Source organism: Limanda limanda, chromosome 8 (genome assembly GCF_963576545.1).
Source record: "Limanda limanda chromosome 8, fLimLim1.1, whole genome shotgun sequence".
NCBI classification, from domain to species: Eukaryota; Metazoa; Chordata; class Actinopteri; order Pleuronectiformes; family Pleuronectidae; genus Limanda; species Limanda limanda.
Window position 1 is genome coordinate 23036470 of NC_083643.1, and position 144179 is coordinate 23180648.

A 144179-nucleotide genomic window follows, 5' to 3' on the forward strand; every position below is an offset into this window, starting at 1 on the left:
TGTCTAAATGTGCTGTTTTCTACATTTGTTTGTCTTTGAACAAAACCTCTGCTTCTCATACGTCAGCTTTTTCACTCATCGCAGTTTCACCGAGACCAAAGAAGTCAGAAATGTTCCCCACCAAAGGTTCCTCTTTTAAACATCTGTTTAGTGTCGTGAAATTAACGTGTTTTTTTTTGTAACTGAATCTGGAAACTGTGAAGAGAACACAGAAACAAAAACATTCCCCAGCCAGGTTTCACAATGACACTTGCCTCTCATGTTCCAAAGTCACATGATAATTTAGATGCCAGGCTTTTCCTACAGGTGACTGTTTCTCAACGTGCATGTGTGACCTGGTGAGCTGCTGGAGCTCTATGCTTTAGTTTCAGTGTCTGAAATAACAAGACGGTGATTTCCACGCAGTCATTTGTCACATGATTTATGGGAAGGGCACTTAGAAAATAATAATAAAAGCAATGATGATGTCTTTCTATCTCTTTGTCATCTTTGTGGGTTTGAATGTCTGAAATTTCCACAAGAAATCAATAAAACCCAGTGGATAAATCAGCAATGAAAATACTTTATGTATTTACAATAATTTATATAACTCCAAGGGAACTGAAGCACATGCACTTTATCAATAAATCAATCAAAATGGACTGGATCAAATCACAATTGTCCTCATAGGCTTAACAAGGTGCAATATCCTTTGTCCTTGTATCCCCAGCAAGGGTGAGGAAGAACTACCAAAAAATACCTCCGAGAGGGAAGTAATTGAAGAGGTGTGTCAATGTTAACGTTTCTATACAAAAAATGTCTGTCAGAGATGAAGGGAGCAGTACTGACTATTGTAACGATAGAGGTATTGCCAATAATAAACGTATATGTTAGTAGGCGTATTGGATATCTATGCAATAAAGTTGTAATCATAATTCATGATGCCACCACCATCCACATCAACGTGAAATGATTTGAAATGATTATTTTCAGTCTATCATTTCTCCTATTTTTTTAATCCATTCTGAGTACGTCACTATCATTGTGATCACAATGTTATGACACAGTTTTTCCTGAAAATGATCAAAACAAGAACAGCCAGGAGCTGTTGTCCACATCTTTGCTCATGTAAACACTGACGCAATGTAATTCCTAAATGAATAAAACAAAAAGAAAAACGTGCCAGAAGACTCAAAAGAGATGGCTTTTCTACTTGAAAGTGAAGGAATGAGTAATCATTCTGCTAAGGCTATTATCTGCATGTTTTTTAGCCAGTGCTGTGGCTCCGAGGATGGAAACGCTGCTCTGTTGGTGGATTGGTTGCTGGTTCCACCTCTTCGATCCAGACTGAAATATTCTTAGCAACTATACTAAGTAGAATACCATGATATTCAGTTTTCACTCAAAGTGAATCTTTGGTGATGCCTTTACTTTTCAGGTAGACAGTTTTTTGTGTTGGAACACAACCACCAAAATCATGTTGTCCACAATCGGGTTGTTCAGGATTATATAACTTTTACTTCTGAACAATCACCATTTCTTTTCCTAACAAAAACTGTGGTGGAGAGGGATCTTTGTAATGGTTTATGGGATGCGTAGTTCCTCCACCCTTATTTAATTATTTAAACATTCTTGTCTCATTCCCTTTTTTTGTACGTTTTCCAAAATTCTTTTTGCTCTGAAGTATCGATTAATCTTGCATCTGGTCGGACTGATTCCAGCCTGAGAACTATTTTTTATAAGGATTGTATTAAGAGTCAATGGAGACAATGAATGTGAAATTCCCTGCTCGAACTAGATCAGAGCCGTTTGAAAAAAGGCCGTCACTGTCATGCTCCATGTAGCTTAGAATCACTTCGGACATTTGCGTTCACACATGCACCTCCTCCGGAGAAAGTGCAGAGAATCTCCAGAGTTCAGCGCATGTATGAAAGCAGCTTTAGAGTATATTAGCATGCTAACATTAGCGCATCTTCACAAAGCTGCTAGAATGGCAGTAGACTCTCAACCCTGTCCTGTGTTTTTTCTTCAACATGTAGGCTATAGTTATTTAAACATCCAAGACAATAGTCAAAGCATCAATACTTGAATCTAACACCTAATGTTTAACACCGGTGATGTAGCCGTAGCCACACAGAGATTTTTTGGTTTAAAATTCCTGATATTTAGATAAATTTCAGTCCAAGAACATTTCATTGAAAGTTTCCTTACATGAGCGAGGCGCTCCTGCCGGGTGGATTCTTGGAGACAGCTGATAAATGCCAAACCGTGGCCTAGCATGCTAAAATCAAACCCAGGCGTTTCTCGGTAATGTGTTCCAGATGCTTCGGAGGCAAGCATTTTATGTGGACAGCTCAAATCAACAGCTCTGTTGTTAGAATGAATGAGATGTAGGTATACAGACATTAATAATGTTGAGATCCCGTATCCGCTTTTCACTCTAACAAGTGCCACTGTAGTTTAGTCAGCCAACTCACGTTTACAAATGTTTATTGCAATAGTTGAACATGTTAGTGTTTGGCGTCTAAGCTCGGACTTCATCATTCCACCAGATACGATTACATAGATTTATATTATATTATTTACAACCCCCCCGTTCAAGCCTACAGGTGGATGCTGGGGTGGCGGAGGGGCTGAAGCAACTGGCAGCGATACTGACACAGCAGCAGGGCAAGCAAAGGGAGTGATGGGACTCTGCTTAAATAGATGCCTTAATAAGGTGGGTATGTATTATAGAAGATTTGGGATGTAATGAATGTCACATGATTGGAGCAGCACAACTTGAGTCGGCTGCCTGAACTAGCTCGCAAGCATCTCTCCATTACTGTCCCTTTTTTTTTAATACTTTAAAACACGTGATTCCTTTGTGGTGACGTAAAGCGACGCTAAAGGATCACAGCTTCCACACTGTCTGTCAAGAACAAAGTGTGAGGTGCACTTCATGACTTCGTTTCAACTTTTTTTTAAAACAGATGTTTCTTTTCGAACCCAATACCTTGATCTCAAGGTTGCATTTAACGCTCTCTCAGGGTTTGGTATGCGATCAGTGGGATGATGTCACCTGCATGATATGTGCCAGGAGGAGACTTCATCACATCCACTTAAACCCAAGGCTGACAGAAGAATGGAAATCTACATTTGAAGCATAAATCCCTAAACTTATTCAGAGTAGTGAAAGCAAATGTAGGTTTTTCTGCCTCCCAACTCTGATGTAGTAGTTGAGCAAGAAGGCCTCAATGGAAGTCACATGACACCTGGGAAAAAGTTCTAACACTTTGAGGTTTGACCAGAGAAATGCCATCAGTGCATTTCTCTCTCCAGTTAGCTGTGCCGTCTTTTAGGCTTTTTCCATCTGACAGAGTCTGGAGTCCTGAAAGAGCACCAGCGTGGTGTAAAAATGGAAGAGGTTTAATAACAACAAAAAAAAAAAATGTGTGGAAGTAGCACTACCCTCCTCCGGTTAGTAATTTAAAAAAAAACTAAACAACGTTGTTATTTGTCTCCTCATGCTTGGGTTTCATGTTGCAAGTCACATTGAGTTTACTTAGCACATTCTTACCTTTCTTTCATGACCCTTAACTTACAAAGTAACTCACCGGGCTCATCTGAAGGTGAAAGCTAACATTTCTCCCTGGTCTGCAGTGCTGCTGCAGGGGCAGATGGTAAAAGCGTTAAGGCCCAAAGTGCCAGCAGATGTCTATAAAAAAAAATAACAAGATGCTGAGGGAAGGAAAGGAGCAACTTCATGTCTGCATAGTCTGGGGAGGAAAACTGTGCCTCCAGACCCTCGACGGGATACCTCAGAGGACAAGACGTACCCACAGTCCTTAAATGTTCCCTTAATGCAAAATCAGTGTGAGATCCACTGCACAGATGCAAATGTGCTGGATCCCAGCAGCTGTACGGCTTTCTGCATTGACTACACACATGAATCATACACGTCTTTTTATCAATTCCCCACTTATCTATAAATAAGCCGAGCTGGAGTGTGTGTTCAGCGGTTAAACAACACTTGAATTAACAACTTCTTGTTGCTTTGATGGATGAGATCACTCCTGACCTGTCTGCAGTGACATGGACTTGACCTCCACAGTGCAAAGGATCGCAAAGTCCTCCTCTCTGAGCATCTGTAGGAAACAAAGGCAACAGATGGCCGAATCACCACATGGTGGGTCTGGTAATCCCTCCTCCTCCTCCTACTCCTGCTTGCTGCAGGGGCCAGTGTCACAACAGAGCCAAAAGCCAACACTCAAACCAGATTTGCGGCTTCATTGAGTCAGTGGGGGGGAGATGGATCCTGGCACTGGAGGTCTATGTGTATAATTAGAGTCCCATCACTGAATTACTTAACATGGACAAGGTGAAATCTACTGTATCATAGTATCAACAGTTTTTTTACCTTACCGGAGGAATTTCTTTCTCTCTTATGTGATTTCATGTAGAAGCACAAAGGATTGCACATAGGATTTCCCCATTACCTGGTGTGAATGTAAAAACAAAAAGATTAAAAACGTAAGAAATTAAATAAAACAAAAAATGGTGCCAAATCCTTATCACATTAAAAAGGTAAATGATCCTCAGAAAATGTGTCATTGGAAATGTCACAGTCAAGGCAACATGCAATATAAAATCTGATCAGATGTATTCGCTTGGGAGTCATCTCATCCACACTAACACAACTGAAACTGCATACCTATGACCATTTATGAACACTGTGCACATGCTGGTGTTAACAGGAAGCAGATTGTCAATTTGCAGCTCAGTTGCAGAAAAAAAACTACGAATGAGAAACAACAATGGGGAAAAATAGAAGCAGGGATTTCACTCTTTGGAGCGACGATGAGGTGGAACAGTGTTAACAACACTTTTGCTGGCTGTGGAGTTGTAACTGATGAGAACTTATTCAGAAACAATGTTGGACTAGGCCAATGTTGTTTCCTAACATCTCTTGTTTCTGCCAGAAAACACAGCCCTGGATTTTCCAAATTTTCCAAAAAATGAGGCGAAACGAACAAACTAAATTCCCGGATCCGCCAATTTATACGGACAAAAAAATCTCCTTGGCTGAGATATCTTGCATAAATGAAACAGATCTGTGTAAGATAGAGAACCCTGTGGACTCTAAAGCCAGTTCTTGATCATTAACATACATTTTCTAACCATCTATTCTTCACTGCACTTCACAAGAGTAATATAAAGGACCTAACAGGTTAACAAGCATCACTCTCATCTATCCACTGAAAACTCTGGACCACTGGAATGGCTGTCAATGCATTAACCAATTCATATCCAGTGTTAAAGCTGGAGAAACTTGTACCTTAGAGTTCTTCTGGGCTATCAATCAATAAAAAATGGGCAATATTTAAACCGCAGCATAGCAGACTGGTGCTTTATATTATATCTATACACCCTCATTTTAATTGTTGTATGTGTGGTCATGTTGTTTTATAAACACTCCATAGTCTGTGATTGTTCTGCTACATATCAAACTATCGTAAAGTAAACTGAGGCTGAACGAGGATTTAACACTATGTCTCATCTCATGATCAGTAAGAAACTTTTGACCAGGCTCCTTGTGCTCCACATAAAGTCCGTCCCTGTCAACCTCCCCCCCCCCCCCCCCGGTTCTCCAGCCAGGCTGTCGACGTCCCTCTGGAGACAACAACCATTTCCTCAGAACGCATTATGCATTCCTGAGGAGCTGTCCCCTGCACGTAAACAACATTCCTGCTTTGGGAAACAAAAGCCACAAAAAGATCATTATCTTTCCCAAAAAGCTTCCTCTCCACCATCTTGCTACATCCCTCTTCTACTCTCTTACAATAACGAGTGACGTCCGTTCTCTCTGTCCTGGTCTCACTGACTGTAGTCGACCTTTAACTGGCATTTGCATCTTCATTTGTGACTCAGCACTGAAGTTCATGCTTATTTGATACACCAGTCTGAACCACCACAGGAATCCATGCACACATCTGTGCATGTGCTGCAGGCTGGATCTGGCCAATTAGTACACTGGCTGTTTGTGGCTGACGAAACTGACCTTGCCAACAGTAAAGTACATCAGGTAATAGTACGGTTAGCAAGCTGACCAGGATATCGGTCCGCTGTGTCTACAGAGGTAGGCTTATCTTCTACAACTGGATATTTACAGGAGACTGCAATGATGCCATGGTTGGAAACTTCCTAATAAGCAGACATTGCCATGAGGTTTCTGCAAAAAGCTTTGCCAATTTATAGGTTTGGTTGAAGACTAGATTGTCTGTCATGTAAGGTGGTGTTGGGGTGGAGGGAGGGGCTCATTTGGTTTGATGTGGGGCCACCTCGGTCTCCCCCAAAGTCCCTTGAAACGCTCCTGTAACTCTGCAATGTCGGCTGACAAATTTCCCTTTAATGTAGTCGTGCAAAGATTAAACAGATAGTTTTGGAGAGGACTTAATTTGAACATTTCTTAGTCATGGTTCAAGGCGGAGACAGTGGGCGGTAAATGGAAGCAATAAATCAAAGAAAGGGGAAACCGGGCAGAAACCCAAAACAGGAAGCACTCATTAGGCAGACAACCAAGAAGAGAGGCTGAGAGGCGACTGCACAACAGATGATCTGGTGGACAACTATTGTTTATAGACAGTTGAGTAGGTAGAAAATAAGGTAACACACGACATGAAATAGTCAGTAAACAGTCTAAATGCTAGGCTGGAAAACGCAGTCTCCCAGGATTTGTGATGTCACAAACCTAAATAACCAATCCTGTCAAATTGTAGGTGGAGCTCAGTAGCTGGAAAAGATTCCTCAGCTGAAGGTGGTGCCTGTTTTGATGGGGAGACAGGGCCATAATAACACATTGATTTGTCCCAGTCACGAAATGATGAAGAACAGTTTGGATTTAGATTTTAAGGTCAAGAGGATTTCTCATGAAAAAACTTGAATAGGTAATTTAAAGAACAGAGAATCGTTAAGGTCGAGTAATAAGCTGCTGGAATAGAACTTAAAAATGTTGTGCATTGACAGACACGCCCTGTTTCCATGTCTCTTCTTTGACACTAATAGTTTGTCATACACTCCTGCTGAACAAGTCGGGGTTCAGTTTTGTCCCACTGTGAAATTTGAACCCTTCATTTGCACTTTCCATGGGTCTTTAATTCAGCAGACTTATAGGGGACAGCCCCACAATGCTGTTGGGATCCAACAACAGTGGAATTATGGTTTAAATATTAATTAATATCCAAAAAAGGCAGATGAAATTCTTCTTTTAATCACCAATGAGCACAATGTGTGGGTGGGGCTTTCTATGATAGCAGGTCGCAGTGACCACACATGTTGACTGTAATCTTGACAGGGTGTGACAGGAAATGGACAAAAAAAAAACAGAGAATAATGAAAAAATGGCAAAAAGAATGTGCTAATAATAAAAATTCTTTGTCTTGACTGCCAATGCCCTGATGAAACGACATGCAGTACATTATCTGTCTTACTCTGTGCTCTGTAGCTTCACTACTACGACTGTAAGTGAATAGGGTTTTGTTTTAATTGAGGCAGAAAGTTTATTTTGAAATTCAAAATCCTAAAGTTACAAATTTTTATCAAGAAACCATTACGTGACTGACAAATTCTTACATTAGCCAATCAACCTTTAGTTGAAGAGGGAAAAGATGAATGGTTGTCTTATGAAAGAGACACTGGAATGATAATCATGACAGTCTCAGCCGTCCAAACACACAAACTGCCACCACCCCCGTCTCCCGGCCCGGGATAATCTGTCTATGAAATGCAGGGATCAAACATCAACACTGGAAAACTAACATCAGACTGTTGGAAGGACACAGCCAGGCGTGATTAAAGGGTTTTATTCCAACAACACAGAAATCCATTCATAGAGATTCTCTGCTCCCTGGTGTACATGTGTTCCTTCATCCTGCCAGAGAAACGTCGAGTTCATCCTGTACAACATCCCACGAGTTTAGTGACTTGTTGCCAGATGTGTTTTAATTAAGCTGCTTATAGATATGAACTCGGAGTGTGTGAACCATTGGGTCAAGAGTTTGCATTTTAACATGTAAAGAATGCAGCAGGAGATTGTTCGGGTCAGACATGTTCTCACCGACAGGACAATGTCCTGAACGTTCAGCCAGGGGGGGTGCAGCATGCAGAGACAGGACATAGGTTTAATGTTATTGTCTTTGTCGACAGCTTCTATGTGGCACCACTTTTTCACCAATTCTTGGGATGTTTGTATTCTTTCTTTTTGTGCGTGTCTGTCATGTGTTAGACATGTCATCACTCACTCGCTGTCAATTTTCCAGACATTTGCCAGTTGTACTCTAAAGGTTTATTTATGCTTGTTACAAAAAATACGAACGGAAGTAGCACTCACTGCCCACATGCCTCCTTCACGTCCTCCACAAGTGGGCACTAAAGATCTAAGAGTTTCTGTACAACAACGAACACGGCTAAATGGGCAAAAACTAGCTAGTAATATACACAGTACGGACCGAAGGCTCCATCTCTTTCCGTGTACGTATCTAACGTTGACCATACATTTGCCAAAGTTGCTGGGAATTTTCCTCGCAGCCTGCCAAGAAAAGTTCCAGAAAATGTCTGGATCACTCACTCAAACTTTTTGCTTTCTTACACGCAACCTCTCCTGTAAATTTCAGGGAAATGTCGCCACTTCAGTGCCCTTGGTGTCTGTCAGCAGCGTTAGAGATGGACTCTTGGTGTTTATACATTTTTCAATGGGTGATACTGGATGTTGAATTTAAAACAAAAATTCGGAAAATCTCCCATCACTTCACACAAAGTAGAGCCAGTCAGCCGTCTTCACACAGAGTTGGCCAACATGCTCGAGTAGAAAGATTTTGGCATTAACAAGCTTTTTTATAGAGCCCTACAGTTTAGCATCTAAGAGGTATTTGCTATCTCTTCAAGCAATACATTCAGTTTTAGGGCAACTATTGTTATAAAAAAGTTGTACTTTGTCAGATAACCATTGTTCATTTGTAGTTTTTCATCAGACAGGATTAATACCAAGACAACGAAAGACCAAAGGAAAAAAAACATGAAGAAAATCAAAGAATTGAACATGGATGTTGTCTAACATTTAAGCCCACAACTGCAATTCTTCTTTATTGTTTCACTCCAGCAAACAGTTTAATAATTTGTCCAATAACACTTAGAAGGTGAAATCTAAAGTAGGGAGGCCCTAGATACCACTATCAAACAGTGCACAAATATAAAGTGGCTTTAAAATAGAATGTACACTCTGCACAGTTAATCTGCTCACATCGCGTCCTGTACAAATGTCAGAGCTCAAACACAGAGCAAGGGTAAGAAGATAAGAAGAACAACGTAGTGAGTGGTTGTTCCACAGTGGAGGCAAGCCAACATTTTTCCCCTCTCGTCTGCAGCTCGTGATTTTTTTTGTTCCCCACCAACTGACTGTGGTTTTAAGCATTCCTGCGTGGCGGGAAACTGAACTGTGGACAGATATTACCAATAATTAGACAGATCCCCACGAATCTTCCACACCAGAGGAGTAAACATCCACCCACTTTCTGAACAAGTCACATTCCTGGTGCTTTTCATGTACAGAGGAGTGAACATTATAGTCTATATCTCAAAACACACAGGAAGTAGAATGTATACACAGTAGATGCGGTTGCAAGATGCCAGTTTTATGGTAAATAATAAAAAGCTAAACTGTGTCTGGCAGATGTTCCTTTAAAGCATTGCACATTCAGAGTTGTATGACACTTCACATCATTTACACATTGTAAAGCACAGACCCAACATTGTGAGGTGGTGGCCTGTGCAGTAACGTCGGGGATGAGAAGCAATGGAGGCAGACAGCTCCGAGTGAATTTCCAGAAGCACTTTCTTCTTAAAATAATTTCCCAGTGGGTCTCTGCACACCACGCCTAGTGCCTGGATCCCAGTCCCTTCACAGATCTGACCACCACCTCACCCTGCTCCTTCAGGACCACCTCGAGACCAGACCTCCTCTGGTCATGTTACATTTTTGCTGCAGACATGCACCCGAAATCAAGAGAGTGAACTTGCACAACTTTATGATCACAACCACAAACTGCTCTCAGAACAATAACAATGACCGAAACTTTGGCAAATTGTAAAAACGACCGCCTGCTGATATGAAGAGCATCGCCACCGCGTGGATTATTTGTCTTATTCCCTGCTGAGGAAGAGAAACCAAAACCTGTTTTGACGTTTTCATGCACGGGCTTTTATACTGATGTAGTTTGTTCCACTGCTTCCTGGCGTGACACAATAAACCCTGAAGGGAGAGCTCCACCCCATCAGCTGGAAGGAGCTGCGACGAAGCCCAGATCTGAAGGCACGACCCCCCCAGCTCATGGGGAGGGGTGACGGGGGTCAACACCCTGGTGATTTCCTGTCCAATCCAGACTCTTGACCTCACCTCATGGCTTTTGGAGGGCATTAAGACGGATGAGGGGAAGGAGGGTGGGTGGTGTGGAAGGAGGGGAGGAAGATGATGAGGTGAAAAGCAGGGGAGGGACGAAAAGATGGTGGGAGGCAATGTTAGACCAGGGTCTTGTTGTACTTGGCTCTCTGTAGTCTGTCCCACCCCACTGTAGGGTATTACACTCTCTCTCTCTCTCTCACTCAAACACATTCTCTGCCGCACAAAACACAACAGGCATCACCATGACAATAGTGTTCCATCCAGAGGGAGAAAGCACAGGCCGCAGCGGAGCAGAGGGAGAAAGTGCCGCTGGTCAGGCCACAAAACCAGTAAGCAGTATGGCTCAGGCCAGGTGGTTCACTGCTGGGGGTCTGTGGCGAGCTGAGGAATGAACTGTGTCAAATGAGTTAACTTTCTTTCAGTAGAAATCTCTGGATATCAGCTTCTGCAGTGTTGGGTCTTAGTGAGAAACGGCAGAGCACTGGTGCTGTATTTATTTTGTATTGTGTTAACCAGTAGAAACCTTCTCCAAACTCACTGGTGCAAACTGAAGTTTCAACATTCTCCCTGATGTCAGAACATGTATTTTATTCTCTAGCAAGGTTCTGGGTCATTTCACGCCATCACAAGGGATAGCATGTATATCTGCAGCTAACAGACAGAAGATCAGAGCAATGTGTTGATTTCGTGACTGAAAGTTGGTTTTAATAAATTCTGAAATGTTAGATATTTATTGGGCGGCACTGTTGTGCAGTGGTTTGAACTGACGCCTCCCAGCATGAAGGTTCCTGGTTCGGCTGAGGTCTTCCTGTAAAGAGTTTGCATGATTTCCGAGTGTCTGTGTCGGTTTACTCCAGCTTCCTCCCACTGTCCAAAGTCATGCAGACTGGGGTAAGGTTGAGTGGAGACTAAATTGATCGTGTGAACAATTTGTTGTTTGTCTCTGTATCTTAACCCTGCGACCTGTTCAGGATGTACCACCGCATTAGTCATTAATCAAGACAACTGTCCAGATAATTGTCTAGAAATTCTATTTTCTGATTATTCAGTATTTTGACTTGAGGAAGACCTCAAGGACTGACACAAATCTCTCCTTATCTTTTGACAACGCTTTTCTTACAGCACAGAACTTGAAGTGATATGCAACTTAAGATCTGTGTTCTCTGCAAGTGCATTGCAGCAAACACGGTAGCAGGTTTCATTGTCCCAAAAGAGGCGGATGGGTGAGGTGGGGGGGGGGGGGGGGGGGGTCAGGTCCGGAGAGGTTGGATGATTAGGAGGCGTGAGTGGAGGGAAAAGGCAGTTTGAGTTTGCAGTGAGCAGGCGAGGCAGTGGCAGGTGGGCAAGCAAAACACAAAGCAAAAAAAGACAAAGTATTAGAACAGCAAAAAAGTACGTGTGAAAAGCGAAACATTGATATCACAATCTAAGCAGCTGACTCTAACCACCACTGTTTGTGAGCAGATGATCGGGTGAAGAGGGAATGAAAGGCAGTTTATAATCACTGCAGGGTTGATTGTAGATAGGAAGCAGGGGTGAGGCGAGGAGGTGGAGGTGGAGGTGGAGAGGCTGAACTAGGGTTAGGGTTAGGGTTAGAACACTGAGGTCACGACCACAGCCATTACAGAAGCTACGATATGCAGATGTCTGACGTTTTCAGACATTAACATCAAACATACTGAAATGTAGTGTAATGTAATGTAATTGATCCTCATTTTCATTTTCATTCTCATTCTTTATGTTTTTTTTTGCAATTTTGCACCCGTCACAAGTTAAAAGCTTTTATCAACATGCCGACTCATTCACAGCGAATTTTTAATGTCATTTTCCCACTTTGTTCTCTCATGGGATCACTCCTGCATTGTCCGATCATTTTATAACAAGGAGCTGGCCGGCAAATTTCCAGAAAATGTGTAGAACATCTGCATCCTCACATTACAGCCCCTCCAGAAAGTGACTTGCTTCCTGTTGTTCTGGGTTTGTACCCTCATGGTTGAATGCACTTATTGTAAGTTGCTTTGGATAAAAGCGTCAGCTAAATGAAATGTAATGTAAACGCTCATGAGATCTTAAGTTTAAGAAAAAATAAGAAAGGTGTGACAGAAAAGGTGTACAGAAACCATCATTTCCAACAGTAAGGGCTGGTCTGTTGAACAAATTTTAACACACACACAAACACACAGACACACATTCTTGTACTTGTATCTCATCAACATTATGCATTTGCCAGTCCCTTACCCTAAGCTAAACCTAATTCTAACCCTAACTTTAAAAACCAAGTCTTAATCCTGAAACAGTCCATTGAAAAAGTCCCCATTCCGTAATGTCAATGCTCAAAATGGTCCTCACAAATATATACGTACAAGTACACAAACACACACACACACACACACACACACACACACACACACACACACACACACACACACACACACACACACACACACACACACACACACACACACACACACACACACACACACACACACACACACACACACACACACACACACACACACAGTGTACATTGGGTAACAGGCAGAGCCACAGAACCCTATCCCTCCTCCAGCTGTCTGTCCTTGTGAATGAACGGCCTTTCTTTCTCCAGGAGCGACCGCAGCAGCAGGGCGGTGTGGTGACTCTCATCATCCTCACTGCTCTCCTGACCCCAACACATGCCCCCCAGAGACCCACCTCCACCCTGACAGCTGAGCCCAACATGTGCTCAGAATGAGACAATACGTTTACAGTGCCTGCACAAAGTATCAGGTTTTAACCTTGTTATCGGAGGGTTTTGCAGTTTGGAACGTTTTGGTTTGAGGTTATTGTGGTGGGCACAACAACCAGTACAGCATTATAATCTGCTGTTGTCTAGGTAACTGCTGTGTACAGAACATGTGACTCCTCTGACATACACATCATTGATGCATATAATGCTTTATACCTGTATAATAGATGGGAGGCAGGAGGGGCAGTGGTCAGCCCTGCAGCCTGTCTGCCAGGTGCAGCTTCCAAAGACATGCAGATTCGGGTTAGGTTAATTATAACTCTTTTACTCCAAAATCAGAAAGTATATACAGGTTTTAAGATAAGAGATTTAAAAACAAAGGCGATTCACGATTTTCCCATTGCCAGTAGAGGAATAACCCTCCGTCCCCCCCCAGCCCGGGTGTGTCATGTTTGACGTCTTGAATGCACCAAATACCAAAGTGCTCTCTCACATTGCTGTTCTGTCAGTTATCGAATTCACCCAGGTGCCACGTGTCCATCAGTTCCAATTTAGAGCAAGAGCCGATTACCGAAACCTGTGTCTCCTGCAGAGTTGCCCGATGTCGGCTGGGATTTGCCCGAGCTTCTGCCACAACACTCAAAAGATAAGCAGTAAGGATGATGGATGGATGGATGGATGGACAGATAAGATACAACTTTGCATATCAAAGAGAACAATATTCACTGAGAGACAAATCGTTAAGCTCTTAGATGATGATTGTGTTAGGAGACCGTAATAGTCTCACAGCTCTAACATTCAGAAACTATAAAACCAGGTCACTGCATGTTGAAGTCCCCAGTGAAACAAACACCACACACCAGCCTCTGCAACTGCAGCTCTGCTCCTTCTTTCCTGGGAACATTTCTTTTTTGCTAAACATCCTAACTTGCTTTCCAGAGAACCTGTGGTTTTACTGGAATAAACTAAGAAATTAGATTTTAATTGTTTATTTAGAATCTAAATAATTAGGACATCAATGCACCACCCACGCCGTTTGATGGCAGCGCAGCCTCTCCACCAGTTTAACACCAGCTACAGTATGTTGTTAGAATCTGAACAAACAGGAACTCGCTATTAAACCACAGGAATTTGAGAGAAGTCAGTGGAGGATTCGATTCGACAGCAGTGACGCAACAATCGACCGGAGAGGGTATTTTTTTCTCAGGTCACGACTAGTGCAGTGTTGTGAAGGATGTCAGGGAGAGGCGGGAACAGCACGAACCCAAACACGTCCAGGTCTTGAAGTTTGTTCCAAGGCCACTTACTGCACTTCGACGTCTGATGGAGTCTGAGATAATGTAGCAGAGTAAAGTCCAAAGCAAACAGGCATATGTCTCTTCTATTAAGGCCGACTCAGAGCTAATGCCAAGGTCAACACAACCCAGCTCAGACTTATATTGAAGGTTAACAAGCAAACTGATATCCTGAAAGTCAAACAGGCTGAAAAAGTGCCGACCCAGCCGCCTGGTGCTCTGCATGTGAACTCACTCGGTTGGTCTAGAGGACTTGTTTTTTTTCTGGAGATGATAAGCAAGAATGAATCTGCTTTAAAATTAATAAACTAGCATAATCTGAATTGACAAACAAGTACAAGAACATTTCGTTTTATTCAAGTTTAAGTAAATAAGTTAATCCAGTAAAATAATACAAAAACAATAGTTACAAAAAATAAAACAAGAACAGTTGAAGGCTCCTGTGAATCAGCTGTAGAGAAAATTTAAACTTTGTAGAAAGTTCAACCATCCATCTTGACTGCTTCCTCCTTTCTTCCTTGTATGTGTTTTCCTTCCTCTTGGTCTTTTGGGAGAGACCATATTGCATAACATCCACCCATCAGCAGCTCCGCCTGTCTGACGTAAATAGAGGACTCCATCTTTGAAAACACATTTTGATCCAAATCAGGAATCTGGGATCTACCGAGAAGCATGTGTTTACAAAACAACGTCAGAAACAATATGCAGGCAGGAGCCTGTGGGGGAGCACAGTGAGATGTTTCCAGTTAATATTAGGAGGAGGACTCTATTTCTTCCTCCCACACATTAACTGTCATTCTTTCTCCATTCTCATTTCTTCTCATATCTACTAATGGGCTGAAAATAACTTATGTTCTGCAGTTTTATAGTCTCTCTCTCTCTCTCTCTCTCTCTCTCTCTCGCTTTAAGATTTAAATTGGTTTAGCAGAGTTGGTATCAGTGGGAAACAAGACAATTCACCCATTGTTATGACTAAGAACGAAAGCGAATGCAAGATAAGATTCATTTTCTTTTTTTTGCCTAAGGTTTCATGTCAGCACTAGTCAGAGGTGGCCAAGTACAAATATTCTTTACTCAAGTAAAAGTACTGAATTAACTTCTTTACTATTTAACATTATATAAGTACCGGCTCTGAAATGTACTGACTAAACAAATTCCCCTAAAGATCCTTGTGTTTAAATGAGGAAAATCTACTCCAGAACAGTAACAAAGTATTTGTGCTTTGTTACTTCCCACCTCGGGCACTGGCCCGGTGTGGAAACACAGTAAAGTATTCTTGTTATGAAACGTACATTTAACATGAGACCTGACATGCACAGGACAGGGAACATGACATAAGCAGACACATGTGGAGGAACAGCTGGAGGAACAATCCAGCTGCAGCCTGCAGAGCCTACAAACCACACCCCCTCAGTTGCCCACGCCCATTCTCATTAGCAGCAGTGGTTTATTAGCAAGGGAACCACGCCTACGTCCAGGCCTAACCCTATAACCCGATAACCCTGTAACCCTATGTTCTCTCTTCCTGGCTGCAGCACAGATCCTGTATCTGAGAATTAATAAACTCTGCAGGGGAGCAGAGAATTAACCGACATCAGACCAGAGACACGGAGAAGAGAGGAGAAGGATAAATGCTCAAAACTTAGGAGAAACTCAGAGAGCAAAGTTCAGTTCCTGGAAAGAATGACAGATGGAGACAGACTTATTCAAGGCTGCAACAACTGCTCTCAGGACTGCCTGCAACCTAACGCCACCTGGTGGTAAAAGGCTGCATAGCATTATCATTAATGTGGACAAAAGACGTTTCCCTGGGAAAGACACACCTCTTACTTTTATTATTAACGCAAAATAATGCTGTTCATTACTCCATGAAACCGCATTTTAATAAATGAAATATTCACAAGTGGTGTGTGTGTTTAATGCTTTTGTTTGGTGAATTGAATTTACACAAGTGAATACATATACAACCTTTAAACTATATTTTATGTTTAAGAACCGGCTTTGGTATAAAACAGATATGAATTAGTATTAAATTTCAACACAATATATATACGTCACAAAGTACAACTAGAATAATTATTAATAATAGTTCCCAAAACATTCCTGAATCTTTCATCAAGATCCAGAAATTATTATCTGCGAATTAAAGCAAAACACTGAAAAATCCCCTATATTACCATCTTAAAGAAACTGAAAAATTTACATCTGCACCAAAATGTATCTTCTGAACCAAATCATCACCAAGTTTTGTGGTTATCCATGTGGTACTGGAAACTTGTTCTGAAAGTAAATTAAATATTATGTGCTACTACAAACATCCTATTATATAAGTTAATGCGCCGACAGCAACAACCAAAGCAAAAATAAAATAGGTCAACCTTTGCTAAAAAAGTGTTAGTGACGTTTTCTTGAAATAGCACATTTGCAAACTAAGGGATTTAAATATCACACTGGTGGGTACAAAACCTGAGAAACTTTGAGTTATTGTATGGACACAATTCAGAAAATCTCCATGCGGTCAGTTACAATGCTCATCCTTTACGGGTCAGAGGGACGGGACGCCAGCACCGGAGTAACACTCTCAGTCTTAGTTAGAAGATGGACTATTGTGAATTACAGTAGCGTTACTGTGACAATACAAAAGTTCAGATAATCAAAAGTATCTAGAAAATGACAAGAGTAAGGTTTTGGGGTGAAAATGTACCAAACTTGTTGTGTGATGTCAACAACAGCTTAACAAAAAAAGTGAGCAAAAGATGACAGATAAAAACATAACAGAAATATACAGAAGAGACTGCACATGTCTTCCCTCTGCATGTTCTCCCACGTGCATCCTGGAGATGAAGAATTCCACCAAAAAGTACAAAGTGATGAACACAGGTTTTGTTGCATGAACATTTTATTTCCATTAGTGCTGAGAACAAGCTCAGAGGCAAACTGCAGCTTCAATAATCAGTTATGTTCTATTATCAAGAGTCCAAAGATTGTTTTGTGTTACCATTTTTTTCAAAGGCACCTGCAGTGTACATATTACAGTTCACTCTGTGACAGAGTGAATATGAAGAGATGTGTGGGGAGTGACAGAAATAATAAATAATGAAAAATGAGAAAGTGGTGATGAAAATCTGCAACTAATTCAGTAAGCAGGAAACAGATGAGTGAGATGGGCACACACACACGCACTACATCGACTTACCTTGCCTAAGCCTAACCCTAAAACATGTCTTTACAATAAAATGTATTGATTTGCATTATGTGGACTTGTTTTTTGTCCCCATAAAGAGGAGAAGTCCCCATAATGAGAGTGTGTAAACACATTAAGGTCCCCACAACATGAGTAATACCTGGACCTTCTCGCTCTAGCGCTTTCTCACACACATATGCTGTAGTTGCTCAATCTAATTAAATGTAGTTACATGATGTCGAAGAGCTTAATTTACACATAAAACTGGTATAATGTGGATGACTGAGAGACCTGTTGTTTTATTTCAGTACGAGATCATGTCACTGGAAATAGCCAGTCTCCTGAAACACATCACTGTCTGCACTCTGTAAAATCTCTACCTACATATATCTTGCTCTCACAACACTAGAAAAATAGAAATTCAATAGATGATAGTACTGCATAGAAATAATTGTATATTCAGTATAAGACTAACGAAGAATAAGGTGTCATCGGTATACAGTCTGAGAAAAGAAATATACAGCAAATAGTAAGACACTAAGAAAAAATTATAATAAGAAACTGTCTTTTCTTTAGTGGATCAAAGAAGTTTTTCTGAATTTCTCCTTCTACCCTTTCTACGTTAGCTTAAGTAATTTATTCAACTTATTCAACATAAGTTAAGCATGACAGGTCAGAGTGAAATGAAAAGACGTCTAGTCTCAATTACAGTAAAGCTCAATATACATAACAAGTTAAAGGAGTTAGAAACATCTCACAATTTCAATACAGGACAGTCTGCATATTCAGCTTACATATGGAATGCACCAGCAACAGCCAATCATAGTTATGATTTCTTAATTACAAAATCTTAAACTGGAATGTTTCCAGTTTAAGATTACCTCACCCGTAACTGTCGGCCAAATAAGGGCGTGTATTTTGGTAAAAAACTACCACCAAAGTAACTGTGGTCTACAAACTGTGTACTTTGTAGTTGTGTTGTCAGTGCTGTGCCAGTCCAGTGAACATTTACAAGCACTTTGGAAACAAGCACAAGCATTAAAATGTATGACTCTGAGCTAAATTCAACTAAACCTACGTACATTTTTCCGATTTCGTAATATTATAGCATGTGATTTTCACACAAAATTCAAACTATTGAAATGTAAATGTGTGATGACATTAAAGTAATGGATTGACATTTGAGGGAAAAACAATTGTTGGTTTTCTTGTTGAGAGTTAGATTAAATGATGAATACTTCTCTTGCCTGTAGCTTCAGATTTGACTCACATGCCAAAGTGGTATCAAACCTCTCATCTAACTCGTGGCAAGAAAGTGAACAAGTGCATTTGACCAAATATCAAACGGTTTCTTTAAACTGAATTTAGCCCTGAGAAACAACATACAACGGTACTTGTAAAACACAGAAAAATAAAGATCTACACAACACTAAGAGGCAGTTTGTCATCTTATTGATAATACAGCAATCTATGTACTTCATCATCTATGTACACGCTTATCCTCTCCGCTGATCAATCAAAAAGTAAAATCAAACTATTACCAAGACTTTAAGTTACCTTTTCACTCAATCGAATAATGTTGGTCAATGATATCATATGGAATACAATGATAGAGCACACAAATACTTTTTGCAAACACATGGCATGTTTATGTCTTCATCTGTGCCCTACGACAAAGAGGAATGATAAAACTAAAATAAATAGACATGGCAGGAACCTTGTACGGTGAGAAACTGCCTCTTTCTTTGCCAAAAGGTATTCAGTGTTTCATTGCCTGAGAATTTGTCCACAGTTATGTTGAGAGAAGTAAATGACCAATGGTGTCAAAAGGTATTTTCATTGAAAACGCTGTGGCAAGAGGTCTTTAATAGCGAAAGGAATGGTTTGAGAAGGCTTCCAAACACTCAAGAATCCACCTCTCTGTGTGCTACTGTATCTCAAAGCGTCTCAAACCCAGTACTGGTTCTTTTTCAGGGTCGGGTTTGTTGTCCGACAGTGCTGCAACAACTCCGGGTCTGCGTCTTTGGCGTCTATGTTGGACATGGGGATGTTATTGGCTGGATCAGTTTTGCGAAAGGTCTCCGTGCCGGCCACCTCTCCGTTTTTGGGCTTGGAAGCTGCCGTCTGGACGTTGTGCTTGCCTGTCTTGTTTTTACGGATCAAGTAGTAGGCCAAGATGGCTGCCAGCAGCAAAAGGAGGAGGATTACCAGGATGGGAATGAGAATAGACCAGAAGTTGCTCCTTCGGGAGACATGTGGTCTTCCGTTGGGGCTAGAGTCGGAAGGTGCTGCAGTAGTGGGATTTCCTTCTGGCCAGTCCATGCTGCTCCTCCAGTGGGGGCTAGTTGGAGTTGCAATAGGGGCTTCTGAGGGAGTCCTCAACAGAGTGACAGGGTAGACTCCAGAAGCATTGTAGGGGCCTGTCTTAAAGGAAAGCACACATTCAGCAGGAGGCACCCCATGGGCTTTGAGCAGGAAGCGTGCCTCATCCTGAGCAACACCACCTTGTGCTCCAGATGTATGATTTAGGATTTCCATGGCTACACGGCCTTCATCCAAATCCCTCTGGCTAAATGTGTCCACTGGTTGACCTTCACCGGCGCCTCCAGACCTCACGAAACGAGCCCCCCGTGGCTGTTGGATGACAGTGAACGTGGGGGACGCTCTGGTCTTGTTTGCGAGCGGAGATGCGTCCAGAAGCTTCCTGTCCAGTTGGACAAGAGTACCCTGGGGTAAGAGAGGATCCTGAGCGATGTTGGCCAGAGGCTGGACTGTGATGTTGAGGACAGAGGAGACGTTAGCCGCCCGACTCCGAGCCACAAATGCGACGCTATCTCGAGGTGAAGTGGACTTAACAAATCGGACGCTGACTCTGCCTTCTTTGATCTGTTTCTGGGTGAAGGCTGACGTGGGCTGCCGGTCAACCATGACAGCTGCATACTTGGGAACACTTGTGATCTTGTAAAGGATGTCCTCCTCAACAGGGCCCCCGGTAGTGGCCTTCAACATCTCCTCAGTCACCAGGGTCTCATCATCACCTTGTTTCACCTTGATCTCAGGAGCTTTGTCGAGGAACAAAGTGCGAGCGAGGACGCCAATGTGGAGCGTGTGCGGTTCCGTTTGGTGTTCTCCGTCTGACACGATGAATTCCGCAAAGCCATCTACAAGGCTGCCGTCACTGAAGAAGCCCACCTGCCCACGGTTGACCATCTCTTGTGTGAAGTCAGCGATGGGGTCCATTGTGAGAGAGTCAACCAGTCGACCGTTGCTAGGAGCTTTGGTCACCTTGAAGTGCACCTCATCTGGTGGACTGTCCTCATCCTGAGTGTTGAGATGCCTCTGGGTCAAGATGGTCATGGAGCCTTGAAGGACCTCCAAGAGCATGTCTGTCGTAACTAGTTCGGGAGGGTCAGAGCCTCGCCGTTTGATTGAGATGATAAATATCTCCTCCAGGACCACGGACTCTGCAGGCGAGGCCACACCTTGACCCTTAGACTTTAGACGGGCCCTGAAAGAGAAGCTGTCAGAGGAGGCTCCTGAGTCATCATGCAGATACTCCAGCTTTCCTTGATTCACGTCTTCCTGCATGAAGGAGGGGGCGTTACGGGGCAGGTCTTGACTGCCCAGGGTGATTCGACCGTGGTCAGGAAAACGCTTAATCTCATAAACCACATCCACATCATCTTGATTAGCCTCACGTACGCTTGCCAGAAGGTTAGAGGAGTCAAGAATGGAATCATCAATGGTTTTCGTCTGGCCCTGCACAATTTCCAGACCTGAGTGTAAACAAGAAAAGCAAACGAAATTTTTTAAATATCATTAAATTCACTTTTCAGAAATATTATCTTTCCAGTTCAAGCCGTATGCTGTCGCTTTTTAATTATGCATCACAGTACACTGGCAAAGTGGGCCCACAGGGAGAGACAGATGGAGTTGGGCGCTGGTGGTTTTGGCAGCAACAGAAGCAGGGGTTATAAATCTCTTCATGACTTTGGGCTGTGAAAAATTTGATCGAAGAATATCGAAAGACAACTGAGGCAATTTTCTGACCATAGTGGCAGATTAAGCAGGGTTGGACAAACTGTTTTTACTTCCTTAAACCTTAGTGTTCTTTGCATAAGTTTTAAATAAGATCCAACAGGGATTCAGTTATGACTGCAGGATTAAGTAAGTTAACAATTTTTAACAAACAACACATGACTTTAAGTGAGGAGGTGTTGTGAGGAGTTGAGGTGGGTGACGATTTGGAATTGGACACTACATGTGTGGTTACAGATAAAACTCTCCCTGTGCTTTTTCTTTACCAACAGATCCAAATTAAGTTATAGTTAAGACTGGGCGGGAAACCTGTCTTATACTAAATTATTATAGTGGTTTTCCACAAAACAGGTAATTTATTGAAGTTAAACACATTGTGTCCCTCTCTCATTTTGCCATTTACCTTCGTTCTTCCACAGCTGTGATGAGATGTTGCTGTGAGCAGCGTAGTAGGAGACGGTGATGGGCAGGATGTGTCGGACATCTGGAGCTGGTTGGGACGACAGGGTGAGCTCTACGGAGTCCCTCACCACCCAAAAAGCCTCCTCGGGTATCTGGTGCTCGTAGAAGACTGCTCCGGACTCCAGCTTTGTGTCAATGAAAACAGAGTCTGAACATGATTATCAAATTCAATGGTGGCTTAAATCACAGGTTACCTCTTGGCATGTTTTAGCCACTGGCAGCATGTAAATTTCACGTCATTATCCCATGTTTGTCTTTTGGCCCGCATTGATGTTAAATTGGAAAAAAAGGGAACTCCAGAAGGGTGTATTCTCAAAAGTGTGCAGCAACTAAAAGATTTCGTATCATTCAAAGCAACTTTGAAAGTCTCACTTTGATTTAAACTTCGATTTTATAATGACGTATATCTGTAGTCAGACATTGAAAGCTTATTTTGGCCTGGGTAATTTATTGACAATAACTTACGTGTTTGTTATGCAGAACTATGTTTTTTTGCTCTATTTTCTACCCCTCTGACGTTAGTGAGTCCAACAGTGAAAGGTCAGCTCAAATGGCTGCAGCAGTGGTTTGGCTCGGGTGAACTGGGATACTGGTTGGAGATCTGGAATGTGACGGCCTGTGTTCACTCTCTGTGTCCTGAACTCAACCCTTCTCTCTCTCTCGCTCCATCTCTCTTACACATGCACACGCAAATGTGCACGGCTATATCCGTGTGTGCATGCACAAATGCACACTGCCGGAGATCAGATCTTGTTTTCAGCCCGGCCTAGTGTTGGATTTTCTGTCACACTCTAAACGGAGCAGTTTGCACAGAAGGAATTTTATCTCATGCTCGTCCAAGCGCAGTCAGATGTCGGGTTTGGAAATGAGCAGATAGTCTTGAATGGATGGAGATGAGAGGGAGAGCATAACGTCAGCATGGCCGACAGACAGAGGGCAGATGGTACATGCACAGTGGTACTTACACGTGTGTCCTTATAATCGTACACCAAAACCATCATATACTAACTACACCATCCATAATATACTTTATTAAATCCAAGCTGGCTGCGTTCACATAATCGACACAGAAAAACTAGAATGGCACTAAATTGAGTTCATACCTCTGCCAAGGCCCAACAGCCTTCTTATGAAACCCCCACAACTAACCACTTTAACCACTCGAGCCAGATTTTTATTTGTATTTTTTCATCAAGATCCATCAATCTGAGAAATGCAGGACGAAGCGCCCTATCTTACAATGTTAAAGAAAGTGAAAAAAAGGTCATCCTTCCACTAAGTATGATGGATGAAAACACAACAGAGGTAATACTGATGCCTCTTTGTTTTACAGACTTTAAAAGTTTAAAAAAATCCCACTAAATGAAAAAAGGGACTCTTTGAAATCAAGAGCCACACCCTGAGGATAGGTTTTGCCAAAACATGGAGGTGTCAGCCATTAAGGGCCAATAACATTTTATTACAGTCAGGAGGCAGAGTGATGGAAATGTTCTTTCCTTTGCATAACTTAGAGGATCTTTTTCCAAACGTACAACTGAAATGGAAACTTATTATAAATATTGTATTTATATAGTGTCATGCTTTGCCTGTCCCTTCACTGTTTTTCCCCCCACATATATTTATTGATTTCCCACATATAATATACTTGTTTTAACAATATTATAGACACACCATTGCCTACATGCCCTCCCTCCCCCCCTCCAGTCACTCATTGAGATATCCTCATTGGGATCCTGTTTCCAGAACTCCAATCTAGACTCTGATGATTCTGAAAAAACCTGATTCCACCATGACGTATAACACCGAAATCAAGCCCTTATCATAGCACTACCCTCACTGTTAATACTATATTCCACCCTGTCAAGGGAACAGCTTTGACAGAGAGAAACAATAGTCACCAAATCCAGACATGCAAAAAAAATCTCTCATGGGTAAAAACTCCAAATTCCTAAAGCTTAGAAAATGAATGCTCATGCATGTGGTGACATATTAGAGGAGGCCCCCTGCTGGTGAAGAAGAGGAACATGCCTCATATGCCGTGTGAAAGGTCACCCTCCTGCACTTAACAGGTGGCAATAAGAATTCACATATAAAACATTACAAGTTCATTAGGAGCGTCAAGTATGAATATTAGGGGGTCAAATCAGGACATTCTGGTGAGTACAAATTGATGATAGGTGAAAAATTAAGTAATAAGTTTAGGTTCGGGTATGGTATAAGAAATACATCGAAGACCCTCACAGACAAACACACACACACACACACACACACACACACACACACACACACACACACACACACACACACACACACACACACACACACACACACACACACACACACACACACACACACACACACACACACACACACACACCACACCACACCACACCACACCACACCACACCACACCACACACACACACACACACACACACACATTACCTGAGTTTGTGAGAAGCGGGTAATTTTTTCATACTGGTTCCTGTCGTTAGCCAGGATGAGTCGTCCCAAACGAGGTGGGCGGATAAGAGAGTAGCTGATCTCGTTTCCATCCTCATTGGTCACGGCACCCAGATTGGCGCTTGTGATGGGCTGCCTTGTTCCTGTGACAACACAGACGCACACATGGTTATCTCAATGCTCAGATGATTCTGTGTAAGATGCCCTCTCTGTTGGTAGCGGAGTGTAGCTCGTAAAATTAGGCGGAGTTCATAAATGTCTCAGAATTTAGCGGCTCCAGTAACTCATGCACATTATCATGCAGACGAGCGTCCTGATGTGGAGGGGTTCATTCCAACTTTTTATCCAAGCTTTAAATACAAGTGTGACAACTCATCTGTGACATTTATTATGAAAAGACTGAAGGTTATTTCCTGCACTGACACCTGTGCTTGTTGAATCGTCTCACTTCTAAATACTTTCCTCTCAACTAGTCGTGATATCTTATTTCAACAGTATTTCAGCCTTGAAATGAAAAAAACATTTCTTACTCTTATTACTCTGCCAACAGTAAAGTCCTTTCTGTTTGAAATGCAGCTTTTAAAGACACCGGTACATGAGGGTAATTGAGACTCAGTGACTGAAAATACATACTCTTCCCGTTATCAATGAAAAATTCAATACATAAGTAATAATTCAATCCACTGCCACTCAAACCTTAATTGGTCTGATATGAGCAGAGGCACGTAGAGGGTCACGTCATCTGCTTGTGTGTTGCTGTTACACTCACATTCAGCATGTTTAAGATACAATAATAGTGATTTTGAATCAACAGGCTCAATCTCTGGAAACTCAGGTGGGTCCAGAGCAACATTATCTTGTCCTTCGTCACCATTCTGTAGGTGTTATTGAGCACACATTTACGCTGACAAATATTTATGCTGCTTCTACGTCTAGAGAGTTTCCCGATGTATCAGGCGTTTTCTTTCGTAAAATATGTATTCTTGATATTTTTTTTTGGGGGGAGATGTAAGACTCAATATTATTTCATTAAGTTTGAAATAAGATCAGACTCTGAAAAAGCGACAATCACAGACATTATATCAATGTTTATGTCAATATTTCCTTTCATACATTAAATTGTTGCAATGTCATTATTTTCATTGTTTTTTTACTGGCTATTTTTCCCACAGTATGTAAAATCTAGTGAATTTGTTATAATCTGCCCACTAAATACAAGTCTTCTGTCTTTTGGAAATACTCCCTTGTTAATTGTCTTTGCCAGTGGTCTCAAGTACTTTCAAGATCTGTATCTTTGGAAAATGTCATATTTGCAATAAGAGCAAAATCTTTCTCCATTTATGGACTGAAAACTGAACCTAAGAAGGATCCTTCAATACAAGAACGGAATAAATGAGGTTTGGACAAACTCTCTGTGGTTAACCTCATCTTGTGTCTGACACAGCAGATTTACATCTGAGTTATGTTTGTGTATTCAAGCCAGGGGTCAGGAGTTTATCTGATGATTATTAGAGTATGTGCAATGTCAAAAAAGACAATATGTATATTTTCCTTCAGTGCTTTACACCAAAGGAATTAAGGACCAGAACTAATGGCTTTTTGAGAACCATAAGTGTTGTATTATTTCACCAGGACCGTACATGCACAAATTTGTACACCAATGTAGTTGTCAGCTATTGATCCAATTGTATAATTATGTTATTATGCATTAAGTGACTGGTGCATTTGTTTTGATTGTTTTCAAATATAGATAAACAATTATTAATGTCCATTAATTAATTGCTCAGGTTCCAAAGTAATTTCTTACATGGCATGGGTACATAATAGCATAAATACAATGAGCTGAACAGGTGACCACACACACTGTGCTGATCCGTCCTTCACTGTACTGTCTGTACTGTAACGCCTTCACGGTTTCAAATCTGGAGGATTTTGGCGTCTTACCTGGGAACACCATGAGCTCCTCTTGCGTTACCATGGTGATGGTGAGAGGCCTGGCTGTGATGACAAATTGATAGAGAGGAGAAGTGTGCTCGCCGTCTGTCACGGTGAAACCGAAACCACCAGACTCCTCACCTACAGGAACAGATGAGATTAGACGCGTCTCGTTCACTTATTCATCAGTTCTTTCTTTTATGTCTTTCATTCATCTTTCATGAATTATTATACGTGTAAATATTTATACTACAATTATAAAGGTAGTATGTAACTGAAACTTTTTGCTTTTATGACCTTGTAATGTAAAATTTACACAACAGAACCCCAGTATATCTGTAAGGGTTTAATAGTTTAACTTATTGATTACTTGGACAAGTATGAGGATCTCTACTTAGAAATCCTATGACCAACGTTAAGCTGTGTTGTAATTGTAATTCAAGCAGGAGTCAGAGGTCAGTAGAGGTCGTATGATACACCACACTAATGAAAGAACAGTTCCTCTCACCTTCATGAGTGAAAATGATCTCCCCTTTGTTTATGCTTGCTTGAGTGAAATTCAGAATGCCCTCCTCGGGCGCCTCTTTCAGCGCCACCATCCCATTGGTTGGCATCTCGACGTGGTAAACCAGTTTCTCGGCAGGGGTGTCGGCGTCCTCGGTGTTCAGCATGCTGGAGGTGATGTCAGCTTCCTCCCCAGCAAGAACCTGAAACATATCAAAAGGCAGCAGGAGAGAGAGAGAGAGAGAGAGAGAGAGAGAGAGAGAGAGAGAGAGAGAGAGAGAGAGAGAGAGAGAGAGAGAGAGAGAGAGAGAGAGAGAGAGAGAGAGAGAGAGAGAGAGAGAGAGAGAGAGAGAACAGACATGAAAAGACACAGCAGATAAAAGTCTGAGTTATGTTTGGAGAGATGTATCTCAAGTCAGAAGTCAGGAGTTTGTCAGACCTGTAGAATATGTAAAGATAAAATGCTGCTGTTCCGAAGGGATTTCATAGATAGAATAAAGTCGTAATTGGGAAGAGAGTAATGATATAGCGAGTATAAAGTTGTATTTTAACGAGAGAAAACAGTCAAGGTAAAGAGAGAGGACAACTCGCTGGCCAGAGTTTCACTTCCTCTGGATTGAATATCAGGTTTTCTAATTTTAAGAAAAAAGTAAACCTCTTTTGATTATCACACAGATGTAACCAACAATGATCTCTCATTCAACCTCTACCAAACTCTTTCTTCTCAACAAAGAGACAATTTCACCTGGTCCAGGTGATTCTTTCTTCAAATCTTTCACAATCTTTTCAAAGTCCTGATACTTCTGATGATGTGGTGCTGATGAGCCAAAAGATTGAGTTGTAATTTGTGAAGCTTCAACTAAAGTCTAACTTAACAAGATGCTCCACATGCCTAATTTCAATGCAGGAGACCGACTGATCTTGATATTCCCGCTCTAACATGACAAGTAGCCTTAAATTATGAGTTTATTATCGAAATACTAAGTCTTAAGTTTCAAATTATTATGACTTTATGACTTCGAATTCCAGATTGTTTCCCGTTTAATATAGATGAATAGATAGAAAGAAACAAAAGAAAGAAACAAAAGAAGAAACTTATAAAATAAATTATGCAGAAAAACAAGGCCACAAAACCCATCTCGCTCACAGCCGTCTCCTCGGTAACAATTTAAAAGGTTAATTATTTCTCTGCGGCAGTGGAGACGCTCCTGTTATCAGAAGATGGAGCGCAGCAGAATAGGCTGAATGAGTCTCCTCGGGTGGAGGGGCTTTAATGGACATCTAATGGTCAGCTGGCTGAGAGGGGCATTAACTGAAAAAAATGGAGCAGATCCCCTGCAGAAAGACTTTCTTAAATAGGTGGAATCAGTTGGGAGAGTGAGCCGAGGCCGCCCTGCAGTCAGAGGTATGCATCGATCTCCAAAGCCATTCTCCCTCTGAGGCGCTCTTTCTTAAGTCTCAGGATGAAGAGCCAGGTATGAGGAAGAGGAGAAGCTTCAGTCTCACATCTCAATGCTTCAGGTGGTACTTGCCCAGAGACAGGGATGATGTATGCTATATGGCACGTGCAAGTGTACATCATCCACGTATAACACAAAGGTTCAGAGTTATTTTCTGATCATATTATACAAGTGCTGTGATGAACTTTTTTTTTGGTCGACCCAGTTTCTCTTTGCCTGTCTTATCTCCCTCTCCTTATTAATTCCTTCAAAAAACTATAAGACCCTGAGTGAATGTTGAGAGTGTGAGAGAGCATGCATCCGTGGACTTCCTATTTTCCCACAGATTCTGGTGCAGAAACCAGCAGTTTTTTCATTTTTAAAACCCTGTTGTGTATATTCCTCTAAAGTCTTTGTGTGATGTCACATTGTCTACAGGTTCCCAGTTTTTTCATGGGAGTTTGAGAGTGCACCACCAAATAATACAAGGGAATCAAAGAGACATGGTACATTAACAACAGTTGTTTTTTTTAAAAGTGGTTCGATGCATTTGGGAGGATTTTCGTTATAATTAACCATAACAGCCTAAAAGCCTAATGTAGCATTTGATACTGCAAGTGATCCAAACTAAGATCTAGATTCTCAAGTTGAAACCAAGGCCAAGGCAGTGAGTGCCAGTCACTGGAAAATATTTAAAAAAAAGTATTGCAACCATTATAGCAGCTCTGTAAGGCTGAACTTACTAAATGCAACATGCTAACATGCTAACATGCTCACAATGACTAATAACATGCAGGTATCATGTTTGCCATGTCCACTGTGAGTTAGTGTGCTTGATCAATTAGCTCTAAACAGAAAGAAGATGGGAATGTCATTAGATTTGTTGATATCTGATCCAAGAAATATTGGACGAATAAAATTCAAAACTACGATGCTAATCTCATGGTGGGAAAGTCAGGGGACGGTTTTACCAAAGTTGTCAACCAAACTTTCTACGTCAGTTCAACTTTTTCAAGCTGTTTTATTTCTTTTCAGTTTGTCTTTCAGGTGTGAAGAACACCGCAGGATATTTTCCAGGTCAAACCGACAACAGGAAATTCTCCAGAGCATTCAGTTGTGGGTATATGGTAGAGCATTGCAGTATAGAAATTATAAATTCTACTGGAAAAATCCCAGTGTTTTTGTTCACAGCATTACATTTCTTATCACTTATCACCAAAAGCTCTCAGATATCATTTTTTCCACCAAGTTGGCATCTTCGTCAGTGTCTTATGTGGCTCCTCTTTTTCCTCCTGAGGTATTTGTATTGTTCTCGTCTGTCATTTCAGTTTTGCATCTGTTGTGCGTTTCAAACGTCCTCCACACGCCCACTCGCTTGTTTTGAATAAAGCAGACCTTTTCCTGCTGTACTCTCACATGGGCTCACACGGACATATTGATATTTAACATGAGAGCTTGGGCAAAAAGTTGGAAAATAGAAAATGTGCGTTGTGCATGTCTGAAAGCAGCTTTACAGATACGTGTGAAACCAAGAACACTGCTGTCTCTTTTCATTCCTCTAAGTTGTTTCTGGTATTTCAGACCCATCTGGATTGGGTCAATATAACCAATGTGTGTTTAAGTGTATAATTGAGTTGCCTTACACGCCGCTGCTCCTCACATCCCATTTGGTTTGATACAGCATCAAAGCTCTATCAGTCTCACACGCAGCAGCAGCAGTTCAAAGCAGCTATTCATCATTACACACTTTGTGCTTTTGTTTTTGCTTTTGACACATTGCATCTTTGTCTCTCTCAAATCTTTACTTTCATGACAGCAGACATGTTTGAATTTAAATGAAAGTTCTGCTGCTACTCCACCGTGCTACATTCTCCTGTATAGCAAGCAGAGGTCACTAAAAAGTTAACTGTCTAACAGTTCTGTCTGATAGAACGGCTGTAGTCAGAACAAGTCCAGTCCAAAGGATCCCCTCTGTGGAAAGTGATCTCTCAAGTGCCACGCGCCTTCATTGCAGGATGAAGATAACCTGCCGGGATGAGCTCGGCAGGTGGTGTGTCACCTTCTGAGGAAGACCGTAACACCAACCTATATAGACCTGGTGGTTCTGCGTCACATCAGGCCCATGATAGGTTGGATTCGATCCACTGCAACTGCTGAGGCCTGCAGATAACCGGTGACATCAGCCCCTAAAGATGCTCGGCCTCCAGGGGACAGTTTATATTTCAGGCCTGCAAAGAAAAACTGAGCCTGATGGTTTGTCCAGAGGCTGGTGGGGGGAGCAGAGACTGAACCCAAACATTTTTGAGCCAAATCTGGACTTAGTGAAGCTGGAAGTGAATCTGTTTGCCTCAAGGCAGAGCATCCACCATCTCCTGTGAACCGGGGACGAGACAGCTGCTCATTGCATTGTTCCCTCCCCTCTGTTTTATCCCTCCTGTTATAGACAGTCAGACGTGAGAGGCTCTTAGTCCTTCTGTTAGCTCAAGGTGTGCCACAGCACGCAGACACGGCTACGCTGACAACACTGCCACCCACCTGGACAATTTATCAGCACGAAGGCGAATTGTTGCAAGCAAAAGCTGGTGTTATAATACCCACCCATCATTCTTCTACCACTACAGACCTGAGGCTGTGAAAGGTTTTCTTTCCAGAAATCCGGTGAAAAGCTCAGGTATGAAGAAACATGAACAGTGGTGTTAATTTGAGAAATGTTTACACCTACAACACTAAAGCTGCTGCTAAACTATGCTTTCATTTGTTTATAGTAAGTTTAGAAAGGTGTCGCAATTAAAGGCCAGAATTCACAAAATAAATCAGGTTCTCCTGCAGCTCTCTGACAAGCTCAATTGAAAACACATGCTCAAGGCTGAAAAGCACTTTTTACCTCTAACAAGGAGGTGATGTTTTCACCCCAGTCCATTTGTATGTTGGTTTGTTTGTCTGTAATTTCACAGGATCAAACAAAAAGTACTTGAAACTTGGAAGAGTGCGGTGTGGATCAGAAAATAACCCATTCAGTTGTTTTACCACTCTCTTTACCATGGGTGATAGGGCATTTTTTGACATCTTCACTGATTTCCCATACAATATTAAACAAATCTTGATGAAAACGTTCATTTAAGGGATTGGTTTCAATGAGTGTGTGGAATTTAGTGCAGTTTGATTGAATTTCAGGGGACTCTTGGGCCTTGGTGATGGTGTGTGCACTACTGAGTGCCATAGTTTTCGAGCTTTTGACCACACCTATGACCACTGGCAATAGTGATCACATGATTCTAGAGTAAACCTTATAAGGGCCAAATATTGTGAGAAAAATATAAAAGTTGTAAATTTGTGAGAAAAAATTAAGTCAGTGGATGATCTCATTAAATTAGTATATTTGGCAATCAGATTGTGGAAATAATGATAGGTGAAACTTAATGCACCACACTGTTACTGGTGATACAATGAAGATTTATCATGGAGATGAGGGTACTGACAGGCAAAGGTTGAGGGCAAAGAGAAAATAGTAGCTTGCAGGGCAGAGGCAAAGTAGGCTGAGCTGAGAGCGGGGGGGGGGGGGGGGGGTGACTGTGCAGCCAGCAGGTGAACGGGCTGGGGATCCAACTGACGAGAACGGAGGTGAGTAAAGCTGGAGGCTGGAGAGGTGCATTGTGAGGCTAGCGTGGCAGGCAAAGAGTAAAGAAGGAAAATAGGCCAACATGAGCTGAGGCTAATGGAAACAAATGTAATTCAGAAAAAACTACAAATCCCATTTGAATTGCCCATAGATATAACCGGTGCCGTCTTTGCATCTGTTCATCGTATTAAAAGTCCTAACACGCTAAATTAATGTAATTTCGTCTAATTTACTTTAACAACCAATTTCAATTTAAAACTGTTACCAACATTTGAACAAATATAACATCATGTCACTGCATGTGGATGTAAAGCTGAAAAAAGGGTGCCTTTATTTCTGCAGATTGTTGCCACAATTTATGAATCTGTCTTTTCCTGAACAATTGTTCACTAACCCTAGAATTTCCCCCAAAGGACCCAAAGTGACCCTTTATTACACCAATGTAATCTCTCCTCAGAGTTTTTTTTCACATGAACGATTACACAGGGTTGAGTTATGAGATATGATGATCATGATAATGATCAACATATACAGTTGTGATTATCTATTGAGCAGAAATACACCAGACTATTATTGGGAGGAATATAAAAGCTTAAAACTGTAAAACAATTTGAAGCTATGATGATAAAAAGGAGTCAATATTTAAAATGAGGTCACATCACTGGATTCATGCTCGTCAGTGCAAATGTTTCTTTCTTCCCAGTGCAGTCCACAGCCCTCAACACTAGATGGCGACATCAACCCACACCAAACCCCAGCCGAGCCGCAGACAGTCTCCGGCAGGTAGTCTGAAAATGGCCTTGCAGATTGATGGCTTATGTAACAATCGATGCATTTAGCGCCTAGGAGGATGGGTTGCAAATTTAATTTGATCGGACACAATGGCTGATATTTCATTTGGAGGCAGTAATGAAGGAGCTGTTAAAGGCAGAGGACTTAGTTTGCTGATGAGTCAACAGGATACATCCATCTCTTAAAATGTTTAAGACTCTGAGGTGGGGACGGACATCTGGATCTGTATCCCTCTGTCTTAGGGCATCTAAAACCCAGGCTGGTTTAAGAACAGGGCACTTAAAGGTGTGTTCCTATAACTAAATGTTGGGGAGTGGGAGGGGAAGCTGGACAAACTACAGGAAAACAACAACAACAACAACAAAAACAACAACAACAGGAAGAAAGACGACAGCAGCTACAGCAGCGAAGAGGGAGAGAAGACCGTGGAGGTGTTCCATTTTGATTTCAGCTCCTCCTCTGCAGCAATGGTGTTCCTCTGTGAGACTGACTGACTACATACGGACTACTGCTCTGAGTTTGAATGAGGAATAAAACAATATCACTCACTGGTCATTAAGATAGATATCATGCAGATGGATGGTTGGATAGATTGATAGACAGACAGACAGACAGACAGACAGACAGACAGACAGACAGACAGACAGACAGACAGACAGACAGACAGACAGACAGACAGACAGACAGACAGACAGACAGAAAAACAGGGTCTGATAGATAGATGGTAGATAGAGAGACAGACAGACAGACAGACAGACAGACAGACAGAGATACAGAGAGGGAGGAATGGAGAGAGAGAGAGAGAGAGAGAGAGAGAGAGCGAGAGAGAGAGAGAGAGAGAGAGAGAGAGAGAGAGAGAGAGAGAGAGAGAGAGAAAGAGAGAGAGAGAGAGAGAGAGAGAGAGAGAGAGGGAGAGAGGGGGCTGATAGATAGATTGACTAAGAAACTAGACTGTGGAGAATTCAGACTGATCTATTGTGACAACTAGTCAGAAATACACCAAATTCAAGTAGAAGTTACAGACAGACGGAGACAGAGTGTAAACCCTAATCCACTCCAGCTGTGTCCTGTAGACTGGGCCAAATGGGATCAATGGTGAGCTTGAACAGAGCCCGATCACGGCCATGTTAGTCATCATGTCTGATCATCAGCTGCAGAGGTCACTACACACACACACACGTACTCATACACAAACACACTTCCTGCTTTAAATCAATCCCACTGCTGCCGGGACAGCAGCGGCTGTGCATGGGTTCAACATCCACATATTATTATGTTACGTTCCGCAGCCCCAGCAGAGGAGACGCAGGGATTGGACGCCGCTTTCCTCCTGCCAGAAAGCTGCGGTTCTCGCCGACCATCTTGGTTTTCCAAAAATACGGGTTGCCACGGAGACGCGGAGCCACAGGCAGAGCAGGGAAGGCTGAATGACACATTTGGTTTCCAGCTCTGTGGGCTGATTACTGCTGCCTTTTTCCAACTGCCTCCCTGCTCTTACAGTATGAGCTACGTCACGGATCCAGCACAACTTCTCCTTTTATGACTGACTTGAATCTTTTTGACAGCGTGGTACAAACACACTGTGATGCTTGTATATATTCAATTCAACAAAGAGGCTATTGAAGCTGCCTTCATTTTTTGCAAACACACACATGCATATATCCTTTTCCTTTATTACTCTGAAGACACAGAATCTAAACAGATAATGCGTAATAGTTGAAAACTCAAAAGATAAAACATGTTCCTTCTGTTTTCATCAGAGCTGGCTAGTAATTTTACCTGTTACTTTATCTTATTAGAATTGCACTGTGCATAAATAAGACAAAGATTAGTCTAAATATATTAACTAAAGCACTTTTTTGAAGCTACATTGAGATGTATGCATCCTATGATAATATGTTTCCTTCTGTTTCAGTGGAATACACATGACCAAATTTAGGGTGGCAGTAACATGCATAGAGATATTGTACATCTCCAGGTTCTGCCTGATGATGCCTGGTACAGTTTCACAAGTATTTTATGGCTCTTTAAGGAAACAAAAAAAAGAGAGCTGTGGAGGCCACTGCTGTGCTGATGCAGCATGCGCCATCATCCGTGGGGTCAGTATCCTTCAGCATCCGAGTAAAAGGAATTCTCTTCGTTTATGGTGCTCGCCGCATGGAGTGAATTTAATACTCACAGCGTATTGGATTCTCGACAGTGGGCTGCAACTGTGGATGAAAACTATCCAGTATGGATGTGAAGAACTATCAGTAAACTCAAGAGTTCATCCAAAGTTCAGATTTTCTTAATTCTTTAAACTATGATCCCAGAGCAGCTCAGGCTGATATCAAGATGGCAACGTTTCACCCCCTGAAAGTCTAATCTAAAATATTCCAGAGGGTCTTTTCTCTTCACGTCTCATGGGATTCAAATCAGCAGCTAAGCATAATGAGATTCCCATTTGTTTTTGTAAAGAAAAATCTAACCAAATCAAGACCAAAGCTGTTTATTCTCTTTAGACTAAAGCTTCAATCTTGATCTAGGAGCATATTTTGATCTGATGTTCTCTCATATTCTGTGTCTCTGGAATCAGACCAGTCATGCAAAGTCTGCAGCAGGTTAGAATGTCTACAGCCGATCAGACTCGCTCTGTTTTTCCAGCAGGACACGGAGCGCATATGTGAACAATAATCAAAGAAAAACTATACATGCTGAAGGTGGAATGTTGCTGTAGGGAAGCAAGTTGTTTTCTCCAAACCTCATCTTTATAGTATAAAATCCTCAGTAATTAGAAGCAGAACACACAAAACCTTGTCCTTCCTCCTACACACTAAAAAACAAATATGTAGTCAGCATAAAGTCTCATCAGCTGAAATGTACTAAAGGAGGAAAACAAGTATTAAACTAACTCTTTACGTTTCATAGGTATAAACTTTATTCCTGCTTTAACATTTCCTTCAGGGGAGGCTCAAAGTAACAGCCAACACACTCTCAAACAGCCATACATTACCTCCAGGCCTGTGTTCCGCGTCAGCTTTGGCGGCTCGTCGTTGACTGGGATGACAGTCACTGAGATGGTGACAGGGAGGCTGCGGCGCTCAATCTCATAAATGGAGGCAGAGAGTGTAAAACTGTCCTCCGTGCTCTCGGTGCTGTCATGCATGTAGTAGATGTGTCCGAGTTTCACCTGGAGGAGACAAAGAGGATCCAGTTGTCACTCAGTGCGGAAGCAGACTCCACTGGTAGGAAACATCACAGAATAGGGAAAGGCGGAGTGAGCCTCAAAGAAGGAATAAAGCAGTTTACAGTGACAGAGTCTGTGTCTCTCAACACCTCCATCCAAAGAACACACATCCTGCAACAACTGGAAGAAACTAGAATTAAAGACAAGATTTCCTTCCAGAGATGAAGTGGGAACTAAATTATATAACTCTTCCACGATGAAATATATTAATGCTGGTGTTAATATCACATTTATTACCACAAATATGTAAAAGAATCAACATTTTGGAGAATGTACAGCCATGGTAGGCGTGTCTTTTAAGACTTAGCCCTGCTTTACAGGCCTGTGTTCTAAAGGCATTTTTTGACCTTCCAGTAAGAGTAACCTCAGCAAAAATGTATGGGTGAATCTACTTAAATTTTCTTAGTTTGATTTAAACTAAGCCCACACCATCTAACCTGGTAGAGCAAGCACCTTACATTCCATGAATATGTGAAGGCTTGAGTTTGGTTCCTACCCGACACTTTGCTGCATTTGTCGTCCTCGCTCTCTCGCTCCCCTATTTCATACTTACACTGTCCTATCAATAAAGGTCAAAAGGCCCCAAAATATCTGTACACATGGCAACCTTGTTATCGCCACTTTGGCTTGAAGAGCACAAATTCATAGCAGAAAGTCTTTGAGTTTGAAGTGAGAGTATCTTCTTTTTGTTGCATTATGGTAAGTGTATTTCCCGGAGTCAAACGAATCCTTTGATGGTTTATTTTTTTAAAAGCATGTCAGAAAAACATCAGCTGGTCTCCATTTTATGCTGTCTGTGGTTCACACACTGTATCTGTTGTTTTCTTTGTAAGTGAAGTTGGAAGTCCAGCCTATAATCAGGTCTTAAAGTCTGCCAGCAGCACAGGAACCAGGAGATTCTCCCCTGTGGGACGAACCCTTGAGGGGAACCAGATGCACAATAGAATCAGTCACCCAGTGTCGAGTGAGCTAGATGGAAAACAGCACCTGTGGCCACAGGACAAGCCGACACTGTGGACTTTCTGCAGACAGAAACTCAGTGCCCAGCAGCACCCTGTGTTCTTGTTACTCTGTGCTGCGGGCTTATCTGGATCTCATAATCTGTCTACCTTTCCTTTTCGTCTGATACCTTTTGACAAATTTACAGAGTCAGGGTCCTTCTTTGCACAAAGGACAGTTGGAAACTTGTAGAAGAAAGTCTGCTGGGATGAGAGGACCTGCTTCAGAGAAGAGGAAGTGCCAAATTGATCCCATATGATGGGCATCATCGTGGAATAACAGGCCCCTTCATCATTACTGATCGAGGAAAGTCAGGGAGACAATCAGTCTGCTCGCTGGGACAATAAACAGTGGGTGGTTGTTGGACATGTGGCCTTCAGATTTACTCAGAGAAAGACTGATGTGTGCGTCGATATTTGATACCAGCTGCTTGATTTGAGGTACTTTCATTGGTGATTAATGTGAAATCATGATTGATGCTTTACCGACTGTATTTTGGGAGAAATTAGAGGAACAAACCATAGAAGTTTGTTCACTTTGCTCACATTTAGTGCTTTGTGCTCAATAAAAGGCGTCTGTGTGGACTTTAATAGGTTTCCACAGATGGAAGAACTAATGGAGACCTGATGGAGAAGTGAACCTGATGAAAGTAAAGGTGCATTAGAGCAAATTGTGTCAGATTTCCTGTATTTCTCCAAGTTGGATCCCACTCAGCGCAGCATATGTTTCTGAACGTGTACGTAATGCAATCGTTTAAAGAGTAATTCAGAGTCAGCATTGTGGTGAGAGAAAAACTCCGTACACCGCCCGACACAGATTCAATAATGATGTGGCACATCTGGGCCACATGGCAAATAGAGTCACTTTACAAACGTGTAAATGTTCATGCATGAGTCACAGTAAAATTTACTGTACAAACCCCCTCACAAAATGACTAGTCAGTCCAGTTCTCAGCGGCGGGTGGGGAGGTGGGGGGGGATTCTCCAAATGGATCTTACAATAGCATTAAACGTAACAAGAAAAAACCCTAAGATACAGATATGTGCTCACACTCCAGACTTTATCTTTGGAACAATTAAGGTCTGGTGTAATTGCTGGGCCGACTCAAGCTTGGGCATTAATCTCTGGATATGCCTGATGGATTGGACATTGGGCCTCATTCACAAACTGTTATTAAGAAAAATGTTCTTCTTAAAACCTTCTTACGCAGTTTTTACGACAATTATGTCATTCACCAATGTTTTCTTACTTGCGATTTGCTCTTTTGTATCTAGGCACATGCTCTTACCGCCACTTGACATCTGACATGCTTGGGTCCAATAATCTAGGGTTTTTTTATATCATGAAGTTGTAAATCACTTAGAAATTTTAACATTCATAATATTTGTTACGGGTTTGAGCTCATATTTTTGCAAATCTATACTGATCAAGTGTCTCAAATTTTAAACAGAGAAGCCATATTCTCAAAAGAAGTCACTCATCCATAGGTTTTACACGCTGCTGTTTACATATTAAATGTTCCATAGTTTTATGGCTACAACCTAAAGTTAAGAACACATCATAAATTTGACATAGAGTCTTCTTAGGAACTCTCTTAAGAACAAATTTCTGAAAAAATTGAAATGGATAGTTCACCCACAAATGCAAATTTACTCATTGTCTATTCACCACTATGCTGATGAACGGGTGGTGAAGTGTTTGAGTCCCGAAAACAACTAAGGAGTTTCAGGACTAAATAGCTCTGCAGCCAAATCCAATACAATTGAAGTAACTGGTGATCAATGACCTCGTTTCCAGTTGAAATTGAATGTCGGGCTTAAGAACACTTGGATGACACCTAAGGAGCAGTAAGGAGGCATTTTTTGTTTTTTTTCTGTCAATTTTTTACATTTGAAGAATCGGTCACCATTTACTTAAATTGGAGTGGATTTGGCTGCAACAACATTTACCACTGAAACTCCAAGTGTTTTGTGGACAAACACTTCACCCATCCCTCTATTGGCATGGTGGTGACCAGATAATGAGTGAATATTCATTTTTCTGTGAACTATCCCTTTATGAAGATATTGGTGAATTAGGCTCATTGTGTGTAACAACTGTGATGTCGACGCCGCTCCCTGTCATCCTCCCTTTTGAGGTGTGGTGACTCGCGGTGCAGTCTTCTCCTATTCAATATGTTTCGCTGCAGAGAAAAACACAACCACTCGGCCGGAAAAAAACAAAGAAGGAAAAAAGTGCACGAACAGAAAAGGGCGGCTTGTTTCCTCCTTGAGCATCGCTTCAGGCTGGAGCTCACTTCTTTGCTTTGACAAACTAGTCAAGTTTTTTCCCCCATAGTTTCTCACAGTCTCATCAACAATCTCTCCAATCTCCCTCCAGGATCTCTATACTCCCTCATTAATGAGGGGTCATTAAGATACAGACACGGATCTGTTCACAGACTCTTGACTCCGGCTCGATCGATGTTGCGCTAAACGCACAAATAAAATAAGATGGGACGTTCTTGAACAGCTGAAGCGACACCACACACCAGCGGAAATTCCGTCACTTCAGGCACGCCCCACCGTTTGCAAGGAAAGGAACGGCAAACATATACTCAGCTTTAATCTTTGTTGTGGTACAAGAGCTGACAATGTTTCACATTGAACAAGTATGCTTTTTTCTCTGACATTTCCATGATGGAAAATGATAATGTGGATATATGCCTTTCCACTACCTACATAATCCCTGCTATGGAGCTTCTAGACAGATTCAAGTTGTACATTGGGATCTCTGAGCGACAGTTTGAGTGCGTCTGGCAGTGGCAAAGCACAGGAGGTTTGTTTGCACTTACACATTATTATAGAAATATACTGGGCCAGTTTATTTTGGCTTGGGGCGCTCCAGAGGCATCGTCAGTTTTTCCACAATGGTTCAGCAAAGTAGAGAGGAGTAGCGGCAGACCAGCGTCGATGAAGGAGCTATACGATATGGGTCCAGACGTGTGTGCTCCTCTAAACTATGTGGTCCACTCAGAATGCATGAGGTTTTTCCACTGGTAACTACTCATGCATTTTTAATATTTTCCTAAAGCTGGGGCCTCTGAACCACACGGAGGGAGAGCAGATAACTGTGCTGCAGCAGCGCCCACATCCCCCCCCCCCCCCCCCCCCCCCCTCTGCAACACAACAAATCCAAAACAGCACTGAGCAGTGACTGGGGAAAGTTCCATAGTGACGCCGTGCTGGGGAACAACCACCAGGATCTGGTACTGAGGGGAAGATGTTACACTTCCTAGATTACTTAAATGGGATAAAATATAGATACATGAGGTTTGGGGTCTTCTGGGAAAGTTTTTGTCCCAGAGTGTTAAAAAAAACATGAATCAGATGAGATCAGAGGGACGGGTATGGTAATATCCTTGAAAATAATTCAAATGCATCTAATCCTTAAAATGTGGGATAGAGAATCCAATGTTTTGGTGGCTTTGATGATTCATGTGGTTCACATTCCTTTCACTAACAATTTGGTTAACCAACTGTTTGCTGGTAAAACATTTTTATAGTTTTATTTCACTCAGCATCCAATGAATCTGATAATTGCAGGCACAGCAAAACCAAAAGACAGAATTTTGAGGGGAACTTTGAGGACAGTGACTTAAACCAAAAGGAAAAACAAAATCCTTAAAGTGGCTATAATCAATATTTTCACATCAATAATAGATCATGTGACATACCCACACAACGCATTTACTGAAATATTTTCATCAACAGAGTGAAGACTTCACTTAATTTCTCGCTATGTATCTGCTGGAAGTGTAATTAGCCAATGATTTGCTCACATGTCCATCATATCAACTTCCAGAGTGATAACATTGTTAGTTACTTGTTGTTTGCTCCACTAGTGCTGAAATATCAGTGCTGAGATGTAGCCAAGTATATTTACTTTACTTTATATATCAGCAAATATCTGTACTTTCTACTCCACTACATTTTTTCAATGCACTGTTTAACATGTTCACATTGATTATTATTTTTTTAAGTTATCATTAACAAGAGGTGATTTGAATTAGACCCCGTCTCCTGCAACATGAGCAAAGCGGCCTACAGAAGCAGCATCACCGTTGTTGTGACACCTCAAATGGATTTACTAAGCCATAATGATGTAGTTGATATTTAAATCAGCTCCTACGCTACACTCATCAAGTAATTTGAATTTGTTGCTAATCATACCAACACAGCAGTATAGCATCATATTATTGAGCAATAAAACTTCACCTGATTGTTAATCAAAATTTAAGCAGGAAGATGTGATGGATCTGTTTAAGACCATATAAGTGAATTTGTAATATATTTATTCCTTCCTTGATGAAACAACATACCTCTTCCCATGTGAAGTAAGATAATTCGTCTCCATCAAGGTAGCGGATGTCCCCGTGCTGTGGCGGGTCTTCCACCACAAAATCTATGTTTTCTGAGCTGTAGAAGGGATGAGAGATGTTTATGATCTCTGCATTAATGACTCTGCTGAGGCCTTCCTTCACAGTGAAGTTGAAGGTCTGGATGGGGATGAGCCGGGGGACGATGTTCACAGAGATCTGTAGGTCCTCCACTGTGGTAAAACCGTTGCTGACGTCCACTGTGAAGGCGTCATTGCCCTGAAAGAAAAGGATGTTCAAATAAGTTATTGATATACTAAAAATAAACCTTGTGCCTCAAACCCATCAGAGGCGGAGGTTGTGCTTTAGTCAGATTTTACTCTCAGTGTGAATAAAAAGAAACCAGGCTGCCACATTTGATTTAATGCAAGAGAATGAATGAAATGGCACTGAACCTGAATGGATGCAGACACATAGAGAATGCGTCCCTGATCAATGTCCTCTTGACTGAAACTGTGGATGTAGTTGAGGACAGGCGAGGCCGCGCTGTCTGAACTGTTGGTCAGCTTGACCACATGACCGAACCGTGGAAGTTCTTTAATAGTGAACACCATTTCTGTTGGGAGAATATCTGCTTGCTCCACCTACAAGAAACAAGTGCAAAAGGACGCACAAACAAAATGGTTAAAATCCACATACATAACTGTTTTATGTAGAAATATGAACTAGCAGATGTATACACAGGAGTTAATAACCCAATCTAGAGCAGCATACAATGTAGAAACGTGTTTTACGACCAACCATTTCTTCATTAAATAACAGTACCTCAGCAAACACACATTTACTGTTGTTTGTTAACAACTCTTCCTGAGAAAACAGCCCTGTTTACAGCTTTGTGAATGGAATCATTTTCATTGATTTTTAAATTGTTCGTTTAGCCTAAGAAGTTAAGGGGAAGTCATAAAAAGAACGGCAAATCAATCAGTCTCACTAAAAACCCATCAAAATTGGAGATGATATGTTCAGCTAACAAAAATAGCAGAGGGGTTGTGCAACTTCTCTGAAGACAGTTGGCAAAGCATATCGAATTGACCAATACACTTTTTGAAAAGCAGTTTTCGTTTGAAATTGGCAGCACTGCTTCAAAGCTGTGGTTAGACTGACATGGATTTAGATGCCTTGTGTACTGGCTGTGACAGCATAGCTGGTATTGTTTTTACCTGTGTGTGTGTGTGTGTGTGTGTGTGTGTGTGTGTGTGTGTGTGTGTGTGTGTGTGTGTGTGTGTGTGTGGAACTAACATCTAGGCGGTTTGGGATATTTTGATAGGTCTTTATATTTCTGTCTGTCTGTTCATGGCAGATTTATCATGGCAATGCAATTTACAGGTGAGTAGTTGAGATCAAAATAAGTTTTTAAATATGGTACATGAATATCGGTGCACTACATTCACTTGCTGTATGCTATAATAGCATTAAGTTAACGTGAACACACAGTGTAAACTTCCTACTATAGTATAATTTATAGGCTAATATGGAGTTTGGATGTTTTTAGACAGTACAGTGTAACTTCAATAGGACAATGTGACCTTTGGCAGCATTTAAGCCGATGTTACAGATTCACACACAGGCAGATTTGAAGTCCCCCCACCTTGAATTTATTTTAATAAATGTTGGGGAGCCTGGGGCCTTGGAGTGTTTAGCAATCATGTTTGTGTTTGACAGTGGTTCAGACAATCGTACTACTTTCCATTTCATAGTAAGGACACACACTGTGAGAAGCCAAATCAACATTTTACTTCTTGTAAAGGCCATTCTGCCAAGGCTTTGTTGAATACATATTTCAATAATACTGTATGTGCACCAGGTGTCTACATTATTCTCCAGTCAATGCTGCAGATTTATGACGTGCGCCCTGTTGTGAAATTCAAGTTAGGATGAAGGAATGATTTACTTTCAAAAATGTTCCTCATTATTTTCAAAGTCAAGTTACATACAGGGGGATGTCTAATGATTGGGCAGACAATTTAAACCCCATTAATTGCTTTGCAAATTAAGTGCAGACAGACTCATCTTATAAATTACAGCGGGCTTCAGGAAGATCCTCAGGGGAAGCTCAGTGCACTGTTTTCCACACTTAATAGACTGTAATTTAGTACATAAACTAGATCAAAGCAGCAACTGCACACTCCTATTTAGCCTGGCTTTCATGTGTTTATGATGTAGTTTAGAGACAGGGTCCCAAGTCATGTGAAGGCTCTTTTTTATATAAGAAACAATAAACTTAAAAAAGACACACATGATGTCCTGCAACATAATTAGTACCAAACTGTATTGAAACAAATGGTGTATTGTTGCATGAAGAGTCAGGAGTCGAACCAGAAAACCATTCATTGGGAGTCTGTCCCTTATTCTCTGACCCCGTTTCCTATCTCTCCTTCACTGTGTCCATTGAAACAAGTTGCGAAAAATCAGTCATGCTCAACATACTGTTATCTCAGTCAGTAAACATTACCTTGAGATGATCCGGGTTGATGATGGTGTGCTCTCCCTCATAGGAAATGATGACCTCATTAGTTATCACCTCAGGCTCAGAGCGGTAACCTTGCTTGAATATTTTAATCCTGAAGGTGCCGTCTTCAGAGTGACCATGGGCTTGGACCCTAAAGCTGAAAGAGTCCTTGGACCTCAGACTCTCATAATTATGCTCATATGACACAACTCCTTTTTTGAGGTCCTCTTGGGAGAACGTAGAAGCCTCAATCCCACTCACAATAATCTTGCCATCACTTGGTGGGGAAGTAATCTGGAACTTGATCTCGTTGTCATCTCTGATGTCCACGTTGGTGTCAGCGCTCAGCAGTGAGGTGTTAAGGGTCTTGGTGCTTCCATGGTCAATGACTATGATTGCATTGTTCACAACTCGTAGGTAGGCCTCACCAGCCTCGATCTCTAGGAGCGCAGTGGTCTTGTGGTAGCCGTCTGACACCTGGAGTGAGAAGCGTTCCCGATCGGCTCCACGGTGAATGAAAAGAATCTTTTTGTCTCGCAGGTCAGCTTGTGTGAAACGGAAAAGAGGCTGTGATGGGTTGGACGCTGAAACAATATTGCCTGAGAGGATTCCCTCACGAGCGTAGACAATTTGGGTGTCATTGAAACCTGAGTCATCGTCCTTGAACTGGATCACTTCTGTTGTTAGCAGATGCTGACCATAGCGGACCACGTTGAAGACTTTATCCACGACCCTCACAGGAACATGCTCGTTCTTGGTCTGAATTGATATTCTGAAGACACCAGTCACTGCCTCCTGATTTTCAGAATCTTCTGCTCCTTGATCAAACGCTGAGAAATGGAACTCATCACTGCTTGTCCTGGAGCCATCGTGCTTGTAAATAAGCCTGTCAAGTTTTAGGTCTTCATTACTGAAAACTCTAATTGCCCCCTCAAATCTAGGCTGGTCTTCAGGGGAGTCCCTTATCAGTCGTCCATTCTTTGGCCCTTGTAAGACGCGGTAAACAAAATCCGTTGAAGTCTGTGACTGCATCCAAAGATAGTTTTTGTTCAGAGTTTCCTCAGTACCCTGCAAGACAACTAGCATCTCATTGGTCAGAACAGGGGCATCTGCATTGGCAAGAATGTTAATTGGGAAGGTGTACAGAGGAGAGTATTGGTCCTCAAACAAAACTCTAAACTGAAATTGGTCCATACTATCTGCAGCTCTTTGCACTCGGACCCTGTAGCTAATAGTATTGTCCATAATGTCCTTCTGGGTGAACATATCACCCTCAGCTATCTCTCTATCTGACATCAGGAGACTTCCTAGTGTTGGGGGCTTGACAAGGATGTATTTTACAGTTTGTGGATCTGGGTTTTTCTCTTTCACTTCAGCCTGAAGCTCTGTGAGGCCAATTGTTTGCTCCTCACCAGCCTCCATTTCCAAGGGAATTAGGAGAGTAACTCTAACTTGCGCAGGCATGATCTTTACTAAGAAGGTGTTGTTCCAGAGGGAGAACTGCCCCAAGTGGGTGTCGAACTGAATTCGCTCCACAACAATATCCTCCTGGTCACTTGAGTCTGTGCTGATGTACCTTATGCGGTTTTGATCCAGATCAGACTGATGGAAAGCTGTAACCTGCTTGTACAGTCCATCACTTGTCATAATGTGTAGTTCTCCAAATAGCAGAGGCTGTGTAATGTTATACATGATATCTCCGTTACGTGGATGAGCGATAACAGCCAGAGTTTCGATACCGATGGACGAGTTGCTTCCTTGAGTCAAGAGAAGGCCAGTGTTGGTGACAATTGTCATATGTGGCTGTGTTACAGACAACTTTAAAGTAGTTGACTGGCTTACTGACTGTCCATCAGATACTTCCAATGTTATTCCAGCAGAACTACCACCTCTATGTACAAAATAAATATGTCCATCTTTCAATTCTCTGCATGTGAATTCAGAAATGCTTCTTCCTGGCCTTTGACCATTTTCAAGGTAACCGACTTCCATGGACGGCTCTGAGGTTACAGTTACGACTAAGTCGTCACACCGGGTGTCAGAATCCACAATTTTGATAAGGCTAGGGCTCAGACGAGTCCTGCCATTTTCAGTGATGGTGATTTCTCCTCCACTAAGTTGTGGTATATCATTGACAGGAAGTATCTCAACTGGGAGGACATAATCACGGGGAGTTTTTAGACATTCTGGAAGATAACCATCACTGTGAGTAACCACCTCTATTTGGATTTGATCTGCGTGCCTATCATTTCCATCATGCATGTACTTCATTTTCTTATTAACAACATCCAGTAGAGTGAACTTTTGTGTGTGTTTTGTGTTGAGGTCCATATCAACCAGGCCGTACCATGGATCATTTTTGAGGGTAAAGATAATGTCTGACTGACGCATCCCTGCAGCACTGAGGTCAAATGTAGGGCTTAGGTTGTTGATATCAAGAAAAACTTCTCCACCTTCAGGAACAAGCAATGGTGTGACATCAAGAAGTTTGGTTACATTTCTGAATATCTCTGGCATTTCATCAGTTGGGTAGCAGTGTTGTTCATTTTCGTCCATGTCGACATATCGGATGCGGACAGGGGGAGTTGTAGTTGCGTCTGCATCATAATAGCTTGAGTAGTCATAGTCGTCTCCTTCACATTTAACGTGAACATCTTTCGTCACCAAAGCATCTTGTAAGCTTCGGTCCTTCTGATTTACTTTGATTTCGCCCAAACAACCAATAAAGGACTCAACTGTCATTTCCTCTTCTGCCCTATTCAAGGACCCACTTTCACGAAAGACTTCCTTCATTTTCCCCTGGATTCCTCCTAAATACAGGTTTCCTGCTAAGTCCAGTTGTTCTGATGAGTCAAGTGGGAGGGAGGAAGACTGGCTATCTACATTAATAACAAAAGAATCCGGACTGATCTGAACCTTAACTCTGTGCCACTGGTCATCATCCAGCTGCACCTCGGTATTCTCCAGTACCTTCATGCCACTGCCGAGGTCCAGGACACCTTTGAGATAACCTTTCATCACAGCAATAGCAATGAAGTCTGAGTCTCTGCCAGGGTGGAAAACAAGTAATGCATCCTCAATGGTGGTTTTCATTAAGAACTCCAAGACCCTTGGAGCGCCAGTAGCCCCGCTCCAGGTGGGGAAAGAAACAAAGGAATCAGGAGTGCTGAAACTTGTTGCCTCGCCATCACCAGCCTCAAACTCACTGCTGCAGGACTCCTTTGTGTCGTGGCATTGTTTAAAGGCTGTGCTGAGAATATCAAACTGATGAGACTCAAATTTAACCTCAGTCATGCATCCCCGGAAAGGAGGAATGGCATTACTGAGGTAGGGAGCATCCAGGTCACCTGTGCCTCCAAGCCAAATGCCTATGTCAATATTTAGCAGTTCCCCATCGTCGTCCACAGGAACATATGTTGGATAGAGCTCATCAATTATCATGGTGAGTTTGCCATCTTGCAGGGTCAGTGCGATTTTGTGGTCCAGGAGGTTGTTCAGCTGTACTCCTTGGGATGAGGACAGTGTCACCTCACCAGAGCCCGAGTTCATCCGTGCCTTATGGAAAGGAAAAAAGCAAAATTGAATATACGATTCACCTACTTCAGTTATCCATAATCGCTCCATGCCCAGCCACTGGGTCAATACGTAATGATGTACCACAGGGCCGCATAAGGGCCTGGAGGCTGCAGTAATTTAGTGTAAAAACATACTCTCTAATGGGATGAAGGCTGGAATAATTGGGAACTATAAAACCTACAGCTGCAAGAAAATGGAGATGAAGCTTATGCATTGTAGGAGTCCAGTGAGGAAGACACGTGGCTCTCTACATGCAACATGCAGGAGGGAGACAATGCATCAATAACATCCAATATTAATCAGTCCCAGGAAACAATCAGTACACAGTCAGTAATAGGGAAAAGGGAAATATTCTGCAGATAAAAGCAGATGAAGGTACAGGAGGAAGAAAACATCTGTAGGTAAACTAACACCATATGGGCTATAACTTGTTTTTTTGAAAGCAGCTGTTAAGCACAAAAGAAAATGCTGTCTTACCTCCTATTGTCAAAGTTAGTGAAAACTTTTTAGCTTCTAGACATGTTCGGCTCAAATGCAGGTTCATAATTTATGTCTGGTTTATTACTTGAAAAGGTTTACATGCTCTAATGTTCACATCGCTTCTGCATCTCCTCTTTTCAGCCATCGGTCTCTTCAAAGCCCCCTACCAATAAAGACCAGTCCCTTCTGATTGGCCCAGCTCTCCCACTCTGTTTTAATTGGTCAACTGCTTACAGGTTTGAGGAAATAATGGAATATGCTCACATTTTATCTGGCTTTGTTAGGGAGCCTGACCGGCTGCAAGGCGAGCATGATGCAAATGTGGTGCATTGCGATGTCATGTGAAAGTATCGGGCGGACTATTGACCAGTATTTAACACACAAGGGAAAAGATAAAAACTGAAAAAGCATAATGTGTCTCCTTTACTTTTATTCGTGGAATAATCAAGTCTCTTTGTTTTCAGTTAGTTTATCTTAATCTTGACATTGAGAAACTCTCTCTAACAGTTGAGTTAAAATCTGAGTCACATATTCTTAGTTTTAGGGACTGTCCAGTTTACATGACAGAATCCACAGCCGTTTGTTCACCTCTCACCTGTATTTTCCCGTTTTGTAGCTCAACAAATAGGTAGTCCTCCATCCCTGCAGCCAAGAGCAGAAGCCCACTCCTCCGACTTGTCTTAATATGTAGTGACAGTTGGAAAGTGGAGACATCTTGGATGACTTGTAAACTGCAGTGGCTGGCCCCAAAGTAGGACTCTGTGAAGAGTGAAAAAAGTTGATCAGAAATAGGTACCATGGTTTCCCAGAAGTCAAAGCTTTTACCACATCAAAAGAGCAAAAATCACTGACTTTCACAATATCTTACACGATGCAAAACACCCACACACACACACACATTTGCCTTTTGGGCCATTTAGATGAGAAAGGCACTATTGCAAAAACTAAAATTGCCTGATTTTAAAATGTCCTCCATTAAGCTTTCTACCTGGGGACAACACCAAAAAACACCTGTGCACAATATAAACTCATTATACAACTGCTGACTGGCAGCTCTGTGAAATCTAGCATGGACGTTTGAGAAACAAATGAGGAGTGTCATTACAGTACAACTTGCTCAGTACTAATGTCTGTATAAAGTGGAGCTCCCCTGGCCGCAAGATTCTCTCACTGAGACATCAGTCATTACCCCTGCGGACGTTTTCCGGGCATATAGAGACTTGGGGGTGCAGGATTTCCCAGGCTTGAGCTGATGCAAATTCAGCCACCTGCCTCGGACTGTGCTGTCAGGCACCCTGGACAAAATGTGAACCACAGGAAGTACATTTTTTCCAAGTGCACGTGCTCCCAGATTAAACTGGACCACTTTCAAGACCCAAGATATAGAAAGGGGGCTTTCCATTAGCCACCCACTCACCCTCTGTGGGGTAGCAGTTCAAGACACAGAAACCCATTGGAAAGCAGCAAAGAAGGCAGTCTGTAATATTTGGAATAACGGCGCAGAGAGAGAGAGACACTGCTGTGTCAAACTTGGAACATTCCTATGAGTTCATGAAGGCCAAAATATTCCCTCAAAATCAACACCAGCTTCCAGTTGCCCAGCATGTCAGCTTGATGCCACTCGGCTTCTCTCAAAATAACCTCTCAGACATGAGTCAGAAAATAGAGGAGGAGAACATAAGATAATAAACGTTCACATTCATACAGAGATTCAAAAGTTTAGGACCACTTTCCCATGAACGAGTAGCTATAAATGGAAAAAGCATCTTCTCGAGAGTCTGTTTGAAAGGTGTCCATGTGAGAGAAAATGGGTGCGTGTGTGTGTGAGGCTTCAAAGGGCAGAGTGTGTCTGTGTTGCATCTGCATTAATGCCAAGATGCCAACGTCAAAACACTGAAGGGTACATTTGTCTTGTAGTTTCTCGTCCTGTAAGCAAACCCTTCCATCGCAGATCTTCAACAAGCACGAGAAATGTGGACAGAGACAATCATTTTGATGTCAGCAAGGATGAACGCGGGGGTTTTATCATCGCGCCTGTGCATTTGTGATTTCACTATGAGGCATAGAGGCTGTTAGGCTTTTGGTTTCAGGGCTTCTCTGTTATGAACAAAGTCCGTGATGAACGGCCTCAGCACGAGGCCAGACATACACATACGTTTGTTTATAAACTGCAGCCACAGAAACACCATGTTGGTGGCTCGCAGAAATAAATATCACAGGAAACAAATGAACTGAGAGAAAAGTTGCAAAACTAAAGCAATAAGATGCTTCTTGTTAAATCAAATTGAGAATGAAGCTGAATGTGTATATATTACTTGTATTATACTGGGTCAAACTAAATGATCACAGTTGCACATCATTCACTTTTCAGAGGCTATTGTTCTGCGCTGCTGGTGACTGTGCATGCGGCTGTAATGGCACCATCTCTGGGAAGATATTTCAAAGAAAAGACTAATGCTAATTGCTTCGCGGCCTTCGGGCTGAGACTGAAAAATAGGGGAACAGAATCTTTTCTTACAGGCAATTGCATTAACAAAGAAAATCGCAGTGAGCTTCATTGTTCTTAAACCTGAGCTTTTGTTGGATTGTTCACTGAGCAAGGGGATAAAAAGCTGAAGGAGAGAGCGATGCCAAGACAATTCTGCCCAGGGATTTTCTGGTTCAAATTCAGCTCGATGCTGTTGCCTTCAGGAAAAGGGAGCACATCTCCTAATGATACACACAATGGCTTTGCTCGGCAGTGTACCTGGACCTGGAATTCATTAGTTCCCCGGCTAAGCTGTGTAAAGCTCTGTCTAGAATAGAAAAGGCTTCGTGTTTGAAAAAGCACATTTTCAATATGCTGCTGCTGCTCTGTGACACTCATCTTTTCTCATTCACTTAAATGGCTCCTGTGTTCACACTGTCTTACAGGTGTATGCAAAGAGGGAATCATACGTACTGGATGAAAGAAAAACAGTCATGAGGGTCTTTTGAAAACAGGACTGTGAGTCAGAAGCCTCGTGTTTTCTGCTTTAACGTTACACTTAGCTGTATTCTCCATTTCTCAGGGACTTGTGATGCGGTGCAGATGGGATCTAGCTGAGGTGATTCTGCTGACACGGCGTCATTATCTGTAAAGAATCATGCCTGCTTCTTAAGAGCGTAATCTCTTCTGTGAAGCTGCTGCCATAGTTGGTGTCAGTCTGTGTGTGGAGGTTTAACCATCTAAGAGGGCAGTCTCTGATCCCCTGAAGCCACCACACCCCTCCTCACACTGCTTGATTGTGCATCAAGCAGAATCCTGGTCTTGGGCCAGTGCAGATGGCTATAATTTGATGACTGACTGTGCTTGTATTTATAACGCTTTGAGGAAACGGAGTCTTCCTCTCTTTCATCGACGACAGAATGAATTACCCTGTTGTCTTTCTTTCCCTTTCCTCCTCCTCCTCTTCTCCACCCTCTTTAGGTCTCAATCTAGCAACGCATGTCCGGAAATGCTATGGGGAAGAGAGACGCACTGACCACAAGTGCAGGAAGATTGGAGACATTCATTTGACTTTGTGTGCTGTGACTCGTCTGTGCCGATGAGTCAGAGTCACCTCAGTCATATTTTTAGTGTGTGTGAAGCTGGGCTGGTCAGACCAGCCTTTAGGATGCTGAGTTTCACTTCTGTATCTGCCGACTCACTAAATAAAATACTTAAATCACATATCTTGCCTTTTACATTATTTAAGAGGTTTACAATGTATATCTAATCTAGATTAACCTGAGTGATGTTAGCGTGAATGGAAACAGAGTAACACACAATGCTAAATAATAGAGGTCTTCTTTAAAAGTTGCTTGTTGATGTTATGCAGAAGCAAAGATACCAACTGTGTGTTTCTCTACTACAATTTCACCATGGAAACATGGCCTGGAATCCAAACAAACCACCTACTGGCATAACCCATGCTTAAACCACGGTTAGCTTGACTATAAATAGTGGTTATGTTGGTCATTTGTTTCCTTTGCTGGGCTGTGTCGACTACAACAGGCCTTCTGGATATAATTATATAAAGGATAGGGTGTTGTTACCCATAGATAGAATTGGAGAGCTTTTTAGGGTGTAATTGTATTTACCATGTGGCAACTTGGTTCTTACCTTGATGAGCATGTGTGCTGGTTTCACTTTGAAAAAATGAAACCAATACATCCCATCCACTCCCAGTTTACACATGTCCGATTACACTGTTTTCTTATGTGTGTGTGTGTGTTTGTGAGTGTCAGTGTGAGAGAGGAGTTGTATTATGAATGAATGCGCTGCTATGAAGAAATATTTGACTTATTAAAGAAAAGTATTGATCATGAGAGAGAGAGAGAGAGAGAGAGAGAGAGAGAGAGAGAGAGAGAGAGAGAGAGAGAGAGAGAGAGAGAGAGAGAGAGAGAGAGAGAGAGAGAGAGAGAGAGAGAGAGAGAGAGAGAGAGAGAGAGAGAGAGAGAGAGAGAGAGAGAGAGAGAGAGAGAGAGAGAGAGAGAGAGAGAGAGAGAGAGAGAGAGAGAGAGAGAGAGAGAGAGAGAGAGAGAGAGAGAGAGAGAGAGAGAGAGAGAGAGAGAGAGAGAGAGAGAGAGAGACAATTCGTTTATAGTTATCAATCGTTTATAGTGAAGACTTTGGACAGGTTACACCGGGACATCACTACTACTATAAGCGGTTTCCACTGTACTAGAATTTTGAATTTCAAACTTAACTCATAATTATTTATGCAGGAAAAACCCTTGGTTGTTGTTGTTGGAGAAAACGGGGCTTTTCTCACTGTGTGTAATATGACGTCAACCTACCATTTGGACTAATGTGACGCGAGTCCGAGCCACTGGCTGCCTAACTAAAGGGTCTGTATTAATATAGCACTTTTCCAGTCTTGATGACCACTCAAAGTGCTTTACCGCCTGTAACTAGCATGCTTAAGTAATCAGCAAACAGTATGTGAGATGTTTAAGTAACATTGTGGCCAAAGTGGAAACCTTTTAAAGTGATCACGCCTCCTCCGGGTGAAGGTCAGACATTTTTTGAAAAAGTCAGTAATGACTTGACTTACAAGATGGGGCGTGAAAATCAAGTTTCCTCAGATTTAAATGATGTACCTAAATAAAACCATGGATCCTTGGCTTTACGCCTGCCCACCATCCACCCTGTCCACTTCCATCCGACCTTCGTGCTTTGAATGAACATAATTAAATGTTTCCACTGAACACAATCTATGTACGAATTAGGAGTCACGGTGCATAGTAGTCAAGGTTGCCAGATCATTCTTGTGGCCAGTGGCTACCATACTGTAGAGTGTGTCGTTCAATTCTAACTACTGGAAAACCATTTGGCTTTAAACATTGCCCATTCAGTTTATATTTGCTAATCAACTGTGTGTAAATTCAGTTCAATGTGAATGACCAACCACCTACACTACCACGAACAATGGATAAGCGTCTTTTCAACAATTGATGTTTCCACACTAATTACAGCACGCGAGCTGCTCTTAAAAGGAAGTGTTCCTGTTTACAGACCAGACTTTGTACGCAGCAGTAAAAAAATACTGCTAACTCCAGCACTGTTAAACAGCAGAGAGCAGAGCCACAACTCTACATACCTTGACAGCACTGCTTTATAAGGACCCCCTCCTTCCCCACTGACTTCTCAGAAGTCCCCAGGGACACACTTTTACAGGCTTAATGGAGCCATTTCTCAGACCAGGACTATGTCAGTGTAAAAGCATACATAGCATCGTTTTAGCCCCCTTTCAAATCCTCATCTACTTCTGCATCTAAGTCATTCCAATGCTAGCCAGAGTGAAGCAAGACAATACAAAGAAAATGGGCTTGTGGAGCCACAGCGGGTGGCCACCACTCTGGCAATAATTAAAACTTGTCAGGTTCTCTCTCCGTAAAACTTTCACTTACACAACAGACAATCGGTAGCGGCAGCAGCGAGAAATTATGACCTTTCTCAGTGAAAGGAGAATGGCAGTGTAATGTAATTTCAGCATCTAAAGGAAAATGGACCTGTGAGAAAAGGGAGGGAAAGGAAGGATGTGAAGGCCTCAGTGTTGTCTGGGTTTGTGCCGTTAATGAGCGGGGTTCTGAAAGGCTGTGTTTCCATACAAAATGAATGAAAAGAGCCTGTTTCTTTGGATGGATGGACGACGAAAGAAAGGAAATGAGAGGGATTGTTGCAGGGCTAATGACATTTGTAGATGGAAGAGTAGAAGGATCAGGTTATAGGAGTTTAGCTTCCAATCCAATCAAATCGGTTGGGGGAAAAAAAGTCCTGATTTATACTTCAGAAACTCTCTCTCCATAAATTTGTACACTCTTGTGCGGTTGCCAGTGGAAACATTTCCATCAAATCTTGGCTGCATTTCAGGTCCATGTTCACTGTGCTGTACTGTATTTCATGGAAACAGCGAATTTGAGCTTTTGCAAAACTACACAACTGCACATTCTCAAATTTTCAATGTCAGGCTTCAGCTACAGGGGCAAATGTCTTTCCATACAATTCACTACTCCTGCCGAATAAGGCCTGTGACGAATTCAGCTCGTTGGCTCATGGCACTCGACTAAGAGAACTCGCCGGTCATAACAACTTGGGACTGATGATCTCACTCACCTAACAAAATTGTAAGACAAACACGGCCATGAACAGAAGCATTGTGGTGACTCAGGACTCTGCCGTAGTTTATGAGGCGCTCATACAAAGCGTGCCTCTGTTAGCCCGACCGAGCTACGGAAGCCACCAACCGCCAAGGTCCCAGTGGGTGGGTACTGTTAAAATAATCTCCCCTGTGACATCAGAGGACCAACCCCCCTGGTTCCATTTCAACCTACATCCCTGCTCACACCATCCGACCCCCTGTGCACTCACTAACACACACACGCACACTTTCTTTTGCCATACACTCATGCCCTGCTTGTTCTAACAAGTGATTCTTTACACGTTTAGCTGTGACTTTCTCTGTTTTCCCTCAGCTCAAGCAGCACTGTTTACAGACTTTGCTGAAGGACATTTTAACATACCGGTAATGAATTCCTGTGTGAGATCTCACCATGTGAAAAAGTAGGTAGAGCAGCATGTCAAGGGAGAGGACAGAGGACAGAGGACAGAGGACAGAGGAGAGTAAGCCCAATGGCAATAGCAACCTAATAGAGTCCATTCTATTAAGGCTAAGACTTGATTCATTTCTCATCTTGCACAACAAAATATGTGCCGTGCTTTTGCCCCTTTACCCTGCATCTTATTTTAAATCTAATTTAAGGTCAATGAAGGATTTTTTAATTATCCTGCAGAGGCTACAAAAGGTTAGAGAATAAACTGAGAGCACAGTATGTGATGCATGACTTGGTATACTGATCTGGCTTTGTTCCATTTCTACAGCACGGATGGCCCAAAGTAAGAGCAGCCGGAAATTAGCTGGCGGTTAAGTACAGCCACTTAAGTCTCTAATATTTACAATGTCAACACAAAGTGTAAGAGCACAGAGGTTCTGTGTCCTGTTGTTATGTGCACGGATTAGCATGGATGAAGAAACTAAATTATTGTAATGTCGGTTATTTCAGGCCACCAATTTTAAGTGTGACAGCACATATTCATTGGTAAAGCTGTAGTTTTAATTAGTGGTGCTCATTATCATCATCATCATCATCATCATCATCATCATCATCATCATCATCATCATCATCATCATCATCATCATCCTCCCCTCATTTTACAAGGATACAGTTCAGTAAAACAGCCCATTCCAATTTCCCAGATGTGCACATTTTCTGTTCTGTCATGTATAGCTTATATCTTTTTATGACTTTACTGCTTACATTCCGATTATAAGCGGCTCCCCTGCCAAGTACAAGAGCTTGATGTGCAGTGGGGTGTCCAAAAATCATAAATCATAATGATGAACTATTTAAATTAAAGATGAAGCACAACTACAATAGGCAGATTTTAGACCATTATAGGCAATAAAAGATCATATACATAATTGCTCTAAATAATGAAATGAATTGTGGTGCTCCATCTCCCCCATGGTTTGCATCTGCCTGGAAGTATGATGTTAACACAGCTGTGACAATGTTTAAAAGATTGGCAACAAAAAGGCAAGGGAAGAGAAAAGAGAAGAAACTGCAGGATGCCGGTCATGAATCATTTGAAGGTATGTTTAAAAGTATGATTAAATACTGCTTTAACCTTGTAGCCTATACTATACATGCAGGAAGCATCTTGATCAAGTTATCCAAAGTTAGTACTGACAACCTGAACATCTTTAAACTTCAGACTTTCAGGCAATATGAGAAAAATCCTGGGCTTCTTCATCCTTGGGCATTCTATTGTGTTATTATGTAAATACATATTTATTCATCTATACTTTAGATGCTGTGTTCTATCTGCATCATTTCACAGTTCGTTTATCATTTTAAACAAGTGTTCTTCATGGATACACCTCATCTGTAGGACTAGAGGCCTGACCTGGGAACTGTGGTTCAGATCCACTTATAATACAGTTAGTCTCATCCGGGTTGGGTCTGGTTCTATTACCAATCAGTGAGCGAGGTATTACAGAATATTTGGGTCTATTTTTTAACTCTTTTGGAGATTGGACATTAGGATAAACAACAAAGTTTAATATGATTCCCTGTGAATTTATGTTAACTTGTTAATGCAATCATATGGGAAATCGCTGCTGATCCGCTCTGTGTCTATTGTGGCATTTGGGTCCAGTGTTTATAAGTCCTGCACAGGCCTGGGTCGCAGCTTTTAAATGATAGATGAGTCTAGATCACTTATAATATTTCTGTGTCTTTCGGGTTTGGGCACAAATTGTTGGATCTGTGACGAAGAGATCCAGGATGATGAATTGCTGCTTGACATTTACAGCTTAGATTGAGAATGCTTGGGAATTCACTTATTTTCTACCAAGAATCCAATGGGGTGACTGTCTGCTTCATGTCTGAGTATGAACTACACAGCTGGACTCCAGCTCCTTACAGCTTAAAACAATAAGCTTGGCTAGCTTAGCATAAAAGCAGGTAAAAAGAGGGGGAAAGAATATGTTCAACAAATTGGGCTTTTAAGTGAGTTAAATGCTCTTCTTTTTTCTGTGTGAAGAGCGTAGCAAGCTAAGCTAAACGCCTCCAGGCAACAGCTCCCAACTTATTGGACCAACATAAAAGTGGTATTGATCTTCTCATATTGAGAAGAGCATAAATATTTGATGGTCAAAAGATAGATTTTCAGTGGAGCAGATTACCTCTTTAGTTCTGAGGTTGAGGTTTTCCAGCTTTGAAATGAAGAGTCTCACATTCTTGAATCAGCCTCTGTCTCTGTGTCGTGATCGAAATACTCCTCTTCAAAACCGGGCACATCACTTTATGTCAAAGTACTGCACTTTAAAAAAATGTTCCCAGCAGTTATTGAGTTGGATTTATTGTTTCCTTCTTAGATACAACTGGTATGATGTTGAACACTCTTGAGAATGTCTGACACTGATGAGGCTTTAAGGATAAATGACCAGAGAGCACTTGACAGTGCTATGATTTATTCTCATCACAATTTTTTTAGCTGGGCTATTGAAAACATATAATTTCATTTTTTTTACTCTTATTGTGACCAGGCCAGATTCATTCACAGTTAACATCGATCTCTGACGTATCAACAGCTCCAGTTAGCTTTCACTCACAGTGCCCTCATGACTGTTGTTACGAATACGGGTGCAGGCATCAGTCACTCCACCACTAATTATCAGCATGACACTGGCTTTGCAGTGGGCTGGAAAACACTTTGCTGAGTAGCAATTCACTGTCATAAATCATTCCACTTAAACGTCAACGCAAGGGAAGAGATTTAGGACTTGGACTCTGAGAAACCTCCCTCAGCTGGGGTCCGGTGCAGGGGAACACTTGATAGAGATTGTGTTTAAGTTGGGCTTGGCTGCTGCAGGGGTTCCTAGACAGGTCTAATAAATTCACTGATGCTCTCTATTTTTGTTTTATCTCCTTTTTGTCTTTATCGCTCGCTCGGGTCCCACTTTGTTAAAGATGCTGAAAGATTTGTAGATTTTTACAGCGCAAGTTGTGAATAAAATATTTTCATACTTGTGCTGATGTGATACTTGATACTTGGAGAGGACGACAAAACAACACTTTTGGTAGCTCACTCTAAAAAGTTTTTTTCTACATAATTTCTTGTTCCAGCAGGATGTCCATTAAGATTAGTGGTTCACTCTGTAGTATCTTGTTGCCAAGTAAGAATTTTCATAAACCGGACAGTAAACCCCAAATTGCTCCCAATAGCCAGACCAACACCTAGCATTAGCATTATTCTAAGGTAAGCATTCAGAACACCAGACACCTTTCGATACTCCCATAAGGCTCATGGAAACAGATGGAGCCTTCTCCTTGTACGTTTATTTCGTCCATATTCGTCCAGTTTCTGAAAGCTAACAGATGCAGACGACATGTAAAAGTAACACCGCTGTAAATTGTTGGGGCATTGTAGCCAATAGCTTAAGTGAGACAACATTAGGACATGAGGAAGAAATGTCAACTATGGCTGAACTTTTTGCTTTGCAAGTTGGTAAAACACAACAGGCATATATGTGATGTCAGTGCACCTGGGCACAGGGACAATTGTTTTTTTAATTGATACATAATCACCAGACCTGCACCAAACCAATGTATGTTGTCAGACACTCTGTGCTGCCCTCTCTTGGATGTATTGCCTCACAACCATGCCAAAGTTAATGACTCACAAAACTATGTGGGCAGTGATGGTTGCATTGGTTGAAACTGGAGTATCTCTTCTGGTAAGTAAAAAGGCAGCATAGATTAGCCTATAGTTCACATTAATTCCCAGCCTTGGTTGAGTTTAAAAACTCTGCATAAATATTGAGCATTAAATATGTTTCTCACCTTATTTAAACCTCACATTGATCTTAGCCTGGAGGGAAGGGTGGATTTCACACCAGTTTCAAGCTACATAACTACACACTCTTTCATGACCAAATCAGATATGGAGGCCCTCTCTGAAAATGAGGCCCCCAGTCCAAGGAGTACAACTGTGATACAGAAGCTGCAGTGAAGGGGCCTCTCAAAACCCATATCCGGCTTTAACTAGGGTCTGCAGAGTCATTCTGTGTTTAAGATCAGAGTGTCACATTAGCTCCATAATGAGAACCAGCTGAACGCACACACTACCAGACTGACCCTGTTCAGCTCAGACTTCCCCCCCACCAGCACCTCCACCACCTCCTTCAGCTCACCCCTCACCCCAAACCCTGGAGACACTTCTCTCCTGCTTCACTCCACTGAACTATGCTTTTTTAAATAAATGCTTTATCCAGATGCTTGCTCAACCCTTCCATTAACCAGCGTTAATCTAAAACCATGCCAGTGCACACACCCACAGAGGGAAGTACATGGTGCAAACATAAACTCAGCCGTGCACTCATCACACACACACACACACACCAACACAACCATGAGTTAGGCGTCTAACAACCCTGACGGTAATTCCTCCTCGGTCTACCGGCTGAGTCAGCCCACAATGTCTTGCGCCATTTTCCACCAGGCTACCGTTGAGAAGGCCCGCCCTGCTCCACCCAGTCTACCCCGGCACTCCAACTCAACTCTCATTCAGCAGAAGTTGAGAGCAGCAGCCCCACCACCGCCCTCCCGCCAACACCTTTTCCTGCCTCTCTATTCTACTCTCACTCTGTCTGTGCCCACCAATTTCTGCCCAAAATAAACAGTGCCGAGCATGGAAAAGCCCGGGAACACTGTGTAACAGCTTGAACAGCACTCCACTGTTCTAGCGCCACATTATAAGTCCATTTCATTTTCCCACAAATTGGAAGGTTTGGTTTCATTACTGAGGAACTGACTTGAAGATGAATAGAAATGGTTTTAGTGGAAAATGTTGGTAGCTGGTAGTAGACATGAGGGGAAGTCCCTGAAGATTAGAACTTGAAAAAGACTCTCTCTACTTTTTTCAGTTCCTACCACAAACTAATCTGATTGTGAGCAGATACAACTGATACATTTGATTTTTTTTATTAATGATTTATGTCTGAGTTTTGCATTAGTTTACGTTTGTCAGGATAGTGACTTGTTAACCATAACCTACTGATGAAATGTATGACTTATTTTAGAACATAGGACAAGATTGAGAATATCCTTGTACATATATCTTAAAAGTCAAAACAGAAATGATTATTTTAAAAGACACTAAGAAGGGGTTTAGTCAGAGGTGAGGATTTGTCCTTTCTTTAAACAGAGTAGATTAACTGAGCGTGAATGGCTTTTTCCAGGAACGCCCTACACCACAAAGACATACACATACCTAGACTTGAATAGTGTGATGGAGGGTAAGGTATTTGCTCGAGAGCTCCCTAGCACCTATGAAGAAGAAGGAACCAGCAACACACTTTAAATTCTGCCCACCAGATTTGTTCAGCTGGTCCAAAGATGAAAGTGGCAAACAACAAGCTCCAACTTCTTTATTCAGTCATTCCTGCCTACACATGGCATATAAGGCTTAAACGTAGGAATACACATTAAATGTAAACACTGGTTTTGTTGGGCCAAAACGCTCATGCCACATCTGTAGCAACGCTTTAAACATGTGGTCACAAAATTGCCCTATGGGGAAACAAAACCCCTGCGTCCCTGCCAAATCATTCACTGACAGTGGCCACTCGGTGCACTGTCAGTGAGCCTGAGGAGACGTCGTGGCAACATGCATCCTCTGACCCAAGCCGATGTTTACTGTACATAACTTTGCCAGATGTGATGTGTACACATGTGGCAACAGTGAAATCCAACAGTGTAATCTATGTTGGCCACACCAAATTTCACCTTGCTGGTAAAAAATGACACGTTGCTTCCAGCCATCTGTCGTAGTTTCTCCTAAACAGAGGCTTCACAGATGCAGAGATGACGGAACTGTTTAGATTAGCTGTTCACAGACACTTTTACTCAAAGTCTAAACACCTCTCATCTGGCCGACAGCCACTACTTCACCTACAGGAACTTTACCTGCTTTTAGGTTATAACGTTTAAGATAAAATTGTTGGGCTTGGTCACCACAGTGCAGGATAAGTCATGGGTGGGGAAGTTTAACTTAGGCTGACACTGTATCCTCCCTAAGATCCAAATATGTTATTTGAACCAGGATGGTGAAGATACTAGTTAACAGGGACCTTGGGTGTTATTTAGATAGTCCTGAATCACTATAAACAGATTCTACATGTGAATATACTGAATTTGTGGCCTTCTGGTTTCTGTGTCTTGTTTGACCGATCACGTTTTAACAGGCTTTGGTACTGCAGGTAAACAGTCCACGTGGAGAGTAGATGACGTGAAACACAGTGACCAAAATGCATTGGCTTTTTAATTTATTTGCATTCATAGGCAGATAGCTGTTGATAGAGAGTAGCAAAAAATGACGTCTGGACGTATTTGCTGAACCTCGAGGAGGCCTCATAGACAGAAAGCACTACAAGCTTCAGAAGAATTTAGAAAGGAAAAATATGATAAAACAGAGTAATTGGTAAGTACGCTTACGAGAGGCTGAAAAATAAACAGAGTGAGTACAGAAAGATGGAGAGCCACATCATATAGCTTTGTTTCATTCTGCTGCTCTCACAAGTTGGCACAGAACTTTAGCAGATCGACAGACAAAATCCTTATTAAATCCAATTTGCATTTAGATGATAAGAAGAGCAGAGAATGTGAGTGTGCTACTTCTCCGTATATCCAACAGATGTAATCACCTGTAATGCATCCATTGCCTCTGACTGATTACGGTGTTATTTCTTCATTTGTCTGAGAGAAGCCTCTTATAATCTTCCTTTGTGTAACCCTCGAACGTGCACGGCTGATTCAACTAAACTAAGCTGCATGTTTTAAGAGGCCACACGTGTTGCAGATGACTGTGGTGAAATCAAATGCCTTCCACACCGGTACCACCCAACTCAAAGATGTCAGCGGATCAGGGCTGCTTCCCCACTACAGAACAGATATGTGAATGTACCACATTTTAAAGACCTGTTGAACTTGACAAAACACTTGCTGCAAAGTCTGTGACAACTGAGCGCAGCCTTCAGGTATGCTCAGAAACATCAAAACAGCTCTGGTGTTAATGTCCAGTAGGAGTGAGGTTTCGTACATCCTGCATCTTTTGTATGTGAACAGCTCAACAATCACTTGTTGAAGTCACATATTAGAGAATAATTTCTCTCCAGATGACAGTAGGGCTCCTGAGGCTATGACGAGTTGTGTTTGGTGCTTTGACACAAAGTCAAAGTGCATGTTCTCGAAGAAATACAAAAAGACAAGTCAACAATGACACTAAGGAGGAAGGAGTTTGTTAAGAAACTTGGAAAAAAGCCAATTTGAGTCACAATCACATTTAGATTCTGGGTACAAGTGACATGATTTCAGTAGAATTCCTTAGAATGATTATTGCTTTATTTATTAAACAGCTGATAATTTCCTCTTTGAATTGTCTTGTCTATGAAATGTCGGAAAAACATCAAATAAGTTTCATTCAACAACCGCCCCGACTTCTATCAGAAAATAATCCTCCTGTTTGAGAAGGTTAAACCAGCATTTGCTCTACTTTTAATTGAAAAAAATACTGAAGGATTCTACTTTTGAGCTTTACTTTGTTCGACTTTAGTAAAAAGAACAAATTGATAATTAAAATAGTTGTCTAAGTAGAGTCTACAGATTGTTACAGCTAAATAATTCAGGGGATAAATGAAATGTCAAGAGCGGTGCTTCACTGCTCAAAAGGAAAAAGCTCAAGTTTAATTACTTTTGAAAAGGATCCAGGGCCGGGCAGGGGGCGAAGGCCCCAACGAAAATCTGATTGGACCCTTCAGTGTCCCTGTCCCTGTTTGGTATTCTTTTTTGAATTTTTTTTTATATAGTAATCACTTGCTGACATAAATATGCAAATTTGTTCAGAATTGCTATTTTCTAAGCCTTTTTTAAAAGAACACTTTGCTTGAACAAGAAACAACTTTCAAAGTATATATAATGATGTGTGGCTTTGCTCAAAGCTTTGGAGCTAACAGTAAACAAGGACTGACTTAAGGTGTAATTTCTAAATCAGGAATTTCTGCAGGATAATGGATGTATATCCGGTTCTCTGTGTAAATTGTGGATTCTAGAGAATAGACTTTAAATAACAATTTTTTGAAATATTTTTCTTAAAAGCTTGAATATTTTGTCAGTATTTACATCTGTTATCACTTTTCGTCACTCTTAGCTACTGGAGCCTCATGGAAGCTGAGGCTCCAGTTGAATGCTGAATGCTATAAATATAGTTTTCCTGCCTTAAAAAATGTAGCTCAAACTATGGCAAAATGAAAGTATGACTTTGAAATATATAAACATCGAATAAAAAACTAGAATCTGTTTGCATTGTGATCACTCCATGTCTCAACTGTTTCATGGCATCTGTGTCTTCAACGCCATTGACTGAGCAAGATTTAATAAGAGAAATCCATAAACTATCATAGCATAACATGAATAAGATTTACCCAGTGCATGTTTCAGAGCACACGCTCATCAAACCTGTGTACACTGTGTCAGAATGTGTCAGTTAATCCAAACCTGCCGCATCGTGTGAGAGCGTCACATCCATCATCAGGTAGACACATCCGTAATCTCTCGCTGACACAATTACATGTACTGATGGAAGTGCCACACACGGGTGAGGAACCTGATGGTATAAGACATGCTATAAGTGCAGATTGCTTGCGCATAATACTCACATATCGCTACACATAGTTTTACATACAACGCTGACAGTTCCCTTGATGTATCTAGATTTACGAGCACATTTGTCCGTCTCATCGAGGGGTGGGCGTCTTTTTGCCCACTTTGGGCGGTGAATATTGACAGGGCTGTCAAGTCTTTCATGAATCCAGGGGTTGGAGGAGCACAATGTTAAAACAGATTGTCAATGAAAGCAAGGGGGAGAAAGAGAGTGAGAGAGAGAGAGATGGAGAGAGGTCATCAACAATGCAGAGGAACTGAGGAACGTGTTTTTTTATTCTCTGCTGGAGGCAAACGCTCGATTGAGACAGTCACTATCTGGACTGAAGACTGAAACAAAGCCCACGACTGAAATCGATGCTCGCCTTCATAAAACCCTGTAGCTGAAAACAGATCGGAACCCGATAGAGGCGACAATTGTAAACGTTGTCGTGCTGGTGAATAAAATAACTTGAGCCCCTGAGGTTTTCAAAGTCTACTGATAGCAAATTTATTCAGCTGATAACACCAAGTATTGATTCTATGAGGTTTTTCTGATTAAGTGCAAGTCTGTAATTCATATCTGTTCATAATGTTCTTAAATGCAGACACATCCAGTTTTTAACACAACAATAACAGACCTATTTCATGCATTCATGCACACGATGATCGTTGTTTTTTTACTGCACTGACCATTGAGTTTTGCCTTCATGATCTAAAATGTAAATGTTACTGCTCAACTGAACAGTTGCACGTTTCATCCAGCAACTAATGTCAATGTAATGTCATGTTTAACTATACAACCCCAAAAAAGTGGACAGTTACAGTTCATAATGAGGCTGTAGTGATCAAACTCAACATACTGTGAAAAATCCTCCCCTCTCATTTGTGACATGCAAGTCATCAGAGAGTATTCAGCTTACTGAGAACATAGTCCGTACCTCGGTAGATTCATGTCATTAAAGGATCTACTTCTGCAGCTCCTGCTCCCTGAAGAGGATTCAGAGTGTGGAAGTCATGAAGGCTCTATGACAGATAATGTTCCCTTCTGGAACAAATGTTCTGTCCTTCACCTTCTTTCTTGTCCATTTCCCTTCTAATGTTTTGTGGACGTGGGTTCAACATGTTCTCATTCAGCAGACATCGTCACCGTGAGCGTGCATCTCGCAAGTCACTTAAACAGGTGTATATGCACCGGGTCAACGAATAATTTTTAAATTCTAAAGCTAAACAGCCTTGAATGTTGATCAGCAGCTGCAACTGGTGACGAGTTGCTTAACGTAACTTATAACTTTAATATTCAGAACTAAGCTGCTTGTACCTACATGTCACCTGTGCTAACCAGTGACAGCTGTGACAACAGAGCCTCTAATTCCAGGAAATTGGTTTGTTTTTAAGGTGTAACTTCGGCCACCTTAAAAATCCATTGGTCATACTTCGAATAACACTAAATGCAGCAAGGAGAAATATGTATAAGCGTATGGCTTTCCAACGTGACCACTTTAGTGTAAAAATTCATTAAGGCAAAAAAATGTCAGTTATGTCAATAGACATTAGAATAAACCTTACAAAGGTTGCATGCAGGTTGAACTTTGCAAAAGAGGTGAGGAGAAAGAAACTATCTTTCTTTAGTGTAACTCTGTGATGGGCACATTTTCCATGCTGTTGAATGTAAATGTGTCATATGCTGCTATCTTTGCCAGTATTTGTGTTGCAAGAGAGTGTTTTGGATAGGGGAGGAATATAGTGTTTGTGATTTGCTTTCAACTCATTCACGCTGAGATCCCAAATGTTGCCATACACCACTTGTCGAAATTCCCAGAGCACACACCTGCATATTCTTTGTCAACTTTCAAATATTTCCATGTAAAGCTGTTGACAGATTTTACTTGAAAGTTTTATTATTAGGATTGAATATCACAGCACCACACAATTCAGTGAGAGATTAAAAGTCAACAATTTTAAATTCGGGTGAACTCATGGGTGTTGTCACAGACATCAATCCGTCTGTTTTTGTAATCGAGGAAGAAATCCCATTTACCCACATTAAAATGTCAGTGTCAGTATGATGTCAGACAGTGGAAATGAGACCATCCTCTCTGATACAGCTCATCTTTAATCTCTTTGGTTAAATTAGAAATTGATATTTTAATGACACATCTTGCCCAGTGTTGCTTAAGATTTCAGTGAATCAATTTAATCACAGCCTATTGATGTATGACTTTTTAACTTCCTTATCACAAAGTGTGTATAAAGGACTACGGCAGAAAAAAAGGATTGTTAAAATAAACTCGAGTGGCTTTAAACTTCCCTCGCAGACCTTTTTGTGGATCTTTGGTTGTGATTTATAAGGTGTTACTTTACTTTAACAATGGCTGCATAGAACTATTCAATCTTCTTTCTAAAGAGGGAAATCCTATTCCTCTGGGTCCATCTGGCTTGTTGGGGAGGAGGGAACATCTATGATAAATAAACTTTTCTGTTCTCTCTCTTTAGTATAAAAATGTACAACATGGAACAGAGGGGCCTCCGACAGCACAAAACCAAAAGCTAAACCGTTTGCAGATGTGTTCACTGGAGCTTACAGGCTAAGCAAGTTAACCTTGCAGAATGTCAATATATGTGAGAACTGCTGTGCCGCAGCGTCTGAACATGCATATATTACTTGTCATATCTCACAGGGAGATCAAATTCCATGCAAGCAGATATAATCGTCATAAATCTGAGGATTAGCTTTTTGAGCATTTTCACAGATCTGGATTATCCGTCAAGCAGGCGACTGTGAAAAGTCTTCGCTCCCTACGGAAGTGTCTCCAACATCCGATGAACAAATGATGTTAAAAAAAAGAACCTAGTTCATTATGAAACATATCTGTCACAACATTTCTAACCTCTGACGATTGGAGAAATTCTCTTGGTAAAACTAAATAAATATTTCCATGAACTGAAATCAACTGAAAATGGGAGAGTGGATTTTAATATTCCAAGATAAGATAATCTTGAAAAAAAGCTGCAAAGAGGACATTCAAAAATAAACATGCAATGGGAACACAAGGGAATATTAAAATATAAATAGGATATAAATAATATATATAGTGCATACGAAATATACACAGTGTGAGCAGAATATATACAGTTAAACAGCATTGCACATTAGCAACTGAATTGCAAAATTGAAATTAGTTAAAATCTCTGGGAATGGTTGATGTAATATTTTAGATGTCTTTTTGGAGTCTCTGACATCACCTGTGTTGTTGCTGTCTGCCTGTTTACTCCTGTTTTGTGTTTGGGGATCAAACGAAAACAGCTTATGAAACTGTAAATTTAGCATCCAAGCAACACAAGCCAACCCCACAGTGAAAGCTCACGGAGTGTAATTAAAATTCCTCTGGATTTAAATGCGCTCTCAAGTACGCATGCTAATGGCCCTTTTGGGAGCTTCTTGGACTAATCGGAGAGACTGAGAAGTGTGTTTCCTTTCATTAATGGGTGAACACATGATTTCACAGCTCCCAACGTGATTATACTCTTATTAGGGTCAGACATTCATAAAGGCTCATTAGTAATTTCCCCCCATCATGTGTGTGGGTGATATCATTTCTATCTCTTCTGGTGCGGGTGCAGTTTTGCTTTGATCCCAGTGACTCAATCCCTTTTAACCGATTTGTAAGCCACTGACAGCTCGCGCCCGTACTTCACCGCGATGTCCAAGCCAAAGTCGAACCCCAAAAAATGACAAAAACGGAGGAGACCCTCTCTTTTGCTGGATTGATGCTAAAAATCATTCAGATTCAGTTCATATTAAACAGACCTTCAGGGTTCATCACATGCTTTTGATTATTTTTGACAAATTAAAAAACATTCATTCTGGACAGAGAGTTTGCACAATCTGCTCTCCCAGGCAGTGAACAAGCAGCATATGTTGAGGACAGGAAGCTGGAGAAGCATGCTCACCACCCTCATCCCCAGAAAGCAGAGCTCCACTTAAACACAAGTTATCTGCCATGACACCATCTCCCACTTTCGGGATCGCTGCTGGAGATTCGCCGTTACTGTGTGCTCTCTTTTAAAATAAAACGACTGAAATTACAGCACCACACTTTTGTGAATATTGGAAGCCCACCTGCGGGGACAGTTTATGTTCAAGTTAATTGAATAATGTGCGAGTACTCAGCGACAGCAGCTTAATTACCAGTTAACAAGCCATCATTGCGAATAGCCGACTGTGTGTGGCTGTCTTTAGCAGACAAATAGGACTTGGTATTTTGGGCATGCATAATACAGTTAAGTTTGCATGACTTCTTGTTTCCTTTCTCTGAGTCATTTCAAGGGTGTGGCACTGGATGCATCAGATTAGTTCCCATTAGTGCTTTATTCTGCCTTATTTGTTAGTTCTGCATGAAGTCTGTCTGCGGGCAGTTTTATAACCTCTTGTCTACACAGATTCTTTGTCCAAACATGACCTGATATATTCCCTCTGTGAGTTTATGGCTTTCAGTAGCTCAGATAAACTGAACTTGTATGGTATGATTTGGTTAGAGAACATAAAAGCTTTCACCAGATACCCAATGGGTGTCTACACTGAAAGGAATCTTCATTAAGTTGCTTCCCAAACCATATTTTCTGGCAGACGGGCTTGTTCCAAAGTTTCTCCCAGAACAAAAAGCATAAATATGGATAAAAATAAAAACAAAACAACCAAGTTTTCCTGGGAGCAAGAAAAGTGAGAAGGCTCTCAAATGTGTGACTCATCCCTCTGCCTTCATGCTTCAGATGGGCCAGACACATGAGAAAAACCCATAGACACACATAAACACATAAGGACCCCCATTTCCTGCTTTCACACAATCCTCCCAGCGAGCCACAGACACGCTCCACTCAATTCACTCGGGCTAAAAACACAGACCCGAGAAGGCATATGCACAGTGCTGGTGACATGGTAACAGAGGCAGGCTCATGACTACACGGTGTCAGTTCGAATCCCCAAAGGAGCGCGGGCTTGGGTGAATTCCGTTTCCTCCCTCCAAAATGGTCCAATGAGGCGCCCTTGAGCAAGACACGACAGTCGCAGTTGACCCTGGTGGCTCCCTGCCACGACTGCACTTAATGGCATGAGCGTGAAGCTGCGCGTTGCTAAGCGTCCAAACATTCCTGATCCCTGATGTACTCATCGCCCTCTCAACCTGCCATATGGAGAGCACATCAGCGTTCATGGCTGTGCTACATGATAACACAAACTGCTGTGAACATGGAGCCTATAAATCTACACCTAAATCATCACACTACTTACCAGTCGAACGTGAAGTGACAGCAAGTAACTGCACAGTTTCACACTCTGTGGTAAACAAACACAGATAGGAGACTTGACAGAGCTTTGGGAAAGAGACTTACAACACACGCACACACATGTTTTTTATCACAAACACACAACCCCCTATGCACAACCAGATCCGCCATGTGTACTATAGCTGATGACATGGAATGTGTTTGCTGTGTTTTACTGTGTGTTTGTCCTTTAACTGTGCCAAAGCTTTGAGGTGGTTTTGGATCGAAGAGAAGAAGTGTCTTTTTTAAACATTTATAAGCTGTGGGGCTCTCTGGTGCACAAGGGAGGGGCCGTCCAACCCGGGCTGCGGAGGAAACCGCCTCCCCTTCCAAAAAAAAAAATAAAAAAAGAGGCTAACCAAACAAATGGCACAAAAAGTTATTTTTCAGATGGCTACTGTAAAAGGAGTCTTTGTGTCCTCAAAAAAATCTAAGAGCAGAGGAGGAAAGGACAAATGGAAAGAAAGAGTCAAAGAGAAGTACGCGGTGTACTCAGTGGGAGGAGGGGATTTTCTGGTGAGCAGCAGAAGATGTATTTTGGGAGGAAAAGAGCTCCTTCATGAGGCTCCTGATCTGCTGTTTCACCAGAAGGCCTTGGCACGGTGTCAGGGCGTTGGTCTGCTTTCCAGCAGCGTCACTTTCTGTGCGACAGCAGCTTCATAAGACCTTAATAATGCGTTTTTATTTTTAACTGCTTCGGTTATCTGATGTGGCAGCGCTAAATGCAACCGTCCTGGTCAATGAGAAGCTGTAGTTAAAGTGAAGCACACGCAGACTGCCACTGTGGCTTCACTCTGACAGACAGCTCAAAGGAGAAATGAGCTGTACCGTTTGTCAATGGGTTACAAAGCGTGTACATTGAACGGCTCTCTTTTAACTGCGGCGCTGAACAATAGCTAAGGGGACACTTGTGCTTCTGGCTGCTGCAATGCAACCACAGAAAACCCATTTCAAGCATTTTACAAACTTATAACTAAATATACACTGTACGTGCCACTTCAAGCCTTTGGTGCTTTGAGTGTGTACATACATTGAGGTGTATAATAATGGAGTCGGCTGTGATGAAAAGCCTCCGGTGAACACCATCACTTTACAATACAGAGAAGTGGACCATTTCCTTAAACGCTTGTGAAGTCAAACGTATCTGAGTCAAGCCAGTAACAGCATCTGTTTATCAAACCTCCAGCGTCGTGGGTTTGAAACATGTATGTGGCACAACATGTGTTGACGCTTTTTATTCATATTTCATATAAATTCATAATGCTCGTCCTGTGAATCTCATGCAAATTAGTTCTGGCCTTTAGTTATGAATCCATTCACAGTTGTTTATTAGAACTTAAATGGGGTTGAGGAATTGAATTTCCCAGGCCAGATGCAGCAGCCCATATATCTCTGACTACTAATGAATGCTATTCCAATATGCACTGATTCTCAATAATCCTGCCAAAGGCATCCAGCTGGCATTCAGATGTTCTCAATTCCCCAAGAATAATGCCCATGGAAATAAACGCTGCTCTGCTCAGTATTGAATGCATCAATGATGCATTTTCATAAACATTGTACGCTGCGTCGCTTCCAAGACAATAGTTTTAAAAATAGGTAACACTATATATTTATATATACAATACTCCTGGTGTTGTGTCTTGGTTCTGGAGGATGTTGTGGTTCATAATATACACTCATAAAGTCAAATGATGTGACCAGCATTAAGATACATGTAATTTTTCATCCTGGTCCACTGACAGTGAAATCATTTTTGATTGTGTCTGGGAAACCTGGACATGCACGTTCTAGTACAACTGAATGAGCATCTGCTGCTATACTCGGGATGAACTCTGAAATGTATTCATAAGAAGCAAACATGCAAACACTTCTGGGACACAGGCGCACAGTCTTCATTCATTTGTGAGCAGTATGACTTGATAAGCCTCAGGCTCAGAGACATATCATGCGGTAGCTATTATTATAGAAGTCTGCTTCTCTCTGCCACATAGGGAAAATGCATTCCAGTCAAAGGGAGTTATGAAAGATGTCTTAGTTACGTGCTTTATTTCATCACTAATGCCTTTTGAAAAAAAAGGAGAATACCTTCATATTTATTTGACATGTGCTTTGACAAGTTGGGTCCTTGGCGAGACGGAGGAGAGCTGACACAGAAGGGCGCGGCTGGGTGGAGCTGGGCAGCGCAGGGCCGGTCCTGTTGGATTTGGCAACAAGGCGTCCGGCTCTGCTCCACCACAGCATCCTGCTCACACAACGAGTGCTCCACAGTCTTTACAGTGATTGACTAAAATCGTACCATGTGGCCCATATGAAACTGTGGCAGTCCCGAGGTTCTGTGGTTTTAACGTTATTTATCCATGCTTCACTCAACAATGCCGAGGGGCCCCTTTCGATTTCCTAAACAATAGCAGCTCGAGACTTAAGGGAAGGAAGTACATTATATCTATAACATGGGACACCTGCTCACAGTTACAGCGGCATTCATAAATCTAGCACAACAGACTGTTCCAGTACATGTTATCCAACCCCCCCATCCCCTAGCCTCCTCCACAAACACATCTTTTCAGGGCCACGGGGTTTGATTCCAAATGACTTCACTCTGGAGTGATGTGAAGCAGGAGTCAGCAGGGAGCTCAGGTGGAGAGCAGAATCAATACTTTATGACCTGCATTTAAAGCAGGCCTGAGGAGGACGGGTCTGCGCAAAGGTAAAATAATTTTCATCTGTGAAGGAATCAAACATACTGCCTTACATGATAGTAACACTTCACATTACAGGCCTGACACCACATGCTTTACGAACAGTGGTCTGATAATCTGAGGAGGATTGGGATTTTCCCTTCATGACAATCCCCCCCGCTGGTCGTTGGTCATGTACAGAGGTATTGATGAGGTGGATATTTTAAACTTAAGGTTATTTGACCGCTCTAGACCGAAGTAGCATCGGATGGGTTGACTTCACCCAATGGATATATTGGCGCTTTGGTGAGAGCAGGAATATACTGTTATGTTCAAATATTATATGTTTTCATTTTGGCATTATCTCTACCTCCACTAAGACGATTATGTTATCATGAACTGAGGGATGTGGTATGAATCAGGGAAGAAACCACAAATATATATGTGGATCCGGATCAGGGTGCAGATCCATTCTTTTTTCACTTTCTTTAGCATTGTGAGAGGGTGTTTTTCAATTTTTGGTGGATTTCTTAGAGGATATGTTGTGGATCTTTATGAAAAATGTTTAGGTGCATGATATTTAAGGTTATTTTGCAATTTGGTGTAGATCGAAATAAAAACCTGGATCTTTTGTAAGACAAGTATCACATTGGAATGACATTATTTCTTGAAGTACAAACATCAGGAAACACGACAGGGACCATTAACTCTGTCAATGTGCTTATGGCCAGATAACTATTGTTTTACTGTAAAATGTATCTGAAAAACATGTTAAAGCTGTCCTTTTTTTTCTTTTATGTAGATCTAAAGTGATTTAGCCTCTTGTGGACAGAGCAGAATCCTAACCCTCACTGACACGTCCATGCAGCTAATTCCCTGCATCAGCTCCCCAACTGTATCCCCTCAGCCCAACAGATGGGCTCAGGAATGCTGACCTGCATACACAAAGACAGATGTCAGGTAATGGCTGAACATTCCCTGGCAGTAATGTCAATTTCCAAACACCATTTTTTTTATGAGATTGTAGAGTGTGGCTCTTTCAGCGCTGTACTATAGTGTACGTGAGCGTTTCTCAGTAAAACACCGGGGAAGGCATGTTTTGCGAGGTCCAGCAGGATCTGTTCAAAAGGTCTGTGGGTTATGAGAGAAGGTGACGGGCTCTCATTAGAGGAGAAGGGGAAGGTCACAAGGATGCCAACGTGTCTTTTAGGAGCACAGACTGTAAGTGATTGAAGTCTTAAAGCAGAAGTAGCAGCCTGAAGTGTCACTGTTACAGTTTCAATTATACAGCCAGTAACAAGGATGCTCGGGCCTAATCAACAAACTGCTATTCAGGATCATTCTTGATTATGTGCAATTTCAACAATTGTTATCATACTGATTAAGATGATGTTCACTTTGATTAGATTACCAACATAATTGCATTCTCTGCTATTTACTTGTCATATAAATGCACGAGGGAAGCAGACATACCACACACAGAACCTTGAAGACAACACAACAGTCTTGTCTGCCTTTCACATTCACGTTCAATTATGTGTGTAAACGAAGTCCATAATTTGGCAAAGCAGTGAACCCAGTTTATTCCACTTTCAGTTGCCAGGAGAATGTTTGTGCTCTCAAGTTGCTGCGTGTTGGATGACACTAGGAGGATTTCTGTGTAACGGCAGCTGCTTAGCAAGTTTAGTGTGTTAGACGTTCAAGAAAATACATAATATGACATATTACTTCCTCACAGATAAGAAAAACATATTTTTTGGGGAATCTTTGATATTTTGTTGTGTGTGAAACTCACTCTGTTCCATCAGTTCTCTGAACGCACCACTCCTCAGCAAACCCATGTCCTATCTGATTTGATCATGTCGGTTGCGAAGTGGAATACATTCATTTTGTTGAGAAAGTTCGTTGAGGCTGTAAAAACATCTTCTAGAGGAGAATGTTATATAATTATGGGGTTATTTTCTTATTTTAAGGCTTGGACCACACTGAATAGATATTTCTATGTTGAATTGCTGACCTCCTTTCTACTCTGCTGCTGTGGAGTAGAAGCATGTCTGTATAACACTTTAGACCCACACTCCCAACACTTAGCTCCCATCCATGAGTTGACTCAATACTTACACCTGGTTCCAAGTGTCTCCTTCGTTATTGTCTTCGTTATTGTTTTGATTGAGAGATCCCTAGCAGCCGAAGGTAATGCACGTATTCACTTGTGGATGTGCTTCAAGCTGAGGGAACCTAAATTCATAGTATATGGATTTTAACTGATGAAAACATTGAGGTCAACTGTTTGAATCTAAAACCTTTTAGCTTATTTAGAAATTCTAATAAATGCCTTACACCAGACATGTGCCTGTCCGCTGTGACTAAATGGACACTTTGGTTACACGACACATCTTGTTTCTATCTGAACTATCTCCTCTTTTCATATATCCACTAAATTAGTTTATGCATTTAATGAACAGAGGGCACATCGAAACACCAGGAGCTTCCTCATGTTTCTAATGAGTGAATGTGCATTAGAGAGTTGGACAGCCAGAAAATGCAAGTTCAATGTTTTCCCCCTCAGGCTGGCCTTAAGCTAATTGCCATCCGATGGTTGTTGCTATCCCTTATGTGCAGCAAACACTTTCTTAAACTGCAAATTAGCCATAAAACAACTGGAGGTTATTGAGCAAGGATAGGACCACATTGCTTGTCGACTGGAATACTTAAGCAGGTCATCTGTATCATTGGTTTGGTCTAAAAAGAAATGGAAGCTGTCTTGCTGTAACTCCCTGGTAATTAAACTTCAGTTGTTTTCAGACATGACCTGCAGATAATTGGGTGGGGACTTTCAGCAGAGGTTTCTTTTCACACCTGAACTACGCAGCTGGAGATTCTCCACTCGCTTGCTGTGAATCCTGAGGAGGATCGGCTGCTCCGTTGGCACATCGGCTCCTCGGGAATCTCTGTGGACTTTTTAATAGGGGGGCAAACGGAGACCATCCACAAAACCTCTGGAGGCTCTCACTCTGACAGAGAGCCTGTGTGGAGAAAGTCCAGAGGATCTCGATGAGCTCAATGCCTGTCTGAAGGCAGCCTTAATGTCCTTCCCCCTTCAGTGGACCAAAAGAACAAAATTATAGTGAGAGCCTGACAATATCACCAAATCCAAACAAACTTGTGTCCCCTGTGGTCACTTATACGATGGAGATTTGTCCTGAAGACAACTGCAGGAATGCAATTTTGGCTGTAAAGTCAATCGCCGGGGTCACACGGTCATCTCCCCTATTCTGTATCTTCACATTCCCCAGGAGCCTCTTCCCATGGCCAAGTCTGGCACGATACAGTGCATCAGATTGCAAAGTTGGCCACAAGAATACTGGTTGATCTTGGTGCACACTCATGCCTCCTGTTATCTGCATTTCTTCTGGTTTGGCTGATCCTTTGTTGACTTCAGTGTGTTCAGCTGTTGTTGTCACTTGCTCATGGGTTCTAGTTCTTTCTATCACTTCCTCACAATAGCTTCATCTTCTTCCACATGTTTAGTGTCTCTGTTTGTTCAGTAGGGCATGTCATCATTTTAAGCTTCATCTCCCCAAATTTAGCTAATTTGACTTTTCCCAATTCCCAACCTGTATCCAAGCCATTATTCCCAATCCTAATAATAATTAAATGATTATGATCTAAAACTTTACCATTATTTTACTTCGAAAAATCTTCCTGTTACAACTAAAACTATCCAACTCGCCTGATCACATGAGCAGATATCTCTGGGCCGTACATGACAAAACACAGATAACGGAATTTTTATTCCGAATTGAATGGTAACTTACACCCAGATTTGTTCATCACACTGTTGTATGGAACCAAGTTGAACTTCCAACATCTGTTTTGCCATAGCCATGTGAAAGATTCAATTAAACAGGAGGCTTGGTTGTCTGGTTTGGCACAACCAGTGACGAGTGCTCTAGCTCGGCTGTGCAGCTGTTCTGTGCTTCATGCAACTTTACAGGCAGCCGTACTGTCACTCAATCCAGACCATGGGACACGTCATTTCCTCTGGTTATTTTAAGCCTTCATAACCAGCGGGATGACGACATTTGTTCTGGTCAGTTAACAGTGGGTTCTGTGTGAACCACAGCACATAGCGAATACACGCCCTCACACACACAGACACACACACACCATGAGCGCAGACACATAACCTCCACCCTGGATCCCCCCCCCCCCCTCCATCTTACATCAGCCCCATGTGAAGCAACGCGCTCCTTTGTTGGTTTCTCCCGTCTAGCTATATTTATCTGGTGCATGCTATTCCAGACTGTCATCTGCCAGATCCCAGGCTTGGTGCTATCCCCAGCCCCCACGATTCTGTCTGAACCCAGCCTGTAATGAGGCCGTCTGGCGTCAAATTACTCTGAACACTCCATGGTGGCTCAGCGGTGCTGATGAAGATTTTCAACAGAGCGAGGCTACTGCAGATCTGCCTTTATGTCAGCATGCTGTGAAAAGTGGCCCTTGTAACTGCAGCTTCCCTCTGCAGTGTAGTGGAAGACTGTGTTGACGAAGCGGGGTGTAAATATTTACATAACTCAAAATCCTTCTTGTGGAAAATAAAGAAAGTCTGGTCCCATTCTTGGTTTCGTCCATCCGATATCGTCTAGGAGTCAGATGTTTGACAAAATGTCCAAACTTTATTCATGTGCCAAAACTTAGTCCATAACCAAATGCAGTGAGGATAAATATTCTTTTTTGCTCAGGAGATTCACATAAAAGTTCCTCCAGCTGAAGATGAATCCCTTCCGTTGTCTTTAAGCAAAGGTTCAAAAATGTCTCTGAGTCGAGAGCTAATTAGAAGCAGAAAAAACTATTAGTTCGGAGTCTGATGTCTCATGATTAACCACAGCAGCCTTGTGCTTATGAGTCATACACCCTCAGGGCAGGAGGGAGTCCCCGCACTCACAGTGGATTTCTCTATATTTAAAATAATGAGTCATATTCCTGTGCGAGCTACTGTCCCGTCGGACCTGTAGAAATTGTAGACGCGAGTCTTTGAGGAATAGCCTTATGTAGAATGCAACCTAAACATGTGAATTGTAACTGTAACAACTGAATATTAAAGAATGCTGTTCTTCTTTGTTAGTGTTACAGTGTGGCTCACTGTAAAAGGAAGCTTCTAAAAAACAGCAAAGATCCCAGGAGGTGAAGGATCGCTGAGAGAACATAAAACACATCTGATAACAAACTACTCTCTCTATGGGCTGTTACAACAGCTCCTTCAGATCTAACATTCTTCAAACGTTGTCTAATGGTGGCACTCTCGCATTCTTACATTGCAGTTGTTTTGTCTATATTAGGCAAGAGCAGCGGCGGGACAATTTGATTAAAGCCTGCAGCTCTGGCTCAGCAACTAGCTGACCAAGTCGAGTCCAGATGTTGGAGTGGAAACCTCTGTCTTTTCATAACATGTCTCCGATGAATCAGCCCCCACTGGAAACATTTCCCATGATTCACGTTGCTTTTCCAGTAGCTTTTTTGCTAAGCCACTGGTCCGAAGCCACCGATCGGAGCATGTGAGTTACACGTGATGCAGAGGGTTACACAAAGCCGACATTGTTCCAAAATCAAATTCAGACATTAATCTATATCATTTGATCAGTATCTGACGATATTTACAGTTGATGCCATTCATGATAAACATGAGAGACATTTTGGGGGATGGGAGGTAAATTGACTGAGTAATTTCGCAAACTCCCTCTGGGGTGAAAATACATTTTGCTGTTCCCTTTTCCATTTAATTTATTTTCATTGGGTAAGAGACAGAGTGGCAGTGAGAATATAACTAATTCCTCTTTATTCAACCAAAAAATGATTAAACAGACTATTCTCTGGAAAAAAAAGAAAAAGAAGGAACCCACAGAGGCCACTCGTATCGAGACATCTGGTCATGCATAATTTCTGCTTATTGAAAACTTCGCTGTTCAGTGATGATGAGATTTTTCTCCGAGTCTTCCATTGTGTGCACTAAACAGCTCTTATCAAAAACAAACACACAGAGTTCAGTAGCTGAAGTGGAGGAAGAATATGAGTCACTTTTTATTTGTGTTATCATTCTGTAAAGCCCTCTGTAAATAGGTTTTAAAAAGTTCTTTATGAAAGATTCAATAATTAATAATAATAATATTATCATTATTATTAGAGTTATTATTAGAAGTTTTTCACAGGGTCAAGATGCGCACTTTGATTTTCAGTGTTCCACTTCAGGTCTTGGCCACATAATTATCCAGCTTGTAACCTTCAGTGCATGACATTATCATCTACAGTACATTAGTACATCTACATGGGAAACATTTTGTCTTATTACATTTTTGCAGCATGATTGACATTCTGCATTCTTATTTTTATCCATATCCTGTTGCCTGTTGCTGCAATGATCCAATATCCTAGAAAACATCATGAATCAAACTTAATCTGATATTCCACATTTCCAAGAAATCCCGTTTTTGGCCAAGGTCATAAATTTAACAGTACTTTTCCCAGAGCACGGTTTTCTTTTGTCTACTGTTGGATTTCAACTGAAACTGAGTTGTTCTGGCCAATACTTTGGTCCTGGCTATAACATTTCAACAACTATTGAATGCAAAGTCACATTCATGGTTTCCAGAGAGTGAATCGTACTACCTTTGGTATTTACCTTGTAAGTTCAACATTTTATTGGGGAATTATTTACCTGTATGACCTATTACAATCAACCTCAGGGGGGAAACTTTTTGTTTGGTGCCAATTAGCAAATGTTCTGATTCTGATTTGTTAAACTATGATGTTAGCATGCTAAAGTAGGTAGGCCTATTGCAAATACTGTGTCTAAGTGCACTACTGTTACAAATATAGTAGCATGGCTGTAGACAAGTCTTTCCTTGCTAGAAACCCTGATCTATGTCTAATAAAAAGTGTTTTTTAAATCGTTTCAAAATAGGCTGATAGGGGCTATCATCAGAACTTTCATCATGTCTAAAATTTAAAGGGATTTCACCAAAAACACTTTTCAGCCATTACTTTGAGCCGTTCTAAGAAACACCCCCCCCAAATTTGGAGATAAAGGCATGAACAGTTTTTAAGAAATTAAAAGGACCGACAGACAGAGAGAGAGACATTTTTCTTATTGGTCGAGCTGTCAGAGAATACAAAGTAGATCAATGTTCTCTAAGAGAAGTGTGGTGAGCATCTGTAACATGTCCATACGTTGCAATATCGAAATATAAAAAATGCTGTTGAACTTTATTATCACATGAAAAACCCGGGCTGGCCCCAGTCTTGCAGCTGTAAAACTTTTTGATTGCCTTCAGCAAGGCCTTTTCAGTTCAGTCCCCTGGAATAAATGCTGGCTGTTTTCCCTCCTTGCCTCATGCAACCCTAACCCCACACGGTGCTGCCGGTGGAGGCAAGACTGTGTCCTTAGAATTGCCTAAAATTGCATGGAGCAAAGGTAATCACAGTTTAACAACAATTTGAAATCCCAAATTGCCACTTGCAGACCTGGAACCTGGGTGAAGACCATCCATCAATAAACTGCTGCACCCCCTCCCCTACAATCCGCTTATGTGACTGACATGGAAGGGGCTAGAATAACATGGGAACACACCATGAGATGGCCTTTCACCTTCCACCTAGGGACAGAATCTGGGCCTGTGTTTATGTACAGAAAGACTTTTGTGTACACACCCAGGGCTAAATGAGGTCTGTGTGTGGGCCGTCTGCCTGCTCTGAGCAGATCATGGCTCCTAAAATATAATCTAAGCCGCCTGCTGCTGACAGCCAGCAACCTCAAAGAGAGCAATGTGGGTAAAGATCATCTGCCGGGGGAGTATAGAGTCCTCAGGGCGAGGGACATGTCTTTTTTTCAGTACACTTGCATCACAATGAGAATAAACTGAGCTGTGATATCTGCTTTTGAAGTCACTGAGTCCTCTGCTTTAAGTGTGACAACAATGCGAGTGACGCACAGAGGAGGAAGGGATAATTTCACTCTTATTTCAAAAGGGTTCAGCATTTGGCACATTTGCAGCCATTGTGACGACAACTCTGACGATAGCATATCACATGTTTCTCACGCTTAAAAGGATCATTCAGATTCGGTTAATAGACATTATTCCTGGTAGTAATTATAACAGTGGAGTTGCCAAGTTATTAGCTGAGATATTAAAAAGAAGCCAGATGGGAGAAAAGCATGAGCAGTCAGATTATCAGACTGACTTTAGAGAAACATCTAGACTGAGCCTGATGAACAGACTATGTGGCCTTGGGGAGGGGAAAAAATGCATCAGTGGGCGCCTGTTGATCCCCCCCTTTCTGCAGTTCTCTGGTATATGTTATAGTTTATGGTGAATTAATTGAATTAGTTGATATTATATAAGCACAATCGTAACTAAGACAATGAGACTTTAAAGCTAGGGTTGGTAGAGGAAAAGTTAGCTAGGGCAGGCTACACTTTGAAAAAATGACACTCTCGCGAAAGCTACACCCTCAAACACACAAGCGTGCACTGACTGACAATGGCTGTAAGACGTCTTCCCTGCGACTTGCTTGCCAACTTCTAGTTGCCATCTCTTCTTCAACGCTGTAAGTCTCTTCGGGTGAAGGCTCTGGTCATGAGCAGCGACAGACAGGACAGTGCAACCTGTCCTTTCTGACATCACTGGCTTTGTTTATTATCTCTTTCTGATGACTGTTGAAATATTCTTCACGTCCCAAAAGCCATTATTGAATACAAACAAGATAAACCTTTTCTTGGAAACAAATCACCAACCCTTCCTTTAACTTGGAAACCATCTACACATCAGAGCCATGATACATGATGATGCATTTGTTACATTGTGATTTATGGATGCAAGCAGTATCACCAAATCAACAAATTTCCAAAGTAGACACCATATGTGCTTTGGAGCTTAAGAGTACCTGAGAGTCAATGGGGCCTGGGGGCAGCTTCCCATTTGTTCCAATCTTAGCCAAATTTATTTATAATTGAAATGAAACACGAAAAATAATATATACCCAAAATTTAAGCATCCATCACAGTCTACAGATACCAACTTTGACTTACTAGCCCAAATAAGAACGTAAAGACAAGTACTGTAATTACTGGGCTGTCATGCGTCTCTCATCGTTGCAGGTAATATATAAAGTTCTAGTGGTAGGAACAAGATGAAGTTAAAGAGAGGACAGGAGTGGGGTGAGGCAGGTTGCCGTTCAACTAACTTTGGATTCTTGCAATGATGTTTGCCTCGGGCCATAACTCCCCCCCAACCCAAAAGAAATAGTTAATAAAGCATGACTCACTGAAACTTTCTCTCTGAAAGTGGCAGGATGAAACATCAGGCAGGCAGAAGTGAGGGGGGTTATATCATATTAGGAACATTATCAACATTGGTCCTGTCCCATGCTCAGAGATGTTATGAATGTTTCATTTCCATGCAGCAAACTCGTTAGGGAAGAGAAATCCTCCCAATGTACAAAAATAACTCAGGATGTCGAGCACTTATGTTCCAGAAGAAATGCCCTTGTTCTGCAGCAGACGTTTTTACTTTTGATATGACCAGTTAAGAGTTTAAAGTAGAATTACATGTGTGCAACTTTTGCAAATTCTAAAGCTGTTCTTAGTATTAACATAAAACGTTTCAATCGTGGAACAAGTGTTCGGTATTCTGTTATAGGTTATAGCTCATATTTGGGCCAGATGATAATAAAGTGGTAATATATGAATAAAAAGGAAATTACATTTTTTAATAGTCACAATGTTAGATAAAGTGGAAATTTATTCAGATATGAGAATACAGTCGTAATTTAACTTGAAAAAGCCATAATACTCTTTTATCGTAATTTCCGACTTTTTTTCTTACAATATACTTCCTTTAATCCTCAAAATTGCTGTTGCAGTTGTATAATGAGTTTACATGGAAATAATTGAAAACAATAATAACATGTAAAAGTCCCCCCTATGTCTTACACACCTGAAGTGACTTTAGTTTCTGGACATCCAGTCCTTTCAGTGACATGTGGATTCTGCGCTGCATTATAAACACTCCACATTTCCTTTGCATGGATCAACTCCAAATGCCCCATTTCTATTCTGTCCTAACATTGTGTTGTGTTTAAACTGAGAGGTGAGGGGAGGGTCACAAAGTGCGTCTGTGGGACCAGCACAAGCAGCAGAACGCTAATCTCATCAATTTCCCAATGCAAATATTGGATTTATTAATCTCCTGTGCAGACACTTGTAGTCACACCATGCTCTCTTGCCAACTCTCAAGGAACACATAGCAGCCTTGTATACAGACACTTCACAAAGCCCAGGCAAAAATCCATATTTATTTTTTTCCTGTTGCCATGGTGACAGTGTACTCCAGGGGCGATAGCGGGCTCATGTGCAGTCTCAGGATGCAAATCCCCACGTTGGATTTTGTAATTGAAAATGCAAACACATTCAGGAGCAAGACATCTGTAAAGGACTGACAAATGTGCACAAACCAGGCAGTGTTCACCCTAGATGTTCTTCTCCTATTATATGTTATTTGACCAATTTAAGAAAAACACTCACAAGTTTGATCATTCCATCAATGTTCTTAGAATATTGTCTGTGAAAATGTGATTGTATTACAAAATGCACATTCGGACATTTATTTTTTACTAGTTTTAGATCAATAAAATACATCTGTCAATACATCCATCCATTCATCTATCCCTTCCCCCCTCCATCCATCCATCCATCCATTCACTATGTTGTTAGTTTTGGACACAGAGCTTTGCTAGTTCTGCCTATAGGGTTCAAATGTGTATTTTTTTAGGTGGGGACAACAAACAACTTAGTAGAAAGGTTGATAATGGAGCAAGCAGGAACACCCCAACAGTCGATGGGGTGTGGCAGTCGATGTGGCTTCCTGCAGGAGCAAAGAACCAGAACAGATTTGCACAACAACATCAGACTTTGTGTACACCGATCACAAGGCGCAAAGACGGGAAACAAACTCTATTGCCAGGCCAACCGAAACAACATGTAAGCACTGGAAAGCAATTTATGGTTTGGAAATGACTGCCCTGCCATTTGTTTCCCCCTTTCTTTCCAGTGGTGGTTGAATGGTGACTTTAATAGCCACTAAAGATATACAGAGCAGCAGGGCATTTTAAAAGACTGAGCTGGAACATGTCGCATCCAATTCCAGATCGAGCCATGATAAAATGTTCATCTTTTGATTAAAAAGAAAAAGAGTGGTGTCACATGTCTGCCAGATACAGAAACCCTCTACTTTCAATGTTTAATAAAGATGTGTCTGTTTTATATTCTCTGATGCACAGAATCTAAAGTTTGGGTTTGGAGTTTTGGAGTATTTACTGACCCTGGGCGGGTGAATGACTCTTCAATCCTGCCAATAATAAATGAAAGGCTGTTACTGCATTAGAATCCTCGATGCATTAAAGCTCAAATATATTGACTGTGAAAACTCATGAATTTCCATGTGCAGAGAGAATTACAGAATTGATTTGGTGAGCCACTGCTCTTGCTCACGCTGCATCATAATTGTTCCAGTGGCTGTTATGTGGGCGGATGAAACACGGTGGCGTAAGACTATGGGAAAGTGGTAGGTTGCACCGCTGAAGAAAAAGTTATGAGAGCGGGGACAGTTCAGGATTTGTCTCACATCATTTTGGCTTTTGTGCATAAAAGTTCCTGGAGGTTGAGGAAAGAAGAAAGCGTGGGTGCAGGCCAACTGTTTCAGCATTTCAGGAAAGATGGCACAGTGCTTCTTTAAAAGAAGGGGCCTGACTCCAGGAACACCCAAGTATCTGAACATCAAGTGGCGCATGGCATGTGACATTTTGAGGGGATAAACACAGGGAAGAAACCCTGTGTAAGCCTGCTAGGAAGCTGGTGGAGGAGTCCCCTGACAGCTTGTGGCAGGCATTTTGTAGAGCGGAGGGGGGGCCAGAATCTAATCAGTGACTCGGTACATCTGGTCAACATTAGCATGTCGTTCTCCAGGGTCAGTGGGGGAACACTGTTCACACTGAGGCAGCGAGGCTTAATTAGACGAGGAGAAATTGTTCCCTCGTATAAGTTTTCCCCCCAGTTTGTTCCTGCCATCATTTTGATTAGGGAAACATTTAGTCTTGGATATGTGGAAAAAATCCATCAGCAGCGTTCACGCAGGCATAATGCTAACCATTGTCTCCACATCTACATGGAGCCGCTGCACTGTTACGCAAAAGGTTTCTGCAAATTGCCATCAAACTCAATGTGACCGCTCTCAAACAGCGCTCCCTGTTTGCTCAGTGTATGGCTTATTCTTTCGCGGAGGTGTCTCCGTCACGGCAGCCAGTGGGGTTTATCTATAATTGAGCAAACAGAGGGGCAGATGACTCTTTTCATGCTTGTGGTGAAGAGATCACACTGCATAAGAAGTGACTCCAGCTCTCCAGCTGAGCTTTGATTCCATGCCACTGAAACAAAGCGATTCTGCTCCACGTTCAGATGAAGAGACGCTGTCTTTTTTTTTCCACTTTCACTGCCAATAAGACACTCATGGAGAGATTTGCCCAGACTTAATTGGAGTGAAATTTGCACTGAGAGTTTGCGGATCTGACAGCTGGCAGGAAACAATGCGCTCAAACAGCTGCTCTAAGTCCAAGGCCGATGCTGCCAACTCTCCATTTGTACACATTTTATGCTGAGGTGACTTGGTTAAGCTGTTTCCTGCCTAAGTTGAAGACAACTTCCATCCACATGCCGGATTAGCTTCACCCCAAACACTGAGCAACTCAGCAACTGTACTCACACTCCAGAGGAATAAGTAGGAGAACTGAACCATAATATCACACTGAGAAAGGTACATCTGTAGCTGACTTTACTGGTCCACTATGGGGCCATTGTACACTTTGGCCTGCCAGCATCCCCCTCCCTGTTGCACACACACACACACACACACACACACACACACACACACACACACACACACACACACACACACACACACACACACACACACACACACATACAGCCTCTCTCACTCCCTCTCCGCCTCTCACACTTTCATCTCTCCTCTCGGGCTGCACAGGGAGCAGCTCTAGCTGTCACTGTGCACTTCCCTCTGAAAGAGGCATTCATTGCTGCCGGCAGAGGGACCTCAGCTCACCTTCTAACCACAGAGGGCTGCAGCTCGCCACCTCCTGCCTTTTAGCAACACACTTTCAATGCAGACATTCTCAAAGTAAATGTGCTCCCAAATTCAATCAGGCACAGACTGAGAGGGAAAGAAAAAAAACTGCATGAGATGAGAAACCGACAGATGTGGTCTCAGACCTTGGACCAGGGTAAGACCCGTGGCACATCTTTCCCCCTCTTGTATTGAGTTTCAAGGAAGGTTTCACTGCTGAGCAATGAGTGGTATGAGAGCTGTGAGAGTTGACAACAAAAAAATACCTATTCTGGAGGTTAGCCATAAACTTTGTGCTCACATTGATATTGTTGCAGGTAAAAGTTAAAGTGTGTGGAGTTCAAGTTCGAGGCATTAACTCATCAGTTTGTCATAGTTTGACCAATGCATTTGGGAAAGCCTCCCAGGGGACGCTTATCTGATTTCCCGCGGTGCATCTCTGACAGAGGTGAAAACTAACAGTGATTTACAGTTTCACTTACCTCCGTGACCGGGGCTGGGGAGGCAGAGCAGCAGGGTCAGGAAGGCACCGACCGGGAACGAGTGCAGGGCTCTCATATTGTTCATGCTGAAAGTTTAAGTCCTTGACTCTCACGTTAAAGACACGCCATTCAGAAGTGACTGAATGAGTTTCCAGTTTTGGGACCTGCTACAGGATACTCCTCTGTGTGAAGGGGCAGGGCTGGGGAGGAACCATGAGAGGGACGCCCTCTTTCAACCCCCCCCCCCCCCCCCCAAACGCACACACATATTTAACAGCGGACTCAGTCACACAAGTCTGGTATATCATATCCTGCCTCCCCCTGCTGCCCCTGCACTTACACATTCACAAGTTCAAGACTAGTTACTACACACATATGTGCAAAATATCACACATACAAACACATGTATGCCCATTTACATATATATCTGAAATGCTTCCTGAACCATGACTTAAATCGAACACTTCCAAAGAATCTCTTGCCTCTGTCTCGTCTCTCTCTCTCGGTCTGGCCACTGCTGGATTCGCAGACTCCCTCTTCTTCTCTCACGCAGTAATTGCAGTGGTCTTTGGAGACCAGCCTTCTGAAGGGATAAACCTTTTACTTTTAATTAAAGACAAATCAGGTTGCTCAACTCGCTCCCAGCTTTATCTTCCTAGCCTTGATCGATGTCTCGTTCTTTATGTTTTTGTTCAACAAACCTGCTCCTGTTGCTAATTAAACTCACACTTTAGTGTGGAGCGGCGGCGGGCTGTGTTGGATTTGCATTCTCTATATCTCCTCCTATTGATAGGGCAGGGACAATGGCAAAAAGTTTTACTGCTCAAGTTATCTAAAGCAGTCAGGAAGAACTTTAATCGTGGTGAGTGCTGTCACTGATTGCTCTTCACTTGGCTTTTACTTTCTTATTTTTTACTTTCTAAGGATTAGTGGTTGGATGCTAAGATTAAACCTCAAGTTCACTCTCAAAGCCTCAACGTTCAATTTCACCCGTCTCACAGTCAGCTGGTTGGCAAATTATTTCTCGTTCATTCTGACAGGCGGAATGGGAATACAATTAGTATTTTCTAAACACCTCCTCTCATGTGAGGAATAACTTTGACTGCGGCTCTTGCAGTTCAATTCGAAGTTTTTCAGCTGAACACCGTTCCTCAGAGATGATCTTCAAATTAGCTGGCGTGTGAAGTATGATAAACTATTCCAAACATGTGTGCATGCAAATTCTCAGTTCAATAGCTTCAAAATATCATCAAAATATCTTGTTTTTACGGCTTTCATCTGGATTTCTGTGATCTCTGTCAAAAAGAACAAGTTCTCCTTCAAACAAACCAGAATGCCTTTTTCTTTGGATCAGCAGCACCTCCAGTGGCCGATGCCTTAACTGCTCCACCCTGAAGTGGTAATAATTTGTTGGGAAAACAACAGCAGCGGAGAGCACATCTCCGTGCTCGGCAAAAAGGGTGTGAATGATTGTAGCCGTAAGAAAACCTGTAAAATAGCACATGGCAGCTCCAGCATGACACTATTTATTGCAGGGAAGCTCTTCTGACACCACAGCCTCCCTGATTATTTCAGCATGACATGAGCTACAATTAAAATGCTCCCTCTGAGCCACAGCCAACCGTTTGCACCAATGACATGCTCTCGCCTCCCTGGGGATGCATAATTTGCCCTGGAGGGATGTCACCCACTGATGAGTGGGCTCCTGCAGTATGTGAGAGGCACAGGCGGTCTTATGCAATCCGCAACACCAGTGACCCCTTTAGCACAAGAGCTCCAGATGATACAAGTTACTGTGTCAGAACACAACTCTATAATGATACGTTGACGCAATTCTAGAGATATTTATTTTTGGTTTAACAATGCATGTACGTGCTTTGATGAATGGTCTCCTGTGGAGTCTTTATGAGCTTCTTTGTTTACATTGAACTCTTCTTACCAAGATATGATTCGTATCCTCGAGGCTTAAAAACATGTTGAATGCATTTCCCAACTCATAAAATCCTTTTTTAATCTTGTGAACCCTTCTTTGTTTTCTACAGCCTGCACTCCTCTTCTTTTTATTATCTACATTTATAGCTTCATTACTACACTTTACACTGAATCCTGTACTGTGTTAACCCCTAGTTTGCATGTCAATCCTTGTGGTGGTGGAAGACGACAAAAAGAGCATAAATCTCTGATGGAATCACTGCACAACAGAAACACTGTAAACACTAAAATTCCATAGAGTACCTTAAAGGGTGCAGTTGGGGGCAGTAGAAAACTTTGAAAAAGCAAAAGTTGATAAAGTTGCTCTAGTAAACCTGTTGGCAAACATTTATTAATACATCCAGCAGACACTTCTTGGCATTAGTATTCATTTGGAGCTGCCGCTTTGTCTCTCTGCAAGTCCTTCACTCACTCACTTTTCAGTTCTATTTCAGTCTCCACCAACTCCTGGGGGAAATATCTACCTCTTAAGCTTCTAAATACTCCACTGTGTTCATCAGCGAGTTGAAAAGTGTGTCAGTCTGCTGCTCAGAGTAGGTCAGGTATTGCATATTGTTGGCTCTTTCACACCTACCTTGTTCCGTCCGGACTTTGGGACTTTTCAATTAAGTCCAAACTTAAAAAAAACTGGTGTGAAATGTACCCAAAACCACAGGTCGGACTAACAGACCAAAACTTAGTTTGTTAAAAAATAGGTGGTGTCAGACCAGATCAAGCTGAACCATGGTTTGGCTCATTTCAGACCAATTGCAGGAAGTTGAGGCAGCATTAAACAGTGGAAGAAGAGAAAAAAAACGGAGCGGCTCACGGGATTGCTTCCAGTGTTCGCCTCCGGTAATACAATTTCATTACATTTCAATGTTTGAACGACAAGGACGTTCACCTGGGGCATCCAAACTTGGTGACGCTTGTAGTAAAAACATTCTAATGGCAACAAAATTAAGAAAGGGAACAGGTTATTTAAATTTCTCCATTCAAACAGAATAGACAACACCCTGAAGTCAAAACACGCACATATACAAGCCAATGTAGAACATGACGACAGGATGTATATGTCACACAAAAGTCTTTAGTCCACCCTTCAATTATAATTTGAAACCAAAACCAGACCAAATGTAGAAAATGCAGCAAAGACGTGAAACTTGGTTCGGACCTTGGTCTGGACTTTCAGGTTTGAAGACTCCCTGAACTTTTTTAAGCTTTTTAGCTACTTCTCATGTCTTGAAATTAGGTTGGTTAGTTACGTTTGTAGAACAAAAAACTAAAAATAACACTCGTAAACCAAGGGCTTCAGAGGCCGACCATTTTGGTCTGTGAAGTGCAACGAAAAAAGGTTGGTCACACCGGTGCACCAAACATTAAGCTGGTCTGTCTCTGCATCTGATCTCTGTGGAGTTTACACTGACACACACAGTCCCCGGGCTGGCCCCACCCGCACTCACTCACTCACTTACTCACACACTCACACACGGACCGCTAATACAAAACGATTAGTGCCACTGATTCAGGATCAGACAAGAAGCAGCGGTTGGTTTGTACCTTGTCAGAGTCTCTGTCTGAGTGTCCTCCCACAACACTCATTTTACACTGTAACAATAAACACCAACACTCATCATAAGTTCTTAGGACCTGAACAGTACTGAAGTTTACTTTGTGTTTGATTCGCTTTATGAGTTTATGAGACATGTATTTTAACACATTGAAAAAAAGTCGAACATTTTGTGCGTACTCTCTGCTACACACAACAAAAGACGCGCACAGCCAGGACATCAGTGTTAAAGTGACCAGAACGATCTGGATTCATGATGTGACACCATGGATTAATTACTAAATAAATAGGATTGGTTGTGTGAAGTGCGACAGAGAGGAGCAGGCACACACACACAAACACACACACACACACACACACACACACACACACACACACATATAGTTGACACGCTGGAATCCTAACCTAACACAATACAAAGTTAAAAGCTCAACTATAACCATCACAACCTTATTACTGAGCTGGTAACATATATTCTGTTCCAAATGTTTAATGTTTATTCAACAGCAATTTTTGGTAACAGAGCCATATAGTCCATTGTATTTATTGTTTTGTTGTTTGTATGTTTTAACAATGTATTAATATTATTTTTATTACAATTCAATCGTCAGACTGAATTATATTTACAATTAAGTTCATTGCTTTTTGAAAAGGTTGACTTGCATATTCATGCTATAATATTATCATTATACCAGTAGTTTAAAATAGTCTCAAAATGTTGCCAGCTTTAGTTCTCTGACAATTTATTTTATATCCAGACATAATTGGTATTGTCGATGAAATATCCTGAACTAAATCGATATTCAATACAAAATCAAAACCTTGTGAATTGGAATCAAATCAATTTGGGAAATCAGTGACGATGAAACCACTGAAACCACTTTAAATAGGAACTGTTAAGTAAATGTCATAGACAGCGATCTGTCCAGGGTGCACCCGCCTCTCGGTCACTGTCGAATGGGATCGGCTCCAGTCCCCACTGACTCCCAAAAGATAATGGACGGATGGATTTCAGTCACACAGACAGACATTTTTTTTTTTCCAAACACTCACACTGTCATGTTGGGAAATGATAGCTACACAGCCCTTGAGGACAGGAAGTATGATTATGGCGTTCAATTACTCTCCCAGTATTAAATATATGGTCATGTGAGTGTTGTAAATAGAGACCTAAACAATCTGAACCCATCACATACATAGAAATATGTACACTTCCTGCAACAATACGCTTGTTTGACTCTACCACCTCCTCATATAACCTTCTCTATCTCGATGACTCTCCTGAGGTTTGAGTCAGTTCAGCAATTCTTATCAGATCTCATTTCTCCCCCGGTTGATGTAATCTTATCACGAAGCGGTTACTGGCCACATTTTGCCAGTTACTGCAAGTTATCTCCTGTAGTAGAGCTACGAAGCTCTGCTTTCCACACACAGTCTCAAATATCACCTTCACAAGTTACTGCGGCCGTCTGGAAAGACCACCACTACGTTCTCAAAGCCGCAGCCCTGATTAAACCGCAGCAAGTATGTCGGTGTTGTTCTTTTTTCCATCGTCAGGATAAGAAATTGAGCCAAATTCCAGCTAATTACAGCGGTCTGTTTTGATCACCAAGCTTTACTGGTTTTACAATACACTGTAATAATCAAGTGGCATTGGAACAAAGCGCTTTAGTGACAAGGGCAGTAGCAAGGATTCTGCTTTGGAAATATAAAACCTTTTCATTATGAGAAAAACGTAATCTTGTCCATGAGATATCACTTTTCTTTGCTTTAAAATGAGCCCACTCACTTACTGCTTCTTGTCTCTTAAGTAAAGGATATTAGCTCCCTTTTCATAAGCTCCACTTTTTGACTCATGTTCACTTTTCCTCTCAGTTGTCTTTATTGTTCTTTAAGGGGCCATTCAAAAGGGAACTGCATGGAAAAGTAATCAGAAATGCTTCATAATCTTTGACTTCTAATGTTTTTTTTGTCATTCTTTCCATGACAACCAACATTGAGAATAAACTGAAACCACCTGCATTACATCAGTGGCCCCAGTGCACTGTGCCTCAAGCACGAGTGGAGAGTTTGAGGAGGTTGCAGGTTGCAACCTCTGTCAGTGAACAGCACAGGTCAACACTTTGATGAGTCGCCGTGAGAGAAAGCAGCACACAGAGGGATGAGGCTCATGGGGACCTTGAGACTAAAAAGTGCAAGGAAGGGTATTTCTTCATGTATTCTGTTATAGATCAAGGATTATTCAAAATAAACCTTTACAGATGAAGCAGTGACAAGTGAAAATTGTTGGTCACTTTGAGTTGAGGTTTTGATATTTACAGCAGGTTTAACAATGTAAATCCCCCACTAGTCTGGAAAAAGCATTTGATGATCAGTAGTTTAATTATAGGGAATGAGAGAAAGAAAACATAAATGTGAGCTATAACAACTCCACATAATAATAATAACAATAGCTTGAATTTATATAGCACCTTTCAAGAGACCCAAGGATGCTTTACATGTGTCAGTGGGGACAAAAAGACAAAAGAAAAGAAAGTAATTAACACAAAACAGGACAGAAATAAGCGGGTTAGGGTGGAGCGTTCACTAAGGCCAAAGGCCAAAGGCCTTAGTGAACAGGTGGAGTGTGAGGAGTTTTTGAAGCTGTCCAGAGATGCAGCTTTTTTTGTAGATTTTGGCGAGGAGAGAATAATAGGAACTACAAAAACACTCAACAGCCCCAAATGACCTAGATCACCACCACACATATACAGTGCTGTGAAAAAGTATTTGCCCCCTTCCTGATTTTTTATTTTTTTGCATATTTGTCACACTTAAATGATTCAGATCATCAAACAAATGTTCATATTAGACAAAGATAGCCCAAGTAAATACAAAATGCAGTTTTTAAATGATGATTTCATTTATTAAAGGAAAAAAGATATTCTTCTATATACTACTTGGCCCTATGTGAAAAAGTAATTGCCCCCTAAACCTAATAACTGGTTGTGCCGCCCTTGGCGGCAACAACTGCAATCAAGCGTTTGCAATGAGTCTCTCACATCGATCTAGAGGAATTTTGGCCCACTCTTCTTGCAGAATTGTTTTAATTCAGCGATATTTGATGGTTTTCGAGCATCAGCGGCTTGTTTGAGGTCATGCCACAGCATCTCAATCGGATTTAAGTCCGGACTTTGACTAGGCCACTCCAAAACCTTCATTTTGCTTTTTTTGAGCCATTCAGAGGTGGACTTGCTGGTGTGTTTTGGATCATTGTCCTGCTGCATAACCCAAGTGCGCTTGAGCTTGAGGTCACGAACTGATGGCCGGACATTCTCCTTCAGGATTTTCTGGTAGAGAGCAGAATTCATGGTTCGATGAATTATGGCAAGTCGTCCAGGTCCTGAAGCTGCAAAGCTTCCCCAGAACATCACACTACCACCACCATGTTTGACTGTGGGTATGATGTTGTTTTTCTGAAATGCTGTGTTCCTTTTACGCCAGATATAACGGGACGCACACGTGGTTAATCACAGTCCATTCATGATTTATCAAGGGGGGGCAATTACTTTTTCACATAGGGCCAGGTAGATTTGGATAGCTTTCTCCCTTAATAAATGAAATTATCATTTAAAAACTGCATTTTGTATTTACCTGGGTTATCTTTGTCTAATATGAACATTTGTTTGATGATCTGAAACATTTAAGTGTGACAAATATGCCAAAAAATAAGAAACCAGGAAGGGGGCAAATACTTTTTCACAGCACTGTACATATACATTTTCAAGACACTTATGGACTTTGTTGTGCAACATATATTAAACATATGTATAAAAAGGTTTTTTAAACACAATAGGGAAATTGACATCAACAAATTAGCCATAACATGCTGCTGGAGCTGGATGCATACACATTTGAAAAGGGTATTTAATTTAACCTACTAGTAAAGGTATCCTAACATGGGTTTTATTTAAATTAAATAGATCCTTTAAAGATCAGTTAAGTTACATTGTTCACATTTTCGCCTTCTGAATACTTTTCTCGAAGCTGTTGTGATTTCAATTTCAAAAGCCAAACATAAATGTTTGCAAAATTTCCTGTACCCTTTTCAAAATAAAAGCCCCCCCAGTGTTTTTGTTGATTCTGAAATATTTGCAGGAGATGCACGGCTTCATACTGTGTAGTGCTGGTATTTATTTGAGTATATAGAAGTAGGCTTTTAAACGAGGATGTACACTAGTCACACCAGAAACATCACAATGGCTGTAGTTAAAGTTTAATGTAAAGAACCTCAGGTGATGGACAGTATTGGGGTGAACTGTAAAGGCTTTCCTGATCATGTTTCCATTTATAGCTTGTTAATAGACACAGATATCTATTAATTACCTTGCACTAACTAATTGTAATGACAAAATAGTGTTCTATGAAGGCCCCTGTCTGTGCTGGATACAGTGGTTTTTGAGTAATCTAACAAACAGTCGAACTGTCAAACAGACAAATAGCTATAAAAAAACATTACCTTCGACAAGGATAATGGTCAAATAACTATTTTGATGATCGGTGAATTATTGATATCAGAATATTGTAGTCAAAAGTTCACTATCTCTACAACATTATAGATGTGACTTGACACATGGCGGTATTTCAGTTATTTTCGTCATGGTATGTACAGTTGCTGTTATAAAGGATGAATTTTGGCATCATTTGTGAAGCTATGTTAGTAACATCTCAGATAAGGGGATTTGATAAACTAATAAAGTTACAACCAACAAAGTCAAACAAATGTCTTAACATCAATTTCATTACTTGAGTTCCAGACTTTGCGAAATCCAAGTCTATCGCACTATCATAGTGAAAGTACCGTTGTCATGGATAAGATTTAAATGTATGTTCGAGCTGATGGCCTAATATGAATATAGAACTAATCAATCTTAGTAGTTTTATGTGAGGCAATCGAAGTAGAAAAATATTCAGGTAGGTTAGACTAACTTTTTTTTACCTAAATGGCAAAACATAGAAAGATCAAGTTAATTATATCAACATTTTTCTAATTGGTACAACTTAAAAAACACCTAAGTGAAAAACATAAATAACTTTACCAACTTCAAGATAAAATGGACGTTCCAGAATGAATATTTATTTATACAGAATTAGCCAAATTATAATAGTTATTTGACAGGAAATCAACTATAAACATTTACTTGAAATTCTCAGTCATCTCTTCCTCTAAATGTATCTTTATACCCCAACTTCCTCCTCCCACCACTTGCGACCTGATTCCTCGCAGAGATTTAATGAATTTTAAGCGTTTCAGTCCAGGAACAAGCTCTGCAGCCCCGAGAGGCCACATCGTCACATACAGTAATAAGATAAGATAAGCACGCCAGTGTCCCATATATAATTCAACACATAGGCTCATTGCCAAACTGCAAAAATGTGCTGCATACAAGATGGTCACAAGCTTACACAATGTGGTGGAATATTAATTCAAATAAATCTAGTCTGAGCTCTGACATCCATGTCTGCCTAACTCTAGGAGGCTGAGGTGTTACAGTGTGATAACGGTGCTTTACACTGCCACAGAGGTGTTGATTGATCTCAACATTTTGAGGTCTGATGTTTATACAGCATGTGGATGAAGTGAAGCTCTGCGAATTAGTGGAAAAGGGTTTTAATCGATAAATGATTCGGGCTGCGTGTTCTGGAGCCACAGTGGTTTTTACACCCACTGACTGACAAGTCAATGATAAAGTCAGGTCACTCGCAGGACACAACTTTCAAACGGCTCCACCCAACAGCCCAAATCATCTGATGATTAAATAAGAGCTTGGCAAATAGAATTATTCAGACTTACATTTTGTGCCACAACATTAGCAGATGCTAGTTGTCAGAGTTGCTTTCCTCCTGCGATAATCCAATTACTAATGTTCAGACAACAAACCGGCAGCGTTTGCTTGATTTGCTTTTCTCATCCACTTCCTGACACCACAGGAAAATTCTGGACTTATTCGCAGCTTGTGTTCATGTCACGCTGCCTCCCCCGGCGTTTATCAATGACACTAATTCCAATGCGATAATTGTGATACCTTTACTTCCTCCCTAAATTCAATAATCACTCATTCACAGATGTTTGCTCAAGGAGAGGTGGGGATTAAACTCACCAGTCAAATCATCCCACGGCCTTTAAAGCCATATAACACACTAATAAGTGGAGGCAGCCTAAACCGTGTTTTGGCGTTTGCTGTGAACTTGATCTCTATTAGCATATGGTTCTCAGAGGCACACGCTGGGCTCCCTGGCTAAATCCTCACCACATCCAGTTTGTTTATCATTCCGCTGACAGCCTTGTGACTTTGAATCTCCGTCCCTAATGCAATGCTGCGGGGAACATTGTCAGCAGTTAGATGGGAATCCTCAGGTATTAAAAGATGCTTCTGGAGGATATGAAACAAAAAGATGCATGACAAACGGAGGATAATTATGCAGAAGGGTTGATGAACACAGACTCAGAAGCGTTTAAGATATGGTAGAAAACACAGAAATCCTTTTATTTCTCCTCTGTCTCAGCTGATTAGCCTCCCTTACCAATCAATCTCTTTCCCACTCAGGTTCTCATTTCCATCTGTCCTGAACTTAAATTTGTTACAGAAAAAAATCTTGTGTGTAATACCGAGAGGCATAATATCACTGTTGATCTCCTAAATGCTGAAATTTCCCTCCATCAAAGCCGACACACCATCGAGGCGACAGAGTGGGACAGAAATCTGTCTAACAATCAGCTGTGTGCCGAAGTCAGCATGTACACCAAACTAAATTCAGGATTTCACGCGCCATTTAACTTGATAGAGAGGAATGTCAGTCGTTCAGCTGCTCGCATATGGACTTGCTAAATGGAAGGAAGACAGGAGGGTGGCAAACATTGTTTCTGTTAACACTGCTTCCCCCCCGCTGTGCTCTGAGCATCACAGTGATTTAACGTCGGCAAATATGCGGCACGAAGACGACAGAACATATGACTCTGCCAGGTTCCTTTGGAGAGACAGTCAGACAGTGATTGATATTTTGCCAATGTGCCTTCACTTCTGCATTTGTTTTATACTCTCTGTATCCCTGTGTACATTTAAATTGAGCATTTGGCAAACGATGACATCACAGTTTATTTGGCACAAGCTCATCGTTGCTTTGTGTAATTAGCATGAGACAGAAGCAGCAACAATGGTGGCTAAATACAAGTTTCTCTCAGTTTACTGGTGGATCGCAAACAAGTAGTTCAACACCAAAACAATAAGTTAAATGTTTTAATACGAGAAACCCCTATTTATTGATTTTTGGAATATCATTACATCTTAAGGTGATGTTTAATAGCCAATTGCATTGTACTCTACTTGTTAAGATGTTAGTGCACTATGTCACTTCAGAGGCAGTTGCTGTTATGAGACGATAATGTTATGAATCTTTGGTGATAATGTGCAGTGCTCAGAGTGAAGTGGTTTTGTAGTCAGACGAAAACATAAAGAGTTGTTGAGCTTGAAGCTGCCATGTGAGGCCAGCACACCTGTTGCTAAGGCTTCGAGGAACATAAAGAGGACAATGTTAATGCAAAATAGATTTTTTTAAAAGAGTCTGAAAAAAGAGTGACGGCGTTTAAAGAACAAGGCTCGTACTCTGACTATTGATAAAGTTGCAATCTCTATCACCCACATGCAATGTTGACCAACACAGATAATGCATCAATACACATCTCTGCATGTCCCATTGTCTTTTCATCTTCATCTGTAGTGTCACGTCCTGTTTACTCACAGCTTTGTTTCATGTTTGTTATTCCGCCTCTGGGTTTGTGGAATTTGAGTCTGGAGAAATATTGGGAGAGAGACTATTTATTTATTTATTTATTATAATCATATTATTATTATCATCAATATATCTATTGATATATACAAATAAATGAATGTATATGAATAAAAGAATTAACTCTCCCATTTTTATTTAACTTCAATTAATTTATATAGAAAAATAACATGATTGAAGTTCACATTGAGTTTAACCAGCTAAACAAGTTTGAATTTAACTGTACAATAACACTGACTATCAACAACTGAATTGAATGAAATAGCCTCTGAGCTAATTAATTTAACATCGGGTTGCACAAATCCAAGACTAACCTTAAAAAACTTCTGCGTATATGGAAGCCATTTCAGAACTGAAATATAGGAGGGGAGGAGTTTTTGAACACATCAGAGATCACAGAGGTTGCTGGAATGTCTTACCTTCACAATGAAGAGCCGGGGATCAATCCACCAACCCTCTGGTTAGTGTACGACCCACTCCACCTCCTGAGCCACAGCTGCCTAAACAGATAATTCGATGGAGGTGCCCGCAGTAGTGAGTATTTATGATGGCTATTCAGCCTGAACACTGTATGGGCTTCTAACTGTTAGTTTACCATGATTAATATATAATGTATTTTCTTTATGTTCTGTGTATATATGTAACCTATAGTTTGATTTACCTTGGTGTACATTTTTTCAGCACATTTTTATGAGAATATTTATTCTTATGTTTTTGTGGGGTAATTATTATTGTGATGCCTCACGCGTGTTGGCTGAAATGGTTTGTGGGTATTTAAGATGTCGACTCAGATAGTGGTAAATAAAATCCTTTAAAGTGAGTGTGTAGGTGCGTCTCTTTTCAAACTTCTATGAAAAGTTGTTAAGTTGACAACAATATTCTCTTAAAATACTAAGTTTCTTTAAAATACTCAAAGGGATAATTAAGAGATAAATACATATTAAAGTAATTGTGTGCAATAATTTGTGGCATTTAATATCTTATTATCATGTCTTACCAATCTATTTCAGTATTATTAAAGTTGGTTCTAAGAATGATCATGCAGATACGTTTTTATGTTGGCTAGAAAAAAAGATCTCACCTTAAATATTGACTGACAGCTCCACAGATATGGACTCAGCTCAACTGGAAAATTGAAGGCCTTTAATGTTTCCTGGATGTGACGCTCTCTTAACACACGTCTCTCACTTTGCACAAGGATAATAATTAAATGAGACATTGTTCTCACTCCACAGAGTCACAATTTGTTTGTGTCTTATGTAGATGTTGATCCAACGCATACCTACGGCTTTAACATTGCATTTACTATTCTTCATGTCTCTGCAGGATGAACAGCTCCTTTCCAAAGATATTCCCTCATTTGATGGAGGTGGAGAGCTCATGTCTAACACGTCAGTCCTAACTCTCCAAAAGGTGTTCAATTGGGTTGAGAGGTGGTGACTATGAAGGTAATAGCATATGATTCACATCATTCTCATACTCGTCAAACCGCTCAGTGACCCCTAGCTCCCTGTGAATGGGGCTGGGGGGGGGCATTGTCATCATCCAGTTTCTCCTGCTTTTCCCATGTCTGTATATTTATATCTCATAATGTGAAGTGAAGGCGTAGATTGAATGCCAAGGTGTGGGTGGTGAGATACGTGTCTTCACAGAGGTCAGCGCAGAACAGGGGCGAAAACAAAAGAAGACAAAAAGAGTTGGAGAGCACTTTCATAAAAGTGTTATTTAGTCATAATAGAATTTTTCTTTTGCAAGTGTTCATTCTAAGTGTGACAGGCTAATTTGCTTTCTTGAGAGCGTCAAAACCACTTTGCACTCGACAGTCTGCTTTGCTCCTGCAGGTTTATTCATTTCATTCAGATTTTCTTTGTTTTTTCCAGAGAGTCTCCAATGACCCTTCTCTATATCCTGCATGTCTTTGGACTGTGGGAGGAAACCAGCGCCCAAAGGACACTCGTCCAGACATGGGCAGAAAATGCAGACTTCACCTAGTGCATAAATTGGTTTACTCAAACTGATAATGCTTCTATTATGATGCCTGCAGGACTGCCTTACTGCGGATGTAGAGCATATAAAGGGTATTTAATTATTTGTATTATTATTTGTAGTAGTAGTATTTTTATTTGATTATATATATTTTTTCTTATTACACTGTATTACTTCAATGTATTAAATTGATATACTATGTATGTTTGTTTATTTCTACTAACGTCTAATTTTTAATTCATTATCAATCCATCCATTACATATATCACCCATAAGGGAGCTGGAACTAATCCCATCTGACATTAGAAAAGAGGCAGGGGACATTTTGGAAAGTTCACCAGTGTATTACAAACAACCGTTCACACTCAAGGCCGGCGCATGCTTCTGCAACGGCGACTGCGGCTTTTCACGCAGTTGTGACGCAGGACTCGTTGTCATTCATGGTTTTACAAGCGTTGCGCATGTTGCCAAGCAATTCCCCGCCAGACCACTAGGGGGAGTAATGTTGTTTGTCGAAGTCGGCTCTTCTTCGTGTGTGCCACGAAGAAGAGCCATTTTTCTGGCGGACAAATCCGCCGGTCAGTGATGGGTTATACTAGTGGTCATAGTTTCGGATCTCTTCTGCCAAACGCTCTTCTATTTGGTCCATATACGTTCTTCTAAATCTTCCGTGGTTTCCGCAGGTATTATCGGGCATGAACCAGAAATGCGACTCCGGAAATGATGTAGTTAGCAGACCAATCACAGCCTTGCCGGCTACGTGACGCTTGCGGAGCTTTGCAATCTAGTTAGAAAAATTGGGCGACGCACGTAAGGGGCCCGTGAAAACGCAGAAGCATGCGCCGGCCTTCACCCCCCGGAGAAAAACCCACCCAACGCACGGGGAGAACATGCAAACTCCCAATCGAACCAGGATCTGAACCTGGTTCGATTTGGCATTTGTGGGTTACATAAATGTTACATAAACTGTGTTTTGCACATTGGAAACAAAACTAATAAAAAGAAGTTTAAAACATAAACTTCACGTCTCGAGGGGCTTCTGTCAAGAGCAGGAATAAGCTTTACGGTGCGCTTACAAAACCCTAAATGACTGAATTACCTTCTATTCTATAACCTTGATCGAAGACACCATGGGGAGACAGAGAATCATTCCATTCTTCACATATAAAGACACCTGCTGGGAGGCTTAGAAAACACACATTTGACTGCCTTTTGTGTTTGTTGATCGCTTGTACCGACACATTCAGATACAAAGCTTAGCACAGTGCGAGTGGACGAGCGATTATTAGGAGAAGCTCTATTTCAAGGCTCTCAGGTATTCTGTGCATCCTCTGTTCTCGTATTCTTTATTTGAGAGGTGCTGGCACTGTTCCAAAGCACCTCCCATTTATGGTTTGTGCAAAAGGAATAAGGATGAAGTTAAGGAAAGAAAAAAGTTTCATCCCACACTGTCTGAAAGTCGAAGCTGCAAGTTGCCTACTAAACACCAGAGTACACAGCAGGAATACAGAGCACACCATCAATACATTGGACAACTCTAACATCTGCAGCAATTAGCGACTGTGCTATTTTTTTCCCCATTTGGATCTTATCGCATAAAATGAGCTGATCAGAAATAAACACTTTGATTTACAGTGGTAAGTGGGATGAGATGCAGGCACTGCACCACCCGGGAGTCAAGCAGAGCTCTGGGGTCAAGAGAGCACTTAGCACTGCCCTCTGGTGGAGGATCAAATGAGCTTTGATGACCACCCAGCAGGCCCGCTTGCCTGCACACTCTTCAATGTTTACTTGCAATTACTGCAATGGGCAGATTGTTGCAAGGCAGCAGAAGTTTTCCTCATAAAGGAGCCCGACTCACATAGCATGACACAAGGGGGGGAATCTCATATTAAAGGCTTCTGGATCACAGAGTAGGGACATTTAGCGATATTCAGTTTCATGAAACCAGTCGTGTAATGAATTCAAGCATGTAAAAATAAACTTTGGTGAATAAACAGTGATTTCCGGTGTGCTCAGATGAATTGATCAGAAATGAATGGCCAGTTGTCCGGGTGCCTGGGAACAAGGCAGTGCAGGATGCTTGTTGAATGAAATCATGCATGTTTACACTTGATATATTAGTTAAGCCGTTTTCAGACATGACCTGCAGGTAGAATCCCCAAAAACTGGCAACAGAGTTTACCCAGAGTTTGCCTTTCACAGGTGGACAACACAGCGGGAGGTTTTCTGCACAGACACGTTCACAACAGCAACAAATCCTTCGCATTATTCACGTGAGAGGTTGAGCAGCCGGGTGCAGCTGGCAGGAAGGACGCATTAACTCCGCTGCAGAGATCACATGATTGTCTTGACAACACATGGGCACCAGCGTCGGCTCCTATCACCGCAAACTCTCTTGACCCCTTCGTCTGTGTCTTTTACGTGTGTGTCACCGCTTTTGAATAAGGAAATATTTGTTTTTATTTTTGTCGTGTGTTAAAGTGTCATCAGCCTCCTACTCGCTTGCAGTGAATCCAGCGGGGATTCCCTTCTGTGCTCACACATTAAATTCTCCTGGATTTCTACAAATTTTATACGAGGTGGCCAGGCAAATAGAGACCGGAGAACCTGCGAAGTGTCTCACTGGGACATTTTTCGTTCTTCCTGGAGAAAATACAGAGGAACTGCGATGTTCAGTGCATGTTTGAAAGCAGGTTTAGTTATGATCAAAGGTTTTCATGGCAACCAAAAGAACCATGATACTGTCTAATACCAGTAGAGCACCTGTTCTAAACTTGCCTCTCTGGAATAATCTGTTCTCTTGTACTGTGTTGATGCTCTAGAGCATCAATTAGTGAGACCTCCTCAAACAGCTCTACAATATACTCTCACTTTTTATTGTTTGTGTGCTGGATGTTGTGTGCAGAGCTTTAAGTCTTTGGTGCAGAGTGAAGTTAGAACATTTTGTGTTCATCCTACCAGGTTTATCTGCAGTGGATTTTTAAAGTCAATGTTTTTATAATATGAAACAGATTTTTCTACATTATTATTCATGTGGCTTATATATTTGTTTGAAGGACTTACTTGACATACACTGCATGTCGGCTATTTTAGAAGTGTGTTAAGCAATCGACATAAACTACCCAACACAGCTTTTCAGAATAAAAGCTCTGCATATTATCTCAATATAAAATTAGGCTTAATATTGAGATAAATTGCTGATAAATTGCAGATCTTTAATTCTGAAAAGTTGCAAAAACAAACGTGCTTTTACTTTGAGCTGGTATGAAAGAGCACGTATCAGTGCTAAGTAAACAGTTTTAGCTGAGGTTGATTTCTAACTTTTTTCCAGGACAGCTGATTCCATCCTTACAAGTCTGTTCTTCTTTTAATAAAAATCCCACCGCCTGCTCATAATTTCTCTGACATTTAAGAGTGAATTATATTTTCATGCCAGCAATCAATCTGCAAAAGGTTTCCTATTATTCAAAGCCGCCTTTCTTATTTTATGAGCTGTGCAAAGCCATGTGGCAGCTCATTCACATCTCAACAATACGATATCCCAGAGTGATAGAGGAGGTTCTGGTAAGTACCATAACGAGATTATGCACAGTGCGGCCTGAATGGTTTCTAAATCAGTCTTAAAATGAACAAGATGGCCTCCTGCATGCTTCTGTCGGACCCTGATGGCTTGAATTGGTATCGACGGTGAAGTCTGAAAGGCGTTTTGTGTTCCCAAAAAAATGGTCCCCGGTGCAAAGACTTTGAATCCAGATACAAATGCATCAGCGTGATCCAGATACACTATGCAGAGATCTGTATGCGTAGGAGATGGCGTGAAATCAACACCCACCGCTAGGTCCCGCCATCCTTGTAACTCAGCTCTATGAATACACCAACGTTGGGCCAATTTTTTATGTGTTTGAGAGTTATGGTTGTGTTTTCTCCCTCAGCAAACCTCAGATGTCTCCGTCTCTCTCGGTTGCTACATCTCTGTCCTCCGTCTCCCCCTGTCTCCTCCTCGCTTTCTCCTCAGTGTGCAGGGGCCATTGTAAAACACTGGCCTGAGTCCCAAGCCCTCAGGAGGCTCAGGGGCTCAGGGTTGACTGATCGCTGGATTTCACCACAGGCTCCCAGAACGGGGGATTGTTCAAGAAGCTTTTCCTTCCCACTGAGACCCCTGTGGATTAAGGATTCCTGGCTTCTGTAGCAATAATAAGGCCTCACACACTGCCAAAAGAAAATACTGCAGTCAGCCTCTATTCTGCTTCAACTGTAGATCCTCTTGCATTTACACGTGTTGCCCCTTAATTTTTCCCTCTATTTTCTCTCTGGTTTGAACCTCAGCGGTGTTCTGGCACGTCACACTGAGAGAGTGGAATTTCATTACAGTGTTTACAGTAGCCATACAGTGTGTTTCTTCTTTACATAAACAGGATACAGCTAACTCTGCCATGAGTAATTTTAACAAAATAAATAGAGTTTAACAACAATAGTCTATAAAATGCTTTTATATTGGCATAAGTGCATTACAAGTACAATGAATAAGTTAAATTACTTAAACAGGAAACATAAAATGCCTTCACAAATATAGGAGCTTTCTATAAATTTTAACGGTGTACTGTATGAGAAAAAACAACACACATCTAATTGAAGTATTACTCGAGGATAAAGAAAGGGCAAGAAACTTTCTGCAACAAAATACTTGTTTACCATGCATCGGAGTCTCCAAAGTCCATCTCTCTGACGTACCTGGACACACTGAAGGTCTGCTCACACCAAACAGGAAGCACATTTTTTTCATGATGAGTTTACATACAGAGTCAATGCAAAGATGTTAATAGATGCAAAATTTGCGTCATCCACTTCACCCGCTCAAGCTAAAATGTTTCAACACGAGCTTAAGATTTGTGCAATGTGATGTGAGGAAGGAGGATAGTGTTGCTGTATGAGCGGACCCAATCTGTATGATACAACCAGCTTTTCATATGGAGACAGGTTGGCAGAAAGTGAGCGAGGAAGTTGGATCGCCTGGTGATTTCTGAAAATATGTATTTGTCGCTTGATTGTGATTGCGTTCCTGGAATGGTCTCAGGGACACATCTGAAGAAGAGGAGGAAGGAGACGGAGATAAAGAATGGGTTAGCAGAAGTAGTAATAATAAGAAGTTAAAGATACTTCTTACTCACTCTCAATGAATCTGAAGCACCTTTAGGAGTGATGTACTGGAACTGGGGAATGGGGTGGTTGGTTTTAAGAGATTTCCAGATTTTAAGTGATTATTATTATTATTAGTGTAGCCTATTTCGAATGTTTTTGTATGTGTGTTGTTTGTGATTTTATGTTTTAGGTGAATACGAGAATGCAGACTGTACAGGTTGCGGCTGACACTCCCACCTTTGAAACCTTTTGACTATTACATAAATATTTTTGTAATGGGAGAATAACATTTGTCATTCCCTTTGGATCCAAAAATTATATATTTACCTTTGTTCTTAATGCAATTTTTTTTTATTAACAGAAAGGAAGAAAAGGTCAAAATTCTCCTTTTGCCCGAAAGCTTTTGAGTGAGCTTCCCAGTGAATGTGTTGTATTGACAGCTGAGCCAGCAGGGGCTCAGAGAAACTAACTCTCAAGCTGAGGACAGACTGCAGTTTGCCTGCAGTGGTACAAAAAACTAAGAACGACCTTACTTAGTGTGCAAAACGACTCGTATTGTCCTTGTCAGGTACATTTTGAACTTCACTTGCTAAGTGGCTCTCTCCCCCTCAAAGCTACAGCTGTTGTGCTTTTAGCTGCTGCAGGAGACCAGGCTGCAAAAAAACAGGTTTCAACGTTTGACACATGTTGGAGACTGAGAGGAAGTTTGTTTGAGGGACAGTTAAAAGCTGTTTGCTGTCATGTCAAAGCTGCTGTGTGTTCGTCCAAAAGTTGATAAATAATGGTGAGTTATATGCTAATAATTTGCTCAAGCTGTTGAGATAAAAATGTCAAATGAAGTAGAGGCTTCTCAACTCCAGAGTTTCCTGACAACCAAGACCATGGTTGTTTCGAGCTGTTCGAAAAACATTTGTGCGGCTGATAAGATTCCAACTCAGGAGCGGTTGGTGGTGGACACCGAACATTGATCACTGGTTGGCAACCTATTGCATTTGTAAATGTCATGATGGAGAAAGGTCCCAAACAGTTGAAACTATAGACTTGGCGCAGAAGGGTCCAAGATGGTTTGAAACACTAGGTGGGGTTATGAGCCAAGTTCCAACCATAAATGTAGATCTGTTTTTAAATAAATTTGGTAAAGAAAAGTGTGATATTAAAATCACAGTAAATGTGTTTCATCACAGTCAAATAATTTCCTTTTCAGCTGAAACAACTCAAAAGATAATATTTATGTCTGGTCGACAGGAAAACAGAGGATAAGAGTTGTTTTTCCTGTTGACCGGACATAGGACATGCAATTACAGAGCAGATTTGGATATGGCGGTTGAAAAAAAAATACAAATATGCAATTTAATTAGAATCTGGGTTAAAGTCAGGTCCAAAGATATGACACAGGCAGAATGAGAAGAGGAGTCAGTCTCTGGAAGCTGCCACCCTTCAGTGTTCGGTGTTGATTGGCTTAGATACAGGACTCATTGCTGATGGCATATCCAGGCATCGGCCATTCCACTACCAGATGGCTCTCTCTGATGGTTTCCGATGGCCCTGCCCTACTCTGTGGAAATTAGCGGCCGAGGCTGACCAACATTAGCTCTTTATTGAAGTCACATTCCATTACCGCCATTGATTACATTGTTGTAGTGCACGTCAAACAGCCATTGCCCCCTCATCATCGTGCTTTCATTCTCGTCTCGGAATAAAATTGAAAAAATAAAAGATCAGTGTTTTGAGCACAGATGTTAACGGTCAATTGAAGCACATTTTGAGTCAGGAATCACCAGTTAATACAAAGAGGTGTCATTTTATGATGAAAAAAAAAATTAAGTACATGTACAGTGATGGCGGCCTTGTACTTGAACACCAGTTCAATAGCACTACTGACACGATCAGATGTTAGACTCCTGGGAATTGACAAACTGTCAGTTAACTAAATGTAGCCCTTAACATCACCAATACAGAAACAGACTTTCTCCCTGCTGAGGCTTTCAGGATGGATTGATCTTCCCGGCCTCCATCAACATGAGCAGTGAATTCTAATGTAAGCTGGTGTGAATATAACGAGACACCACTTCCAATCGCACAATAGCAAGGATTACAGAAGCCTACTTTTCTGATCTCCCTAAGGTCAGAGGAAAAGTAATTACTGGACTTTTGCACTTGATAAAACCAGGCCAGAGACAAATGGACGGCCTTCGTGGTTTCGCCTCAAAGTAGAACTAGTCAATAACTCCTCTGTTAATCCTTTCTGCTTGCTTTGAGAGCTCTAAAGGAGAACTTGAAAGACATTTAAGAGGAGGTGGACAGAGGCGGATCGTTATTTTTCTCTCCGAGTACAGACAAAAAGAAATTGCACACAATAGTTTCTTTGTGTTTTCCTTTTTATTTGGAATGTGATTTATCAGGCGTTCGACTCTGTGCAAACATCAACTCGCCCTACACAGGTTTACTACACCTATCCTGAGACTGTGATATACTGGGGAGAATTTGTTCACTTTCTAATGATTCTAAAGTGCTATTGACCGCTTAGTTTTTCTTCAAGTATCGCCGTATTGACTGGAGTTATGCAAGCATCCTTCAAAAGCGGATTTTATTTGCAGATAGAGATGAAATAGCTGCAAGTGTGAGTATTAGTTATGTCTTTGCAAGCGTATTTGGCTCACACACACATGAATATATGGCATTCACGCAGAGAGTTCTTCCTAGATGTAATGCCTGATGAAGGCCAGCGGATGCACTTTTAGAATAATACAGAAAGGGTCGAGTGGTCTTCAAAACTAGAAATGCGCTACATATATATACAGATCATTTGTATTTACCATTTTTTCAACTCACTTCTAATATGTGTCAATGTGCATTCTGTGTCCTGGTGAACGGTCTAAAATCTCAGTTTACTCACAGGTTTCTCTTCAAAACTACGACACATTGAGTCTTTTTACTTTACATCTTATTTCAGGGGCCACAGCTACAACAGGTAGAGTCCTGCACAGGTCCATTTTTGCAAATCAATACCTGCCCCCACCTTCAAAGCATAGTAACATTACCTGGAATTATCTCGAAGGCAATATCGGACCCATCCGGCCAGTTCACCTTACCCCGAGACCCAACTTGTCACATGTTTTTTTCTTGGAAAAATAATTTGACAATTGTCACAGCTCCTGCGCTCCTGCAGCTGTTTTGACACACGTGTCCTGTGCTTAGCTTGCTGTTGTCAAAGGCTGATACTTTTTGGGACTTTTTGGCTATTTAAGTCTTTATGTGATTTAATTTCATGTTCTAGCTAGTTCTATGTCGGCAGTGACAATTATCTGAGCGGAGGTGGTCAGGTGGCTTTCACAATAAAACTCTCTGCGGTTGGCTGGGCTTCATATAAAATCCTTTAGACATAAAAAATACTGTTTGATCATTTCAATGTCAAATTGTACAGGAATACTTTTTAACCAGTGCTCCTGCACGTGACATTTATATAAACATATTATTACCTTTTACATACCTGCAGGTGCGTGACCCTGTGCAGGACACAGACAACGGGTATTCTGTGAAAAGAAATTCTTTCACATCTCAAATACAACTTTATTAAGATAAGTGACCACTGATCTAATAACATATGGCATGAAAGTGTTCGGACACATGCACACCTGTAGTGGACGATGAGTTGATCTCCAAAAAGCCTGAAATTAGTTGCCTGAAATGTCATCATTTTAAGCAAGATTAGTGTATTTCTTTTGTTGTCGACAATTCTAGACTGAAAGAAGAAATTGGCTTCTTCACAATTATCATTAGAAAAGGCCAAATGATGCCAATCACAAAGCTTGTTAAAAATAACAATCAGCAGCCAAGATCTGCTCTAAGCAGCTGCATTTCGCTCAAAATTGCCACCAAGCAGAAAAACTTTAGACAGCAAAGTGTTTTAAAGTAGACAACTTTCTCAGCTCCTGATGTAATTAGGAAAAGGGATTTAACGATCATGGTGGAAGTTAAGCAGACCATGAAAATATTGTATAGGTTTGCTCTAAAGGCAAATCTAACCCCTGTTTGACTGCATGAGTCCTTCAGGAAGCTTAAGGAGACCTCAGAGGGACACCAGAGTGGTGGTGTATATGTCTATTGACCTTCATTGGGGAGTCATGAGAAGAAAACCTTACTTCCATCATCACTTAACGGAAAAAAGAAGAGAAATATAACATTTTGGCTACAATGAGCAAAGGTATGTTTGGAGAAAAAGGGGTGAAAATTTAATGGAAAGCGGTGGATCGATCAGGATTTAGGTCCCTGTTGCAGCTCTTGGCAACATTGGGAATATTCACTGGGTTAGGGAAGAATGGAATCAATTTAATATCACCAAATTCTGTGAATCAACATCACACATCTGTAAAAAAAAAAGCTGAAGATAAAGAGAACAACAGAATGATGATCCTAAACACACCTTTGAGCCTAGGATGGACCACCTCTTCAGGGTTAGTGTTAGGGTAAGGTAAGGTTGTCTGTCTGTAATCAAACCAAAAAAGCAGGTGTGAAAGGTTCTTCGGACCAACGGTCTCAGTCAGGAGGATCAAATAGTTCACATCACCTGTGCTTGTTACTGTCAGTGCAATTAGAAAAATAAAAGGCCAATAAATAAATTAATCAAACCTCCTGTTGGACAGGATTGTAGAGGAAAAAATAACAACAATTACAGCTAACGGGTTTAAACTAATTTGTTTCTGTTTTTAAGTATAGATGTTAGTTTGCCATGAATCTCTGGGAACCACCACAGTTGAGCTTTTCATAGGTCAGCCCTTTGGCGGGTCTATGTGGACTTTCTGTGGCCAAGCCCAGAGGTTAGATCGGGCTGACACTATCTAAGGCTCATCACCAGACCCCCCAGCTGGAGACTTTGCCCCACTGGCTCGCTACATATCCTTGTTGAAAGTCCTTCTGATGTAAGAACTTGCAAACATCAGAACTGTCTTGGGCCCCCCCTTTTTCCTCTGTAAGAGTTTCCCTTAAAAACTGACCGATGAGCCATCCTCAGTCAGTCATTTGTCAGTCAGACAGACAGATGGCAGAGAGTGAGGTGGATGGTAAGGTGCTGAGAAAAAAAGGTCATTAATTAAAGAAAAGGATAGTTTCTTTTCTATGGCTAGTGCCTTCAGTCTTTCCCTTGGTTTATAGGAACAAGGCTTTGTTTAATGGTCCCTAAATGCCATCGTAAAAATGCAGTCATTGCACTCATTGCAACCCTGAAACCCTTAGCAGACTATATGGTTAGGATTTGTTAGCAATAGGTTTTGATGGGAATTTGTTTAATAATCAAACACATAGCACCTTTTCCAAATCACACACACACACACACAGGCACACACACACACACACACACACACACACACACACACACACACACACACACACACACACACACACACACACACACACACACACACACACACACACACACACACACACACACACACACACACACACACACACACACACACCAAACAAATCACCGCTCTTTCTAAACCATCTCATCAAATACCTGCATCCATGTGCCCCTGAGCCTTCACCTGCAACATTAGCAAGTGAACAGCAGACTGACAACTCACAACTGTCTGCACATATAAAGTGAACCAGTCAGGTGCTAGGAACTGACTCTACCATAAGGGCACAGTGTGGGGAAATAATCCATTAGATGAGACATACCACAGAACTGTCCAGACTAGGCTTTCATCACGGAGATAGCATATGTGGGCAGGACTTGGTCGATTTTGGGTTTTCTCATGTTGGGAAATCAACAACTGTACTGAGGTACAATTTTGGGAAAGTTGTACTTCCTGATTTATATCAGTTTCAACATGGTCTCTTTTACAAATAAATATTGAACTTGTACCTTTTGACAACCATAATTAATTTGCAGATCAAGATTTAACATGCAAGACCTATGTATGAATATGATGCATTTTTATCACTGCCTATTGTTGCCAGTCTAGAAAATATATATTATAATAATTTACAATACAAAGGTAAAACATATATTATCATAAAAAGACTTGCATCACCACCAGCTCTGGCCCATATATATATATATATATATAAATAAATTGTATGAAATACAAATATTACAAGATATGGATCTTGTTGAAAGGGTCAAGCTGAAAAACGGAATTTTTCCTCAGGTTTCAGACTGAGGACCTCTCTCAGAAGGGGGCTGAGGCCTTAGACGCTATAACCTGTCTGATAATTGAAACACAGCAGTTACAGTGTGTCTTTAGCAGAGACAGTAATAAGAAATCTACAGGTCCTGATGTCCTGCCTGCACTCCTCCTAAAGAGCTGTGCAATAGAACTAGCTGCTGCTTAGGTTCCTATCTTCCAACAGTCAATGAACAGCCACATGGACCCGGAGCTCTGGAAGAAATCTATTATCACTCCGGTGCCAAAAACATCATGTCTGGCTACTAACAATGACTTTAGACCAGTAGCTCTTACATCTGTGGTTATGATATTCACACAAGATCATTGTGAATATGCTGAAGGGGGATGTCGTTTTTAATGTTTAGACCCCCTGCAATTTGCCTACAGGCAGGGCACGGAGTATGCAGTCGCAAGTGTGACGCATTTAATCAGCAAGCATTTAGAGAACCCTGAGATTTACGCTTAGGTCCTATCTTCAGCTTTTCACACTATCCAACCTTACCTCCTGGTTCAGATGTTAAACGACATACATGTAAATCCTTGTATCATAAAATGTTTTATTCATTTTTAACCAACAGAACCAGGCAGGTGAAGGTAAATAGCTCACTTTCCAGCGTCTAGTACTGTAGCACAAGTGTACCTCAAGGCTGCTTGAGCTCTCCTTTCCCCTACACACTGTATACTTACGAATTCAGGAGAATCCAGCCAAATAATCCCATTATCAAATTTTCTGATGACACAGGGATTTTAAGCTTGTTGCACCGGGATGACTTCCCTGCAATGTACCGGGATGAGGTTGACACCTTCAAAGACTGGTGTGACAGTGATCATCTAATTTTTAACATCAAAAAGACAAAGGAGATGATATTCCACCCGAGAGAGGTGGGGTTTACAGCTGGACTGTAATCTAAAATGGACAGCTGTAGATGTAGACTTCCTGTGTTGGAATGAAGCTCATGGCTGCACTTCCCACGTAGACTAAGACTGTTTGGTGTGAGTACCGACGTCATGTCCATATTTCATTCTGCTGTGCTTGAAAGCTAGCCTGACGTTGTCATACTCAATTATTTTCAGAATATGAGTCTGAGACCGCTCCATTGGGCTGTGATTATGGAGCGGGTTTCAACCGAACCAGGAAAAAAAATGCCTCTTTGCTCAATTGAATAGACCTACAACCAATCGGAGCAACGTAGTATGTGACGTATGTTTAGCGACATATTGAGTTATTTACTAAGTCAGACAGTCAAGACTTTCTCTTACCATAAAAAAACAACACAGCGTGTTTCCTCATTGAGATCTTTATTACAAGATGAACAACTCTTGTGGCAGTTAAACGGAATCCGTTCAATGGTTACACTTGTAAATAAGCGCTGCTGCAGTTAAGCCCCGCTGAGGGAGCAGCTAGCCGCTGAGAGCTAGCTCGATTTGACGGCTCTCGACCTCTCAGTCCGGTTGTTGTCATGCCCTCACTCCCAGAACTCCTCACCCAGACCCGGGTCTGTCCAGGTTCCCTTCTCGTGGACTGACAGTCTGTGTGCGGACATGAAGCCGAGCCGCAGAGACTAGCTCCGGGCTGCTGCCTCCAGCTGCTAACGTCCTCGCTGTGCTGCGTTCAGGGCAACCTCGTTCAGGGAAACCTCCTGCCACATAGCGAACATGCAATAGTTTTATCGATGAAAAAATTATGTCCACCTCGTTGTGCACGCCGAGTTGCATCGCCATGCCTGATCGCGTTTCTCTGTTCCTCTTTCAAAATTAATGCGCTATCGATGTCTTCTAAAACCGACTCAATGGCAGCATCTACACATCTCAGCTCTCCAGCGGCAGGCATGTTTGAGGAGGCAGCCCAAGCGCTGTTTGATGATGTAGTTGATTACGTAACTGCTGATCACATATCTATGGCTGATCATCTGTCCATCATCGTATAAAGCCCGCCCTGACAATGTGATTGGTCCGAACAGCTTCTGTTCGGAGCATAATTTCTCCCCAATGGAGCGACTCCAGACCGAACTTCCCGAACAAAAAATGTTGTGGGCGGGGCTAAGTTCGTCTGGCACCCAGGCTAGTTGAAAGCACAATTAGATATGGAATTGCAACATGGTTCGGCACTCTCACAGTCCAGCAAAGGTCAAACATTTAGAGCATAGTAAAAACATCTATGAAGGTGATGGGGAAATAAGGACTATCCCTCCCTTCAGACCATCTACGAAGGTTCTGTGGTCAGACAAGAAAACAGGATCCCTAATGACCTTAATGAACATTCTGTTCCCCGAATTCTACCTGTTACCATCAGGCAGACGTTACAGAGCCTTTAAGTATAAGCCGCCTCAAGCTCTCGTTCATACCAACATCCATCATAATACTCAACCAGGAGACGTGTCTAATAAGCCTCACAAGTGTCTAGCACATTTCACACTTTGGTTTTTAAGTTTTAATGCCAGTGTCTGTTTCTCATCTGCCTATTTCCTTTACTATTTTATAATTTCAAGTGTTTTAGGGCGAGTTCAATATTCAATTCAATTTTATTCAGCATTTTTATACTAAGTCTTCCCTGACATGTCTTTGTGTACTGTTTTTTGTTGTTGTTGTTTGTTATACGTACTGTTCTGCAGCTGCTGTAGCACTTTGGCCCGAAACAAATTTCCCTATGGGACAATAAAAGTATATTGATTTGATTTGATTTGAAAAGGCATATTAAGGGGACTGGTATCTATGAGTGTCTGCAATTTGGTGCAGATCCAAATAAAAGTATGGATCTAGTGAATTAAAATGTGGTTTCATAAGCGGACTGGTGGGCCTTGCCAGAGGTATACTCTCTACTGAGAGACATTCTTGTTTGTATTAGAAATTCAGAGTTTTGTTTAAAATATTGTGTGTACTGACTAAACGGCTTCTCTCTTTGAAATGTCAGAGAACAACAGCAACCGGAAAATCTATTTACAGTGCGGCCAAACAAACTGTGGACTGAGAGGAATCAATGAGTCAATTCTTAATAAAGAGTTCAGTTAGCAGAGTTCTGAAATACCAGCTTTTGTGTTCCACATTATTCTCAATAAGTGCATGTGTCAATAGTTGTGCAGAGTACAGACTGTGGTTTCTGCACAGGAAAGACAGAAGGCATTACAGACACATTTAAAGAATAATGCAAAAAAGAAAGAAAAAACATTGCCACCATCTATAGTTTGAAAAATTAGGTTCATAAAAAATTAGAGATTCAATAAACAGAGAAGACAATACTGGTGGCTGTATATCGGTTCCCCTAGGTTTGGTTAGCACTGCTAGGTCTAATTACAAATTTACAGCTAAAATTTGCATTATTGGCCCGCTCATTAGCAGCATTCACGGGTGTCCAAATTTGGACCACAGCGTTCTTCCCTTGTTTTTGTGTTCTCGCCTGGACGGAGATATTTTGTAAAACGAGGGTAGTGTGGACAGAGATATTTCTTTAAAAGGAAGGAAAAATATATGTTCAGAAATAAATGTGCTGTAGTCTAGACAAAGCCTTAATTAAAGAATCAACATTCATCTGTTCCCACTGCCTGCAATGCATGTTTACACACATACACACACCTTCACCTTTACCTCCCCCCTCCTGTGTCCTTTACTTGTTAATCCCTGCAGCCTGATGGTAGTAGCCCTCTGCAGGTGCAGCATCAGCAGCTAATTATTCATGCAAGAGGATTCATCTTTCATCGGATACTTAAAGGCGTCGACGGAAATGGCAGATGAAGCCATTTGTGTAACTGTGGGCCGGGGATGGATAGAACCAATCCCCCATCAGGACATTTTGACAGAGAATCTGACGTTCGGGTTTAAGGTGTCCAAGTTTCAATCGTGTATGAAAATCAAAAAGAACCAACTCTCTGGGCTATTTCAGGAGAATTATGTTGGAGACGTGATCAGAGAGACACAAAACATTCACAGAGAGAGAGAGACAGGGGGAGTCAGAGGACGTATTAGTGGAGGCAGAGCTGGCAAACTAAGCATAACAAGTATCTCAAGAGGAGCAGCTCATGTCTCTGAACTGCTCTGATACTAGGAACTGAAATGGCGGTTTGATATTCACAGCACTGGGGATCGAAAATCCTTCTGGGTCTTTCTTGGCTCATTAAGGATGAAAACAACGAGAGTCTTAGTGGATATTAAAAGTTAATCATAGTGTATTTTTCATGTTTATTGTCTGAAGTATATAAAACACATGGCCTGTAAGCTTCGCTAACCTTGAATTCTGCTACATTCATGAATTTAACATGAAGTTGTTTTAACTCTGAATATGCTGTCATATTTAGGTATACATGCTATAAAGTTAACATGTGAAAGTGGAAACATACATGATAGATAGTCCTGGTGCTTCAAAAACATCAAAAGTGACATGCTCATTCATAAAATAAAAAGACTGTATAAAACTAGATATTTTTTTGTTAATTTAAACCAGTTTGCAAATTTCTGTGTGAAAGCTTCAATAAAAACCCATGTGACAAGCACATCAACTTTAACTTATGCATCAGAAATATTACATAACATGCATTTATGTGTTTTCAGAGAAGAAAATGCAACGTTTCCATATAAAAATGAAACTTTCCTCTTAAATTATTGGCATTTTACCTACCTTTAAAAAAAGCATACTCAGCCTACCAACTGTCTCACCCAGTGAGGTCAGTGTGAAGACGCATATGTTCATGTCTTCACGCTTGTTGGCTCCGTTTCAGGAAGAAAAGAAAATTGAGACGGTGCAAATTCCCCCTCAGGGCACATCTGGACTATGTAGTTCAATAGACGCAACACTAATTGGCCACACTTCCTATTACATTCTTTTTGACACAAATATAAGAGCTGACCAGGCTCTGAAGGGGGAGCTGTTGCTCAAAGCTCAACATCTGTTGACCTTGTGCTCACCAGGCTAGTCTGTAGTGTGCAGAGAGACAGCTCTTCACACCACAGCTCATGGGAGCTCACAGACCTCATTTGCAATCAGACTGTCAGGGGTTTAAGCACTTAACCTGATGGAGACGGTTCAACAGCCTGACTGTATGGCTTGTTTTCCCCCCTCTGCTTTCCTAACCTCCTATCTGTCACCTCTTCAAAACTGCAGGCCTGCCAATTTCATTTGTAGCCGTCTCTCACAATAATAGTCATTGTTTTAATCTCAAGGGCTCGCTGTTTCCACTTGTTATCACCATTTGCATGATAATAAAACAGACAGACGTTCAGCCAAATCAGACCAATTGTTCTGCAATGACTTATTTTAGTAACATGAAAAGGTTGGGCAGCATCATCATGATGGCGTCTGTGTGCAGCAAAAGTTCCACAACCTTTATGAGACCTCGTGGCATTTCAGAATCCATTGTGTCACTTTCACAAATGCTAAGCTAGTCTTTTGACAAGTGTGATATTTTCAAAACTTTCAGAAAAAGATGTATCTCATTGCATAGCATTTAATGGATTTGTTAATGTGGCGAGAAAGGGGCATTTGTGGACAGTAGCAGAGTAGGCCCAATAATCCCCAGGCAAAAACTAAAACAAAATTACAAATGAACCAAAGAATCAAACAGAAAAAAGAAATTGCACCGATATGATCCTTCTGACATTAGCATCATCACGTATGAACCGGTAGGTTGTACATCATTGTTTTTTAACGGCTTCACACTTTGCATGTGTATTGTAGATTCCCTCAGAAGGTTTGGTGTGATTTTGTCACACAATATGCTCAATATTGATCAAACTTGAATGTAGGGGGACACCACTGGGCGGGGCTTAACAGTCTGTGGACCGAGCTGGACATGTCGTCTTTTCAAAACTGCCCCGCCAGAAAACTCTAACTATCTCATTATTTTTATTTCACCATATCAGATTGACATAGATATAGACAATTGTTTTGCTGCAATGCTGTATTTATACCGAGCAGAATTACACATGCCTTTTTTCTTTGCAGAACAGACTTCTCAAATAGCCGACATGCAAGTAAAGTTAAGCAAAGTAAATAATTCAAGCTTTTATATTAACCACACACATGAATAGTTATAAGGTTAGTTACAAGTTCCCCTGTGTACACTGTGTACAGATGCACACAAAAATGTAGGCTATACAAAATAATACAAATATATAATAAAAGTGTTAATAAAATGTGCTGCAGCTAACTAGCTATTCATGTCTTCAAAATTAACCAATGATGCTTCTCGTGCAAGCAGCTGCCTGGCTGTTCACACTGGAAGCGCATATCTCTGCGCTGGTTCGGGGTGAATGATGATGGTCTTAGGTACAAAAGCCTATAGCCATGGCCACTAGGGGGCAGAATGAATAAAAAAACAAGTAGATAGACATATGGCATTGACATATAAGGCACATTATGCATTAATTAGTCAAAGTTAATTGAGTTGGCAAAAATCGAAGGGCTCACACATCCTGCAGTCTCAGAGGAATGATAAATGCCTAAGGTTTAATCTACCTGACATTTTTACACAAGCGACTCCTTTCAACTGAAGATTGTGATTTGATTATGAATAAATGATTCATTACTACAGCTTTAAAATATGCCAAACCTTACTTAGGGCTAAGTTTTATGTTTAAAATCACAAGGAAAAATCAGCTCAAATGTAGGCTACTAAATACTATCACATTAGATTTATTACTTTAATTTCTAATTGAACAAACAGACCTGCTCTCAGCTGTGACATCACTGCACTTGAAGCCTGAGTGACAGCTTCTGCTCCATTTAAATGTCCTCAACTTAACTTTTAACTCCCCAGATCCCTCCATGTCTGAGTTTGATCTCCTAACCACTGCAATGAAGTTTAAATAAACATGTCAAAATGAGGTAAATATAATAAATGAAAGCAGAAATAAAACAAGAAAAACAGGTCAACACTGCTCTTGAACTGAACCAGTGATGTGACAGACTTATTTTGCAGCTGGCGGCGACGTTCACATTGAACAATATATGCAGAGACACGGCAGCCGAACAAAAAATCACACTGAAGCAGATCCACTGTGACATGCAAATGAAAATGTAAATGACAAATTTTCAAACCTCACATCCACTCAGCGGAATTAAATATCTGGTTCCCAAGCATGACAAGTGACTCTTTCCTGCAATGACCTGGGACTTTCACTGAAGACATGCAGCACAAAGAACAGCTGTTTCACTAAATTATTATATCCACTCTTTTCTCAAGGTGGACGACACTTTGACTTTCACGGGTTTAGAAAGTCTACTTTTGTTCAATAGCTGTATCGTTTGGGCTTTTTCTGATGCTAAATCGATACATTTAAAACAGTACCGGTGCCATAACTGATACTTTAACTTTTTGTTCAAGGAAAAGCACAGAACGACAGTCGGACGATAAGACTAGATAAAATGAAGGTAAATTAGATTAATCGTCTCCTCCCTGTCGGGCCACGGACGTCCTAACTGCCGGCTGATGTGCTTGACAGGGGGTCACGCAAGAAGTCAAAGACTGAGAATCATGTATCCTGAGTTTCACCAGGCGCTTTATTAAGTTTTAGTTGCTGTGTCGACTCGATATTGGTTAACGTTACTTGCTGCCAACGCCACGTAGGGTGTGTTGCTATGAGAGTTATGTGTGGTGTTAACTAATACTGTGTGGTGATGTTTTTTTTGTCTGTAAGTGGAGAAACTATTTAAGTGCAGGGCTCAGCCACCAAAACGAGGCAATCTGTGCTGTGATTCGGTCCAGGAAGCACCGGCCGTGTAGGAACTATAGTGCCTGATTGTGACTGGATTTCTGTATCCATTCCTAAAAGTGAGTCCCACTGTTGCAAGATGTCAGCGTGAGATGTTTGAACAGGAGCCTGGAAAAAATTCAGATAATAGAATTTTAATCTAAATTCATTCTGTATCTTATATGCATTAGAACAAAACTAAAACTTTGCCACAGACATGACAGGCAGTGTCCTAAGCATTGACCAGGCTGTAAAACAACTCGCTTCTCCAACTCATGTAAACATTACCGAGATGTTTCACAGTGGGTGATTATTTAGTTCAACAGTGTTACCTTTGTGTTCCATAATAGGCAAAAATTCCTGTCACAGTACAATCTAGGGCCAACTCCGAAAGTGTTTAAAGTGTTTCTTTTCAGTTGTATAAAGATGCCACAAGACATTCTGTAGAGAAAAGGCTCCTGTGAAATGAAGTAAGACACCTTCAGCACTTCAGCTCTGGCAGTTTGTTGAGAGTCGGTCGGTAATCACTGAAACAGATTGCACTTTTCTTTCACAGCTCAGAGAGGCTGAGAAAATGAGTGGAAAAACCAGAGCTGCCGTCGTTTAGAGTGTGAACAACACTAACATGCTGCATCTCCATATTCAGCCCTGCACAAAACCATCTCTAAACAATTTGATGCACATATTTCTCACAACACTTCTCTATGATTGGAAGTAAATTTGCATTTACTTTTAAAAATAACCTTGGAACCATACTTGGTAAACATCTGAATTTGATTCATAAAACACACAAAAAAATCGCAATAAAGATTTGAATATCTGGATGACAAAGTAATGATAATATTTCTGCTGGACTTTGGTGCAATTCTGTCTTTAAAAACTCAGTAGCTGTGTCTCCATTCAGGAGCCAAATCCTTCAGAGTACGCAGTCTATGCAATCAACGTCGGCTGCATCCTTCGTTGTTCGCGTAGACTTAAATGAGACGGTTTTATGTTTCTATTGCATCACCTGTTTGTCCCTTCCTTGCAGCCGTCGCCTAGCAACAGAGCTATCTATGGATGAAAACGATTTAAAACATTGAAAAGCTTGTGCACAGTTTGGTTGAGTAATGACATTTAAAGAATTAATTATTCTGGCATTTTTTGCCTCGCCTTTTGCAATGATTCCTTGTTTGAAAAACTGTTTGTAGGAGAGAGGCATTGAAACATTGGATGTGATGGTTTAAGGATGATCCATCTGGTGGAGCATGAGTTGCCTATAAAGCTGAGCCGCAGATTTTGTATTTATCAATACAAATAAACTTAGTTTTTACATTACCACATTGTGTTCTCATTGTCCTCTGATGCACTGTTCATATAAAAATACCAATTATAAGATGCTTTACAAACTACTTAGATTCATAACAACTTTTCTATGATAATATTCTTCTCACCGACATTATTGCTATAAAGTTACTTCTACATTGTTCTAAATACCCAAGAGCAAAAACAAGAGCAGTCACACAATCAAGTCGTAAAGGTTGTAAATATGCCACATATGCAAACTTAAATACTTCATGGGAAGTAGAGTCATTAGCAAGTGTGTTTTAAACAAAAATAATAATCCATTCCACAAAAAAAACAACCTTGAAGGACAAATATGGGAAGGTCAAAACTGAAATACTCTTCCAATTTTTAAGGATGTTGACAACAGGCACTGATATTAACTTTAGCATTCTCTTCACTTTCTAGTATTTCAGTGTTGCTTAAGATTGAAGCAGTTCAACAGGAGAGCTCCAGCACCTTTTGACTAAATGTATTTTGACAGAACTGAAAAATTTGTGTATATATTTCTAATATTTATGAATTTGACATTATGTTAAACCAGCATATATTCCTCAGAGGAGCGCGCAACTTTAATTGACCATAATGTGAATATTATCATAGATTATCATAGATAATCCCATGATAATCAGGGTTTCAATACAAAGTGGTTTTTGATTATTACAAGCTGATAGCACTGCTGGAAACCTGGCTATTAATACACACTGCCTCAGGCTGCCATTTATGTGTCTTTACACAGCGGAGGGTACTTGTACAATCTACTCGAATGAATCATTGTGCTAAATGTCTATATTTATAGTTTAACCCTGAATACGACTTCAACTTTTCCTGCATGTTTTACTTTTACATATTAAACTGTGCAGGTAATTTGCCAATCGTCTATGTCCAATATTTAGCTGAAGTATGAATGCATACCTCTATTTTGTTCTAATGAACTTTGCATTAGCCTGCGGGTGTCATAAGGTATTTTTTATAGTTTTTTTTAATCTACTCATTATTATTGGTTTCTTGGTAGATGAAGAAATGCTTCATGAATTTTTATTCAGAATGTCCAATATCAGCAATATACTTGTATACAAGTATGTGATCACTATCCTTCAGTGTAATTGAAACCTCACTGGAAGTCCCTTGAGGCTGTCATTTCCAATCTAACCTACAATAAAACAGTGAATAAGCAGCATATCTATCCTTTTGATATTATAATTGACTTTAAAATTATGGGCAAAAATATCAAATATGTAATGACCATTGCACCTCCTCACTATGTGTCAGTGAACTTCAGGCATTGTTTTTTAATAAGTGGAGAGTATAGACTGATTGTGAGCCAATAGGAAAGCTCCAGAGAAAACCTGATGATGTTTTTTCATCTTCATGGTTGTGCTTGTTCCTCTCATAGTGATCTGCCCAATAGTTTTATTTGTGGTTACATGGATTCCCTTTGGGTGGGGTACTGGAAATGTCAGGGGTGTCACAAAGTCAACTATGAATGCTCACAAGAAATGTCAAATAAGGCTTTGACATGACAGATAAGGTGTCTCCACAACTGATAATATATCATAAAATAACAGAAATTTGAGTTATCCAAGCCAGATGAAGATGTTTAGAAACTACTGGCAAGAACCTCCAACCAGCCAAACAGCCAGATAAACAGTCAAACAGCCAACCAGCCAAACAAACAACTAGCCAGCCAAAAATGATATAAATACGTTGAATCACAAGCCTAGATGTGTTACCACACTGGTGAGCTGTCGATCTGGCTAAGACAAGAGAGATGAGCTGGGCTTTTATAGATTGAGGCAGGCTGGAGGCGACGAGAAGATGAAGCTCAGCCGTGGAGGTAGTCAACAGGAGGCCCCATCCAGCTCCAGGTAGACGCACACAGGGAGTGAGACAGACCAGAAACACGAGGAGAAACCGGGTCCAACAAGTTTATCTTGAGGGTTTGTTGTGCGTATACAATGCAGATAATAATGATATATGTAATAAACAAACAGATTTCCAGAATGAGTGGATGTTCGATTTTTACAAAAGTTAACAATTATGGATGTTAAACTTTTACAGTACTTAAATTGATAATCTGCTGTAAGGAGAACATGACCCCATCAGGGACCATGTAGTATTCCTTGGGTGTGTGTGTGTGTGTGTAGATGTATTCTTATATAGATATTTATATATGTGTGGTTTGGTTTTATGTCTCAGTCTGCTCAGGGGGATTATCTAGCAGGCAGGGGTACTTAAGACATCTGCAATTCTTAAAATAGTCCATAAAACGTTTTTGGTTTGTTTGTGGTTAATTTTTTATCTTACAATTAGACGGGTATATATGTATTGACACACATGACACACGAAAAAAAGATGACGGCATAAGAGCACGGAATCACTTAGTGTTACCACAACAGTGGGAATGTTTTAACAATTACTTTTTAATGCAAAATATATAAGGAGTCAATATGAAACACCCATTTTTTTTTCCATCTTATAATTTATTGCATATTTGCTCAGTACAATATTAATGCATTTATTACAGTCCACATTGTATTACCTGTGATTAATATTCTCTCTCTTGATTAATCTGTGTATTATTACCAGAACATTTACTATGACACTACAGGCGTTATGAGAGGCTGCCCATGTCTTTATATTCCCCAGTGTTTTCTGCATATATTCATCTGAACCTGACAGAGCTTGTTTTTCCACCATTATTATAAACAACAACAAAAACAACTTCCACTGGGGTGAAGTAATCCACCACAGCAACCACTGAGCCTAAATTTGGATTTCTCTTTGTTTTGTTGTGCTTGAGTGATGCTGTTTTTTCTTTTTTAAATCAGTGCACACATTACAATATGCTCTACTTCCTGTCAATCACCTGGTACCCACAGGAAGAAATAAAGTCTGTGTAAGCATGTTCTTGTTGTCGAATCTGGGACATTGTTGTTAACAGGATATCAGGCAGTTTTAAACTACATGACTAAAAAAGTAAATAACAAACAAATATCAAATATATAAGATTGAGGTCGATGGTTTTAATATTACACAAAGGAGAATGTTAAAAAATATACTTCTCATTGCATTTGCTGTGCATTAGAACATAGATATGTGTATTAAGTTATTCACTATGTGGAAAAAAAAATTAATTTCAGTATTTATTAACTATAGCTGAATATTTTTCTGTGTTTGATCGAAATTTTGCATCGACTATAGACTAGTTATGAAGGTGGACGACATTACTGCTCCCAAAAAGTGGAACCAAATTGTCTTGATTGCCCCCTTGTGGCTGGCTGCAGTATAGGTCACGGGTCAGTGAACTAATAAAAAGACAAAGTACAAGTTATACAGATTTATAACAAACTTGGTATCTGTCATTTTAAGTAGTTCTTATCACAATGATGTGTGGTTAAGTGTCCGTGTCTCTGAGAAGTTTTGTGTTCATAGGTTCTTGATGCTGTAAAAAAGGGACAGACATCGTGAATGACTCATGATTGGTCGAGCGTCTGTGATGAAGATGCTTTAAAACTGCAGCTTCACACACATTATGATCATAACTGCGTAGAACCTGGCTCCAAATGACCTCAAGATGGCAGCACCTGTATCTAGGCAAGGGAAATTTATTTGAATAGCACCATTCATACACAGGGCAATTCAAAGTGCTTTACAGACTTTGACATTAAAACAGACAAATCACAACAGCATGTAATAAAATGAAGGTTTTAGACAGTAAAATGCATTGAAAAGACAGGAAAATTGTAAAAAAAAAAAAAATTCTATTAAATTTAAATGCTGTAAATTGAATTTATGATAAAGTTGCAGTAAACAATAATGTTTTCAGCCCTAATTTAAATGATCCGACAGTTTCAGCACACATCATGAGCTCGGGTAGTTTGCTGGGGAGCATGAAACTAAATGCTGCTTCACCTGCTTTCTTCTGACCCTGGTAACACTGAGACAAACCTGTCCCTGAGAACCGGAGGGGTCTGGATGCTTCATAGTGAACAAGTCACTCAGAGATGTATTTAGGCCCGGGAACTTTGCAGTGCTTTGTAGATAAGTAGCAAGATTTTAAAATGGATTCTTTGACACCCAGGAAGCCAGTGCAGTGATTTGAGGACCGGTGTGATATAGTCCATTTTCCTGGTGTTGGTGAGGACTCCAGCAGCAGCTTTCCGAACAAACTGCAGTTGCCTGATTGCTTTTTGATAAGGGACTGTGAGGACACCATTAGAGTAATCTAAACTACTGAAAATGAACGTATGAGCAAGTCTTTCTGTGTCCTGTTAAGATAGGAATCCCTTGATTCTTGCTATGTTTATGAGGTGGTAATAGGCTGAATAGGTGACACAAGCACTGGAGAGAAGCCGTTTTTTGAACACCATGGTACATTTGCTGCAAATTCTGCCACCAGTTATAGAAATATTGATGCTAATAATTATGCGTGAGAAATTTTCACATTTGCCAATCACCTCAGGCTATTATGACCTGGCCTGCTGTAGTTATGTCTGCGATATCTGCAGCTGCTCCGCTGACAAAGGGTCTGGTTCTTAACACTTGAATGAGCTTTACATCTATGTTGCACTGTATAACCTGAGTACACAGTGTTAGCATACAGTCATGTCTACTGTCCCTCTGAGACTGCACGCCCGGGCACCCAAACAGTATGTTCATATCTTTCACATATTCTCATACATACTGTTATTTAGGTTTTTTCATATTCATATGTAAAATAGGACAATATTTTGAATGACTGCAAAGGCCTTGTAGGCTTTATACATGTACAGGTACTGAATACGGCCTGTGAAATCAATTTCCTTTTCACTCAGGTGTAACCATGTGCCGATAGAACATTTTACAAGGAGGTGTCACAATCACCATTTCTACCTACAGAGGTGAACCCTGACAAAAGAAGAAAATATTACTGCGGCAAAGCCGAATTTTTAATTGGAGAAGATATTTCAGTGAGAGTACAGCTATTACACAGAACGCTTCTTTCTTTGATGTTGGTATCAAGATGGAGGGAAGTCGGTGTGAGGGAGAAGAGAGCAGGAGAGATGTGACTGATGCCTCAGGGAGGATGAGAGAGAGAAAGAGGGAGATAGAGAGTTGGAGAAAGTAGACAAGGAGCCGGAGGAAACCAATTAGGACAGTGATGGGCACTTAAATCAGGCTTTTATTCAATACTGCACAGTCTGTGTGGGAGTATTACGGATCCCTGAAGGTTGATGGAGTATTTCTTGTCCTAGTTGACAATGGCTTTAAAGGGGGATAATACTGATTTTTTGCTTTTTGTGTGGCTCTCATGCTCCAAGAAAACTGTCTGTATGAACATTTTTCGCAACCTCATAAACACGAGCAAAGCTTGTCCGGCCTTCTAAGCTGCAATGTGACACCCTGTGTTTATATCCGCTCTGTTCACACACATCTCTAGAAGATTAGCTGTACAATAAAAACATTTCTGAATCGTTAACTGCCTCTAAGCCCCATTTAATCATAAAACTCAACAACGGCGATCTCATTGTCAGCATTTGGGCAACAAATGTGCTGTTGTTTTATTTTATGTGTTTTCAGCCAGCCCTCCAGTATATAAAGCTACATTGATTCATGGTTTTAGCCACTTTTTCAGCAGCATGAGCTGAAAGTACGACCTCTGACATAATATCACCTTATAGAAATATTGGCTTAGCAAACAGCTGCTTATTCAAATTTCTGGCAGACACAAATGAATAGAGTTTGTGGGCAGGGAAAACAAATAGGGGAAAAGTTTCTAAAAAGCATCTGGGGAACCAATGGCAACGGCAGACTTTCACTCATACTTAGCCTTTTGAACAGATCGATAACCTAAAAATATTAATTAGCATAGGTTTATTCCATCTATTATAAGGATAATGATCCTGACAGTAGAGTAAAGTACATTTTACAGTTTGACACAACACATAACCTATGAGAGTAAACTCTTTTCATTCGCATGAATTCACTCAGATAAGATAATGACATTAGATAACATCCACTTAATTACTCCCTCTGGGGACATTACCTTTCCATATAAAAGTTTAAAAAAACACTTATCAAGAGCAAAACACTTCAATAAGCATGACATACTAAAGAGCTAACAAATTAACTGCCTGCACTTGTTATCCACTTTTACAAAGGATATCAGAGGAGGAGTGCTGGTCTGTATTTTTAACAAAGGTGTTTGTACATGCTCTCAATGACACTGTCTCATCCAAATAGAACGTGACTAATTTGCAAACACAGGTTTATTTCCTTCGTTTTGATAGGAAATAATTAAAAAGTATTTTCGGTGACTGAGACGAGGACCAACATTGAAAAGCTGCACATGAATTGCCAGCTCTGCATTACGCTCAGCTCGCAGAATAAACTCTGATACGTTGCAGTAGTAATTAACCCTAACATTGATTTTATTTCTTACCCAATTGATTACCACAGTGCACCCTCTTGTGATAATACATCTAATCCAAATTCAAACTGATGTAGGATTTAATATTTACTGCCGATGCAACTAATTAAATGTGTGGTGCTTTCATTCTATTTGCACCTGTGGTACTTACATCCTTTCACACAAACACACACATTCATGTCTCCATGACTTCAGGGGACACCATTATTGACTTGGAATTGCTCTATCCTTAACCATACTACTTGCCTAACCATGTCTGAGCTTACACTTAACCTTACCCTAACCTAAAAACATGTCTCCCCCTTCAAATGTAATGATTTACATAATGAGGACATGGTTCTTCCTCCCATTAGGGAGCAAGTCTCCCTAATGTGACTGTCCCCACAACATTAGTATTAGGTAGACGATACACATGCGCGCACACAAACCATTCCGTCCTCCTGCTTCAAGAGATCTAATGGAATTACTGAGTGTAAATAACAAGGTATAAAGAGGGACGGCTTTATGTCCAATCACCTAAGATCTGTGAGGGAGGGAGCTTTGAAATGGCCAAATCTATGGAGTGGAACACGGCCAGGCAATTTTTTTGCTTAAGTGACTTGTGTTTGTGGAGCTGCTTTGCACACGACCCCATCAGATTGATCCGGCAGTGGAGCCAAAACAGGAAGTAGCTGGGGCCCGTTGCCCTATTTCACAGACATCTTCATTTCTATTGATTTGACCAGAGAGTCGTCTGCCAAAATCTCTTCGTATCCCCTGACATGCAGTCTCAGTCCTGTCCTCAACAGACCTGTATTTGCATACTGGACACTTTATCTCAAGTTTAGTGTACAGTGATCAGCAGCAGGGAAATAGCAGAAAAACATCCATCTTACCACTCAGATGCTGCAGTTTCGTTGTTGGCAGATGGCTCATTATAGACACACAAATACCCCTACACACACACACACCAACAGCTTCAGCTTCAGTTTCCATAATCCGAGTTAAAAATAGCCTGTCAGCAGCTCAACATGTAGCATGAGCCCAGCCAAAGAAGATGCAAAGACATTAAGCAGTGATGGAGTTTAGTTAAATGCAAATAGCATTTAGTAGTGTTGCCTGAATCAGACTGCAGTCATTTTTTCACCTGGCAAGCAGGGGAGAATTCACGGAAATTACTATTCAGTGATGAACAGACCTCGAGGCAATTTTGGCCTGGATAGTTAATCAAAGGCTACAGGAATTCACCCGGCGGCATCATCCAGGGAGCTGAAGATCACACTTACTCCCTGGTTTAACATTACATATTATTCATCAGCAATACTGTTTCATCTCATTATGAGACCAACTTCAGATTGACATTATTTTGCAGTGAAATCAGCGAAATAGCAGACGTTGCAACCTTTTGAGGATTAAACTGTTAAAATGTGGCTTAGCTGTTTGGGTTTCATGTTCAGTCATTTGAGTAAAAAAACAAAATAGAAGATAAACACATTATGAACCTCAAGAGGAACCAATTAAACATGAACTTAATGGTAAGAGGTGTTTATGTTGCGACTGTTTGATCACCTTCAGTGATGTGATAGTTGTAGTTTTTTCTACATACACATACACTGATGTTGTTGCTGATCAGGGCAAGTTACTGCTTATTCTAACAGGAAGGGGTCTGACCAATCATCATTTTAGATCGACTTTTTAGAATTAGTATTTTCTGTCTTTTTGTCTTTCAAATGTGTTTCAAAACAAAAATGGCTGCCAATGCGAATAAATCAACATGTCACCACAAAAAAATAATCCTGTTATTTATGATGCTGTAATGGGTTTTTAAGATGTTCCTCAACACCATATGTTAACATGGTTAACCTTTGGTGAAACTGAATATCATACTCTGTAAACTATGTTCATGAGGTGATCAATCTCAGGTTGGGGTAACGTTGTGATAATACTGTGATAGGGTGTATGATTCAACCACTGATGACTGCAGACATGATAATCCTGCTGGGCAGAGCCAGCATTATTTCCATATTAATGGTCATTATTGTCAAGGTTACAGCTGCAGCTATGTTTGCTGACATTTTGTTTGCGAGGTGTAGATGATGCATATTCTCCCTTCACTGCACACGGTTATTGGATTCCCCTACCATATTTATGTTTTTAATCCCCTGCGACAAGTCACCAGAGGGAACGCAGACATATAACCAGCAAGTGAGAGTTTGCAACATTTTACCCTCAGATATATGGAGCATTGCAGCTGGAGGCTTTGAGATAAATATCTATCCGAGTTTCTTTTGACTTTGTGAAAAGAAGATATACTCTGTTAATTCTAAATGGCCTCTAGTACGGCTGATGCACATCACAGGCAGTATAATTGTCACAACCTTTAACAGTTAACCGAACAGCTCTTGAACTGGCAAACTTTAGATATGAAGGTTTACAATAACCACTCGTGTGCTCATTCAAAGGCAATAGTTATTTTTTTCTTCACTGCTTTCTTATCTGCAAAGCTTTGTTTCAAGATGTGTTGATATTGCCAAGTTTTTTGTAAAAATGTTGGGAAAAAAATAGAAATTTTCAAAGAACAGTTTTGACCTGAAGCTCAAAAGCTGCCAGTTGAGGCGTTTAAAGTGTAATCCCCAAAACACATCTAGGTGGTAGGCAAGAATATTTGTATTACTATTTTTATTTTATTTTATTCAACAGCCAGTAGTAAACTACTTACTTACTTCCTTTAACTTTTTACCACTTCCTGTGAAATGATCTTATACCAGTATCAATGGAAATTTAATTTAGAAACAGTCTTCTATCAAGAGTAAATTACTAAGTAATCTATTTATTTAAAATCAACAAGAACAAGGCACTGTTTACTGTTGAAGTATTGCTTTATAATTTGTCCTGCATAAAAAAATCCATGTAACTCATACATCTTTCATGTTGAACAGTTTAAAGCCTTTATAATTTCAAATTTCAGTGATCAATCTTTCGGTAATTATTGCAATATAATTTTCATCAATAATACTATACAACAGTCCAATGTGCATTTGATATAATGCTTGTGCGTTGTGCTAACACAGTGAGGAGATATAACTGATGATTGATCCACCTCAGATTTATACAATGTTTTGCTGTTTGCATTCTCCCCCTATTAAGAAGAGTTTAAAACCAAACCTTCACTCACGAGAAAAAAATTATATTTATACTTATACGAGAAATAATAATCTGATAATATAATTTATTGTTGTAATTATTGATATAGACACGTATGAATTTTTTTAATCTTGATGTAATTGTTGGGCAATATCACCCAGCCCTAGTATAACAGCTCAATATTTGTATTTTTTCAAAACTCAACACACAGGGCTTCGGAATGAAGTCATATAAATATTTATGTGAGCTGTGTTGTCTTTATACCTTACAGTAGTCAATAAATGAATAAGCAGAGAATGGCTCCTTTTTTACAGCTATTCAAGCCTTACACATGTATTGTGTTGAGTTTGTCACATGCACATATAAATGTCTGTATAATGGATCTTGTCTATTATTGATATACTGGTAGATGATTCATGGGGGAGTTCACCCCTGTAGCAATCTGTTTGGATTTGTATATGGAGATATTTTATAGGGATTATCATCAATCATCAGCTTTTTGAATCATCAAGTTCACTGAAGCATTGGAGTTTGGAATAAAACACTGGGTTGATACCTTCCTATCATTTGTAATGTATAATCATATTGTGCTCTGAGAAACGTTTCCTGTTGAAAGTGACACTACTTCTGTTGTGTTCAGGTGTGTATTTGTTTGTTACAGTGTAAAGTGTGTTGTCACATCAATAGATATTGAGCTTTAATAGTGTATCTGAGGCTCTGTGCCTGTGGCCAGCTGGCAGGCCAAAGTGTGTATGATGAGGTCAATGCGGGTACAAAAGGCAGATGGCAAACCAAGCACCATGATTCATACCAGCAACATTTTAAAGGTATGTGATAAAGAGTATTATTAGAAGGAGCATATGTCATTTCCTAGTGGGAATGCAAATGCTGAGAAAATGAAGAATATTAAAAAAAAAGTGATGTAAAATGCAGGACAAGCAAAAACCTCCTGTGTCATATAAATGCACACCATCTACCCCCGTTAATGCCCAAACAGATGTTGCTCTCTTTTATGTTTACAATCCAGCAGGTCAGCAAAGATTTGACTAGCCTCTGGTGCCTTTTCAAAGACGCGTTGCAGTATATCAATGCAATGCATAAGACAACTTTTTGTCTTGGTATGAAGCCAAAATGGCCGGTTTCTATATCTTCCTGCAATTCCCTGTTGTATTTGCGAGCTCCAATGCTTCACCGGGCACCTGTATTTACCTCCTCGAGCAAGCAAGCATCCCACTTCTTCCACAGTGTTGCATCCTGCTCCCTGGAGCTGCAGGCAAAATGAACATATAGCCACTCTCTTTGATGTTGATATTGAGGCCTGTGATCTTACTTAGACTAATTAATGACATTCAAAGTCTTTCAGTCATCATCATGCTGGGTTTACTTGAAGCCAAACCATTTTTGATCTGCACCTGATTAGTTTTAACTTGACGTTGCCCCATCTGACGACTTCTTTTTTTCTTTTACTCTCTCCCTCGTTTCCAGCTGTAAAACTTTCTTGCTTTTCGTTACAGTTTAGTATTTCAATGTCCAAAGTTCACACTTGTCCTCTTAAACTCACCCCCGAAACCATCTTAAGTTCAAATAATTGTTGTGAGCCCCACTGCCTAGTTACGACCTGGGGTTTTGAGGAGGATGACAGGGCAGCTGGCTGGATGAGCCCTAGGTTGGATGTGGCTCTACTCTGTCAGACCTGCCAGGAGAAGGAGATGGACTGTTACCGCAGCAGAAGTGGCGTTCCGCGAGGGTGACGAGGTGGAGCGGATAGCAGACTGACAGCTGTCATCAATCACTTGCCCCGCCAGCCAGATGCAGGTTGACAGAAAGGGGCAAGTTGGCTGAAATGGCGATTCGTACACCGTTTACCAGAGATGTCTTTTTGCCAGCCAGTCTCTGGTGGAATGCTGTCCGTCATTAATCCACCCGACCAGCTATCAATCTATTACTTTTCCAGGGTCAAAGCCCGTATGTGACATGCTCCATTTCACTGTGATGTTACGGAGCTGTGCCACTGCTTCATTGATATTTTCTGAGCCATTTGCCTGAGGAGGAAAAACAGCACATCTAACCCACATCATTTCACAGTTTACCACCACATCCAAGCAAAGTCCGGACTGCCCAGACACCGCGACAGCCCTTTGTATTTGCTTACATGGAGGAGAACTTTGAGAGAGGTTCGGAAGTTTCTAATACAATTCTCAAGCCCCTCGTTCAGAATGTGCAGACAAGGCAGCAGGGATGTGTTACAATGGATAGCAAAAGGCAAGTTAAGAGGATGGACTGAGACAACCAGGAGCTAAATAATGCCAGTCGGGGGCAGCTGGATAGACAGGAGGAGATGCTGCTTTGTCTCTGAGGAGTTTCCATTGGTTGAAGTTCACTGATGCTGAACACTCTAGACAGCTTGAGCTAACTCTCAACAAATCTCGTCTTTGCAGCCTCCACTCTATAGGTAAATTTTCCATCTCCCCAGATGTCATGTATTCATGCCAAACAGAGCAATGAAATACACGCATCCGGGACATGAGCATATTACATGTGAAGGCCTGGTTATCGTGGTAAATATTCATATAATAACATTTTAATGTCATAAGAACATCCAGAAAACATTCTTTAATATTTAATCATATGGTTTAGAACTTCTTAACTGAATGCTGTGCACAACACATCAAAGCCTCATTCCCTTGTGCACTGTGTCTGCACGTGCAATTGAACCCACACAACAAACAAACAAATAAAGTTGTTTTCTTACGACGGTCACAATAATCAGGGCAGTCACAAGATCATTTCTATTGGAAGATGGCAGATGGAGGCTATTGCATCATTTAATGTTTGCGATCTTTGTTGAAAATGCTCCTTTACTTTCCTCTGTGGCACATAAGCATCTTCATCTGCGTGTTTATACAGTAAGGCAGCAAAGAAAATCCTGCTTCATACAAGACGCGGCTCATTTTAAAGTTGTCTAAGCAAACAACACTGCAATGTAAACAATGTTCATTCCACTCTTCAGTGTCTACTGGGTTGTGTTTGTTTGAGGAGCTCACAGATGTGCTGCTGCCTCTCTAGGGGTGAAAAGGTGTGTCAGTAAGTTTCAAGTGTTTATTATCAAATGCACAACAATAACATTAAGCAGTCGCTGGCAATGAAATGCTTGAGTCACAGGCTCTCTTTTAGCAAAGCTCAAGTAATTACAAACAAAAACAAAAAATACATATATATAGTATATCTAAATATATATATATACACACAACTGAAGAAAAAAACAATAATGCAATTATATGCAATAGTGCAAACTAGCACACTAGCTTTATTTAAGTCTAATTAACAAAAAACAGTCCAGGTTTGTTTCCTGCTTTCTTTAGCAGTTAGTGGTATAACACATGGCATTAACAAGCATGGTGCTCTAATGAAACATCTCATTCAGAGCGCACTGGAGCCTGTAGTTTACTTGAGGAGAAGAAGGTCAACTTCCATTTTACAAGTTGGGGGTGTATATAGTGGGTTTAAGTGTCACAAAACACTGAGGTGACAAGCTCTTTGGGATGTGATCAAGCGCAAATATGATTGGAGTGCAGTGGAGCAGGGACGCTGCTGCCTCTGGGACGGACTTTGATTATGCCAGGAGCGGGCTGCTAAATCAATAGACCCTGACACTATTTCTGTCTGCACAACAAACACCGGAGCTCCCATGCACATGTCTTCTGTGGGAGCAGCAGACAGTCTGTTCAAACTGACTCACATATCTGTGAAATTAAATGTCTATTTGCACCAGCAAAATTCTCTCATTTCCACGAGTTTGGATTAGAGCTGTGTGACATGATGAAAATCTCAAATCCTGTTCCTGATAAAGGTCACCTCATATCCAGATAATCTTAAATATCATCATTCGTTGCCGTACACCTTTTCTCTATCGTGTAAAGTAGGTGCATGCAGATGTAAGTTGCAGCAGCAGCTGTTATCATCTCCGATCTTCATAATACTTTGCCATATGTTGTGTCGTGTATCACTTTGGGGTTTGTTGTGGGCGCTTAACTCTACTTCTGTGCCTCTCATGTATAGACTAAGACTTGTAGTGTTTGACATGATTCCCGAGTAGGTTTTAAGAGATTTTCTGTGATTGAGTCTTCTGCGAGTAATGACATGATTTCCAAAGTACAGTTTTCGGGTTGATGTCATACCCAAACCAAGGAGCCCCTTTCCTGGGTAAAAACCCCTTGTGAACGTCCTGTGATTTTTTTGCACAGCTCTTCAGCCGTGACCAGGTTTATTAGTTGCCCTGATGTATTTGAGAAAAGTTTGACTCTGCTCACAGCTGAATGATGACTGTAGGGCGTCCTTGGGCAAAGAGGAGTAGAACACAGAATGACAGAATGGCGCAGGTCTTTATAACTCTGTTACTCTGTCCTCAGGCAATTAGGAATATTAACTGTCTTCATTTGCTCAGTTGTTCCACAAAAAACCCAGCCACACCTTGTGAGGTGTACTGAATAGCGGAAAAACAACCTTTATTTATCATAAATTTCGTTAATAATTGTATCAATTATAATATAACATACCCACCATGTACAATTCTGAGTTGTAATTGCTGTTACATTGCTTCTTCTTTGTCCTGTTGTGTAATTGGAAAAATAAAGCTGCATCACAAATCCGACTGACAAATTTTAAGTACTTTAGTAATTTTGGCCCCTTAAGAAATTATTCATCAAAATGTGAATAAGCGACAACTGATGTGATTACCTCAGGCAACGCTTGTCATTTAAACAGAGAGTTGTACGAGAGGCTGCTACCTGAATATTTTTGAACACTGCTCTATGTAATAATGACTGAGTCTGTGCCTAGTGATGCGAAATTCTATTTCACAAATCCTGGCATCAGTACTCAGTTCCTTGCTGGTGGGCACACACACATTTTAGTTTCACTGGCATGAGATGCTGCAGTGTTGAGCTCAGCTGCTGGAGAGATCTGCAACACACGAAGGATGATTTTATTCTGTCAAACAAGCCCAGATCTCCCCTGATATGGATCTGACTGTTTCACTCGAGCCGGGCATATAAAAAGTAAAGTAAATTAAAGGGATAGTTCACTAAACATTTTTAATCTACTCATTATCTTATCCCCACTACGCTGATGGAGGGGTTGGTGAAGTGTTTGAGTCTACAAAAATATCTTTTGGAGTTTCAGGGGTAAAGAGTGTTGCAGCCAAATACAATACAACTGAATTAAATGATGACGCCTTCTTCAAACGTAAACCAAAAACACATAAAATGCCTCCATACTGCTCCTGTAGTGTCAAGTGTCTGTAAGCCCTGACATTCTAATTTGATTCGAAGCAGCGTCATGTTTTTACGCCTATATTTCCTATGATATCGTCCTCTGGAGCCCTGTTCACATTCACACATATTGTTTCTTAATGTATATATTGTCTTATTGTCCATATTGTTGTTTTGTTTTTATGTACAGTGCACCAACCACACCATGGCAATTTACAATATATGCAAATATACGTGGCAATAAAAAGAATTCTGATTCTGATTCTGATTGCTTCTTCCGGTAGCGAACATTTAAACTGTTTTTTTGACTGTATGTAGATGTAGATGTGTCTTTACCAAGGCAATGAACAAATTCATATGATTTGTGTGTATACATAATATATGTTGTAAAAGTTTAAATAACATCAACAGCATATTTTTGCTGTGCAACAGGCATTTTCAAGGTCCAGATTTCAGAATGGTGCAGAAGTAATAGAAGTGACGGTTATCTACCACTGGGCAAAATAAAAGGAAACAGAAAGCAATTAAAACAAGACAAGGAGAGGAATAATTTCAGTGTCTCTGTAGCTCCTGCTTTTCTTTTCGATTTCCACCTCCTCTTCACTGACAAATGAGATTTAGCAATTCAATTTTGCCCCTGCTTCAGCACTGCTTCCTCTACATTGTAGGTTATATTGTGAGTATGTGTGTTGTATTTGAATGTAAGAGGTTTTTGCAGTATACCTGCTGCTTCCTGGGATGTTTTTAGAATCTAAGAGCATATACATTTTTATCTTGCCTCTCCTGCATTTATCCTTTAGAGTTGAGGTGCTATTTTGTAGTGCAATTATTTCCTTTAAAAGCACCACATTGATTTGAAGGCCAAACTGAAGTTGAATCCTGCATTTTCAACAAATGTTTGTCGAGGAGTTGCTGTCAAGACAGTTTTCATAAATTGTGAGTACCATCTGCTTGCCCCTTTTAGAGTGATGGATATTTTTTGACCAACTGCTTTGCTGTTTTTTAGTGTACATCTGCTATGTGGAGAGATTTGTGGCTGGATTCATCATTGTGCCAAGTTGTGGAGCTCACAGTCATAAAACTAAAGGCACATTGTCTGAGAACTGTGAATAACATGTTGTCATTTCTGCCTTTTTTTTTACCAGCAATATCTCCTCTCCGTCATGGTGCTGTTTTATAGAATGAGAGGCTCCACCGTGTTTAACGCATCATTTCCCTCCTCATTTTGAGCGCGGAGGGGAGAGCAGGATGATTGGTGGGTGGTGGTGGTGGTGGTGGTGCGGAGGGGGCCCAATGTCCCTGCGCTTTATTACCCCACTCTTGTCCTTCCAGCATGGCTGGTCAGAGCAGTGCCCTGGGTATTACAAATAGGCAAATGCCCTTTCCATGCTAAAACTCAACTGGCACGAGTCTTTCATTTCCTACAAAACCGAAAGACAGACGGGGGTCCACTGTGTTTACAATTTTTTTAATATTTCATCATGGAGAAAGGGCTCTGAGGGATAAGCAGTCAGTGATTCATGAGAAACAGGAATTTGTGAAATCAAGAGTGCAGGATTAGATGTAGTTACTAGAGAGAATTAAAGGAATTAAACATAACTTCACGCCGTCTTAGAGGAAAAAATCATCAAGCTGCTTGGTCAGGTCTGCTTCAGGATCACAGCGAATCCTTTTCCCTCAGCGCGATCAAAAACTGCTACTTGAAAATGTGGCCATGCTCTCTAGTATTTACACACTCATATCTCCACTGAACTCCTGAACCCGTTTTGAACTAAAGTTTCGAGCGGGGTTCTTGCCTTTAATGGGCCATGACTAACTGGTTTTACATTTCGCTTCAATTACTGATTGCTAATACGCAACTGCCTCAAATTGTTCATAGCTGGGTAATTTTAATTTTGCCTTCCTAAATTGATTTATTTAAGCATAATGAAAGTGTTATCTTTTAAATGCACCATCATCACTATGGCATCTCATTATGGCTACACATGAGCGCAGAGCAACAGCCATTTTGTGGCAGTAAAGACAGTAGGTCAAGAGGAAAATCTATTACGTCTTATTATAAATATATTACTCTGTATTTTTGCAGCTCTGTCCTCTTTGAATTCTACCAATGCATTCTCTTTGCAGGTCTGCAGCCATAATTTGCTGGAAAACACAATGCTAATACAATTCATACCAGTGTTTCCTGATTGTGGAGGCCTGCCTTTATATTAAACCAAAGCTTCATAATGTTTCTAAAAAGTTTGTACGCATCTCATAATAACATTAAAGATCGCTAACCTAGTGTTTTGCACTGTTACTTAGAAACTTTATTGATCTCTCTCTCTCTCTCTCTCTCGCTCTCGCTCTCGCTCTCTCGCTCTCTCGCTCTCTCGCTCTCGCTCTCTCTCTCTCTCCTTTTGAACCATCTGTCATAATTGGACTGGCCATTGGCAGCACCAGAAGAAATCCCGCTGTGTTGGTGGACCGTCAAACCATCCATAAAATCTTTACCACAGTTCTTGCAGGTGGACAGAACTCGGCACAACATTGTTCGTTTCTGCTTTAGCTGTGTGCCTTCCCACTACTGTCATACAGATCTCAGCAGGGAGACCTCAGCATAACAACTCTGTCTACCTGTCTTTTGTGTACACACACTAATCCATCCCTGATTGGCGTGTGCTGAAGCTATTTCCATGGGAAATAATAAATGTGAACAAAATTTAATCCCTCAACTTTTTCATTTCATCAATTAACTACTGGAATAACGATTTCAGATTAAGTTTTGTTTACAAGGTGGAGCCACACTCGGTCTCGGTACAGTTTGTCATCTGCATCACATTTCATTTGATCACGCAAATATAGCATTCGTAGAATATGTTCCATTAAAATTACATTTCATTTAGCTGACGCTTTTATCCAAAGCGGCTTACAATAAGTGCATTCAACCAGAACAACAAGAATCAATAGGACAATGGTACTTAAACAACTCTATACCGTAGATGAAGGAATTACAGACATTGTATGCCCCCAGCAAAATGATAGTGGGAAACTGAAGGCTAGGTGTCTACGTCTTAATCTGAGTTAATCAGTGTCACTTCATCATGTCGAGGACAGCTAAGTCATCCTGAACAGTCCCATCGACTTTCCATTTCCTTTCTTCCTCTCCCTCTAGTATGAAGGACAACTGTGACCTAGTACATGAGGCAGTTTAATGGTCTTCAGTACGATTAGATTCAACAACACAGGCCATATGTTCCGTCAGTTTGCTTATGCAAGCCAAGAGATATAGTTTCAAGGACTACAGAATTCAGTTTTGTTGATTCAAAATGTCTATCTATACAACACAAACATGGTGCAGAGGTGAAGGTTTAAATACTTACATAAGCCATATTATGATTATATAGCTTATAAATTGGGTTCAATGATGAATATGCATGGTGAAAATAGTAGGAAGGTATTCTTGAATGTTTTTTTTCTTGGCATCTCGCAAGAGACGAGTGCCCCAAAAATCTGAAAGGAAGCTCTTTAAACAACCCGCCCACGCTGCTGCCTACTGAAAATCCTGAATTTTGGGCAGGTCCACTGCAAGTGTAAAGGCAAAAGGAGGCGCTGTCAAGTATGTCTTTGGGAAAATAACCCCATCAGAAATCCAACGGATTGTGTCAAGCACTCAACTGACACATTTGATACAGTACATTTCAGTTTTGCTGGCATCATGGCGGAATTGCTTTTAGTGGAGCTGAGGTTTTGAAAGCTTCTTTGTATTGAAATGTTTTTCCCTCCTTCTCTGATAAAGGAAAGACAGGTGGAGGGGGGCAGCCCGCGATGAGGAGGTAATAACTCCACTTCTCGTCTACGCAAGGAGACATGACTTAAATGAATTCTGATATACTCTGGGTACAGCCCATCAATATCCTCCACCGCTTTTAAATCAACATCCAAAAACCGAGCTGGATACCTGCTCATAAAGCTGCAGTCCTGTGACAAAGGATTTGGACCTTAACGAGAAATCAGGTGAAGGATGCATATATTGTGCGATGGCTAGGCACCGAGGAGAATGGCTAATGAAAAGGAAACCTTTAAAATCCCATGCTGCTGCTTGACAGAGCAGCATTCCAACAGACAATACAAATATGGGTGCAGAGCGGTGCTGATTAGAAGATTACAGTAGAGTAAACATCTGAAAGATCAGTGCTACTTCGTTGAAGGAGATCACTGTCCTTATCACTCCTTCCCTGCTACACAACTTGACTGTAAAAACTACTCTTAAAGTGTTTAGAAGTGTAGATACAAGAGCAAAGCCCTGTTTCATAGCATTTCTTTTATCACAGTTGGGGGCAGTTTATCTCTGAGACGATGCCATCTCAAAGATTTTATTTCTTCAAGGTTCACAGAGTCTAAATTTAAAAAGTAAAGTTGTGACTTCACTGAGTTGATTTCTTCAATAAAAACTAAATATGTTTGTTAAACTTTTTCCCATAACGGAGGCTAGATGATGACAACCAGACGGCCCAGACAGCCTGAAACAGCATCTGACTATGTTCACATGCAATATCGCTAATGAAAAAAGACAAAAGTAAACTGTACTTTTAAAACCTATCAAAATCTCACTCTATTATCTTTTGATGAAATAAGAGGAGACAAGACTGATTCTTCAAACAATGATATAATCTAGATGTCCTCATTTGAAGGGCTGTGCAGCACATTTATCTTCCTGCTAACTTGAATCATCTTTCCTGTGATTCTGCACAAATCAGTGCAGTGCAAAACAATTAACAGTGACAACAGTGCTATACTTAACCCAGCTATGCACTCACACATTGGCGCTAGTGAAAGCACAAGTCTTAAATATGTTGAAATAATAGTCAAGTCAAGGTCTGCAATATGTTAAGGTCTTAATTATGTTGACACTCTTTAAAGCTGCTTCCGTTATGCTTTAAAATGAGTTTGAAAAAAAATGTTTTGGGGGCATGTATGTAATGTCGCAGTGTGTTTTTTCTCGATGATACAGATATTAACACTAATGAAAAATCAACAAACCAGTGCAGCAAGGAACTGAGAACTAACTTATGTTAGCCACCCGGCTTGGCGGTGGGAATGATTATGGATGCCTACTGTCTGTGGTTTGAGAGACAAGGTGGCGTTTCCAGGGTTATTCTCGACTTATCTACTTGACCTAATCTTGTAAATAATGATTTGATTCAGCTATTCCTTCATACATGTACTACTTTATGGTCTTTAAAAGGCTTTCTTTCTTATCTTGTTGATACCAGCAGAAATCCTCCACATAGAAACTGAGCTAATGTAACTTTAACATGTGAAATAATGTTGTTTTACTCTTTAAGGTCTTAATAAGTGATCTACTTCAGGCACTGGTGTAACGTGTATAAGCATCCCTCACTCAGACATTGCTTTATTGGTCACAGATAAAGATTTAGTCTAACTGAAAGTCAGTAACCCAGTCAGCTACGTTAGCTTACCTCTAGCTTACAATAAGTGTATTTGTTTTAAGTGTATTTAAAATGTTACCCACGCTAAGCACACAACTTGATCTCCACAAGTTTCAGTTTCTTGTCCACTTTGATAGAGTTTGTGACATTAAGTGGTTATTAAGGTGCACAGCATATGATATCGAGAATTATTGTGGCTTGAATAAAGTCTGGATTGCTTTGTTAATTATCAATCAATCAATTTAATTTAGCATACAACACAATCACAACAGCACAGTCTGGAACACTAATCCAGGCACCATGACAACTGGAAGTGATCAAAACAACAGACATTAGAGGATCTATATATATATATATATATCAGTACATGCTTTGTATACTTGGATTGCTTTGTGTGGAAAACAACACGACTGATGTTGGCCTACTATTTTTTTGATTGTGAAGGGGTTTGTTCTGGTCTCTCTCTTCTGACTGACTCATAGTGCACAATATGATTAAGGTCATATCAGATTTGCTGATGTTGGTTTTTTAGTGGATTATATTTTTTTAATATATCTGAATAAATCTTATTTGAGAGCGGTTTGCTTTTCAGAGTTTTATTCGACTTAAAAGTGAAGTTGACTTAACTTGACTAAAGCTAACATGGTGTTTTTTTATCTCAGGATTAAGAGATGGCTGACAATATTAACACTATTCACTGTCGCCCACCACTGCACTGCTACTCTCCAAAAACTTGCAAGAACTCAGAGTTCTGCCCTTGTAAAGAGAGCTGGAGGAGGAGGAGGAGGAGGAGGGTCAGTCACCAGAATCAGTCATACAGACAGCCTATGCAGGACCAAGTCCGTAATGTAGATCTATGATGCTGGACAGGGTCAGCGGAGGCAGTGGAGTGTGTTTTAGTGCACCATAACCTCAGACGAATGGGCAAGGTGGGGCAGTGCTACGGGAAGAAAAAGGAAAGAGGAAAAAAAAAACACCCTCTCGGCTCTGTGTGACTTTCTGGTGGAGACGAGAATTTAAGACAAACTCAAGGAGGTTTTTTGTTCCTCAGTGGTTACCTTTAATATCCAAATGTTTTTCATTATGCTGTATTACACATCTTTTAAATCTGTATTTAACTAAAACAGACAGTGATCAATACGAGATATAGAGGGGATGGATTCTAATTGCTGGCGTGTTGTCAGGCAATTACAATCTTTTGTTCCTCTGGCATTTGGTATAAATTGGGTTGAAGCTTATCACACAGAATTTAAACTCTCTAATACAACCAGACCTCCAATAAAGGCCTCACGTCTGCAGGCATATAATTTAGATTGACAACAGGGGCAGAGGCAATTGAAGTGAACTTAAGACTACCCCATGCCATATATATAATCCCTCTTTGGAAGGAAGAATCTGTAATGAGTCCCAGAGCTTTTTTAATGCATCACATTGCCTTCAGCTACAGCTGACACCAATAGAATATAAACCAGACAGCTCTCTCTGTTACAATGGTGGGATACGGCAGCATTTCCAAGATCGGATCAATCAAATTAAGTCTGGTTAAATCAGGGTATTGAGACACAATGCACCGTCTTTTGTCTGAAAGGTGAAAGAATGTGTGAGTGTGGGAAACACTATGAAACACTGTAGTCCTTTGAGGTATTACTGAAAACCCAAGAGGTTTTAGTTCGGATATTTGAACTCTGAGCAGCAGAGATGTAAGTTAATATGAAAAAAAGATTTAATGCACAGAAATCCAATGAAGAGAAACCATGTCATCTTATTCTGTTGCATAGAAAAGCCATGGAGGCTCTTTGTGTTCTCAGAGCAGTTGCTTTGTTTGTTGCGACATTTTATCTGTCTTGGTTTCTTTGTCTTTGTCTCACATGTCAATGCCTACACAAATGCTCAGCGTGCTGAACTCAGAGCCTGTGACGATAATAATGCCCTGACAACCTGTCAGCTCCAACGAATGTGAACTGGCAGTACGTTAGACGTCGGTTGCATATGTGACCTGAAATTGAAAAGGTAATATTTGCTTTTAAATAATCAAAGTGTTTTGCATTTACTGCATACTTCTGAATCTAGCCTCTAGTGAATGTACCATGCAGTCCAGTGACATGCTTCTCTGTTATCCAGCTATTAAAACACATTGCCAGGCTTAATATACTATCCCGCTGGTACAAAGAGTGTAATATTACCTGAGTGGCGAGTAAAAAGATTCCGCAGGGAATAATAGCCATCAGCAGTCTGATCCAATAATGAAATAAGCAGAGATCATGAAGGGAAGATGAATGGATCTTATTACAGATTACTGATGCCTGGTCAGCAGGAAAGTGAAGAAATGGCCAGACTGGACCACACCTGCAAGCTCACTGAGCAGAACCTCATCGCTGTTTGCCTTTAACCTGGTTATCAGCAGAGCTCTCACTGATTAGATCTCAGACTAATTGCTCTTCAAGATCCAATACATATTGTTTTATTCAGAAGGGAAATGCCATTTTCCCCATCAGTAGAGGGCACAAATTATAATATTGTTTGCTCTTTTATATCTGTCCAGTTTTATTTTGGGTTATGTGGCAGGTTATTTATTGGCTGTAGCTAGAACATCTTGAATTGCCGCTGGTAAACTGGACTTTCTCCCCTGTCTCTCGGTGGCACCTCCTTATTTACCATACAGCCACGAGGCGACAACTCTTTTAGCATAAAGATAATGACAATATCTCAGTAAATGTTCAACTATTGCTTTAACCTTTTTATTCCTATCAGTTCTTGAACACGGATGTGTTTATTTCCATTTCTAAAAGAAAGGTTAAATATTTGTTGAGCCTTTTGTTATCATCAGAAACACAGAGGAGTGATTTTGTTTACAGACTCACAACTGTGCTCCCCATGTTAACCGTGCAAGCAGAATTCCATTATAAAAGATACACATTTCTTCCCTGGCAGTATCCTCAGTCGACCAGGATGCAGTGTTGCCAGAAGACATGTTGCTTTTTGGGTGAGACGTGGATTTTTAACCGAGTGCAAAAGCTCAAGCTCTCCTGAGTTTGTAATGCTGTTGCTATCAGCCTTGCTCCCTCTCCACCTACATACATAACCCACCGCTGAATGCAACACATTCCTCTCTGTTCTCTGGGGCTTTTCAAGTCATTCCGGGCAATGTGGGAAATCACTTACTGAAGCAGAGGTGGACTCGGGGAGGTTGAGGGAAAATGTAGGCAAACGAAAAAGTAAATGACACCATTTCCTAAGGTGATAACACCTGGAATGCACTGAATATCACAGACTGATGTGCAATAATATAGGAGCACTTGAGGGCGGATGTTTCCTGTAACTGCCTTGCCCAAAGGAAACTCGGTATTAGTTGAAGAAGACAGGGGTTCTAATCTTGTTCAGTTTCCTTATTATTTTAAGGATTACATTAGAATTAGATTAGATTAGGTTGTACTCTGTGTCCTGTTTTTCTCATTAGATTAGTATACTATGACACAATATGTTCTGCTCTGCTCTCAGGTGGGTTTCTGAATCTAAAGCCACCAGCCAAGTTGCTCAAGCGTAAAATGAACATTTTTACCTATATCTTGTGGTTTGGATTTCTGGGACCAAGTGATAGTAAAACTGTTTAGCTGCTTTGAACAGAGCATACATTTTTGTTTATGTTTGCAATTTTCCAGTGAATTCAAGCTGTGAATAAACTCTACACTGCAACAATATATGCAAACCCCCATGAGGAAAAATAACTCCCGTCAGTTTAGTCAAAAAGCCTCTCTCATCTGAACATGATGTAGTGGGTGGCAGGAAGTGTTGGTGGTTCTCTTAGGTTTGCTGGCGAGCTCTTTGTGGTGTCTGCCAGCAGACATGCAGGGTGTCCAGGTGCACAGTCTGCGAACACCCCCCGAGAAATCAAGCCTTCATTATTTATTAGGCTACAAAATGAAGCTGCGAGAAGGGGTCAGTGAGCCGTGAAGCTGGCAGGAGGGAATGTTGCTTCCTTGTTTGCCAGGGACGCAGGTTTGAGTGCCGGGCGTCTGCTGCTAGTAGCTGCACGAGCGGAAGATGAGAGAGACGCGGGATCCAATTCCACCCACTGTGCGTGACAGGCCGAATATAGACGAATATCAGATGGAGTTGTCAGTTTAAAGATGGCACGTCATCCTTTACACCCTTAACAGCCCCTCCACTTCTGTAGAATTGACCTTTTCAGGTCCCATATAATCTTTAATCATGCCTGCTCATTTTCTCGCCCACGTTCTTTCTTTTCCTTCTGACTCTACACTACAGTAATGGCTTAAATCATGGATCCAGACCTAATTTTTTTTCTTCTTCCATTCAAAGCATTTTCTTTGCTTTCATTAGTAAGTTTCCATTATCCCTGCCCTTGCCTTTTGGGCTCAATAAAAACCGTTGGACTTCCTGTTCTCTGGATAGTGAAAGATGGCTTAAATAGAAAGCTTTTTTCAATAATTCTGCCAATACGATGATTCAGTTGATTCTCATCTTGGCTAGAGAGTAGTATAATATTACATTATTGTTTTTCAGAGTCCAAGGGTGCCATCTGGACACTGCTTATCAATAATTATTATAATAATACATTTGAAGTCGCATATAAGCAGAAAAATCTATTATATCATATTATATATATATAAAAAAAATATATCAGCACTAGTTACAAATAAAACAATTGCATTTGTTTTACTATTACACATACATACAGACCCACTTCATATGCACATGTCAAGTACAAAAAAAATACCCTAAACAAAAAAGAAACAGAAGACGGTGAAGCTACCTTGTTGTATTTGCTTGCTTTTCGGTTGGTTTAGTGT

General features: G+C 41.0%; 1 protein-coding gene across 1 annotated transcript; it reads right to left on the reverse strand.

Annotated features, from left to right (window-relative positions):
* Window positions 1-19568: 19568 nt before the first annotated feature.
* cspg4 (chondroitin sulfate proteoglycan 4) lies at window positions 19569-85538 on the reverse strand. Its single transcript, XM_061077177.1, has 11 exons — window positions 85463-85538; window positions 48615-48778; window positions 43967-47518; window positions 41910-42098; window positions 41458-41733; window positions 35865-36041; window positions 27027-27225; window positions 26528-26659; window positions 24566-24726; window positions 22063-22246; window positions 19569-21397 (listed from the first exon to the last, which is right to left on the reverse strand). Exons 1-11 carry the CDS (start codon window positions 85536-85538, stop codon window positions 19569-19571), a joined length of 6939 nt encoding a protein of 2312 aa, XP_060933160.1.
* Window positions 85539-144179: the final 58641 nt, after the last annotated feature.

Coding starts and splice junctions, on each gene's coding strand:
- cspg4 (XM_061077177.1), bottom strand. CDS start 85,538: ATGAGAGCCCTGCACTCGTTCCCGGTCGGTGCCTTCCTGACCCTGCTG. Junction 27,226..35,864: donor CGCGGAACACAGGCCTGGAG/GTAATGTATGGC, acceptor GATATGTTTCAG/GTTCTTGCTGGGGAGGAAGC. Junction 22,247..24,565: donor CCCGCTTCTCACAAACTCAG/GTAATGTGTGTG, acceptor ATTGACACAAAG/CTGGAGTCCGGAGCAGTCTT.